The following is a 101,630-nucleotide window of genomic DNA, read 5'->3' on the forward strand; positions in this document are numbered from 1 at the left end:
AGCAGGACGTCAAGCGCTGAAGAGCTGGCTCTGAATGGCTCACAAAGATAAGCGTATACAGAGCCGTTGTCATACCCACACTCCTGTTCGGCTCCGAATCATGGGTCCTCTACCGGCACCACCTACGGCTCCTAGAACGCTTCCACCAGCGTTGTCTCCGCTCCATCCTCAACATCCATTGGAGCGCTTACACCCCTAACGTCGAAGTACTCGAGATGGCAGAGGTCGACAGCATCGAGTCCACGCTGCTGAAGATCCAGCTGCGCTGGATGGGTCACGTCTCCAGAATGGAGGACCATCGCCTTCCCAAGATCGTGTTATATGGCGAGCTCTCCACTGGCCACCGTGACAGAGGTGCACCAAAGAAAAGGTACAAGGACTGCCTAAAGAAATCTCTTGGTGCCTGCCACATTGACCACCGCCAGTGGGCTGATAACGCCTCAGACCGTGCATCTTGGCGCCTCACAGTTTGGCGGGCAGCAACCTCCTTTGAAGAAGACCGCAGAGCCCACCTCACTGACAAAAGGCAAAGGAGGAAAAACCCAACACCCAACCCCAACCAACCAATTTTCCCTTGCAACCGCTGCAATCGTGTCTGCCTGTCCCGCATTGGACTTGTCAGCCACAAACGAGCCTGCAGCTGACGTGGACTTTTTACCCCCTCCATAAATCTTCGTCCGCGAAGCCAAGCCAAAGAAATAAGAATTGAAGGTAGCTTGAGCTGTTTCTATTACAAACAAAACAGCTATGAGCAATTAACTCATTGAGTCGTAATCAGTTTATTTGATTTTGGATTTCAAAAATATACAGGTATGTGCCACTTAACGTCCGTTTAGGCAATGTCCAACCACATGGATGTCCATAGTCTGTGGTCCCTTAAGGTTATAATAGAGTTCAGAAATCCCAATTGGAGAGCGGGATGTAACTGGACCTGTGCAACAACTTCCCACATGCAACTCATGCCTTTTGTATTTGTTTACAAAGGTTTACGTATGTAGGTACTGTATCGTACTTTCTATCTATCATGGCTCCCAAACACAGCAAAACCAGTGCTAGTGGTAGCAGCAGCAAGAAGCAAAGGACAAGTATCGATTTGGAAGTGAAACAAAAGGTTATTAAACAATCATGACGATCCTCAAAAACAAAGAAAAAAATTCTCCAAGATGTTAAAGGATCGGCTTCACTGAAAGCATCAAGGCTAACAAAAATGTAAGAGGGACCTATATCAGATATGGAGAAATTACTAATGATGTGGATTGAGGACCAAACACAAAAACGAGTACCTCTCAGCACATTGGTGATCACTGCTAAGGCATGAAGCACGTTCCAGATGCTTAAAGAAAAAGCAAGACCAGACTACGATATCGAGTTTAGTGCTAACTCTGGGTGGTTCAGGAGCTGCGAGCAATGTTTTTCACTGCATAACGTGAAAGTTAGTGGTGAGTCTGAGTGCTGATGTGAAGACAGCAGGAGAATTTGTTGAAACCTTAAATAGACTAATTATAGAGGGAGATTATTTGCTCCAGCAAATTTTTAATATGGACAAAACCTCCTTATTCTGGAAGTAAATGCCTGAAAAGATCTTCATCCATAAGGAGGCCAAATTAATGCCAGGTTTTAAGACTTTTAAAAACAGATATTAACAGTGTTGTTAGGAGGCAATGTTGCTGGCTACAAGTTAAAGCCATTTCTTGTTTGGCATAGTGAAAACCCCGGGGCTATCAAGAACATTAACAAACACACCTTACTGGTTTATTACAGGAGCAATAAAAAGTCCTGGATGACATAAATGCTGTTTCAGGATGCCCATCTTGATTGCTATGCCAGTGAAATGGAGAAGTACTGCTTGGAAAAAGGCACATTTCAAGATTTTGCTAATTGTAGACAATGCTCATGGACATCCCCCTTTCATTGGTGACCTGCACCCCAACATCAAAGTGGTGTTCCTCCCACCAAATGCTACCTCTTTAATCCAGCCAGTGGACCAAGGGGTTACTGCAGCGTTCAAGGCCTACTACCTGAGGAGGGCCTTTGCTCAGGCTGTTGCTACAACTGATGAAATTGGCAAGACTGATGCAGTTGTGGAAGGAGTACAACATTTTTCACTGCTTAAGGAACCTTGCTTGGGCCTGGGAAGATGGGACCAAAGAGTGCATGAATGGCATTTGGGGGGAAAAATACTCTGCATGACTTTAAGGGATTTGATGAGATTGCAAGGATTAATAGAGCTGTTGTCAACAATGGTAATCTAGACATAGATGATGAGGACACTGAAGAACTCCTAGAGGTGGTTCCTGAGGAACTAAGAGTAGCTGAAGAAGAGGCAAGGGAAAAGGAAACTGCTGAAGGAGAAGAACAGGTGCAGAAAAGGTTCACTGTTATGGGATTTTAGCCAAATTCCTTGCAGACCTTAACAGCTTGCTGAAGAGATAGATCCAAACACTGAATGCTTTTCACTAATATAGAGGGATGCATCATCAATAACTTCAAAGACTAGAAGTTATAGAGAAACTGATAGGCTTTTATTCACAATAGAATGGATGTCTGTCCATGCTGGTCAACTGCCCTGAATTGAGGCACAGTCACCTTTATTTAGGGGTCATTGGGAGGAGCCTCAGTCACAGTCAGCAAGGGGTGTGTCCTAGTATATATATAGAGCAAATCCAAACATACATAAAGTGGTTTACCATATTTACCCCTTGTTTTTAAAAGGAGTCCGGCGGGATGAAGTGAATTAAAAGTTCTTACAAATGAAGTTTTTCAGGTTGTTTAGTCTGCTGCTATGACCATCACAGTGCCAACTGCCATGCAGGTGTTGAATCTTGGTTGGTTTGGGACACTTGTATGTTTCTGTCAGCGTTAGTTTGATGTATGCATGGTGCCGGATCTGACATGTCATCTCCTGGGGCAGGGGTAACATGGTATGACACTGGTGCATCATGGGTAGTGATAGACAAAGGGGGTGCAGGGTGGTTGGCACTGGTCTCAGGGACTCTTGAGGGTGCCAGGCTCTGAACAGAAACTATGTCCTCGTGCCCAACAGGGTTTGCCACGTAGGCATAGAGGTTGGTATGGGGGAGATGGACCCTTTCGACTATTGGGTCAGACTTATGGGTTACGTTCCTCTGGAGTAGGACCAATCCTGGGGATGACAACCAGGAGGGCATCGTGGTCCCTCAAGCGGACTTCCTGGGGAAGGAAAACATCCTTTCACGTGGAGAGGGATTGGTAGTAGTACATAGGAGTGATCTGATTGAGTGGAGTGCATCGGGGAGGACATCTTGCCAGTGGGAGATTGGAAGGCCTTTAGACCTTGGTGAGATTAATGAACAGCAGTGGAGGGGTCATCTTGAGGATTGAAAGGCCTTAGGTCGTGCGTGGTGGGCAATGTGCGGGTTGCTGGCTGGAAACGATGGGAGGAGAGGCCAGGGGGTTTCCGTGGATGGAGCGCAGAGTTCAGTTTAAAACCTGCTGGATACAGACAGTGAGGGGTGGGGTGGGGCTCATCATACTCCATCATGCCACTCTTTAAGGTGGCATTGAAAGTCCAGCCTTAGCAGCACGACAGCACAAAGTTGCGGCATCACGAGGAGTTTAAAGTCTTTGTAGTCTGTGCCCAATACTGTGAGAGTCACTACACACTAGCCGTGGTCCTCAGCCATCTGGGACTTTGAGGCCAAAGAGACTTTGTGGTTTACTGGCCTTACCGTGAGGGAGTAGCTCTGCACCATGTTGGAGTGGATGAAGCTCTCTGTGCTCCCACACTCAAACAGGCAGCTCGTCACGTGACCATTTACCCCAATATCCCTCGTCGATCTGATGAGTTGGTGATGGCTCCCTTGGTCTAGAGTGATGGAGACCAGTGTTGAGTCGCTGTCAGGCACTGTAGATACGGTGGAGCGTTCAGATGTTCATCTCCAAGATGGCGGCCTCCATGGCCTGCACGCGGCACTGCTGGGTTGGGAAGATGGCAGCGTTCAAGATGGCTGCCATCAAGGCTTGCCCGCAATGCTGCCGAGTTGAGAAGATGGTGATGTCCAAGGTGGCAGCCCCCACAGCCCACATGCAGCACTACTGGGTTTAGAAAGTGACCCAGATTTGCACACCTTTTTTTTTTTTATTTTTCACACCATAAATAAATCACATTAGCCATGATATACACTATTTCTTTTTCACACATATACAGTGACTTTTTCTCCCCCCCCCCTTTCCTCCCAAACCACTCCCCCACCCCCCCCTCTCATCCATTTTAGGTATACAATCTAGGTTGCATTAAGCCAGTCAGACAATGTTGTCATTCAACAAAATTACACCAGAAATTCTACTGAGTCCATTCTTTTCTTTCCTTCTCCTTCCATCAACTTAGGTAATGTTTGTCCCCGGTAGGTTTTCGCTATTGTATTTAATGTAAGGCTCCTATACTTGTTCGAATATTTCAATATTATTTCTTAACCAATATGTTATTTTTTCTAATGGAATACATTTATTCATTTAAATTTGGTAGTTTCTTCCTTTTAATTTGGTTATGTATTCCATTAATATTTAAAGATATATAGTTCAGCGTAGCCCTTTTATATTTTGTTTATCTTCTCTTTCCGTTTTTCCATCATTACCTTTCCTCCTTTTCCATTTCTGTTTTCTTATTTTCAACTCTTTATAAGACAACATTCCTACAACATCCAACATTTTCCTTATTCTCCTATTTCTATCTTATTTATCCCCAATCTCCCCTTCACCTCCTGAGTTGTCCTTTATCCCTTGTCGGACAACCACATCTCCCCTCTCCATTTGGATTTGCGAATCCACTCGCAAGCGTCAACTGATTTTGCAGTGACCGCTATTTCCCCCCACCCCGCCTCCCCCAGAAAAGATTTCACTTTTCATATGTCACAAAGGTCACTCTTTTAATTCCCTCCTTATTCTCTCTATTCCATTACCTTCCCTTATTAATTCTTGTCTATACTATCTATATTTTCCTCTAAGTACAGATACATTCATGTATGCTCATTGTCTCTATTCACTCTTATACCTCTTTACCCGCATACATATCAATCGTGATCATTTTTACTCTCATTACCCGTCTTCATCCCTCAGTATATTTTTGTCTTTACCCACATACATATCAATCGTGATCATTTTAACTCTCATTACCCGTCTTCCTCCCTCAGTCTATTTTTGTAATTGTTCTGCAAATTTTCGTGCTTCTTCTGGATCCGAGAATAGTCTGTTTTGTTGTCCTGGAATAAATATTTTCAATACCGCTGGATGCTTTAGTATAAATTTATACCCTTTCTTCCATAAAATCGCCTTTGCTGTATTGAACTCTTTTCTCTTCTTTAGGAGTTCAAAACTTATATCTGGATAAATGAAGATTTTTTGCCCTTTATACTCCAGTGGTTTGTTGCCCTCTCTTACGTTTTCCATTGTCTTCTCCAGTACCTTTTCTCTTGTAGTATATCTTAGGAATTTTACTACAATAGATCTTGGTTTTTGTTGTGGTTGTGGTTTAGAGGCCAATACTCTATGTGCCCTTTCTATTTCCAATTCTTGCTGTAGTTCTGGACATCCTAGGGTCTTAGGGATCCACTCTTTTATAAACTCCCTCATATTCTTGCCTTCTTCATCTTCCTTAAGGCCCACTATCTTTATGTTATTTCTTCTGTTATGGTTTTCCATTGTATCTATTTTTTGAGCTAGTAGTTCTTGTGTCTCTTTAGTTTTTTTTATTAGATTTCTCCAATTTCTTTTTTAAGTCTTCTACCTCCATTTCTGCTGCTACTGCCCGCTCTTCCATCTTGTCCATTTTCTTTCCCATTTCTGTTAAGGTCATCTCCATTTTATTTATTTTCTCTTCTGTGTTGTTTATTCTTTTTCTTAAATCCTTAAATTCCTGTGTTTGCCATTCTTTAAATGACTCCATGTATCCTTTAATAAGAGCAAGTATATCCTTTACCTTGCCTTTCTTTTCTTCTTCTATTTCACCGTACTCTTCCTCTTCCTCTTCTTCTTCCTCTGGGTTGACCATCTGTTGTTTCTTTGTTGCCCTTTCCTCCTCTTCTTTCTTGTTTCTATTGTCTTCTGTGGTCTCTTCTTGCTGCAGGTGTTCTGCAGCTGTCGTTGCCGGCTGTGGAGATCGACTCCCCAGCTGGTCCCCCCTCCCGTCGGTGTGGTTTTTTTCATGCGCGGTTGCGCACTTTTACTCGGCTCTGCGAGCCATTTTTGTAGTCCATTATTTACCGACCTGAGGGAGCGGGTTTCTCTCTCCGCAGCGGGCCTCTTCGGACAGGTAAGGCCTTCACCTTTTTCCTCCTTTGTCTTCTCTTCCTCTCTTCTTACCGTTGCTTTCGATTTTTCTTTTTTTGTCGCCATCTTCTTTCCACCTTTATACTCACTTTTCTGTAACTTTTATTTCTGTACCTTTGTGTTTTCTCTTGTTTTTCCCGACTTTTCTGGAGAGGGCTGGAGTTCACCGTCCGGCCACTACTCCATCACGTGACTCCTTTCAGATTTGCACACCTTAATGTAGTATCCTTTCTTCCCACAGTTAGCGCAATCCTCATCTTCAACCAGGCAGCATTTTCTTGGGTGTTTGAACAGGCCACAGAAGTAGCTCTTCAGGTGCTCGCGGGATACAGCGGTGGGTCATGGCAGTGTGCTGCAGGCTTGAGGCTCTCCCACTTCCCAAGAAGGTGGCACTCGCAGTAGCCACGAGGCGGGCACGCTGTCTGCTGAGTACGCTAGTGGGCCACCTCTAGTGTGTTCGCTAGCTCGACTGGCTTCTGTAAATTGTGCTCCCCCTGCTCCAACAGTCTCTGCCGGATGTAGTTGGATCTTGTGTCCATGACATAGGTGTCTTTGATCAGGTTGTGCTCACCGCGGCCTTCGCAGCCTTGCAGTTGCAGGCCCGTCCAAGAGCTTACAGGGCTTGAAGGTATTCGGTGCTTGATTTTCCCCAGGTCGCTGCTTATGGGTAGCGAGGAGGAGCTGAGTGCAGACCTCATTTACCTTGCTTCCGGTACTGGCTTTTCAATATGTCCATTGCTGCTAGGTACAATTGGGCATCCCTGATCATCAAGTCTTCCAGGGGCTCAACCCGGGAATACAATACTTGCACCTTGTCGTCCTCTGATCAGACGATAACAGAGGAGGCCTGCAGGAATGCTTCGAAGCTGTTGGATGCATTAGGTGATTGTAGATCTTTTTTGGCTTCAAAAAAACTGTTGTGAATAAAATTGATCCACTATCAATAACTTCAAAGACTACAAGTCTTAGAGAAACTGATTGGCTTTTATTCACAATAGAATGGATGTCCGTCCATGCTGGTCGACTGTCCTAGTCTGAGGAGGGGGCTGTGGAAGGAGCCTCAGGCACAGTCAGCAAGGGGCGTGTCCTTGCACATCCAAGCAGATATGCAGTGATTTACCACAGAGAGGAATGCTCGTGCACTCTTTGCTCCATATAAAGAAATTTCATAGAAAAGTAAAAGCAAACTAGGCAAACAACAGTGGACATCTTCCTGAAGAAGCCAATACCTCCACAAGAAGAGCCTCAGCCAGGTCCTTCAGTGACAGTTCATCAGTGGAGGTTATTCAACCTGAAACTCTTCCAATGGAACAGTATGAGGAAGTGGGGAACTGAGGATGATTCTGATGCTCTTTGTTAAATTGTGTGATTATAAGCTAAGAAAGTGCTTACATATTTTTTTCACTTTTTAAAAACTCTTAAACAGTTTAATTTAGCATAAGTTCAGCATCCCATATAGTTTTTCTGTATATAGAGTAATATGGTGTTCGCACAACGTCCACATCGCATAACACCCAATTTCACAGAACGTATTGTGAATGTTAAGCAGCGCATACCTGTAGATGCTTATTTAAGTTTCATATAGATCATTGTATGCATCAACCTCGAGTGTAGTTCATGCTAATATATTTTTCAGCAGGAATTTATCATTTCTGATTGCTTGAAGCAAGTAGAATGAGATCATTTTCAAAATAAAATGGAACTGTCTTCTTGGCACTTTGCTTCTTCAGAAAATAAATAAACAAAGACCTGGGCTGTGTTGCAGTTTATCATGGTGGTTGATAAAGCAGGAGAAAAATGAGAAAACTCATGCATTGTTTTAAATGCTTGTATATTGTTGAAGCAGGGAAAGAAATGAAAAGTTATGCTGTTCTGAGGTACAATCTAAGCATGAGTTGGAGACTCCGCAGTAAATCATGAGTTCCGTGGTTATTGATTGGCTGTCATATTGGCAGAATAGAAATGATTAAAGGGCTGTCAACTCCTTCAAATTATAAATGTATTTATTTTTCTCTCGTGTAAAATGAAGAAAAATATTGTATTTCTTTGTGGCACAACTCATACAACTTCTGAACATTTGTTTCAATAAAACCTTTTGCTTTTTAACTTTTGTTTCTAAACAATTTCATTTAAAGTAAAAATAATTGAATTCTTAGAAGTAAAAATGGTTTAAATTTGTATTTGCTCTTTATTTGCAATAATGAGATCAGAAATGTGTTGGTTTTTGGATTAGTGGTCAGGGCTCGGAGAGGATTGGCTTGCTTCATTGTGAAAATGAATATGTATTTGGAAAAATGCACATAAATAAAATTTTGAATTAACGTTTTGGATTTTTGTTTCAAATTGATTTTCAGATCATTTGTTAAAAATGTGTTTGCAGTAAATAAACTCTCCTGTTAAATATGGTAGTAAAAATAATATTTTGAATTATGAGTGCAAACTCAAACAAAAGCTGCAAGTTGTTGAATTAGAACATTGCTATGGATTCAGTAAAAATCATCGACCTCCAAAATGGCTGTCAAATATTATCTTAAAAGTCAATTAATGAAGTTTCTATGTGAGTAACTTTTTATCTTATCGGAGGTATTGTCCAGTGTGTGAACATTAGCCATAAACATTCCCCTCTTCCCCATCTCTCTTATTTGGACCTTTTTTTTCCAATGAAGGGCTCCAGCCCAAAATGTTGACTGCCGACTGCTTTCCATGGATGCTGCATGACTCACTGAGTTGCTCCAGCATTTTCTGTGTATTGTTCTAGTTCCTCAGCATCTGTAGATTTCTTGTTTAACCTCCTATAAGCATTACCACTCTTTAAATGTCCTTCCTTCATTTGCATGAATTCAGCAGAACTCGGAGTGGGATGGGGAGGGGGGGGGATCTTTTTTTTTAATGTGTTTCCCATCGTTGATCAATAAATCTTTTTTACATTAGCTTTTTAATCTTGTCTATTTCACTATGCATAGTCATTCTAGTGAATCTGCCACATTCATTTTACTTTTCCATTACAAAGTACTTCTGTTTCAGTTTTGGAAGACCACTTATTGATAAATTTAAGTATTGTTGGATAGGAGGATGAGTTCAGAGCATGGATCAGTATGTGGAATTATGACTTGGGTTGTTGGAGGGGCAGGACTGACAGCATAACATTTTGGGGTCTGTTGCTTAAGGCATAATACAGAAGGAGAGATGAAAATGGGAGGGAAAGTGTCACGGCAGAGCTCAGACAAGGCAATATGGGTTGAACTGAGGAAAGAAAAAGGGATGACACATTAATGGGATAAGATAATAGACATCCCAGTAGTTAGTGGGAATTGGAAGAGCAAATTTGTGGAGAGATACAAGCCAGTTGCAAGAAACAAAAAATTATAATAGTGATTTTAATTTTCCATATATTGACTGGGACTCCCATACTATAAAGAGCTGGATGGGTTAGAGTTTGTCAAATAAGTTCAGGAAAGTTTCTTAAATCAATATGTAGAGATCCTACCTAGAGAGAATACAGTACTAGATCTCCTATTAGGGAACGAGATAGGACAGGTGACGGAAGTGTGTATAAAGTAACATTTCAGTGCAGTGATCATAATATCATTAGTTTCAAGATAATTATGGAAAAGAATAGGTCTTGTCCTCAGGTTGAGATTCTAAATTAGAGAAAGGCCAACAATATTGATGGTATCAGTTAGGATCTGAGAAGTGTGGATTGGGCAGGATTATTTTCTGGCAAAGGTGTGCTTGATATTTTGAGAGTACAGATTTTGTATGTTCACATCAGAATTAAAGATAAAACTAACAGGCATGAGGAACCTTGGTTTTTGAGAGATATTGAGATCCTGGTTAAGAAGAAGCAGGTGCATAACATCTGTAAGGTACAAATGAGGTAGTTGAAGAGAATAAGAAATGTAAGAAACACAAGAATGAAATCAATATGACTAAATGAAGGCATTAGGCAGCTCTGGCAAACAAGATGAAGGAAAATCCCAGTGGTTTTTTTACAGATCTATTAAGAGCAAAAGGATAGCACGGAAGAAAATTGGTCAATTTGAAGGCCAGAGTTGTCATCTATGCATGGAGCCAAAAGAGATAGGGTGCTCATAAATGGATTTTTAAATCTGTATTTACTAGGGGATATGGATAGTCTATAAAGTGAGCCAAAACAGCAGTGAGGTCATGGACCTTGTACAGATTCCAGAGGAGGAAGTGTATGCTGTGTTGAGCCAAATAAAGGTGGATAAGTTCCCAAGGCCTGACATGATATTCCCTTGGACCTTAGAACAGAAATTGCAGGGGCTCCAGCAGAGTTACTCAAAACATTCATAGCCACAGGTGAGGTGCCAGAGTATTGAAGGAAAAACTAATGCAATTCCATAATTTAAGAAAGGATCTAAGAATAATCCAGCTAATTAGAGTTTGGTGAACTTGACAGTAATGGGCAAATTATTGGATTTATAAGTACTTGGATAGATAGACAGGGACTGATTATGGATCGTCAATATAGCTTTGTGTGTAATAAGTTACATCTATGATGCAGAGTTTTTCAAGGAGGTTACCAGGAAAGTTGATGAAGGAAAGCCAGTGGATGTTGTCTTCGTCATCTGTCGCAAGGCCTTTAACAAAATCCCACATGGAAGGGATGGGTCAAGATGGTTCAGTTGCTCGATTTCCAGGATGATGTAGTAAATTTGATTAGACATTCTCTTTCCAGAGAAGCCAGAGAATGGTAATAAATGACTGTCTCTTTGACTGGAGGCCTGTGACTAGTTGTGTGCCTTGGGAATTGATGTTGGGTCCATTGTTGTTTATTATCTATAGCAATCATCTGTATGATAATGTGGTAAATTAGATAAGCAAATTTGCAGGTAATGCTAAAGTTGGAGGTACAGTGGACAGCTGAAAAGGCTTTCCGACCTTGCAGCGGGATCTGGACCAACTAGACAAATGGGCTGCAAAAAGGCAGATGGAATTTAATGGGGGCAAGTATGGTGTTACAGTTTGGGAGGGCAAACCAGGGTAGGGACTGCACGATAAATGGCAGAGCACTGTGGAGTGCAGTAGAACAGAAGGATCTAGAAATACAGATACATTCCTTGAAAGTGGCACCACAGGGTAGAGAAAAAAAAAGAAACTTTAAGAAATACTGCGTAGTAACCAGCTTTTTCGGCCCACTAGCCTGTGCTACCCAAATGCACCAATCAACCTACAAACCCTGTACGTTTTTTGGAGTCTGGGAGAAAACTAGATGAAACCCACATAGTCATGGGGTGAACATACAAACTCCTTACAGACATTGCTGGATTTGAACCCTAATACACTGTAATAGCATTGTGCTAATAGCACTACACTAACCCGAATATAGCCTTCATAAATCATCGTATTGAGAACAGGTGATGGGATGTTATGTTGAAGTTATACATCATTGGTGATGCCAAATTTCGAATATTGTGTGCAGGTTTGGTCACCTACCTATAGGAAATATATCAATAAGATAGAAAAAGTGCAACAAAAATATACAAGGATGTTACTGGGTCTTGAGGAGTTGAGTTTCAGGGAAAGGTTGAATAAGTTGGATTTATTCTCTGAAGTGTTAGGGAAAGAGGAGAGATTTGATAGTCATACAAAATTATAAGGAGTATAGATAGGGTAATGGAAGTAAGCGTTTTTTAAACTGAGGTTGGGTGAGACGAGAATGAGAGGTTAAGGGTAAATGGTGAAATGTTTAAGAGAACCATTGGGGGAACTTATTCACCCAGAGTTTGAGAGTGTGGAATGAGTGGCCAGTGGCAGTGGTGCACGCAGGTTTGGTTTCAACATTTAAGACAAATTTGGATAGCTACATGGTTGGAAGTGGTGTGGAGTGCTATGGTCTAGGTTCAGGTTGATGGGATGAGGTGGAAAAATTGTTTAGTATAGTCTGTTTTTGTGCAGTAATGTTCAATGAATTTTTTTTTTCATTGATTTCAGGGTACACAAATAACATCACATACCACCCTGAGATTCCTTTTTCTGTGGGTGCCGCAGAATTACCACTTATTGATAGTGCAAAAAAAACTGTATAGTGTGTGTTTATAAACAATAAAGAACTGTAAACAAATAATGAATATAAACAAATTGTAATACAGAGAGAATAAACAAAATCAAAATGAAGTGCTCATGTAAGAGTCCTTAAATGAGTCCCTGATTGAGTTTTGTTGCGACTGATAGTGGAGGGGGAGCAGCTGGCGATGTGAATCTTGTGGCACCTATACCTCTTTCCTGATGGCAGCAGAGAGATCAGAGCGTGTGCTGGGTGGTGTGGATGCTTGATTGCTTCTGCTCTCAGAAGGCAGCATTACCTGTAGATGTGGGAGGGTTTTTCCTGTGATAATCTGGGCTATGTCCACTACTTTTTGCAGGGTTTTACACTCAGGGGTATTGGTGTCCCTCTACCAGACCATGATGCAGGTCAGCACACTTTCCACCACACATATGTAGAAATTTGCCAGGATTTCATGCCAAATCTCTGCAAACTCTTGAGGAAGTCGAGGCACTTTCACATGCTGCCAATGGTGTGTTCGGTCCAAGAAAAATCCACCCAAGATGATGACTCTTAAGAACTTAAATTTCCTCAACCTCTCCACCTCTGATCCCCCAATGATCACTGGATTGTGCACCACTGGCTTTCTCTTACTGAAGTCAACAGTCAGCTCCTTAGTTTTGGTGACATTGAGTACAAGGTTCTTGCTGGTGCTCTATCAATCTCCCAAGTTTTCAATCTCCCTCCTGTGTGCTGATCCATCACCTTTCTTTATACAGCCCTCTATTGTCATATCGTCGGGAAATTTGTAGATGGTGTTAATGTCATACTGAGCCACACAGTTGTAGGTGTTAAGTGGGTAGATCGGGGGCTAAAAACACAGCCCTGTGGTGCTCTGGAAATGAGGAAGATTGTGGAGATGTTCTTAATAATCCTCACTAATTGTGATCTGGAGGTGAGGAAATCCATGATCCAATTACACAATGGGATGTTGAGTCTCAGGTCTTGGAGTTTGCTGATGGTGTTAAATCCCAAACTGTAATCGATAAAGAGCAGGTGTTCCAGGCTGATTGCTATAGTTTCAAAAAAGATTTCTGTTTTCTTCATTATGGAATGCATAAATCCTATCTTGTTGACTCTTCCACATGCAGTCAAGTTCATTTGTAATCTTTGAATTTTCTTCTGTTTTCTTAGTACAATTGAATTTTCCCTTCCTTTATAAAATCAAACACATGCTATCTATAAAGCCTTTTCACAAGAGTTCCTGATGCCCTCTTTTCCAATTAGTGCCAGAGTTTATTGGCTATTTTGTTTGGATGGTTATGGAATGGCTTTCTTTTCCTCTCCATTTTAATCAAGAATATTTCTACTGCATTTAGTTTTTGCTTTCATGTTTTGGCCATCTCTAGATATTGGCCTATACTCGGGCAGTTTAGCTTGTTGAAAAATAATTTCTCATTGTTCATTTGTCTCAGAATGTAGTGTATCTCTGCTCTGCTTTCTTCCCTACTCAGCATCGAGACCACTTTGGCTAAAGTCAATGTATATCCTCAGAGTTTAATTTGGGTGCAGTATCTTCCTTTATTATCCTTGACTATACCAGTTAGATGTATTATCTCTTTCTGTCTGTATCCTCCATTTTTAACGAATTGCATTACAACCTTTTTTAAAATTTGGCATCAATTTTGGTAGTGTGCCCCAGGAGATTCCCCCAGATACTTGGGGTATATGGAGATCACTCTTCCTAATTCTGTGATTCTCCCCCTTAGTTGCTTTATTTACTGGCTCTGTGGTGAGAAGCTGATTGATCACAAAAAAATGCGTGGTTGTTGTTAACGATTCTGTGGACAGTGGTATGAAAAGCATTCCTCCAGGCCGAGGTGGTTTATAACCTCCCTGATTCCAGGATTAAATCAGTTAAGGATGGAATAGAGAACTTGTAATCAAAGGTTGTGGGCCTCCTTCAAACTCATGACATAATGAGAAATGTACACAGTATGAAGTGATTAAGTAAATGAAAAATATAATTTTGAAATGTTAATCTATGAATTGTGTCTGGTCTCTTTTTGCTGGGCAGTATGATTGATGCCTGTTTGATACAGGTGGGTACCACATCCTGCTGGAATGAGATATGAGATTTTTGTTGATCGTAACATTATTAGGTCCAATTAACTCCTTGCATGACTTGGTGTTAAATTTGTTTGGTACTATTTCAAGGCTATTCATTGAAATACTCTTTTGGTTAATTGTTATTGATATTGGAGAGAAAGATGGAAAAATATCAGAAACAAGTTATTCAATAAGAAATATTTGCTGATTGGGGAAAGTGATATCAAAACTTGAATATCAAATGTAGCGAAAACTTTCCAAAAAATTAGATGCAGCACTACGGTAAATGCTTTGTGGGCTTTTTAGAAAGCACTCAAGGTAAAAATTAGAAACCTTAATAACTGAGAGAGAATGTTTTAATAGCTGTCAAAGAGGAGGCGGAAATGTAGCAGTTATTAACACTGAACTAATAATCTTGTCTGATGATCCCGAAATCCTGGCTCCAATTCCACCATGGCAGTTACGAAATTGAAATTTAAATATCAAACAGGCCAGTTATTAATATTGATTAGCACAGAACTACTGGATTCATGCATCTTGTTCACTAATATCCTCCATGGGAGGAAATCCAGCATTCTTACCTGCTCTGATATGTGTTATTCCTGATCCACCAATGTGGTTAACCCTTAAATGGCCCTTTAAGCCAGTATTTGCCAGATTGAAACAAATGTTACGAGCCCAGAGGACCCCAAAACCCAGCAACAATAGATAATCACCAAGTCAAATGGTTACTTAAACAAAAGTTGCTTTTAATTATCTTTAAACATGAAAATAGAATCACACTTTAACTTTATTGACTTACTTCGCCCCCTTCTAATTCTGAGCACTCGTGTGTGTAATGTGTGTGTAAATTCAGAAAAGTTCTTTGGTTCACAGTCCAATCTCACTTCTCATTCCTTCAAGTTCACTGGTTGCCGGCAATTCTTGTACTGTGCACAGAATTTAACATATATAAAGTTCATCAGGCTTTGGTGCTTGAAAGGTAAATGGTTACTGCTCAGGAAGGTTCTTGTCGGTGTTCAGAGAGAGATTTGTTCCTTTTTATTCAGCCACTTCAGTGTCTTGTTGATGAAACTTGCCTCTTCAGGGTTCTCCAGATTATAACCTCTTTCTTTCAGGTCACCACAGAGTTCCTTTCTGTTTCTCTTATTCCAAGAGAAACATTAGACAGCCAGTCCTCTCCTCTTGCATGAACCACAAGGGCTTTGACCAGGCTGTCTTGCAAATGGGCTTGCCAGCTTGTCCTGTTCCAATCTCAGCTACTTTTGCTGGCTGTAACACTGTACAAGTGATCTGTGTGTGTGTCTATCTATCTCTCCCTCTGAGAGAAAACTTGTTTGACTCTCTGCTTGCAAAACCACATGACCCTCTTACAACAGCAAGTTCTCCTCCAGACAATATGCAGCTCCAAGATGACTATCATTCAAAAATGAGCATGACCATCAGTTGTAAGACCACACCCCAACCAGAGGTTATAAGTATATAATAAAGTTTCAAATTAAAAATGATTTTTGCTTAATTTGTGTTTTGCTCTCACAGCAAAGCAACTAATAATATCACAATCTTAACTAATTCCCTAAAGAACGAGAAGTCTAATCACAGTGGTATGGTATTGATATTCAGATAATTATCCAATGGAATTTGTTAATTTTAGTTGACATTTGCCTGCTGAGCAACAATTTCCAAGTCTTATTTGTTTAAGAATTCCTTTATTACAGTCATTTTTACATTCTGTTTAATATTACATGACTTTTTTCACTTATAGGGAGCTTTTGATGTGCTTGCTAATTGTGGAGCCACATAGCTTTGATCTTAACCTATTTTTGATCATTTGTATGCAACTTGCTCTATTTTTAAACTTTGCTAGCTTAGTATCTCATTGTACAGAACATCAGGTGTTACATTAGCCATGCAATTTATATTTCCCCATTTAACTCAGTTGATTTTTGAGTTTTGAGAATGGAGCAGTGAGGAGGGCTTTGTCTTCCAAGGCTTATCTCCACCAGTATTGGTGAGATGCTCTTTGTAGTCCTTGACACCATTCTCGCTTGGAGTACATACGTTTGCTCAAGTTGTATTTAACATGATCGATTAATTTTAGACATGCTGCAAATACAGTCAAATTCTTCTTGAACATTCTCTCAGGGTTGATGATGATTTCCTCTTCATATTTGAGAGATGTGAGGTCTTGGTCCAATTGTAAGTATCTTCAGAATATTGAAGACTAGGCTCTGCTGTACATACTCAAGCATACATAGACGTACCTGTACACACAGGCGCAGTACAAATTCCCTTATATTTGTATGAGAATGAATGAGGTTCAGAGTTAATGTCAAGGTCTTCATGGGTTATGCCAAACTTTCTTTGTTTTCCTTCCTGGTGGTTCTAGTAGATTGATGGGAAGTTGAATGGTATGTGAGTAAATGAGATTTGTGCTCATTGTTCAGATCTTCTAAAGTCATGCCCATGTATCCTTAACTTCATTTCCCATAGATCCATCTTTTGATGAGAGAAGTCCTGAGGTGTAATCCAAGAATTTGTGATGTTGGGTGTTGGATATAATTTTGATTATAATTTGATTTGGATATAGTTGGATATTTTCATAGTTTGGTATAGTTTCATAGATGCTAGTGAATTTACAAGGCAAACATTACCATTTATCTTGCTCTTATCTGGTGTTAATGGATTTATCCATTGTTGATATTATGATCTTGTTTCATATTTATTTTCTATTTGGGCCACTTTGGAGCATTAAGAACCCATCATATATTATGACTTATTTTTATAAGACAGTTCAAATATGGAAATTTAAAATTTTGATTTAAAAAAAAAAAAAAAAATTGGACATGTAGCACAGAAACAGATCTTTCCGGCCCACAAGCTAGTGCCACCCAATTCACGTATACATCCCCATATGTTTTTGGAAGGTGGGAGTAAACTGGAGCACCCAGAGGAAACCCACACAGATATAGGGAGAACATACAAACTCCTTTTCAATATCCGAACCTGGGCCATTGGTGCTGTAACAGCATTTCACTAACTGTCACGCTAACCACGTCACCCTAAAATAAGAATATTTGGAAGTTTAAAGTCCCACTGATATGTGTGACTCAACTAGTATGTTTTTAAAATAAGCTTTGTTTAATTAATGACCCATTATTCAGATTTATGTTGAAGCACACACTAGAGTGTTGGAATATTGGCTTTTTAATGAAGGTGTGGAATCTTTATCAATTTTAAGAAGCCAAATTAATGAGACACATGTATTATTTAGGTTAATTTCTAAAACTCATATGTGTACTACACAAAAGCAATCTAGCTATATAGGTCAATGAATTCTGCAGCAACACATTTTTAGGCACCATGTGATTTTTAAATTTGCATACTGTTCATTGAAAGTAGTTAGCAACTCCATTATGACATCTATGGAAAAATATTATGATTGGATCTTCAAGCGGTCATTGGAAACATAGTATTTGCATTAATCTTAATGGGCAGTGATTCATTTTATCATTGCAATATTCTGGTGTGAACATGCAGTTTAGAGGTGGCAGAGTCTGAAATGATTTTCTCCAGGGGAATACATTTCTGCATTTCTGTATTCCATTGTGTAATATTTAGTTGGGAGTCAGACTACCACGTGACTGCTATTCACTTTCTGGCAACCACCAAGGCGACCTTCACAAACTGAATTTGGTTTCTAGACAGTTTAAAACTGATGTCCATAATATTTCCAAGAAGGTACAATTCTGGATCCTGTGGAAAATCCACTTTTGTAATTCTTTTTCAGAATGTCCCCCAGGTCCTCCCAGAAGAATCTCACCTTTGTACAAAGCCAGGTTGAATGGATAAAGGTTCCAGTCTCCACACCACACCTAAAGCACTTGGTCTGGATATGTTAATCTTGGTAAATATTGACCCAACCTATTGGCCAATGTCTTTGCTATAATTTTATAATCTACATCATGCTGACCACCGCCAGTGGGCTGATATCGCCTCAAACCGTGCATCTTGGCGCCTCACAGTTTGGCAGGCAGCAACCTCCTTTGAAGAAGACCGCAGAGCCCACCTCACTGACAAAAGACAAAGGAGGAAACACCCAACCCCAACCCACCAATTTTCCCTTGCAACCGCTGCAACCGTGTCTGCCTGTCCTGCATCAGATTTGTCAGCCACAAGCAAGCCTGCAGCTGACGTGGACATTACCCCTCCATAAATCTTCGTCCGTGAAGCCAAGCCAAAGAAGAAGATAATCTACATTCAATAATGAAATTAGTTGATAGGGACTCATTGAATCTCACTTCCTTTCTCTTTTTGGGATCACCATAATAAGAAAGACTCTGGGAGGGTATGTGTCTCTGCAACCTGGTCTACCAATTCCACAATAAGGGGCATTAAAAGATCTTTGAACTCTTTATAAAATTCAGCAGGACCCATCCTCCCCCCGGTGATTTGTTAGCCTGCACTGAGCTTCCTCAATATCCTCTATCAAGAAAGGGGCACCCAGCCCCTCTCTTTCATCCTGATCCAAACTTGGTAATTCCAATGCAAGCAAAAAAATATTCTATTTTAGCAGGGTCTCTCACTGATTCTGATTTATACAGCTCTGTTTTAAACTTTCTAAATGTTTTGTCTCTTTTGGTTCGTATGAAATTTTGTCTTCCCCGTTTGAATCGCATTAATTGTTCTTGAGACCTCTTCCACCCTGACCTGCCAAGACAAGACCATAGGGCCCTTTCCCCCAGCTCATAATACTGTTGTTTCAATCATAGGATTCTCTTTTCTATCTTATGTGTTTGCATTGTATTGTATTTGAGCTTTTATTCATTAAATTCCTATATTTATCCTCCGAGCCTGATCTTTGATAATCTTTTTCCAATTGGGTAATTTCCTGTTACAAATCGTTTATCTCTTTCAGATGGTCCTTTTTAATACCCTTTGTGTATCCAATTATCTGACCCCTTAAATAAGCCTTCAGTGTGTCCCATAATGGGAAATTATTGGGAGGTGAGGGACAGTCAGTCTTACAGAAGAACTCTAATAAAGCTTCTAAATTCCAGTTTTCCCAACAGCAATGAATTAAAATGTCATCTATATGTTGTGGCCTGTTTATCTGGCATTACAATATACAGAGTCCATGGTGAAAGGTCAGACAGTAACTGAGCTGTTTACTCAGTCTCCACTATCTTACCCTCTAATTGGGCAATGTCAAAAATAAATCAATTATAGTTAGGAATAAATCAATTCTAGTGTAGGGTAGTTTTCCTCACTGACCTGTCCAAGACCAGATCCAGACAAAAGTTGAAATCTCCTCCAATCAGAATGGAGGACCATGGCCTTCCCAAGATCGTGTTATATGGCGAGCTCTCCACTGGCCACCGTGACAGAGGTGCACCAAAGAAAAGGTACAAGGACTGCCTAAAGAAATCTCTTGGTGCCTGCCACATTGACCACCGCCAGTGGGCTGATAACGCCTCAAACCGTGCATCTTGGCGCCTCACAGTTTGGCGGGCAGCAACCTCCTTTGAAGAAGACCGCAGAGCCCACCTCACTGACAAAAGGCAAAGGAGGAAAAACCCAACACCCAACCCCAACCAACCAATTTTCCCCTGCAACCGCTGCAATCGTGTCTGCCTGTCCCGCATCGGACTTGTCAGCCACAAACGAGCCTGCAGCTGACGTGGACTTTTTACCCCCTCCATAAATCTTCATCCGCGAAGCCAAGCCAAAGAAAGATATATATATATATATATATATATACCTGTAGAAATACTATCATTCTTGTTAAGGCTGCTTTCACTCACCCTTCAAGCTGAGCTCTCCTCCAGTTGGGCTGTTCGGGGCTCTTCTCCCGCCACCGCTGTTGTCAGCCTCTGGGTAAGCCCAAGGTTGGCCTCTCCATCGAGGTGAGCTTCTTCCATTCTCCAATTTTTTCTATCCTTTCTGAATTTGTTATTTTTGGCCTTTTGCCCATTTTTCTTTCACTCTTGTTTTTTCAAGGACTATCCTTCCTTTCTGGCTGCTTTTTTTTTCTTTTTTCTTTTATTTTCTGTTCTCTGAGAGCTCCAAGTGCCACTTACTGCCCTTCTGCTGCTATCTTGGACCCATCCTAAAGAAGCCGATCTTAACTACAAGGTGAAACAAGATGGTCTGTAGATGCTGTGATTGTCGTAAATGCATCTCATTGCTGGAGAAACTCAGCAGGCCCTCCTCTTATCTGTAGGGTGCAAGGCTGCTACAATGTTAGTTAAAAGGTGTGAAAACTGTCAATTAATGTAACAATGAAGTAACACCTGAAATTTCATGATTTTTCCTAATGTCACTGATGTCCCATCCCTTTATTGGTGGGCAGTCCAATGATAAGAATCTCCTCCTGGTTGCATGATGTTTCATTAATCAGTAGATTTTACATCCGGTACCGCACGGATGGCAGTCTCTTCAATCTGAGGCGCCTGCAAGCTCACACCACGACACAAGAGAAACTTGTCCGTGAACTACTCTTTGCAGATGATGCCGCTTTAGTTGCCCATTCAGAGCCAGCTCTTCAGCGCTTGACGTCCTGTTTTGCGGAAACTGCCAAAATGTTTGGCCTGGAAGTCAGCCTGAAGAAAACAGAGGTCCTCCATCAGCCAGCTCCCCACCATGACTACCAGCCCCCCCACATCTCCATCGGGCACACAAAACTCAAAACGGTCAACCAGTTTACCTATCTCGGCTGCACCATTTCATCAGATGCAAGGATCGACAATGAAATGGACAACAGACTCGCCAAGGCAAATAGCGCCTTTGGAAGACTACACAAAAGAGTCTGGAAAAACAACCAACTGAAAAACCTCACAAAGATAAGGGTATACAGAGCCGTTGTCATACCCACACTCCTGTTCGGCTCCGAATCATGGGTCCTCTACCGGCATCACCTACGGCTCCTAGAACGCTTCCACCAGCGTTGTCTCCGCTCCATCCTCAACATCCATTGGAGCGCTTTCATCCCTAACGTCGAAGTACTCGAGATGGCAGAGGTCGACAGCATCGAGTCCACGTTGCTGAAGATCCAGCTGCGCTGGGTGGGTCACGTCTCCAGAATGGAGGACCATCGCCTTCCCAAGATCGTGTTATATGGCGAGCTCTCCACTGGCCACCGTGACAGAGGTGCACCAAAGAAAAGGTACAAGGACTGCCTAAAGAAATCTCTTGGTGCCTGCCACATTGACCACCGCCAGTGGGCTGATATCGCCGCAAACCGTGCATCTTGGCGCCTCACAGTTTGGCGGGCAGCAACCTCCTTTGAAGAAGACCGCAGAGCCCACCTCACTGACAAAAGGCTAAGGAGGAAAAACCCAACACCCAACCCCAACCAACCAATTTTGCCCTGCAGCCGCTGCAACCGTGTCTGCCTGTCCCGCATCGGACTTGTCAGCCACAAACGAGCCTGCAGCTGACGTGGACTTTTATCCCCTCCAGAAATCTTCGTCCGCGAAGCCAAGCCAAAGAAAGAAGATTTGGTGTGGTTCATTTCCCCACCACTGACTAACTTGAGGCAAATGTAATTCCAGACTAAAATGGGATCTACTGCTTTAAGAATTCTTGCCAACACTCAATTTTGTAGAAAGATTTGTGCTTCTCACTTAATTATACAGTTGCATTGAGAAGACCTATCATTTGTGATTCAAAGGCATTTAATATACTGCATCTTCAAAAATAGAAGGGAAGTAGAGAAGTGATTTGCATACATCTGCATAGATCTGCCATCCAATACTACTCGAATGCTGTAGTTGAATATATAATTCTACCTTTCCTCCCTCAGTGAGCAGCAGTTGGCCTAATTTTTTTGACTGCAAGGGTAAAATCCCACCTGCTGAATCTGGAATTTTGAGCAGACAAAGAATTGCTGCAACTCATTGTATCAGTGGTACTGATGTGATACCAAGTATCAACTGACAAGTTGCATGCAATGCTACAAGAAAACTGATGGTACTTCAAAGGTTTATGCAATTCTGTTACAAGTTACCTTTTGAAGGTTGAAGAAGGTTAGTTGTATATCTTTGCCTCCCTTGGATGCTGCGATACCTGCTGAGTTCATTTAAAATTTCTTTGTTTTTACTATAATCACAGTGGTCATTGTCTGAAGACTTCCGTCCGTGTTTCTATCCATTCAGTTGCTCCACTGCGAAATCTCTTCAAGGGATGCTACCCTGATGAAGCTCTCTCTTCGAAAAGAGTTCTGTAAGAGCTTCTCTCACTGCTCGCCTGCTGCTCTCAAGCTCTATGACTATGTAGTGATCCAAAACACCTTGAAGAAGGGCTCAGGCTCAAAATGCTGGTATATATCTTTAACTCCTATGGACGCTGCAAGATGTGCTGAGTTCTTCCAGATTGTGTTTTAACTACAATCACAGCATCTGCAGACTTTCGTGTTTCACTCTTGTCAACGGTTTCTTGTGATTTAAGAAACTCCCATGTCCAATTTTTGAACAAATAGAAATGATATACGCTTCTCATTGTATGTACCTTATTACTGCCAATCTAGAAGAGGAATCCATGGTTAGGGACTATAGAGAAAAAAAACAATTTGAAGAGGTCTGTGGCTGGATTACTACAATTTGTGGGAGGCTTATTTATTCATTTCTATTTTTATATTGTTGCTGTTTAATAGTTGTTATACGCACTTTCATACCATTTTCTGTGGGCTGCTGTCTTTCTTTCCATTCTTCGTAAATTGAAAGCCACATTAGCACTTGTCACCTTTTTGTTGCTTTTGAAAGAAAGAAGAATAGTAATGTAGTTATTTTGACAACTTTTCACCCACCCACTAATTCTTTGCATCAGAAATACTGGTAGAGAGCCCCCCCCCCCCCCCCCAGCAATTGTCCATTGACCAATGCTTGTGGGAAATGTGCTGAATAATGACATTTGCAACAATCCAATCTACAGTCTCACGTCATTAAATTGTCTCCATGTTACCAAAAGGCACCAGAGGTGTAATACCATACTGTAAACTTTTCCAGGATGCGACGGGAGAAATCCTCAGAATAACTCGAATGAATTCCTTGCCAAATAAGCACATTTGAAGTGGAGATGAACAAGAATGTAAAATATTTAGAGCTTAAAATCTTAACTCTTGTTTTTGTCTCCACAAATTCTGGTTCATGTGTTGAATACTGCTAGCATTCTGTTTTGTTACTGCTATTGCCACCACTGTGGCACCATATCTTTACTGCCCTCTGTTGTTTGAGGGCTTCCCCTCAGTCTCAGTCCTTCAATGCCCAGTAATGGAAGTACTCTTGACTGCAGTCCTTCCCCGGAGCACCCTCGCCTTGGCTGTGCCAAGGCTTTGTGCATCCCTCAACGTGTACTCTTGTAGCCTGGAATGTGCCAGTCAGCAGCATTCCCGCACTAACATCTCCGTGTGCTGAAAGACCAAAAGGCTTCAGGTAGACCAAAATGTGTTTTTCACTGAGTTGATGGTCTTCCAGCATTTCTGGATGTCTGATTCTGTTTGCGTCCCTGGGTCAGCTCGTAGATCAGAGTTCTCTGTTACACTGCTGCTGGGGATGAACCATGATAAGCAACCTTGTATTTTGCACCCTTCTCTCCAAATTCTTAGCTAATATGCATTCTGCAAAGATGGTCTCCACACCACCACAGTCATCTCGGGGACAGTGTGCATTGTGTGTGATGTTTCAATTGTACAGGAAGAATCTGACTGGGAGGGCTCCTCTCAGTGCCATTCAGGTCAAGACCTGATGTTTGTGAGCATTAGTGATGAGGCATTCCATGAGATAACCTGAACAGTCTGCTCCAGGACCACCCCACTGTTTCTATTGAGTCCTTGTCTCTCAGTGTCTGCAGGACATTCCATGGTGATCACTGCTTGATGGCCTTGTGGATCTGGAAAAACTTTTCCACAAAGGATAGGTGACGTGGCAAAGTCCAGCTGCTGGGACATTACGTGACACGGACCCAGGCCCATCTTTCTACCTGGAATAGGTAGAACCTCAGCCTATAGCAGCTTTTGGAGTCTTCTTACTTTGGATCTACACAAAGCCTGATGCTGCCACACACCAAGGTGGTCATCAGGATGAGGTCCATGTTGGGAATGCTCTTGCTCCCGTTGTCTGTTGGCTGGTACTTGGCGACCCTTCAGACCCTTTCTACCTTGGATCCCCATATGAACCGGAAGACTGCGTTGGTAACTGTCAGGGAAAAGGTGCACACCTGCACTATGTACAGCAGTACCAAGATGATCAGGTTATTCCCTCTTATTGAGAGGGAGCACTGTGCCCACAGATTCAATTTCTTTTGAACCTTTGTGATCTGCTCTGACCAATTTATGTCACGCGCCTTAGCCCCTCTAAACTAGATCCCTAAAATCTTCAGGTTGTCAGATCTGACTGTGAGGGGGATCTTTGATTGGACAGACCAGTTACCGAAGAGCATTACCTCGCACTTCTTCTGGTTTACCCCAGAACCCAATGCATACTCAAAAATGGCCACAGATGCTGATCTGTCTGCCGACTGATCATGTCCGAGCAGGAGACAATATCATCGTCCATGTACTGGGAGCCCTTGACCTGAGTGCCTCCACTGCCTGGCAACTTCACTCCTCTTGTGCCTTCATCCTTCCTGAGCACTTGTAGCACACTCCAAATCAATGAGTGGGAAACAGATTGCATCCTGATCAAGTCTGGAGTCAGGCAGGGTTTCCCACTCTCTCCAGTCTTATTTGTGTGGTGCAGAGAGCCTTTTGCAGAATGCTGAACTCTTATGTAGGTGGATACAGATTCAGTAAAAAGTTGATACCATCAGAACAAAGTAGCCTGAGTGAATGATCTCTCATCCACCACATCATTTACACACTGTACCACTGACACTTAGTGGCTAAATTAAAAACATCTAAAGACAATGCAGTTACTTATCCAGACCACTCTAACAGCACCAACTCTTTCTAAACAAATTGACCTTGCTTCCTACATTTTCTATTTTACTTTTATTTTCCAGCATCTGATGTCTCTTTTTTTTAAAATTTTCCATTTACATTCTTGACCATATCAGTTATGCACTTGATTAATCTGATGCTTAGTAATTCAATGTGGCATAATGAGGGGTAGTGTAGGAATAGGTATAGATCTATTAATAGGAATTGGTTGGGCAAGGCTTAGCTAATAACATTCCGTGGTGGCGATGAGGCAGAGTGGACCTGCAATCTGCAATTGGGATAGAATCAGTGAATTGGAGATTGTGGTTGAGGGAAATAGGTTAGGTGTCAGGTAATTGTGGGTGATAGTATTGAGTGTTGGGTGGGAAGAGAAAGTTGGCTGATTAGTGGAAGAGAGATTCTTGGAGAGGTAGTGGTTGGTACCAAGGGGGTTTGTGGAAGCCTTGATGAAAAGTTAACAAATAAGTAAATTGAAGGGAACCTTCCTGACCTGGGTTTCAAGTTTTACAGAAGAAATTAATGTGCATAATTGACTGCAGTGCTGCCTGACATGTGTTCTGGAATTTTCATTAGTGTTGAGTTGGTCCGTGGGCCACATTTGTCCTCGCGGTACCTGTTGAGGCCTGCTTTGTGTGACACTAAGGGTCCTCGCTGACCAAGCCCCAGCTCAGTGCTTTGACAACACTGGGACAGATGATGTGCATGGTCCTTCATCAGGGTCAATTTGTGCTGCTGCCTTGTCACATCAGGAAGCAGGGTTCAATCCTCACTTTGGGTGCTCTCTGTGTGGAATCTGCATGCTTTTTCTATGACCACATGGGTTTCGACTTGTGCTTTTGCTTCCTTTCGAATGCCAAAAATGTGACGGTGAACTAATTGGCAATTTTAATGGGACTGTTGTCTGAAGAGGGCTCGCAAAGTTGTTAAGGACCCCTACCACCCAACACACACCATCTTCCAGATTCTTCTGTTGGGAGAGAGATACAAAAGTATCAGAGCCAAAACAACCAGGCTGAGAAACAATGTCTTCCCATAGGCGAAGAGACTGCGGAATGAGTGAAAATCTGTATGTACAATCCCTCCGAGACTATTTGTTTGACAATATTTATTTTTATATATGTACTGCATATAAATTGCTTGTAAATGTGTGCTATGTCTGTAGATGTGGTTCCATGTTTTTGCATATAGGACCAAAAAATAGTGTTTTGTCCAGTGGTACTGTACAATTGTATGATAATAATACATTAATTAGAACTTAAATTTCAAAGTAGCACTTGGTGTAGGTTTTTAGCATAAAGAATCAGAGGGGAAAATGTGAAAGTGAAAAAGTTGCAATGGTAAAGGGAAAGAAGATGGTAATGGGACTATACCCTGAGAAACGGCCATAATCAAATGGGTCACTTGGTCTCTTTTTATCATTGTAAAAAAAATACTTGACTCTCAGTGCCTCAGCTTCCATCCCTTTCTTCTTCCGTCATCATCTCTGCCAAATGATCCACCATATTTGTACTATTCCACTCTTTAAACTGTCTTTTAGAGCCATAATTATTCATTTTAAATATTGTTGGTTGTTGTCAGCAGTTTCTTCTAGCTGTGATGCATATGTAGTTGAGACATTGTACCAAAGCAAGTAGAAGTTACTTGACAAAATATTAGATTTACAGACCTTTTATTAAATTGGATAGGAATTGAAGCTGACACATGCTTGGCAAAACATGGTACAAATTATGAAGGTTGAGATGCATTTTCTCGTATGAGAAAAATTAATGAATAATCCTATTGTTATTTTTGATCCAAGCTGGTATGAGGCACAATTCTGTAACTGCATTTTCCAAAGCTGTTGCTTTCCTGATGATTTGTTAAAATGTTATTCCATATTTTATACTCAAAGGCTGAAGACTTATTCTAGCTTTCTCCAAAATATACAAGGTTACAAAATTTAAAAAAAGTTGATAAAAGTCTGAAATTATAGTGTTGTGTGCATATAAAAGCAGATTCTGTTTTCTGTGATCTGAAGGGATGCTTTTGAAGGTGGTCCTGAGGAAAATTGAGAGCATTACCTGAACTACAACATGGCCTCTAACTGCCTTTCCAGTGACATTATTATCAAAAATGAGTGGCTAAAATCAAATGGTAGTAGTGATAGAATTTTTAACTTTAAATATTTGTCAAAAATTTCATTTTATTTCCCTTCCACCATATATGTATCTGTGCATGTTCGTACTTTAAGTAGAATCTCTAAAATACTGTCAGTGAAACAATGCACTTCACAATAAAAGTATGGCTCTTCAAATATTATTGTGACCAGCAGTCATGCAAATGGGTTGCATGTAATTTGACACAAGTTATATTAACATTTTCATAATGTTTTACCAAGCTTCACAGCAGCTTTCTTTCATCACTGCCTGTGTATTCACTCTCTGTCAAGTTGCGCTGCTCAAAAAACAAAAGAAAATCGCACTGATGTGTCATATGGCCTAACAGTGATTCGTGACTTTAATCAAGTAGTTTTCAAACGCTTGCAACCTGGTTGCTAAGCAGTAAAGATCATTCCATGATCACCCATCTCCAACAATTGATTTCTGTGGTTTAGCATGCAAGATGCTATTTGCACCTTCATTTGCACTCAAGTGGCCCACGATTTTAACGATTCCTTGTCATGTTATTTCATTTTTTTTTTGAAGAGCATTTTCTTTCCATTCTCCATCAACCAGAGGAATGAAGGCCCTTTACTACAATATAGTTTAAAGTTCAGATTTATTGTCAGAGTACATTCCTGACATCCCATACAATCCTGAGATTGATATTCCTGTAGGCGAGGCAGAATGTCCTCTTATCAGAAGTACAAAAAATCTGTACTCAAGGAAAGATGTGCATACAAAAGAGAGAAATGTAAACAAACTGTAATACGGAAAATAAATATTCAGTAATGAGTAATGTGCAAAATAAGTCATTAACTGAGTATCTGATTGAATTTATTGTTTAGAAGTCTAATGGTGGATGGTACAACTCCTGAATCTGCTGGTATGAGTCTTGTGACATCTATATCTCTTTCAGATTCAGATTTATTGTCACAGTACATACCACCCTGAGGTTCTTCTGCAAGCGACGCAGAATTACCAGTTATTGGTAGTGCAAAAAAAACTGTACACAATACACAGTTATGAAAATAAATAAAGAACTGTAAGTCGATAATAAATGTTAACAAATTGTGCAATACAGAGAGAAGAATTTAAAAAAAAACAATAACGTGCACAATTGAGAGTCCTTAAATGAGTCCCTGATTGAGTTTGTTGTTGAGAATTCTGATTGTTCCATGTAGATTTTCTCGATGGTGATTTTCTCGATGCTGAGGAGAGTTTTGTCTGTGATGTACTGGGCTGTGTCTTACCTTTTGCAGGGCTTTCTGCTCAGAAGGATTGGTGCCTTCATACCAAATAATACTGCAGCCACTTTCCACTGTACATTGGTAGAAGCTTGCTAAGGTTTTGATGTCATTCCAAATCTCTGCAAACTCCTGAGAAGGTAGAGGCACTGACATGCTTTCTCCATAATGACATTGGAGTGTTGAGTCCATGAATGGTCCTTGGAGATAGTGACTCCCAAGAACTTAATTTGCTCACCCTATCCACCTTTGATCCCCCAATGAACCTCTGGTTTTCCCCTCTAAGGTCCACAAAAAGCTTCTTGGTTTTGGTGATATTAGAGTGGGGTTGTTGATAGTATATCATTCAGCCAAGTTTTCAAACTCCCTCCTGTATGCCAACTCATCACCTCTTTTTATAGAACAAATTTGTAGATGGTGTAAAGCAATTGGAAAAGAGATACTCTGTGTGTGAGTGAAACTAGTGAAGACCATGATTAAGAGAATCTAAATGCCTGTGCTTCTGGATTTATAAATGCATGTTAGTACCTCTATTTACTCAGGAGTTTGCAGAGGAACCCTGGTAAATTTCTACAGATGTGTGGTGGAAGTGTGCTGACCGGCTGCATCATGGTCTGGCATGGGGAGATCAATACACCTAAATGTAAAGCCCTCCAAAAGGTAGTTGACACAGCCCAGGACATCATAGGGAAAACCCTACCCACTTTCAAGAACATCTGCAGGGAATGCTGCTGTCAGAGAGCAGCAGCAATTATCAAGGATCCACACCACCCAGTACATGCTCTGTTCTCGCTGCTGCCATCAGGAAAGAGGTATAGTTGCCACAAGGCACATTCCACCAGGTTCAGGAACAATCGCTATTCCTCCACTATCAGGCTCCTAAACAACAAACTCAAAAGAAGCACTTTTTCTACTGGCATCCCAGTTAAATGGCTGTGCAGTGACCAGTTAAAGAGGCTGTTTTTGCTGTTTTCACTGGGCCAATTTTAATCAGGATACTACCTACTTTCCCACTGAACACTAGTCATCCCCAGGAATCGGAGAGTCTACCTTTGACTGGAAATGTCTCATGTGACTTGTCCTTTCTCCACTGGTTTAATCGACACGCCAGCATAAGCTGACACCAGGGATTTGTGCAGGGGTTGAGGCCATCAATCCCCAGCGTGAATTGACATCTTTTGATACCGGCATGCCAATTGAATTGCTTTTCCACTGGTCCCTTAACCAGTTTGTGAATTCCTGGGAAAAGGTGTCAGTGGAAAAGGGGCTCGAGAGTCATTTAAAGACTCTTACTTTGTACTTTATTGAATATTTATTTTCGGTATTACACTGTTTTTTGCACATTTTTTGGTTTATATTTACAAAGATATACATATCTTTTCTTAAGTACAGTTTTTTGCACTTCTGATAAATGGAAATTCTGCCTTGCTCGCAGGGAAAAGAACCTCGAGGTTGTGAACTGAGAATGTCTTGGGTATGTGGATATTTGATGACGGCTGCTGCTCTATGATGGCAGTGTTTCATGTAGATTTTCTCGATGATTGCCTGTGATGTGACTGCTACCTTTTGCAATCTAAGAGGTATCGGTGCCCCCGCACAGGCCATGATGCAGCTAGTCAGTACACTTTCCACTATACATCTGTAGACATTTGCTAAGGTTCCTAATGTCATACCAAGCCTCTGCAAACTTCTGAGGAAGTAGAAGCGCTGATGAGCTTTCTTCACAATGACATTAGTGTGTTGGGTCCAGTAAAGATCCTCCTCCCAGGAATTTAAATTTGCCCTCCCTCTCCACCTCTGATTCCCCCAATTATCACTGGATTGTACACCTCTGGTTTATGTATACAGTATGTGTTTTTTCACTTTTTCAGCTTGTTCTTCTGCTTACCTATTTATTTTTGCTTTCTCTGGGCTCAATCTTTTCCCCTCCCCCTTATTTATCACACTGTTGATCACTCTGTCCTTACAATATGTGAGTGTGCATTTTGTCATCTTTTTCTACATCTCCATTTGCTGATGTATTTTGCCTTTGCCCTCTCTCATCATCTTTCTTCATTCAGCATACTTTCTCTTTGTTTTGGTAATTTTTTCCTCTTTTTCATTTGTCCTCATCTTCCCATTACTAGTAATCTTCCCACTCTTTCTTAAGAACTGTTGTTTTTCTTAACTTGTTTTGCACATTTAATTTCTTTTTGTATTTCACACTCCACCTGGCAGACATTTAGACATACGGCCCATGATTTGCAACGAAGACTCATTATTTTGGAATGAAATGTTACGAGATGCATTGTGCAATCCTGGGTTAGAAAACGGAGGTTCATTGATAATATCATGGGAATTTTGGAAATTAATGAATTAGGAACAAACAATTGATGGAGAGGGTACAGAAATATTAGAGTAAAATGTTAAGGGATATTTTGAAAAAGCTTCTAGAGCTTTTTCTTTCCACTCACACACCACTTTAAGTATTCCCTATGCCATAGGTGCTCGATGATTAGTAAGGGATGGCAAGGTGATATGTGGGTGGAAAGAAAAAGATTTGAAAACCATTGTTTTAATCGTAACCTCATTGACTTGTTATGTGCACGGTTTCCTAACTCCAAAGGAAATAGGACAATGACAATTTTTCTCAAGCAAAATATTTCCATAACAATTGGGTCCAGAGCAGTGATTCTCAACCTTCCCTTCCCACTCATGTCTTTCTTCTTTTTTTTTCTTCTTTTCTTTGGCTTGGCTTCGCGGACGAAAATTTATGGAGGGGTAATGTCCACGTCAGCTGCAGGCTCGTTTGTGGCTGACAAGTCCGATGCGGGACAGGCAGACACGGTTGCAGGGGAAAATTGGTTGGTTGGGGTTGGGTATTGGGTTTTTCCTCCTTTGTCTTTTGTCAGTGAGGTAGGCTCTGCGGTCTTCTTCAAAGGAGGTTGCTGCCCGCCGAACTGTGAGGCGCCAAGATGCACGGTTTGAGGCGATATCAGCCCACTGGTGGTGTCAATGTGGCAGGCACCAAGAGATTTCTTTAGGCAGTCCTTGTACCTCTTCTTTGGTGCACCTCTGTCACGGTGACCAGTGGAGAGCTCGCCATATAACACAATCTTGGGAAGGCGATGGTCCTCCATTCTGGAGACGTGACCTACCCAGCGCAGTTGGATCTTCAGCAGCGTGGATTCGATGCTGTCGGCCTCTGCCATCTCGAGTACTTCGATGTACCATCTTAAAGTAATCACAGATGGCCTAGGGATTACTTAAAGTGGTATGTGAGTGAGAAACACTGTTCTAGAGGTTTGTAAAATGTAGATGTTAGCTATTATAAATGTGGGCTCTTTGTAGCCAAGGACAGTAAAACCATAGAAGAAAAATGATGGAAAAATAAATGCTTTATTTCCATCAAGGTAGGAGACAAAATAAAATAGCAAAGAGTATGATTCAGAATGAGGAGGTTAAGAAATTAGGGTTTGTAAAGTATTAGACAATAACAAATGAGATTAAAATTCAATAAATTTACCAAATATATTTCTCTCGAAAGATTAGTTGTAACCTTCCATAAATAATAGAATATCTTGCATGTGTAGCAGATTCCAGTCATACAAGAAAGTGGAGAGAGAAGAGGATGAAGCTGTGTACCTGAACATCAATCTGAGGTGAAAATGCTGGAATTTTACAGACCAAGTACTTAGAAAATCAAAATATGATTACAGGAGTCAACATGGGTTAATGGAATGGAAATTGGATCTGATAAATCTGTTGAAGTACTCTGAGGTAGTTTACGGTCAGTTGATCTGGAAGGTAGATCACATGGGATCCAGGGTGAACTATCCAGTTGAATATAAAATCGACTTGGTAGAAGTGTGGTGGTGAAGGGTTTTTTTTTTCAGGTTTGAAGCCAGTGACCATTTGTGTTCCACAGGATTGGTGCTCAGTCCACTGTTGTTTGTGTTTTATGTGAACAGTGGGGATGAGATAAAGATGGTCTGATTAGTAAGTTTGCAGATAACATTAAAATTAATGGTAAATTGGATAGTGAAGAAATTTATTTGAGACTACATTCATCTGGATGAGAGGGTTGAAGAATGGCAGATGGAGCTTCATCCAGATAAATGTAAGGTGTTATATTTTAGAAAGTTAAACAAAGGCAGGGGATATCAAGTGAATGGTCGTGGCAAGTGTTATAGAGTTAGAGGCCTGGGGGTGAAGGTATCTTGTTCTTGGAAAGTGACAATGCAGATGTGGGAAAAACAGATAGGCAGAGAGGTGAAAAAGGTATTGACACACTTACCTTTATCAGTCAAGACATTGAGTGCAGAATTGGGACATGATGTTACTGCTTTATACGACTGGTGAGAGACATTTGGAATAATGATTGCAGTGCTGTTTGCTCCGCTGTAGGAAGGATGTAATTCAACTGGAAAGGGTACAGAAGAGATTAATGATGATGTTACTGGGGGGGCGTGGCAAGATGGCGTAGAGTCTAGACATGGAATCTCGACCTCTCTGGCCAGACTTTTAAATACCCGTTTTTTTAACCCTTTGTTTCCAAGTTTAAATTTTTTAAATTTTAGTTTAAAGTATTAAGGAATTATTACGGCCACTAAAAGACTAAATCTCAAGGTCAGAAGAAAATACATTTTCGAAGTGCTGAAGATTTGGGGCCTAGACAACTTGAAGCAGCCCCAGGCTTAATTTCTTCATTGCCTAAATCCCAAGGATCCAGACCCGCAGTAAATCTTTTAAAATGCCTTTTGTTGAATTGCAGCAGGAGCTGCAGTTACCTTGTTCTGCCACTATGTCAGAGAGAGCAGAACTGAGCTTTACTGAATCACAATTGAAGGCAGCTATTCAAGCTGTTATAAAACCTAGAATGGATTTGTTGACATCTCAAATGAATAAAATGGTTCAAATCAATGCTGGTATGAAGGCACATGTGGATGCATCTTATGAAGAATTAAAAAAATTTCAGACATGATGATGTTACTAAAAATGGAGGGCTTGAGTTATAAGGAGAGACTGGATAAGTTAGGAAAGTTTTCCATGGAGCAGAGGAAACTAAGGGTGATTGTATCGAGGTAAATAAAATAATGAAGGGCATAGATAAGTTGAATGTTTGTAGTCTTTTGTCAGAATAGGAGAGTCTAAAACAAGAGGGCATTGGTTAAAATTATTTGGGGGGGGGTCACTTTGTAAGAAACCTGAGGGATAACTTTTGCCACACACAGAGAACAAGATGTCAGAGACACCTGTAGAGGCAGTTACAATTAGGATACTTAAAAGGCATTTGAACGGGAATAGGGATCCCACCCCTAGCTATATCTTCCTCTCCCCACCTCTACACGCTTTATGCAGGATCAATCTCTCCAAGACTCCCTGGTCCATTATTCCCTTCCCACCCACCCTTCCACCTCCTTAAGCACTCCTGCTATAATTGTAGAAAGTGCAAAATTTGTCCCTTTATCTCTAATCACCTCCATGCAAGGCTACAGACATTTCTTCCAGGTGAGGCAGCATTCTACATGCCTTTGTCCAACATATCTACTGCATTTGGTGTACTCCATGCAGCCTCCTCTAAGTTGGTGAGACCAAATGCAGATTTGGGTGACTCGCTTCACCGAACAACTGTCCTCTATCTGTGGGTCCTAATTAGAACTTGTGGTTGCCAACCATTTCAATTCCATTAACCATTCTCATATTGACATGTCTGTCCCCAACCTCATCTATTGCTGGGGTGAGGCCAAATGTAAACTTGAGGAATGACATATCATTCTTCATGGACAGTCTTAAACCCAATGGCATGAACATTTTTTTTTTCAATTTAAGGTCACCTCCACCTCCATCTGGTTCCACTTCCATCTCCTCTTTAACTACTCGTGCTCAGACTTATTTTTTCCAATCTTCCCCTCCCGACTACCCGTGCTTTATCTGTCTCTCCACCTCTCCACCTAGCTAACCTTCTGTTTAATACCTTATCACTTCTTAGCCTTCCCTAGCTTGTTTTGCCCCCTTCTTTTTTCCCTCTTGATATTACCTTCTACTTTAGTCTTGACTAAGTGCCCAACCCAAAATGTTGACTGACCATTCCACCCTCGAATGTAGCCTGACCTGCTGAGTCTGCAGATTCTTACTGTGATGAAGATTCCAACATCTACCCATTTTGTGTTTCTATACTTATTAAATGCTTAATTATTTTAAATCTATGACCCCTCAAAATTAACCACCTTTCCAGGGAAATGTGTAGTTTCTAATCACTGAATTTGGACTGTTTTAATAAATGTGAACAATTTTCATTTTCCATCACTTTTTGTTTCAACTTGCTTTGTCATCAAAGAGGATGTGAAATTGTTGCTCCTCTTCATTCTGTGGAATTTCTGACAGCAAATCCCATTAATGAAAATCAAAATAAATAACTGAAAATGCTAGAAATCTGAAATAAAAGCAAAAAATGCTGAAAATACTACAAGTCAGGCAGCACCTGCCGAACAATCAACCGTGAGCATTTTAGGACCTTGAGTCTTCATCAGAATCCCTTGTAAAGATGCCACTGTGATCGAGTGATAAGGATCAGGAAACCTTTTTTCAGGAAGATGTCACTGGTGGATGTTAAAAATGTCAACTCATTGAATTTCTGATCTATTTGATCGCGTGTGATGATCTTTAACTCTTATTTACATTTAGGACCATAGCTAAATGATTTAAAAATACATCTAGTGGTCATGGCAAATTCACTTTTGTAATGCCTTTGTTCAGGGTAAACCTTTGTGAAATGTAATCTGATGCCCTGGAATGCTTACAAAGTGAGCTCAGCTCAAATTTGTAAGTCATTCTTAGTTTCTCATTTTACCTGAGATGTTAAACTAGGAGTGCTTCTAGTTTTTCTAAATTATCTTTAACATGTCAGCCTTCTTTTAAACAAATACTATTGCTTCTCGGTAGACTCCAACTGGATGGCATCAGTTTTGACTTCTCCAATTTCTGTTAACCTCTCCTCTCCCGGTCTCTCTCTTTGCCACATCTCTCGCCTCCTTTCCTCTCGCACCCTTTCCCTACCTTCTCCTATCAGAGTATTCATTCTTATTCCTCTGCCCTCTCCCTCTATCAGTTCTTAACTTCTTTCTCTTCTACCCTCCCACCTGCATCCACTTATTACCTTTCACCTGTGAGCCTGTGTTCTACCCCCTTCCTCCCCACCACCCATCCCCCCCCAAACCTTTCATAATGCTCGGCATTCCTGAAGAAGGTCTCAGGCCCAAAACAGTGACTGACTGTTTTTTACATTTTCTGAACACTGCATGACTTGGACCAGAACCCCCAGCATCTGCAGATTTTACTTACTTTCCTCTTTGGTTGACTGAACAAGCTGGAGGGAGCGACATTAACAAAAATACTGAACAGGACCCTCTCACTCATCCACTATCATCACATGCCATGAAGACAGCTATGCCGAAGGAAGTGGCATTTTCCTCAACTTGCTTGCTCCCTCTGAATCTTTTTTTCTTTCTTTTCTTTTTCTCCTTTGTCTTTTAGCAGTTAGCACAATACTTTATTAAAATGCCAGTGGCCTGGGTTTAAATCTGGCGCTGTTGGGAGTTTGTACATTCTCCCCATGTCTGCATTGTGCTCCATTTTCCAAAACCATACAGGATTGTAGGTTAATTGGCTGAAATTGGTGGCACAGGTTTCAGTGGCTGGAATCTGGTTCTTCCATGTTGTAAATAAAAAGAATATGGCATCAGCACATAGCTCCTTTGTTAACTTTGTTAACTTCATTAACTTTTTGAATATGCAAAAGAAAGCTTTTCACTGCATCTTAATATACTTGACAATAAAGAAACAAGCAAACAAACACCTTAGTTGTCTCCTTATCTCCATTGCAAATATCTACAGCCAAACACATTCTAATTAACAGTTGTATCCCCAATAGAACCCTTGAACAGCAGCTTATGATCTTCATCCTTCATACTCTACCCCAGGGCCCCAGCAATCCTTATCTTTTTGTTGGCTACAAGCCTGCACAGGCAAGCCCCCTCAACTCTTCCTCTGCTGTCGATGACAACTTTGGTGTTGCCTCATGCACCCATGATGAACTCCCACAGCTACCTCGACTACATTGCATCTCCACCCAGGGCGAGGACTTCCATGCCAGATCGTCTGAGATATTCTCCTTCTTCAAACAAAGTAGCTTTCCCTCTACCACCATCAACTCCACACTCACCCACATATCCTCCATTACCCCCACACCTGCCCTGGCTCCCTCCACCCCCATGCGCAATAAGGACAGGATTCCTCTTGTCTTCACCTCCCAACCCACTAGCCTTTGAACCCAACACATCCTCCACTGCCATTTCCTCTACCTACTAAATGATCCCACCTCTGGACATATTCTCCTCTCCGCCTTCTGCAGAGACCGCTCCCTCCTTGTTCACTCCTCCCTCCCCACCAACCGTCCCCTTGGTACCTACCCCTGTGATCACAGGAAATGCTCCATTGCCCCCACATCTCTTCCCTCACCATCATTCGGGGCCCCAGACAGTCCTTCCAAGTGAAGCAGCATTTCAGTTGTGAATCTGCAGGGGCCATCTACTGCATCTGGTGCTCCCATTATGGTCTCCTCTACATTGGAGAAACTGGACACAGTCTGGGAGATCACTTTGTTGAGCACTTTGGCTCTGACTGCTGCAATGGCGTGGATCTCCCGGTGGCACCCATTTCAATTCCCCATCTCATTCCCTTGCTGACATGTCTGTCCACTGTTTCATGCACTGCAAGTCAAAGACCACCCACAAATTGGAGGAACAACTCCTCATGATCTGACTGGGCATCCTCCCAACAAATAATAATAATGACTTCTCTGGCTTTCGTTTGACACCCCCCTCCCCCCACTTTTTCTCCCCCCTTTGCCTTCTCCCAGCTTTCTCTCTCCCATCCTTGCCTCCTTTCACGCAGACATGATAAATTCTCACCTCTCCTCATATCATATCTAACTAACACCTTTTGTTGGTCTGAATTCTGATATATCCTGCTTCTGCTTATTCCTTGAAGTCAGGCTCAGGCCCAAAACTTTGGCAATATATTTTTGTCTCCTGTGGATGCGGAAAAGACCAACTGAGTTCCTCCAGCAATTCATTGTGTTTTTACCACAATCACAGTGTCTGCAGATGTTCATGTTTCACTCTGAATTTGGCAAACTTGGTCATCACCCATACTACTGATCTCTGCATAGCCCGGGATGCTCTTAGCCTCATTTCCTCTATAAAAATTCCTCTTTCCACAATGACATGATGATTGTTCAAATTTTTTATGGTATCCTACTTTAATGTCTGAGCCTGGGTTCCTCAAGGAGACTGACATGCTTTCCCTGCTGTCCCATCAAATCCTCAGCATTGCCTGGGATTCTCAGATGCACAACTGATTTAAAAGAGAAAAAAAATTGTCATATTATTTACCTAAGAAATCCAATTGTCATTTTGGTTTAAAAAAAATAATTTGTTAGTCTAAAATGTACAAGTTGTAGTAGATTTGATATATTGAGATGTGAATGAGTTTTGTTAAGAAGCCTAAGTTGAGGATAGTTCTGAGGATTAATTCCATCTGGTTGAAACTGTTCTATGTTCACCCATTAAATTAGCAACATTTTGATTGTGTGTTGTGGCATTGGGAATTCAATTAAGCTGATACGCTTTGGTCAAATAAGTACCCTATAGTGCAGGAGTAGCTAACCTTTTAATTTTTAATGTAGATGTACAACACGGTAACAGGCCATTTCGGCCCACGAGTACGTACTAGGGGCGTAGGTTAATTGGGCGGCACAGACTCGTGGGATGAAATGGCCTGTTACCATGCTAAAAATTAAAAGGTTAGCCATTCCTGCCGTAGTGTTTTGCAATCACAATTTTTATTTTGGCATTTGCTATTCCTGTTTCATTGCAAATCAAAATATGTCCATTACACTTTGATGTTTACTTTGTGTAATCAGCCTTCATTTATATCAGCAGCTAAATTGGAAAATTGCTACTACACTAAAATGTCACTGGTATAGCGAGTTGTGCAGTGAATAAAGCACAACAGAAGTTGGCTGTGAGCTGAACCAACAGAACTGTTTAATGGAATCCTTGCAGTTTAAATAATTACGGATGGCGCGCTATCACAATCACCCGACCTCTGAAGTCACGCATCTTCCAGAGTTCTTTGTGCCTCCTGGCCACCGGGAACTCTTAATCCTGCAGGGGCCTGCAACTACGAACGCTGGTTTGATAATAGAGTGGCGCAGTTAGCCACACTGGTATTATATTAATAAATGTCTCTACACAAATGGTTAATTATGCATTAAAGCTCAAGAATTCCATCTGGACCAAAATGATTCATATAATCATTTTTTTCTGATTTAATGAGAGAAGACTGAACCATAATGTAAAATGTGATTCTGCTCATATATTTTAAATTTATAAATTTTAAAATTTAGTCATACAGCACAGTAACAGACCCTTGTGGCCTAAGAATCAGTGCCACCCAATTGACTTACAGTCCCAGTACGCTTTGAAGGGTGGGAGGAAACCAGAGTAATCGTCGCATTAACCACTACACTAACTTTGCCACCCATGGTCTATGTTCTTCATGTTGTGTATTTACTGTATATATTCTATGAAGTAGACCCTTTATCCTCACCAACTTGGAATATGATCTTTTCATTTCTGGTTTTGTGCAGTTCCCTCAAAAACATACCTGAATGTCAACCTAAAATGTATATTCAAGTTCTTAGTACAGAACTTAAATCCAGAACACAACCTAAATCGATCTGAAACCAGATTTCAGATTAAAGTGGGGAAAAAATAGTTCAACTGGCATCCAGAAAGAAGAAATTAGATTAAAGTTTATCATTAACTTTTCCAGTGAAAGGATAGCTTGAGAATTGGAGAGCATCTAATTTCAGAAGAAATCATTGATATCTGGTGAATTATGAAGTGTTATTGAAAAATACTCAGTCAAGGGTATTAAGTTGTATTGATCTTGACAGATATCCTCTATTATTAAGTATTATTATTCAGATTTCAGATTTAATGTCAAGAGTGGATTCGTGACATACCACCCTGATAATTCTTTGTCCTGCCATTGAGGCAGAATTATCACTTATTGGGAGTGCAAAAGAACTGCACTAAACGTACATATTTAAACAAATAAAGGTAAATAAATTGACCTTTGCATATCAGAGAGAAAAGGTCATCAATTAAATGCAAAACTAAGAGTCCTTAAATTAGTTTCTGATTGAATTTATTGTTGAAGAGTCTGATGGTGGAGGGGTAACAGCTGTTCCTGAACCTGGTGTTGCAAGTATTGTGGGTGGTCTACCTCTTTCCTGATGGTGGCAATGAGAACAGAGCTTGTGCTGGGTGGTGTGGATATTTGATGATTGCTAATGCTCTCCGATGGCAGTGTTCCCTGTAGTTGTTCTTGATGGTGGGGAGGGGATTATTGGAGTATGAGAATCAGTTCTGTGGTTTTGCATTCTCAGTGGGAAGCAACAATGGCAAGAAATGGCGCTTAAGATTTTTCTGTCCGTTACTTTACTGCAGTGATAGCTGAAGCCGCAGCTTCCTGCAAAGAAAATTATATATGAATTGCCATCACACTTTTGAATGCGTCAGTGTTGTGTTGAGACATTTAGCTGTGGAAGGCATCGTAGCTTCTGCTGCCCTTTTTGATATACTCAAATCCACTTCCCAGCAAGGCTTGTCTTGGGTCGAATGTCTGTCCTCAACTCATGAATTCTAGAGCTTAAGGTTGCCAATAATGCTGAGGTTTGCTAACTTAACAAAGAGCAAAGAATAATTGCAACCTTCTTGGTCTCCATATTTCATATCCTGACAATGTGGGGTTCTTCACTGCACAAGATGCACAACTGCATTGGAAATACAAGAACAAAGCCCTAGATTCATAATTCATGCATAGAAAGCTCCTGTCTTTTCTTTAAATTAAGGTTGCCTGTTTGATCAATTTCTCTCCAATCATATTTCTCAATGTTGTGAATGAACCACAATAGCTATCTTTGGGCTTGGCATATAAAAGTGCTGATACAGATATAGACGTCACAGAAATAGCTCAGCACCAGATCACAGTTGTAGTCTGAATTATGTTGCGTCACAGCTGTGGGCGGATGTTTGTGTAATAAAGGGGAATGACCGGTAATCCCCAAAGCATTTAGATATAACCAGCCAGAACAGGAGAACCACAGTTAGAAAGTACTCAAGCAAGGATTACTGATCTACAAAACACTGCATGGACTTGCTATTTTACTGTGAGTATGTAATGTTCTATCAAGTATTATTTTAAAGAGACTTGAATTGCTTTTCTTTCCCCCCCACCACCCCCCTTTCTCCACTCTCCCCCAAATATCTGGATTGTTTTTGAATACTAAACAGTGGAACAAATGGCAATAGTATTACATAGAAACAAATCATAAAATATGTTAAAATGAAAGGTCTTCTGAATTTTAGCATTTAATTTCAGAGAGGAGTAGTCTACTTATACTCTCTCTGTTTATGCTTTGGTCACAACAATCACAGGTTATATAATGAAGGTTTGAATATTTAAGGAAACGAGCCTGCAGCTGATGTGGACATTTACCCCTCCATAAATCGTCGTCTGCGAAGCCAAGCCAAAGAAATACATTACAGATATTTTTGAAATTGTTAACTGTTTTGAAAGGATGTATTGTGCTAGGTTATCCATGAATGGGCAATTGATAGTACGATTTAACATGGTAGGAGAATTTAAAATGAGGAACCTATTTTTTGGAAGAGGGAATGTATGACTACAAAGCTAATGAACATTTGAAAAACATAAAATGCTCTGGCAAAAAGCTGGATAGGATTAATGAAACTCCAGTTGAACATTTAATATTGCTATAAGTGGGCTTAATGGCTACCTTCTGTTCTGAAAATGCTATTGATTGGTTATGTTGACCCAATTTTCTAATAATTTAATTAAATTGCTCATTAAGTTATATTTTAAGTTTTATGAACAAGTACTACCAATAATGTATTAACAAATTAACATTTTGGTAAAGTATAATGATATGCTGGTAACATTTCTGGTCAAATGTCAAAATGAACTTTAAAAATCTTTATAGAACAAAATGACATGCATAAAGTATAAACTACTAATGTTTGTACTGTATTTTAATGGATTAAAAACATGGTTATAAATGTGGACTGATATTATGTTCCAGTAGGAGTACACTACCACTCAAGATTTAAAAACTGAAGCTTGTGTAGATGGTGATACTGTATTCTTGATCAGTTTTTGATACCTACTACAATTCACAAATATGTTGTGTAGTAGAATTCCTAAATTCCAGACTGCTCGGGGATTGGGTCAGTTCAGATTTTCCAGATTCTTGGGCAGTACTTTTAAAATTCAAATTTAAGGAGGAATAAAGATGAAATGAACAGGTAAATTTTGATACTTTATTCATTAGCAAATATAACATGCTTCTAAATTGTAAAAAAAATTTTAAAAAATTTCTGCATACAGCACGGCAACAGGCTCTTTTGGCCCATGAATGTGTGCCACCCAATTTACATCCAACTGACATACAATCACCAGTACGTTTTTGAACAGTGGGAGGAAACTGGAGCCCCTGGAGAAAACCCATGCAGACACGGGGAGAAGGTACAAACTCCTTGCAGAGAGCGCCAGATTCAAGTCCCGGTCGCTGGCGCTGTTAAGGCATTGTGCTAACAGCGCCGCCCACTTATCAAAATGAGCAGTTTTAAACAAAAATAAAGTCAAGACTTTTCAAAAAAGAGCATGTAATGCTTGAAATTATGTTTAAAAATGAACATTGTAAAAGAAAAAAAGTACACAAATGAATTTCTTCGTGATAAGATTACCTATATTAAGCATGGTTGCTTGTCGACAAGTCCGTATTTTTGGGTGGCCCGGATTTCTGGCATCTGGAATTTTGGACCTACTGCACGTCAAAAATGTTAGCGTCATCGAGAATAAATGCCTTAATTTTAAACTTTCCTTGCTCAGTGGAGATTGGAGAGGCAGTGGGTGATTTGGAGCAGTTAAGAAGAACTATATCCTAATCTTGTTTGATAAGAACACAAGCCCATGGTTCTTGTTTTAAGTCTTTGGAGGCCAGGAGAACCTGAAGTACTAAATTGATCAATGGGATTTTTAGAACTGAAGGAAGCTATTAATTTCACTTGTACTCATGATAGTTCTTCATCTGGATCTGATTAATGCTCCCTGGCCTTTGCCCTTAGCGCATTATATTTTTCAAATGCTCAGTTGTCATTATGGTAACAAAGCCTCGTGTGGAAGCCTTTGCCTGTTTTTTTTTCACCCCAATTCCTCAGTTTGACTGCCTGAATCAAATCCACATGTCCCCCAACTGGGACCACCCGGCACTATTTTACACTCCAGAGTAATTCTGAATCAGGTCACAGAGGGGTAAAACACGGCCATTTTAATTGAACTGTACTGCACACACACTGAATTTATTCTCCCTCCCCGAAACCTCCCAACTTCTATGAAAATAGGAGCTATCCTCCAAATTTGTAGTGTTAACAGAATTAGTTTGGAAACTAATACTTTCCAAAAATTATTGAACATTTTAAAAGCAAAATTTATTAAAATGTCAATTAATTTTTGTACATCTAATCTCAATGAGCTGAAGTCAATAGTTGAATATTGCAACTATACTTGAGGACACTTTTGTTGGTTTAAGTGTTGTCATAGCTTTAAGTGATTCAGATCATGATTTACAAAGTACATACTTGATTTTGTTGGCTGTTTTATTGATACCAGGATGCAAAAATGTGTTGAAAGTGACTAAATGTCCAAGGGATTTGTTTTATGTCATTGGAAAGATAGGCTTCCACAGGGGAACAATTTGCTTGTATTATCTTGGTGATCTTTTGTGCTGTTTCATGAGGAACACTGCTTTTAACATTTATTTAAAAAGTGCAAGTGTGCCATCCAAGAAAGCAAAACCTATCCTGTGCAGCAGAGTTCATGCTGAGTACATTGGAAGAAATCTGTGATTAGGGTTATTTTCCTGATTAGAAGGTGGGAGAGGAATTCAAAATTGCATCAATCCCTCTACAGAGGATTATTTTTAAAGTATTGCACTTTTCGGAAAAGAAGCAAAAGTTGATAGTTCTTATCAGTCAACTTGTATTTAATTACATTACCAGAACAGCTGATGCAGTTCAAAATTTGCCATTAGAAAATTACTTCTATTTTTGGTTTGCTCATTGTATAGATTTAGTTATGCGATCAGTGGTAGACCGATTTCAAAGAAGCTATGGGTAAGGTAAAAAAATACACTGATTTTAAAGATTATTTGTAAAAATGGCATTTATTGACCTTCAAGTTGAATGACAGATTAAGAAAATATTTTAAAGTATTGTCATTTATAATGTTGAAACATTAACATATGACTAATGATCTTAATACTGGGCAAGAGATCTATCTTATTCAATAGCTTCAGAACTAAAACATACAGTATATGCATGACCAGGAATGGGGAAAAAGCTCCTATAGCTGAAGAAAACTCCTACTTGAATACACTAAATTCACCCAATTCCTCCAAAGACCAGCTTGCTTCCATTCATGTTGGTGGACTGACTTCTCAAACACTTACTTGAGCACTACCTGGCTCAAGTTACTTCAGATAAGCTAGCGGCAAAGTGAGAGGAGAGTTCAGTGTAGTGCATTCCCTTTCAGCTTGTAAATAGCGATCTCTCAACATGGAATTACTTTCACAGCTGGTTGATGCCTAAACATTCAGAAACTACCAAAAAAATTAAAAATATAATAATTTTATTGATATTTTTAATGTAAAAATTCCTAAAGCTAGAGAAAAAAATCTTAAATACGTTCAGTGTAAGCAATACTTGCCCTATTCCCTCAAATTGTTGGACTCCATTCTCTACCAAATCTAATCTGTAAATTTGTGTTAGGTCATACACTTTTTCTGAAATCGAGGAGAATTCAGGTAAGGGGGAAATGAAATTAGGGAACCCCCAACGTTCACCTAAATTTACAAGGTTTATTTGTCACATTATATAGTGAGAAGGGTTATATGGTGAGTAGTCTTTACAGGTCAACTCTAATAACTCTATTCCTTGAAGAAGGGCTCAGGCCTGAAATGTCAGCAATATATCTTTGTCTCCTATGGATGCTGAAAGGCCGGCTGAGTTCCTCCAGAATTTTGGTGTGTTTTTACTACAGTCACAGCATCTGCAGACTTTCGTGTTTCATTGAACTCTAATATTCACATAGCCATATAAAGTAGAATAAGAACATAGTGCATTTCAGATTTATTGTCAAGAGTACAACATGGCATCGCATATGACCCAGAGATTCCTTTTTCCTGTGGGCACATCAGAATTTACCACTAATTAGTAGAGCAAAATATAAACTGTACACAGCGTAAACATGTAAACCAATAAAAGAACTGTAAATGGATAACAAATGTAAACAAACTGTGCAATACCGAGAGAACAAAAGAAAATCAATAAAGTGCACAAGTAAGTCCTTAAATGAGTCTCTGATTGAGTTTGTCATTGAGGAGTCTGATAGTGGAGTAGCAGTTGTTCCTGAACCAGGTGGTGAGAGTCTTGTGGCACCTATACCTCTTTCCTGATGGCAGCTACATTAAAAAAAATTGATCAATTAGTACAAAACAAGGGCAACATGGGAGCACTGTCATGGGATACATTCGAGAGCCCGATCACTGTAAGGAAGAAACTATCTTGAAGCCTATTGGTGTGAGATTTCAAATTTTTGACCCTTCTCCCAAAATATGCTTTTGATTATGTACCTGTAGAAGTTGAGGGACAAATGGACATGCTGAACTACCTTGGACCCTTTAAATTCACCCCTTTTGTTTTCTTGTTTCTGGAGACAGTAGGTTTGATTAGGCCTCCGGTCTGCAAGCACTAATTGCCATCAGCATTTCAGCCAAGCCATATGGTATTGGCTGAGATTTTCAGATGGAGACCTAGAGCTGCCCTGTATTCAAAGTAGAGGTTTTGAGTTTAGGGATAAGATGGTGTAGGGTGGTGGATGGGGATTTGGGATTGAAATATATAATTGTGGGTTTTATCTACCTTACCTGAAATCTGACAATTCTGTAAAAGTTTTAAAAAAAAGATTAGCAATCCTGAACAGTCTTCCATAATACCTGGAGATTAAATTATCTGATTGCAACTTTTAACAAAAAAACTATAAATGCTATGAATAACCTAGTTCACATATAGCTATAAAACAAGATTGGATTTACAACATGTTTTCTACACCCAGAAGTTTTATTGTATGATTCCTGTTGATATGAACTCCAGTTACTTATTGTTAAATTCTGTCTCTCTGACAGCCAGTTTCAAAGTGACTTGCTTTTATATGTACCACTTTTCAGCTTTTGTTATTTGCTGCACTTTGTATTTGTAATATCTTATTTGTGTTATTGCAATAAGTATTTTGTGGATGATGATCTCATTGAGATGAACAGTGAAGCTACATGTGAACTATTTTCCTTACTAGGAATTTCTTTATCATATACGTAATGTTTTACAGTTCTTAAACGCTGGAAAGAAATGGCAAGTCTGTCAACACTTGCAAAAAGGAGAGGGAGGTTATTATGTTTTCGTTGGAAATCTAGTTATCTGTGTGAGTGAGAGGAAGGGAAATATTAAGTTATCTCCCTTTTCCTTTTTATTTGTCAGAAAGCCAATTTTCTGACACAATCATTAATGAATTGTAAAACAAAGTTGAAAAATCAACTACAGGTAGTAAACTTGGCAAGTTGTCCTTAAAGAATAATCAATAAATATTTAAATAATAAATAATTAATCTTGCCTTCTAATTCAGTAGGAACTCTCCTATTTTAATTTTGTCAGGCAGTCAGAGTATGCAACAAAAGTTTTTGGGTTTCTCATTGGTCTGATTAAGTTTGTAGATAGGATAGAAATTCAGAAAAAAAGGTGAAAACTGCAAGTTTCACCAAACGATGACGTAAGTTGACAGAAGCTATCCATTTTTATTTCCCTTCAATAACCTTCTGCTATGGAACAGTCTCAGACTTTTTCTCTCTTTCCACTCCCTTCCTCCCTCCCTCCCTTTCCAGTATGGAATGGAGATTATCATCAAAATTATTACTAATTGGCCTTTGCGAAAAGAGAGGAGTGAACTCCGAGATAGCTCAGTGGACCAAGTGGCAGCCTGATACGCTGAGTGTTTCTAGATAATTGTTTTGATAGGGTCAAATTTTATGATGTCATTTATATTTACAAAATATTTAAAAGAAAAACTTGTTTTTAGGTATCCTTTATACTTTTCATACTGTAAATTACTTTTAAATTTGATAACTTTAGTTATTTAATCATTAAACTCTGCAATAATAAATTACTGGAACAACTTCAATCAAGTCTTGTATTTTAACAAAAGTGGCATGCAAAACATTTCCTGATAGGGCTCAAAAACTAAAACTCTTCCCGACTTCACTTGTCTTATGATTTGACATCACACCCCCATCACATCTTCCTCCTTCACTTGGGCAAATACAGGCCAGTACATAAACTCCACTTAGGTGTAGACATTGAATGTTGCTGACGAAGCCTACGTTTGATCTTCATCATCAAATTGCTCTCAAGAAGGTTTATCCATTTTGAATTGTTGCATTACTTGTGGTGAAGTGTTGATCTGTCGGGATGGAAGAGCTATGCCAAAACAAAAGTTTTTTCCAAACTTTCTCTTAATTTCAGCAGTAAAGTTGATATTTTAATATTGATTGGTATTTTGCATTAATCTGAATGAAAATAATTGATTAAAATTATATTGATAATCAGCCTATAATATCAGTGTCAAATCTATCTGTCGTATTACTGGATGCACTTCATGCTATCTCAAGACCTGTTTGATGTAATCTAAGTGATGAAAGTCACTGACAAAACTGATTTGGGCAAATATGTCTAAGGTATCAAAGGAGCCGCAGAACTGGGAATAAGAGCTTTGAATTAAAAAAAAAGTTTATTTTATAGCTATGAAAGTTACAACTGTTAGCAAATGAATAAATAACCTCTGAATATTGGTTTGTTGATTATAGTTGAGTATAATATTGGAGGACAATTCATCTGTACTTCATTGACCTGCCATAAACAAGAAAGTATTATTCGAAGAGCTCCCAACAATATAACATACCTAGGGTGCTGCTGAGAAGTTTTGACTCTGTGATGAAATTAAGTCCTGGAAAGGGACTCCATCTTAGTTTCTGCTGCAGGCCAGTGTGCTCATTCAGTGCTGAGCCAATGGTTAGGGTGTTGAAGGAAAGAAAGGAAGTGGAATCAGATTTGATCTTTTAAAGGAGAATAAATTGAATTCAATTAACAGGGAAGAAAAATAAATCAGGAAGTGGCTGTTATATTCAAAAAAGATTGCTTAATTGGATTTGAGATTTTTCTGAATTGCTTTCCTTATTTTACAGGACTATATACTATCCCTGTGCTCTCCAGACTACAAGAAGTGTGAGAGTATTACATCAACTTTGCAGAAAAAATTAATTGAGCTGAAGGATACTATTGAATATGAAAGTCAAGCAGTACTAGAAATAAAAGAGAAGAGCATAGAAATAACAGGAGGACAACTTAACGTAATGACTGCCTGGTCGATGTTTGAAAAGTTGAATATGGAGAACAACTCTTCCAAAGAAGACAGGAAACTTCATCTCAAGATTGGTGACTGCAGGTCAGATTCTGAGGATTGGACAAGCTCTGAAAGTGATTCCGAACATCTTCCTAATAAGAAAAAAGGGAATGAGATTGTGAGCAAACCACACAGGCAACTCTGCCGTTCTCCTTGCCTCGAACGACCTGTCCTTTCCAAATATAGTGTCTTGCAGGATTTTCAAAGTGAGGACCACAAATCCAAAATTGATGAGGACTGCAAATCTGCAAGTTTAGATAAAGAATACCAGGCCAAGATGGAGTTTGCCTTAAAACTAGGATATTCAGGAGAACAGATACAAACTGTGCTCAATAAATTGGGATCTGATGCTCTTATTAATGATATTTTAGCTGAGCTGGTCAGACTTGGCAACAAAAGTGAATCTGAGCCGCAGGCAAATAGCATGGGTAATACAGGTACCTTGGTGTCCAGGGGCCAGTGTGTGAAGGAGATCACTAGCCCAGAACTGTCTTTGGAGGATGAAGTGGTGGATGATTCTGACAATTTGAGACCTATTGTCATTGATGGAAGTAATGTGGCGATGAGGTATGTCCAGTGCTTACTAAAGTTATATCACACTGACATTTTTATTCTTCTATTTTTTACAAAATACTCTTCCCTCCAAGACGAAGATTCTTCTTTTTATTTCAAGTTTCCAATGATTTTGTCTGTCTTAGGAAATATTAAATACATATTAATTACATGCTGCTTTCTGATTATTAAAATAAAAAAATTCTATTCTTTCCCAAAGATTAATTTTGGAATCCCACTCGAATAAAATGGCCAATGTCAAAATATAAGAAATGAGAACATACATTGCAAGCTATTTGTTAAAGCTAGTGTTTACTTTCATACTGGAGCCATGCTCATTTAAAAAAAATCAAAATTCCTTCTGCCCTGTGGCGGCTGATTTAAGCAGTTGGTTAGGACAGTAGCCCTCCGCACCGTGGAGTATGGGTTGATGATCATATCTATTTGCCATCCTGAGTACTGTCTGCTTTCTTTCTTTAGAAAGCATCTGAGTGAGATTGCCAGGTGAGAACAGCGTAGGCTTGGGTCTGATGTATTTGATTGTGATGGTCAACTAGTTAACCTGTCCAGGTTTGCTTGTGTGATGTTAAGACAAGGTAGAGGGAAGAAAATCCGCAATTAAAAAACAAAATGGTGTCTTTCAAGTGTCGACCTTCACCCCCTTATTTCATGCACACACACATCACTTGATTGCTGTATATTTGTGATTTCTGTTTCACTTTTTAAATTTCATTTCTAATGATCCCATCACCTTGACCAGCATACTTTGTTGTCCTCTATGCCTGATTCTTTTGCCATGATCTAAGCTTTCAAGAGGTCCAGTATTTGGGGTAAAGTGAACAATACAACATTTTCTGTTTCAAAAACCATTTTCCAGTAAAAGCTCATCCAAACTAAAATAAAAGAAATAATAAGCGGGATTATGATGTATTATGAAAGGTGTATTGACACGGTAGGGCAAATGTAGTTAAAAATGAAGGCAGGAAGCATTGAATGCAGCAATATGAAATAGACAATACCTCAGCTGTACCTATTTTTATAGATTCTTTGATATTCCAGAGAATATCATTAAATCCTCCCACAAAGGCCTACGCAGAGTGATGCATTTCATGACATCATCTGTGTCTTTCCTAAAATTTAAGATGCTTGATAATGAGGTGGGCAACATTTGGTCTCTGAAATCTAATTTTCTGGAGTGATCGCATTAACTGTTTTCCTTGCGGCTTTGCAAATCTCTTTTCATCATTAGAAAGCGAACACTGATAGATACTGAGCTCTTTCCTATCACATGCAATTAACTTGTACATCTAATTTACTCTAATAAGAAACATTCATACTGTAAAATAAATTTTTTAAAATTTTCTTCAGTTGAAAAATGTATGTGTGTGTGTGTTAGATTCAGTATTTAAAGTAATTCATTGTGCTCAGATTGTTCTACTCCTGTGCCTTACCAATTTCATTGGTTATAATATTAGCCAAAGTCACACTTCGAACACAAAGTTGATTAAAGCTTTACTTTCCTCCTGTAGTCATGGAAACAAGGAAGTGTTTTCTTGCCTTGGGATTCAGCTAGCTGCAGAATATTTCCTGGAAAAAGGACACAAAGACATTACAGTGTTTGTTCCTGCATGGAGGAAAGAACAGTCCAGGCCAGATGCACCTATCAAAGGTAATCTAGCATCAGAATGTCATTTGACCTGACTCTATCAAAAGTAGATGCCACTTCATGAAAAGTGAAAGCTGGGTGGCCTGAGTTAACATCAGAACTGTAGTCCTTTATATGAAGTGGGATGGGGGTGGTGGAAGTTATAAAATTTTCAAGTGGAGATCCTCAAAGCATTTTCAGAAAGGATAATGATTGGAAGCCACATGAACCAATCTTTTGCCAACTTCCTGATCATTGACACTAATTGTAGGATTTTCGACTGGACAGTAGGACCGTACTCATTCATATTCAGTCAGAATAGACCATTATAGAATGTTGATGGGTAGTAATTCAGGCATCATCTTTCAATCACTGTTGAGTAGCTAAAGTCATGGGAAAGAAAGTGAAAATGTTTAAAATATATTTTGAAACAACTTTTGGAGTTGTAAAAACTGTCACGTTCACCAGATGCACATCGTGTTAACTTTTACACTTTGAATTGTCCATCCGAATTTCAATTCTATTCAAGTTATTGGAACACTTTTCAGAAGCAGATTTCAGTGAGTACTGTATGTGTTACTGTGTCACATACAGAGTGCTATATATGGGAATGCAAATTTCTAACCTAATATATTCCTTTAAGCTGACAGTTTACCATTTGCTACAGTAATAAGGGCCGGAAAGGTTTTCCTTCCATGCTTTGTGCAATGGCCGACATGGTGTGGCCAGAAATATGCCGAGCTTCATAAAATCAAATTAGGCTTACTCTTGAAGAGGTGAAAGGATTATGGTAGGGCACGTTTGGCAGGTGGAAGTCCCATCCCAAATGAATAAGCCACCAAGAATTGCTGCATGAAACATAAGTAGACTGCTCTACTGTGGTTGAATAGTGTTGTATGTACTCCACCTCAAAAATATACAATATGTTATAGAATGTGTGTTTTGTAAAAATCCAAATAACTCCTTGATTCTACAGATCAAGAAATATTACGCAAACTCGAGAAAGAGAAAATCCTGGTCTTCACACCATCCCGAAGGGTGCAAGGTAGAAGAGTGGTCTGCTATGATGATCGATTCATAGTAAAGTTGGCCTTTGACTCAGATGGCATCATTGTGTCAAATGATAATTACAGGGATCTGCAGAATGAGAAACCTGAGTGGAAGAAATTTATAGAAGAACGCCTTCTAATGTACTCCTTTGTGAATGACAAGTGAGTAATGTTAACACAAGATCCTTTTCTGTATTTTCTTAAATTGCACCCATCAACTGGCCTGCTGTAGATGTGGTATTTTAAACATCTAGAGCTGAAATCAAAATCCTCCAAATGAGGAAAAGAAGTAGATCAGATAGAAAGTAAAACACTTCAGCTACAATTTTAAACGTGAACTTTTTCCTATGCCATGGATTCTACTGGTTTTTCCGGTGCTGTAAACACTGCTGTGCTGTACAGTCAATATTTCCAGACCAATCAAAAGGTGGCATCAGCATGAGATTGCATTTACTTTCAACTGGGACAGTGTTGAGCCATGCCAGAGCGCCAAAGTGTGCTTCACAGTCCCATGTGAAAATTCATTTGAACCTGGGTTTCAAATATAACAACCAGCAGGGAAAAATGTTACACTAAATAAAATTAATATTTTGAATGTAAATGACCAGAAGGTTGTTTTACCACTCCAGGTTTATGCCACCCGATGATCCATTAGGACGTCATGGTCCCAGCTTGGATAACTTCCTGAGAAAACGTCCTGTTATTCCTGAACATAAGAAACAGCCTTGTCCTTATGGTAAGTATTAGCAGCAAGTTGCAAATTAAATCTAGATACCTGATAGTTGCTTGAATCTCGAATTTGTTCATAAAGGGTTAGAAATGTTATCCAGTTAAGGCACTATTACATAGAATAATCAGTAAAACCCTTTATCTGGAATTCAAGCAACTGGCAAAAAAAATCATGGAAAATAAATAGATAAAAAATACTTAAGTTTAAAATTAGCGTGCCTTGCCTTTAGTTTGCCAATCACACACTAAAACATTCAATAATCCAGTATCTGCCAATTCCCCATGATGCCAAATACCAGGGGTTTTACTGTAGACCAGAACAGCACAGGAATTGACCCATTATGTCCATGATGCAAATTCCCATCTGTCTGCACATGGTATCCTACCTATTCGGGTGCATCTAAAACATTGCTGTCGAATCTGCTTCCACCACCTGACATTCCAGCAACTTACTTTATTTTGTATGGGGTGTGGAGGTTGGAAGGAAACTTGCTTCATAAATCTCCTTCCTCCTGTTTGGTGCTTATTGTTGCTAACATGGTTGCTAGCCGTACTATTGCCACACCCAAGTGTTTATTCCACATAGATGAGTCAAGAGAGTGGCATGTGGATAGGCACATACTTCACAGTTGTTGCTGAGATAGATGCAGGAATCAGTAATAATCAGGAAAGAAACCAGAGACTGCATCACCCAGTGGTCCAAATGACCAAGCATCAAACCTTCTGTTGTGCGTTATTATGTTGTTATTCATTAGACCACGAGAGAAGGAGCCAACAATGCATTCAGAATTAAATTTTTACCAAAATTAATAAATATGGACCAGACAGGTTTTGTTAAAAAGAGACAATCAGCAGATAATGTGGCTAGACTATTTAGTATTATACATTTGGTTTAAAAAAAAAGATTTAAGTGCTGCTGTAGCCGTAGATGAAGAAAAAAACTTTTGATCAATTGGAATGGGATTTTTTATTTCAGGTTCTGGACAAATTTGGATTTGGTCAAATTTTTATATATTGGATTAAAACCTTATTATAAGGATCCTAAAATTAAAGTAACAATTAATTGAAAAATATCTACCTCATTTCAAGTAATGAGATTAAGCAGACAAGGATGTCCTTTACCTCCAGCCTTATTTATATTGGCTATAGAGCCACTAGCAGAAGTAATTAGGAGCGATTTGGAAATTAAGGGATTTGAGGTTGGTTAAGAAGAGCACAAAATTAGTTTATTTGCAGATGATGTTTTAATATACTTGACAGAACCTGAGACTTCCCTGCGGAAATTACACTTTAATTTGAAGGAATCTGGTAAGATTTCTGGGTACAAAATAAATTGAGATAAAAGTGAAATTATGCCTTTTACAGAAGGAGATTAGTCATTGTCAAAAAAAACTCAATTTAAACGGCCAAAAGATGGGATTAGATATTTAAGGATTCGTGTAGACAATAATCTATATAAATTAAAGTATTTGCCATTACTTAAAAAAAAAAGTTGAAGATTTTTAAAAATGGATGACTTTACCTATAACATTAATAGGGTGGGTTAATTGTGCAAAGATTAATATATTTCCAAGAATTCACTATCTTTTTCAAAGTTTACATATATTACTGTCACAAAAGGTTTTTCAAGAATTAAATAAATATGTAAGGAAATTTCTTTGGAAAGGTAAAATGTCAAGAGTTTCGTTGAAAAGATGAATGTGAAATATGAATTGGGAGGCTTACAACTTCCTAACTTTATTACCAAGCAGCTCAAATGAAATTCCTTATCTCTCTCTTTGAAGGAGTAGAAAAACCGGCATGGGTTAAAATAGTTAGATTAGCAGAGGAATTTATATATAAATGGGATTTAAAATTATTAATTGGGGTTAAAGAGTCACCATTATTGAAACACTTGATTACTGTTTGGGATAAGATAAAAGATGAAAATGGAATAAAAGGAAATATATCGCCTAAGATGCCCTTGATTCAAAATCAACTTGTACCTTTTTCAAAGGATAACTGATTTTTTAATTATTTGGTTTAGTAAGGGTATTAAAAATATCAATTGATGTCATTTGAACAATTGAGGAATAAATATGGAATATCTAGCAATACTTTGTTCTGTTATTTCCAGTTGAGAGCGTATTTGAGGGACAAGTTAGGTTTAGAAATGTGGTTACATATTTGTAGTGAGGTGGAAACTTATTAGAAGAGGAAATATCAAAAAAATTGCTTCTGCAATCTTTTACTGCATAAAGGAACTATTAAATAAGGAGTGCATAAATCTAGACAGAAATGGGAGCTGGATCTGAATATTATAATTGATGAGAAAAGATGGCTAGATCTGTCAGATAGTATGATAAATACTATTGTAAGATATAGATTAGTTCAGTATAATTTTTTACATCAGCTACACAAAAATTGAATAGAATGAAATCAAATACAGTACAACTCCGATTATCTGAAATCAGATTCTCCAAAATCCTCAATTATCTGAAATTTTTAAAAAAAATTCAGATAAATGAGGAATCGGAAACGAATCAGAAATCCTTATTCAAAATTTTTTCAGAGTCGCACTGACCGGGTACGTCAGGCTGCCGGCAGGAGCAGGGACCTTGTGCTCCCGGCGACAGCCTCAACCTCCTGGGCAGGAGCAGGAACCTCGGGCTTCCGGAGGCAGCCAGCATTTTTTTTGGTGAGAATTTTTATTTTAAACATTTTAATACTTAAAAGGCCACCCCTTGTTGTTTGTTGTCATTTAACCATTGTTAAAAGTGATTTGCTGTTGCTACCATTACAGATATCAGAGTTGTACTGTATTTCAGATCATTGTTTTAGGTGCAATCAAAGCTGTATTCCTTTCGAAAAAAATTACATACAATTTGAAAGATAAATATCCTCTATTTTTGCAATTTGGAGCCCTTATACACAAATTTTAGGTATAAAATGCAGAAGTGTTCTTCTAGCCTCTTAAGACCTGTTAACCTTCTTCCTTAAAATGGAAATGATTGTATAAAATCTGTTTGGTGGTGGGGGGGGGGGGGGTGGGTGTGATGCTCTGGGCAATCTACGATACTACACTGTTTCCTTCTCTTATTTTTAATAATACTCTATATAATTCTCTATATACTTATTGGGGGGTTGGGAGAGGGAGGGAAGGGGATATAAACCCCATCATTTATAAACCATCATTTGATGAATGAAAATGTCTTCAATTTAAACACTCATTATATTGTATATTGATTAATTAAATACATGTATGGAAAATATTCAAAAATGATGTATCTTTACAATAGTATTATTTTCCAGATTTGTGATGACAAATGTCAGTTGAAGGGGTGTTTGTTTATCAGTTTTGATCATTCGTGACTCTGGTTATAATTTGACAGGGAAGAAGTGCACTTATGGACACAAGTGTAAATACTACCACCCAGAACGTGTAAACCAGCTGCAGCGCTCAGTTGCTGATGAACTTCGTGCAAGTGCTAAGTTGTCTGCTGTGAAAACTATGAGCGAAGGAGCCCTGGCAAAATGTGGTATTGCTATAACTGGTGTGAAAGGTGAAGCTGTCTCAGAGATTAAGCGTGTCGCTCCAAAGCGCCAGTCTGACCCTAGCATACGATCAGTAGTTTGTGAGCCAGAAGAGCGACTGACACTAGCTCACAGACTCGAGACTAACTCTGTGCCTTCTTTGGTCACTGCATCAAGTGTACCGGCATTTCAACCTAATAAAAGCCATGCAGCCAGTGCCATGAGTACTAGATCTGCAAGCAGTCCTGTGCCATGTTCCAAACAGTTTACTCACCAGAAATCCTCACAAGAGCATATCTCCACATTGCATTATCCTCCCATCCTTGTCACCAACAGCCATGGAAACTCTATGAGTTATTCAGATCAGTATCCGAAATATGACTCGACTCTCGACACTGGCTATTATTCCATGATAAATGACTTTTCAAATTTAAGCATCAACAACCTGCGTAACCAGCACAGCTATTATGGGTTAGAATCAGATCATGGTGTGTATCCCCGAAACCCCAGTCCTCATTCGGAAACCTGCATTCCCGCAAATGATTCCTATTCTTCATACAATGACTTGGCATATCTAGGCACTGTAGACACAGGTCCAGAAGAAAATGCGAAAGCTCATCAACCACAGTCACAGAATAGGCTCCAGCCATTTGTCCATGGTTACCATGAACCCATAACAAGAGTGCAGAGCTATGGACCTGAGGAGCCAAAACAGCCCCAGCGTAAGCAATCCATCTCCCACCTTATTCCTCATTTACAACATTCTGCTGTTGGAGCCCGTTCCAGTTGTCCTGGTGAATATCCTTTTCCTCAGAACATTCATCCCTCCACTAATAATCAACCAGGACGTGCTCTTGTAATGACTCGGCTGGACAGTATTTCTGATTCAAGACTGTATGAGAGCAATCCAATGAGGCAACGAAGACCACCACTCTGCAGAGAGCAGCATACCAGCTGGGACCACCTGCCATGTGTCACAGATGCTTATAGGTACCCATCATATCCTTTGACTAATAATCTGATGCAACCCAGTTACGAACCCGGCATGTTCAGAAGTATGCCGGAAAAGATAGAGCAAATATGGAGGTCACCGTGGCAAGGAATGCCTGCAGAGCAACAGGACCATCTGACAATACGAGAACATCAGTACCAAACCTATCGGAACCTCTGTAACATCTTCCCAGCAGATATAGTCCATGCAGTAATGGAAAAGAATCCCCATGTGACTGACCCGCAGCATCTTGCTGCAGAGATTGTTGCCAAGCAACTACGATCCGGAAGGTAAAACAAACTATTTGGAAAGCTGAGGGCCAAACACAGGACAAACAAAAATAAGTCCGTTTAATGCACAACATTTGTGAAATATGAGTTGCCTAACACAGTGGGTTTGAAAAGATATAAATATATTAATGGTGTTCAATGATCGGTGGGAGTTAAGGCAGCTTTGAAGAGGAAATGAATACCTTACACTCATTTTGCTAAACCTACATCTCAGGTTTTGACATAATTTTTCAATTTGCTTTCCATTTTAACTTGTATTTTTTCTTGAACTCTCTGTTTATTTCAAAATGTATACACCTTTTATGAATAACATTAAACCATTCAAATTCCAACTAAAATATATGTAATTTTAAGTAGTACCTTGTTTGGAAGTATTGCAGACAAAGTATTGAGAGGCTAAGGACAGCCCGGAGCAAATTTAACCGAAAAATATTTAAATATCTGCACATAATTACGTGATAACACTTTTGTAAGGTATACATTTTCTGTTTAAGGTTCCCAACCAAAAGAGCTTTCTTGGTGTTTGGCATGTCAAACCATTTCCTTTAAACCATGATCTTCTTACAAGGGTGGGAAATTTGCAGTCAAAACACCTTTCTAGAGCATTATATTTTTTGTCTTCAGGCTGCATTGGTGTGCCACTATCTTTAAAAAGCAATGTATATTGCTAAAATCTGACAAGCTTGATATATTTCAAGCAAGGTCTGTGAAACAAAAGTTTTTCATGAAAGTTGAGAAGGTCTTTTGGGGCCTTAGTTTCTTCATGAGAAGGTCTGACACTGCCTAAATGTTTCTTACTGTGAAACACATGGAATGTGAGGCTGCAGGTCAGGGTTATTTCTGACATTTTGCCGATGGCTTGCAAATGCTGTGTAGCTGTTTCTTTCTTACAATACAATCACTTTAGTTTAAAACTACCAATTTGTCACACAAAATTTTTCTTAAAAATTAGATTTTAAAATTTTTTAAATGTAAACACCTCAAGTTAATACATGACAGGAGTCAAAGAAATATTAAAATTACAATACCATCTTGGCCTTTCTGTATCTAATTAGTAGATGGTAATAATTGCTTTACTCTTGTAATGAATAGTAATTTAATCAAGACTGCAAAAGTCCAAGGTTAAGGTCTGATGAGTTAGTTGATCACAACCAGAATGGTAGAATGTGTACTAATATAAGTTTGGAGGAAGGGGTGGAAATGTTATCCAGGTCCTTGTTGGTAATCAGTGACCCATCTAGACAGAGCATTTGCAAGGAAATGGAAAGATCCGTCTCAATTTATTTTTTTACCACAACCGTATGGGTTCCCAACATTTTCCAGACTACTAATGCTAGCAATATTCAGCACAAGAGAAAAGAAAATTGATGATATAGTTCATACAAAAAGATACAATTCATTTTGTTGCACAGCTAACAAAGCTAATTTTATCATTTATGATTCATACAGCAAACAGCAATGCCTCGAATGATCAGAAATGACCTTTGTTTGTTGATACAAATTGTATCTCTTTTCTTGATTGTAGAAAATTATTTATTAAATGTACAGTTATCAGCGGTAGAATAGCTTTATCAAATCTTGCCACAATGTTTGTGACACTATGTGTCACTGGGAGTAGCCCATGGGTATGTATGAATTTTTACTGGGCATAGTTTGTAGACCTGAATTTTTTATTCATTGTTCATAAGTGCACATAGAGTGTAGTTATTATTTGATATGTATTTATTAAGATTTAAAAAATATTGTTTCCATTGATACTTCAACGCAACCAGGTATCCTTTTGTAACACAAGGCTATTTTAAATAGCCATACCCACTTAGTGTCTACAGCCTAAGACTAAAACCTGTTTTAACCTCAACCTCCAAAATTTTGTAAATTTCACAGTATGCCTATTCTAATCACGTGTGGTTACACTATGATTCTAAGATAGTCCTAAGAAGGAGTAGCAGGGTTATTGACTTTGTATTCCCTGTTACCCCGCCCCCCCCCCAACTTTTTATAGACTGAGCCCAACAAGATTCAGTCAGAGGCGAGGACTATTAATGGACTAGATTTATACCAGATCCTCAAAGTAATTAATTGATAATGCACAAGAAAACGAATTCAGTAGAATTGTTTAATTTATTTGGTTGTAAATAAAGCCAATTTTTGTGCATTGTTTCTTATGTGATGCCTGGATCACTCCTGCTCCAAGTACCCCTATAATGTTGACTTTAAAATAACCATTTCTTTAAAATTATATTTTAAAGGTCAAAATGCTGTATCACTACTACACCCTCATCCTTGGAAGAACTGAACCCAGAACTGTATTTCTGGGGTTTTTTTTAACTGTTCCAAACTTTAAAGAATATTTTAATGAAGTTATCCATTTTTCTCTATTCAAAGCCAAATATTGTTCAAACAAAATTAATCTTAAGATTGTAAGCTGATTTGGATACATACACAATTCACTCTGCCTCCTCTCAGGGAACCATGTATTTAGTCTTTTTTGAGAAAGTGAGTGAGGTAATCCGGAGTTTTGTATAGTTTATGCTGTAATGTTTTGGAAAAGTATAAATTCATGTCAATTTCTTTGTGCAATGACAGCCATGGAATCATATTTATATAGCATAGAAATTTGTCCTTTGGCCTTCCTCATCCATGGCCAACCAAGCTATCTATGGGAGTTGATCCCTTTTGCTTGCATTTGGCCCATTTCTCAATCATGTACCCGTCTTCACAGAAATCTCGCTTCAACTAATTTTTGTGCTGCACAACACAGCTACTGCATGCATTCAGTTTTAGTCTATATAATCAATTAAAACCAGTCACCGATGGAAACAATATTTTTAAATGTACTGCCTGCATAATGCTTGCTCTTATTCTGAGTGAAAATGCTCTTCTCTGTGCAAAATAAATCTGGCTTTGTTTAGCTACAGCCTCTTCTTTTGGTTGGCTTAGTTAGAATACCAGACCACAAATTTATATTGCCTCTTCAAACAATTGTTATAATTAGGTAAAGATTTTTGATTAAAACAAAATTGGAAAGTATCTCAAATACAAATGCACAAATAATTGTGCAGTTATGTTTCAGAATCAGTATATGGGTTTAAAACTGCTGAAGCCAACAAAGAAATGCTGCAGCTTCAAGTAGTATGAATGTCAAGAACAAGACTGTTTTCATTGTCCCTGTTTTTACATAGAGCATTTTGTACCTCCGATCTATGTAAAGATTCAGAATCCCAGTGAAAGAGCAATACATAAACCATCCTGTACAATTTGAGAATGGTTATTTTTGCATTGGGTAAGTTGGGTCAGATGGTCTCTTCAACCAATTGCAAGAATGGCATTAACTGCAGAATGAGCTAAGTAAAAACTGCACGATTTCAAGTTAAACCTAGTAGAATGTCCTCAGTGCTGTTCAGTGAGACCCTTCAGTTTCTTGCTTTTTTGGTTGCATCTACATCCTTGTTTATTAATAGGAGGAGAATAAGCTTGAACAACTTCTATCTTCCCTGTAAAAAAAACTTGTAAAAACTATTTTGCTTGATTAACTGCTTTCTCTTTGCTACTTATCTGGAGTTTGTACATGTTCCAGATATAATCCAAGAAGTGTACCATTTTTAGTGAAACTTGTTTGAAGAGATCATATAGTTTGTGGTAATGTGGATATGCTGTGTTTAGATAACTTGTATACAGATAGCTTGGTATTACGAAAATATATATATATGCATTATATATATATTTTATTAGATTAGTCTGATTGTTTAATTGATCTAGTTTTTGTTCTGTTCCATACAAAATGAACATGTTGGCTTATCTGTAGTGAACAAAAAAAAACTTTGGGTTTGTAGTCCCAAACAAAATGTAAGTCTTAATGACAAAATGTGTCTTTGTCTCTTTGAGAATTTAAAAAAAAGCAGATATGTTTTTAAAGCACTCTATATAATCAGTACCTTTAAATGCACAACACGCATGGATAATGTGTGATAAATTGAGCCAGGTGTTGAATGGTATAATTATGTTCCTAATTTTGAACACAGCTGACTGGCTGTTATTTTTAATTGTATTAATAAATATAAAATGGCTACTAATAATTTTTGCATTGACATAATGCAAATCTTTTATCTGTGGCTTTTGTACAATGTAAATATTAAAATGGGTGCATTCATAAGCTAGATTATAGTTGCTCTTTATTGCACAGTAGCAACTATTTGGGTTCAAGTAAATGTGTTTTATTTTCAGTAACCATTTCTAAATGGAGTCATGCTGTCACTAACTTGCTGGTAACTAGTTCTCTAGCTAAAATTAGCTATAATATTTATAATAGTGTGCAATACTATGTACGATATTCCATCTGGAGAATCACCATTGGTGGAGCTGTGAACTCCAACATAAAATGTTATGTTCTATTATCTCCTTATTAAATGAGATACTTTATCTTGTATTCATTACAATTTATACAAGTCATAGGATAGCAGTGCAAGATTGGCAATTTTTTGCATCATTTTTCATGGCACTCCATGCCATCTTGGCATGAATTGAAAGTGGCCTTCAAAATCTATTTTGCAAACAAGCAGTGGTTTTGCAGTATTGCTTTCCTGGGATTTGTATAATAAAAGTTGAGCTTCAACTGGATGGCATATAGTGTGTATATTCAGGTAATTAATAGTCACAGTTTTATAGTGAGTGCACTCTAGGAGTAGCAGGGTTATGACATTAATTTCTGTGCCTTTAATGACCACAACTTTAAATAGTTTGGAATGTGTTCCATCGGTGGTGTGCAATTTAAGAATGTTTTAAATTTACAGTGTTTGTTTGCATGAATATTATAGTGACAGAAAATGCCCACAATTATTATTAGTGCCACATACAGTATAACCAAATCGTAATTTACTACTCAATGTTACACAAAATTCAATAAAACTTTATTGAACTTGCTGTTTTTGCATTATTCATTGAGCATAGTAACCTTTGCAACACGAAGTTAAAAGCACAAAAAGTTTGCTGGAGGAACTTAGCGGGTCAAGAATGAAATGGGAACTTGATTTGAATAGAAAGATAGATTAAAGTGTTTGGAGAAATTTGTGTAAAGATAGTATGACTAAGGTTATAAAAGTCAGATATATAGGTACAATATAATTTTTTTTACATCAATTGTATTTTAACACAAAATAAAGAAATTTCAGTTAAACTCTTCAGCTTTATGTTTTGGGTGTGGACAAGAAATAGATCCTTTTTTTCATTTGACTTGGACTTGCTCTAAGGTTAAGAATTTTTGGAGCAAGTATTGAAAGTAAGTTTACCATTTGACCCAATGTTATTTTTTATTAGGGGATATTAAGTCGATTGCTTTAAGGTTAAGATTGACTATGAACCAAACTGAATTTTTACAATTGGCTTTGGCTGTTTCTAAAAAATGTTTGACTATTACATGAAAATCTGATTTAGTTTTAGGAATGCAAAGGTGGCATATTGAAATCTTGTAGTTCGTTAGAAAAGATAATGTATAATTTGAGGGATAAATATCATTTCTTTGTAAAAGTATGGAGCCCATATTTAAAAACTCTTGCTATTAAAATTTGATCTCCCAATCTGCTCCGGTGGACGACTGTTTCCACAGCTAAAAAGTTGATTATGACTTTTTAGTGATGATCTTTCTTTGTAGGGGAGGAGGGAGGATGATGTTAGGGGAGTTTCATTTAATTATACAAGGTTTGTATCGATATATTAGAACTAATATGATTTAAAATTCTAAATAAAATATTTAAATAAAGAAACCAATGAACATGGAGGGATGAAAACTTTTAAATACTTACCAATCATAAAAATTGAAATCAAGAATAACAATGTTAACTTCAACCATTACAGAACTATGGAAGACCAGTGGTATCAAATTCAGATTAAATAAAACGAGTCAATTAAGAAATAAAAATATTTGCAAGCATTTGGAATGAGGTAATATTTTTAAGATACTATTTTGAATCTGATATGGAAATAATTTTAACTGAGAAACAACCTTAACAAAAGTGCAATCTTTAGGAAGCAATAGGAAGGTAAAGACAAGGAGGCACAGCGAGAAAACATTAAGATACGGAATGAACATACTATCTGGTCTTTCCCAGCCATGCTAGAAGCTATTAATCACGGAAGTGTTCAAATTGATTCCGCATGATCAAACCATATTAAGAAATAAGGAAATAGTGATTTGGAATTTTCTCAGGAGAGGACAAGAGTGTATCTATAGCCCCTTGTCCCAGGAATTAACTGGGTCAGGGACCAGTGGAAAAAGAAAACTGTCAGCACACCGGCATCAAATAACATTAACCACCTCAACCCCTACTTCTATCCCCAGTGTTTGCTGATAAAGCCAGTGGAAAAGGGACAGCAGAAAGTTACCTGTTTCCAGTTGAAGGTAGAACCCTCCAATCCTGGGGGATGAGTCATGGCCTAGTGCAAATGGCACAAAGGGCTTCCTATCCCGAAGGGACTTTTCCTTGTTAACAATAAAACCCAAAATATTTTTATAAAGAGACTGCACTTTATCAAGGTCTGCTTTCTGATATTTGATCAAAAAAAAACAAACAAAAAAAGGGCCTAAATTAGATGCTAGAATTTATTTATTCAATAGGAAAATGGCAGCTACCTACCAGTATACATGCACGTAGTATGACAGAATTCCAAAAGCACTTAAGTTCACCATTGTAATTGTAACATTTAAAGACAGACTAATTGATATTCGTATTGTCTGCATGTGACATTGATCTTTATTCTGAGGGTGCGTCATAGAGAATTGTAAGGACTTTGAAAGACATGGAAAATATACAACTGGGCTGAAAATGGTTGAATTGTTGTGGAGAATCTTTAACAAACATTTAAATATATGTGAAACTGTGTACATTTGCAGATGAATAAAGGAGAACAAATTGAAAAGGCAAAAAATAAAAGATTTGAAAAATAAAATCCTCATTAGAACAACTTCAAACCAGCTTTCAGTCTGTGTAGATCACGTTGATTCCACCATAAACCTTCTGGATCTGCACAGGGCAATCCTGTGGTACTGTAAAGGAAAACAAAAAGGATAAACAAACCTGAAAAGTCTGCAAATAAATCTACACATATAGGAAAATCGTAGCTTTAATCCAAATCAGTATCAAGTGTATTGAACTTGGATGCAACTAACTCAGAGAGAGGAAAGATACAGCATTTCTCATTTGTTACTTAGTGAAATCTATAAATATGTCAATTTGTAATATGGACAACGACAGGATGAGGCTCCCTCGCTGAATTGTCAAATTGCACATTCACTGCCTAGGATTCTATTTACTAATGGAACAATGGACTTACGAGAATCAGTATTTTCAGCAAAATAAGAGAAAAGATCAGTACTTAAAATTTATTTCTTGCTCCAAATCCACATGTTAGTTAAAAGGTGGTGCAAAGAGAAGCAGGAGTAAGAATATGGGCTGTTAAGCCTGCTCCACCATTCAATAAAATTATGGCCGGTCTAGATGTGAACTCAACCAAACCTACTTGCCTTTTCCTCAGTACCCCTATTTTGCAAAAAAATCTCTCTTAAATGCATTTAATGAGGCAGCCTCAACCAATTCCTCAGATTCATTACATTAGGAAATCAGTTCCTCCTCCATCCTAAATTTACTCCTTTTACTTCCAAATCTTGAACTATCCCCTTCCTACCAGTGGAAACAACTTTCCAGCCTCTTTCATAATTTTGTGTGTTCCTACAAGATTGTCCCAGGAAAAACACTCTCTCTTCATAAGCTTAACCCTTCATCTCTGGAACTGACCTGTTGAATCTCTTCTACACCACCCCCAAACCCAGTATGTTTTTCAAGTAAAGAGACCAGAGCTGAATGCAGTAATCAAAGTGCTCTGTACAGCTGCAGCAGAACCTCCCTGGTCACAAACTCAATCTTTCTAGCAATGAAGGTCAAAATTCCACTTGTCTTTTTAGCCCCAAAGAACATACCACCACAAAACAGGCCCATCTAGTTAGTGCTAAGCTATTTTGCCTAATCCTAACAATTTGCACTCTGATTGTAGCCCTCCTCTTAAAGGATGAAATCAAACCCAACTCCACATTTCTGCTGTCAGCTCGTTCTACACTCTCACCTCTCTGAGTGAAGAAGTTCACCCTAGTTTCCCCACCTCTCATGATTTCTGTCTATATCCCATCACTTCTGGCCCCCTTCCCTAGCATCTTTCTCCCTTTACCTAAATATATGTAATTTCCATTTAATTTAGTTTCAATACAAGTTCCTGACCCAAAACATTGACCATTTCTACCCATAGATGCTGTCTGACCCACTGAGCCCCTCCAGCAATTAACTGTTTATTGAAGATTCAAACAGCTGCAGTTTTAGTGTTTCTCTAATTTAGGTTGATTGTCTGGTTCTTATCCAAAATCCAAGCAACTCATGGGAATTCTTGCAAATCTGCTGTTATATTGGATTAAACTTCTTGTGATAATAGTTCTACTAATTTTAAAACTCACACAAGAAAACAGTTACCTTCTGGATTAATAAAGAAGATTATTTGTAGGAGCAAAGTCAAGACAATAAATGTAACCAAAGGAAGAATTAAATGATTAAAAAAAAAATCAGGAAGTTTGGTGGAGAGAGGACTAGGTGGAATGACTTTGGAAAAGAACTTGTGCGTACAAATCAGGAAACTGTAGAAATTACTGCCACTGGTACAAATGAAATCATATAGGAGTGAATAGCTCCAGTGACTAGTCCTGGTTCATTCATTTTGACTCAATGGCTAAGAAAGCGCACCAGCATCCAGCTCTACTTCCTCAGAAGCCTAAGGAAATTTGGCATGCCGTCTGCCTCCCTTGTTTCTAAAGAGGCACCATTCAAAGTATCTAGCAGGGGGAGGGTGGGGGGCATCATTGCACAAGATCACAAGAAACTACAGAAAACTGTGAATGCTGCCATAGAATCATAGAACACTGCAATACATCAACCCATTTAATCTGTGTTAAACTATATTGACCTGCATCCAGACCATAGCTATCCTAGTCCACCACACAAACTGCCCATCAACTTCCTGCTGCCTTGAACGACTCATCCCACCCTAGCTACACTCTTTTCACCTGTCTTCCGCATCTTCTACCCAATCCTGGTTCAAGACGATACACGAGAGAGATCATGCAACACCAGATTCAAGGATAATTTATTATTAGACATCTTAATGAACTTCACAATCGATACCATCTTTGTTCTGTACAAATTGACCTCTGCAACTCCACACTTCTGTACTGCTTTTTATTCGCTGTACTACATAGGAGATGGACTGCTTGCCACATTAACTCAATCACTGCACCTTAGAACACATGACAATGAACTTGAAATTAAAAAGAAAGATGCACCTTTAATTCAAGTCAGATGTTGGAAAGTTTGAGAGGTGACTGAATCTAAAGAAAGTTACAGAGATGGAAACAGCAATTCAATTAAAAGGTTTATACACTGGACTTTAAAGTAATGAATCATGAACCCATGGAAGTCATAGACAACAATCACAGTGGGTGATTAGAATTTGACAAAAAAAAACGCATTGTTAGTAAAGTTTCAAAGTTTTAAGTGACATGAAATTATCAGAGATGAAACATAGTAGGTTCATCAAGGGAACATTTAAATAGTAATTTTTGGTGACGGCAAAAGCACAAATGAAGTTCAGCAACAAGCGGGATGAGGCAAGACGGAAGTAGATAAGTAGTCATTGTGGCACTGAAAACATGCGATTGAAAGTTTAGATTGGGCTCAGAGCTTAGTTCCAAATGGTACAATAGCTGAATGGTGCAAGAACAGATTTAATAATGTGGTTCAAAACATGGAGGCCAAAATATATAATCGACATTCTTCCTTATTTATCCAGTCCATTATATTTATGAATTTTAAAAAAGTAGATTATTTGAGATGGTAGAACATGTTATACACAGGAACACAAGAAAACAGATGCAGGATCCTCAAGCCTGCTCCACCATTCAATATTATCATGGCTGATCCATGCTGGCCTTAATTCCTCTTCTGTGCCAGCCACCACCATTAAAAATTTACAAAATTGTCTTCCTTAATCTATATTAATAAACATATTCCACACCTTAGCAAAACCCCATAATCCAATAACATGTTATCTACTGCCTTTGTTCAGGAGATCAGTACAGGATGGAATTAAGTTCGTTTATTATCATCTGATTGTACAAGTACAATCAAATGAAACAGTCCCTCTGGGACTGCTTATGGGCTTTTCAAAGTTTTTCCAAATCAAAGGAAACAAAGTTCATTAGAACTGAGCACAAAGTGAATACCCAAATTCAAGCATCCATAATGTACAGAAGGAAATAGTAATCTATTTTATCCCCAGCATTTTTGAATATATTAATTATTTTCTGGAATGATTTGTCACTTACAGCCAAACTCAAGGAAACATGGAAATGGAACAAGACGGCTTCTGTATATTTGAGTCACAAGGAGTGATTAAAGGAAGTAATTTTTTTGCTGACATTTAAAAAATATCAAATTGTGAGGCAAGATCTGAAAATGTTACCTGTAATAATACAATATATTTAATTGCGACTTAAGGATTCATTAGCTAAACTTTTAAAAAATTGTATTTAATCAAAATAATGTACATTAACCAGCAAGTGGTCAAATTATGCATTTAAAATCACCAGCATGAATCTTTCTACATTTTGATGAAGGTAACATTCATATAAAGGTTGATCACATACCTCATTTCGGTGCTCTGCTGATCCATGGTGTCCTTTGTTGTTGGCTGTGGCAGCACTGGCATTAAAGTGTAATTGTCTACAAATAAGCAATTTGGGTCTTCACTCTGGCCTGGTATTTTACCTAAAGGGTAATCCTTCCAGGCAATTTGATCTACAAAAAGTCAGAATTATAACTTTATTGTGGAACTATGATAGCATTACTTATTTCTGTATACAACAGTAGATAAAGTGGAACTTAAATGATAGCACCCATAAAAATAAAGATACATTTCTTGGGAAGTAATTGATTTAGTCCTCAATACACCAGTTCTTGCTTGAGCATTGCACTAGATGTGTTAGAAATCTGATATTTAATTAAAACATGGTTAATCTTTGCGAATACCATGCTGCCTAATTTGAGGGCAAGCAGGAATTCATTTTCAAAAAAGATTATATGATTTTCAGCAAAAATTTCAGTTGGTTATTTATCACCAGACCCTCCACCATCACAATTCACCCTTCCATACTACCAGGTCTAATTACTAACATCACAGCTGAAGTCAATGTTTTTGCAGTATAATCAATTGTACACCCTAAATACATTACCAAAGTAAGAATTATTAAAACATTGCAATTTTTTTTGTATAAAAGAACCTCAGTATACACAGAAAGCTTTAAATACAAGAAAAATATTTTCTCAACATTATTCTCAGACCTCTCAAAGAAGCTTGGAAAACTCCATTTCTGATGAAAAAACACCAGATATATTTTCCAAATTAAAAGATGACCTTGGCAAACAAGTTCCTGTACAAATGAATGATGAACAAAAAAAATGGGATCACTCGAAGCACCAGTTTAATGAAACATTTCTGAGGATCCTCCTCTCCATAATGCAATATAACTGCACCCATTTGTTTCATCCCCTAGATTGGCCATACATTTTTATGAAAATCTGTCTCTTGAAACCTAACCCAACAAATTTGTGTCATCTGCTCAGTAACACAAAATACTTCTGGAAACCACTCACTAAATACTTGGGCTAGATTTTCCAGCAGGGTACAATCATCAACTCAAAATTACACAAGCATTGGTGACAAGATTTCCAGTGTACCAGCATCTTCCTTTGTCCTCTCATTCTGAAAAGGTAAAGTTGAGTACATATCCCACAATGTCTAGAATTCTGATATTTCTCAAGTCCAAAAACAGTGTAATTTGGTAGGCTACCAGACCATTAAGAAAATCAATGGCAATCAGTGTATTTGACATGAACACAATGTCATGAAATTTAGAAGCATAGAACAGTATAACATAAAAAAAAGCTCTTTGGCCCATCTAGTCCACGTCAAACTATTTTCCCGCTGCATTAACCTGCACCCAGTCTGTGTACCAATTTCTCTTAAATGTTAAAGTCAAACCCACATCCATCACTTCCACTGACAGCTCGTTCCAATCTTCCTCTTAAACATTTCACCTTTCACTCTTAACCCATGTCCTCTTGTTCTTGACTCACACAACCTCAGTGGAAAAGGCGTGCTTGCATTTATCCTATGTATATTATTCTAAATTGTGTACACCTCCATCAAATCTCCCTCATTTTCCAATGCTCCAGTCGATAAAGTCCCAACCTAGTCAACCTTTGCCCATAACTCAGCTATTCTAGTCCCAACAACATCCATGTAATTTTTTAATGCACTCTTTCAATCTTATTGATATGAAACAGAGGAGATGACTCTCAAGGCCAGTGTGTCAAAGGCTCTTTTAATGACCCTATCCTGTAATTCCTATCAAGGAATTGTTTCGGTATACCAAATCCCTCTGGTCTACCATACTCTGCAGTGCCCCATCATTTAGCATGCAAATTCTACCCTATTTTGTCTTCCCAAAGTGCAGCACCTACTTCACAATTGATCATATTAAATTTCATCCGGCATTTTACAGCCCATTTTCTCAGCAGGTGCAAATCCCACTGCAATCTTTTAAAGCCTTCCTTGCTGTCCACTGCATCCACAATATTAGTGACATTTGCAAATTTACTGTTCTAATTTTTACCACATTATCATCTCCCCAAAATCCCCTGAGGCACACCACTCATCAAAGGCCTCCAGTCAGAGAGGCAATCATCTACTAGCACTCTCTGGCTTCTCCCGCAAAGCCAATGTCTATCCAATTTACTACCTCATTTTCAATACCAAGTGACTGAACTTTCTTGACTGATCTCCCATCAAAGGCCTCACAGAAGTCCACGCAGAAAAATTCCACTCTTTTCCTTCATCAACTTTCCGAGTAACTTTATCAAATAGGTTAGTCTTATAAAATTGGCGAGTCATGACCTACCCCACACAGACACGTTGACCATCTCTAATCAGTCCCTGCTTCTCCAAGTACTTATATACTCGGTAACTTAATACCTTTTAGTAACTTATCTAACAATGTCAGGGTCAGTGTCTTATAATTATCTGGATTATTCTTAGAGCCTTTATTAAACAACAGAACTGCATTAGCACCTCACCTATGGCTAAGAGCATTTTAAATAGATCTTTCAGGGCCCATGCAATTTTCTGTACCAGCCTCCCTCAAAGTCCAAAGGAATATATTGCTAAGTCATGGGAGTTTAGCCACCTTTATTTGGCTCAAAACAGCAAGCACCTCCTCCTCTGTAATCTGCATGAAGTTCATGACCTCACTGCTGTTTAGCCTCATAGATAGACTCTGAGTCTGTCTTCCATATAAATACAGATGCAAAAAAAAAAATTTAAGATCTCCCCATCTCTTTTGGCTTCATGCATAGATGGCCACTGTGCTCTTCAATTGGACCAATTTTGTCTCTTGCTATCTTTTTGCTCTTATTGTTTCTGTAGAAGCCCTTGGGATTTTATTTCACCTTGTATGCCAGAGCCATCTCATGCCTTCTTTTAGCCATTCTGAATTCATTCCTATACCCCACATGTATATCATTTGTTCCTTGTTGCCTGTAATCTGCTATGTACCTCCTTCGTCTTAACTTGGACTTCAATATCTCTTAAAAACCAAGGTTCCTTATATCTGTTAGTCTTACCTTTAATTCTGACAGGAACAGTAATCTCCCACTTATTCACACACCTTTGTCAGAAGACAATCTGTCCCAATTCAGATTTCCCAGATCCTTTCAGATAGCATCAAAGTGGACTTTACTCCAACTTAGAATCTCAACCTGAGCACAAGACCCATTCTCTTCCATAATTATTCTGACAGTAATGACATTACGATCACTTTACGCACACACAGTATTATGTCACCAGCTCTGTCTCATTCCCAAAAAAAGAGATCTAGTATTGCACTTGGTTTAGTTGAAACCTCAATACAAGATACTTTCCTGAAGACATATGACAAATTTTAATTCATTCTCCTATTTTACAGGATGGGAGTCCCAGTCAATAGGTGTTAAAACCACCCGCTATTACAATTTTAGGTTTCTTGCAACTGCCTGCTATCTCCAAATTTGCTCCCCCAATTCCTGCTGACTACTGGGAGATCCATAATATAATTCCATTAGTAGTCACCCCTCTCTCACTCCTTACCAAGTCTAAAACAGAGAACACTGAGCTCCAGTTCAGCCCCTCCTGCAACAAATTCTTACTGTGGCCCCAATGTCATTACTCCACATGTTGATCAATGCTCCAAGCATGGATGATCCAATACTCTTTGCATTGAAAAAGATGCAACTCCGAACATTATTCCAACCAAATTCAACCTTTCCATTTCTGTTTGCCTGCAGGCTTAATGTCTTTTTACCACAACCACTCCATGATCTGCTCTGGAACTTCAGTTTCTATCTCCCTGAAACCCTAGCTTGAACCAAACCCCACCCAGGAACAGCAGTAGCAAGCCCTTTTAAATTTAGATATATAGCACAGTAGCAGGCCATTTCGGCCAATGAGTCCGTGCCGCCCAATTTTTACATGCAATTAACCTTCACCCGTGGTATGTTTCTATCGGTGGGAGGAAACCGGAGCCCAAGGTTAGGGCGAGGGGCGAGGGGCGGGGGCTAAGGGCGGGGGGCTAAGGGCGGGGGCTAAGGGCGGGGGCTAAGGGCGGGGGCTAAGGGCGGGGCTAAGGGCGGGGGCTAAGGGCGGGGGCTAAGGGCGGGGGCTAAGGGCGGGGGCTAAGGGCGGGGGCTAAGGGCGGGGGCTAAGGGTTGGGGCTAAGGGTTGGGGCTAAGGGTTGGGGTTAAGGGTTAAGGGTTAAGGGTTAAGGGTTGCATACATTGGGAGATCGCAAAAACTCCTTACAAACTGCAACAGCAAAGGACTCAAACCCCAGACACAATTACCGACACTGTCAAGGTGTTGCGCGAACTGCTATATCAACCTGCAACAATTTATTTTAACTGAAAAAAATTTGGTTGTCATTGTATGTAAGATACCTGAAGTGCCCGAGAGAAATCACAGGCTATGTATGGAACGTCAAAATAATAAGTTTATCAAACTGCACTTGATGTAATGAAGAGGAGGTTTAAACTTTTTGTGCTTTATGCAAGGGATTTTTTTTCATAGTCACTAAGTATTTCAATTGAAAAATTCTCCATTCCTTAATACTTAAAAATACAAAATCTGCACAAGTCTAACTACTTAATTAAAAAAGGCATCAAAGCAACAACACACCTGTACATAACTGCCATACAGATCCTTCCAGGGATTGAATTGTCTCAGACAACACTTCAAGATTAACTGTTTGTGTCTGTTCCTCTTCAGAGGTGTGAACCACCACAGGTTCAGTGTCCATTATGAATTCTGAGTGCACCGTACTAGTTAACTGGTTTGATGACTCAGGTGCATTCATCATTTGAAGGCTTTCCACTGTGTATATTGGTAGATGATTGCAGTCAATTGGAAAGTCAGAAATGCTGAAGGACCCTGGTTCCTGAATGTATATAGAACAGAGCTGGAGGAGTTTCTGTTGTGTGGTAATGGGTAATGGAGAGTCCATGTCAGTTAAAATCCTGAAATTGTAGAATAAAAATCAGGTCTTATTTTGTCATCTTACATATCAGAATTAGAAATCTGTGCTCGTCAGTTTTTAGGAAATATAAATCTGTAATAACCATCTGTTTTCATGGCCAAGGTGCTCGATAAAAAATTGATTCTGATCATAATAAATTACATCATATGTATCACAAACCCCTGACAGATGTCCTACTTGTGTGTATTATTAGGATATGGAATGCTACAAAGTTAACATTACCTTCTGGTAAAACTCTCAATAATCAGAATTGTTTAGTTCGATAACATTTATAACAGTTTTCCCCAATCACTCTTGACGATCTTAAATATATTCCTCTAGTTCTGTTTCATAGGGGATAGAGGAAAAAAATCCTAAAGCATTTCAGAATCCAAAGGCAAAGATCTTCAAGCCTTCTTTCATGTAATAAAAAATTCAATTTTCCATCTTTTCCTCACAAATAAAGTTTGTATGATCCCTAAAAATTGCTTTTGTGATTTTTTTCCCCCCCAAAAAAGTGGCAAAAACAGTCCAAAGGAATATTATCCAACATGTGGCAAGATCTGTTCATCGATACACTCTGACAACACATTAGATTAGTGACTCTGGCTTTAATAGTTTTCAGTCTATTTATAATAACATGTATCAAGTGTGGCTAATGAGAAGATCCTGGCATTTTTGTGGTAATGTCAGGCCTTATATCTCATTACAAATAGAAGGTCATCTCTCCAAGCAACCCTATCAATCTCCTAACTCTCAAACCTAGTTGTCAGCAAAGCTTGCGTTCAATGGATGGATGTTACTTTAATTATAAACATATTTTATTAAAGAACTCCAAAATTTGTCAGATCTGATTTTCTGTTTATAAACCCATCCTGGTGTTCTTTAATAATTCAATCTTTTCCAAATTACTACTAATATTTTTTTTTTTTGAGAAACTTGCTTGCTAAGATTAAAATAGGCATAATGATACTAATTTTCTACATTTTTGACTGGTCATTTTATTAGTTATCTTTAAAGTCTCCAAAACAATTTGCATATTAAAACATAATTAAACATTTCCTTTTGACCTCAGTGTACAATTAGGAATAAGATCCATTACTTTATTAGGACTACTTTCTTATTGGGAATTATGCTCTCCCATTGCTGCAAGCCCTTCTCTTTCATCTACTAACATATCCAATTTTCCATACAAAGTCAGATAATTATCAGAAATTCACCAACTTTTTTAGTCATCTCTAATCACTGGTTCATTTTTTAGCTACTTACTTTTTAAAGAATTTCTAAAATCATCTATTTTCTTTTGGAGGATCAATCTATCGACTCATTCCACTTTCTTATCTATATTTTTCTCTTTTACTCATCCTAGGTCTGCTGTAGTATGATTACTTGTTATGGAGCAAGTAAAGAAAGAAGAGAAATTTAACTCACTGTTGAAGGAGATGAGGTGTAGCTTGACAGGGTGCTGCAAGGCAACTTTTTAGAAGACCATGCCAATCGAGAGGACATGGCAATAAAAACAACTGCCGCATGCTCTTCTTTATTTTCTGGCTTTGTGTAAGGTTCTTTGCTCCTTTCCCTACACAGAAAAAGCACATAACAATGTAAACTCATATTACTCAATCCCTCTAAAGTGCTTTTCAGTACCTATTCATAAGACGTAGGAGTAGAATTAGGCCTTCTGGCCCATTCCAACATGCCTGATTATTTTTTTCATTTCAACCTCATTTTCCTGCCTTCTCCCCATATCCTTACTGATGATGAAGAACCCATCAACCTTAACTTTAATGTTCTGTTAGTGTTATCTGGATTGCTAATCATTTCCAAAATTTTTTGTTTCAGATTTCCAGCATCTAAAGTTACTGTTTTTCAATATCTGACCATTTCAGAAACAAACTAATTTATCTATATGGACACTCATTTTTTTCTCCCTCCAGATACCACTCACCATGCTGGGTTTCCAGCATTCTCCCATATTTTAGGTTTCCAGCAACTACATTTTTCTGTATCTCTCTGTTCTGGCAATGTTTGTTCTGTGTGTTTCTCTGTTCTCCTTTTATTTATACATGCTTCATTAGGATTAACTGCCATTAAAATGCCAACTCCTAATTTGTTTGTTTGTCTGTTCTCATCTGTAGTGACTCCTTTCCTAATTTTTGTTGCCCCTTAGAGAGCTAAGTGCGAGTCCAGTCTGTGACGCATTTCAATCATTCTAAGATTCTGTTGTGTTTTCCAAAGACTTTATTTTATACATACACATTTCTAACAGTTGAAGACGTTGGTAAGTAATCTGCAAACTAGAGCAATATTCCATAAACAATTGGAGACGGTCTATAAAAAATTAGCAACTGGCACTCATTCCTCTTCCATGATGAATAACCAAACTAAAACTAATTCTATAACCACACCCCTCATGCACACTGATAGCAAGTACAAAGACATATTTTAACCCTTAAAATGCCAGATGTCCATTCTGGCTCCTACATCATCCATTTTCTGTCTTTATTTAATCATATACAGTACATTCCCTGTTTTCCCCACACACTTCCATTTAAATATGGATCATTTCTTAGTTCTGATGCAAGGTTTTGGACCAGAAAAGTTATATTTCTCTCCACAGATGCACACTAAGTATTGCTGGTACATAATTTTTCTGAAGGAACATACTTGCTTTTGCATTGGCTGTAAGTATCTCTGTGATCCAGCCTGTCACATACTGTATCCTCAGTCCGGAAGAATCACAGCAATGTTTCAGCTCAATAAACAGCTTTTCAAGCAGCACTGGTGTGAAATATTGAGAATGTAGGCGCATTAAAAGAGGTTGCCAGAAGCGACAAAAGGTTGAAGGAATCCCTGGATTTGAGAGGTCTACAAACTCTCCTTCAAAACAAAAGTGCAAAATTTTAAGAGTTAAAACAGGCATTAATAATTTAACAGGACAGAGGAAACAATCTGGTCCATGTTATCTCAGAGTCAAACAAACCATCAAAACCCTTCTCCCTCACATTTCCCTCATTAATGCTTCTGATTCATTCGTTTACCTTTATGATGGCAATTAATAATAACCAAGCAACTTCCCAGCATATCTTTGAGATGTGTAAGGAAACTGGAGCACCCAGGAGAAACCCAGAGGGAAAAGGTGCCTATTCTCTATGAATAACATCTCCACCTATTTTTCTCAACAGCAAATTTCTCATTTCAAGAATGGAAAAAATATTAACCTTTTGCCTCTCAGAAAGTCCAAAAGTTTGACATGGAATGCATTACCACTATAATGACAGATCAAACAAAATACAGTGAGGAAGTCTCACTGGCACTACCCTACTGCATTGCAAAGAGCGGGATTAATTCGTTTTCGTTACTTTTTTCCACCAACATGGTGTTGACTCCCACCAGGCAACAGTCACATTTCAAAGCCAGCATTATAATTGTAGAATGCTTCATACTGCCCTGACAGGCATCAACCTTCTTAAATGATCAGATATCAAGAGAAGAAAGCTCACCTTCAGTTTATTCAAGGTAGTGCCTATAACTATCAAGTAAGATTGGGAATTGAACTAATACTTCATACTCTTAACTACATGAGGCAGTTCACTGATTAATTTGGCAACTAATTATTCTTATTTTAGGATATCCTAGTGGCCAACGACCTCAACTATTTCAGTAGAATATGCAACTGATTGCAAGCAGTTTTACAAAATTGTTCTGTTACCTGGACACTCAATATTCAAAGATTTGAGCTGCTCCTCTGTAGGAATAAGAAATCCATCATCCAGGAGAACTTCCACGACCATTTCTCTGTAAATTATGAAGAAGATCATGTTACAATTTTAGTGTTCACTCAACATAGAGTATATGTTCCAGTCCAGAGACAAACAAACAATTTTAAAACAAGGGCCAGTGATATGTATATGTATAGTCAACTTTTCCACACTGAAATTACATGCCGTGCAATCTACTCAATTAACAAAATTATTACAATTTAATTCAAGTGCAGGTACTTCCTGACTTGCAACCTATGCTTCTTACATCCATCCGCACATACGGCTGAAAATTTGTTTAAAAATATAAAATTTATGTGGTTTATGTTGTATTTGACAAACTATAACCAAAGACTCGTGCATGCACACAGGAATCAAGATGGCTGCGCCCAGCCTACAGACCCCGGGACACCGACTAACAAGGCAAGTACACACATTTTGGCTCTTCCATGCCCTGTTTCCCTGTTATAGTTTGTCAAATACAACATAAACCTCATAAATTTTACATTTTTTCTTATATATTTTTTAAAAAATCACAAACATACAATTCCGACATACGTCCATTCCGAGATACGACCGATCCTTTGATATGAATTAAGGTCATAAGTCGAGGAATACCTGTAATTACTTTGTGAACAGATGCAGCATATTACAAGAATCAACAGTTTTCAACATTCTAAAATCAAGATTAAAAAGACATTTTTAAATCTTTAACTCATCAATTGATGAATGGGTTTGTAATAATTCACCTTAGTAGTCAAAACAGGATAAACGGAACATGAAAGAAAAAACTAAGGGCAAGTTAATTACAATGTTAATCCATTTGTTAAGCAACCTGAGTCCTGATATACTTCAATCATTCAAATAAAAATACTACGAAAATAAATGTAAGAAATACAAATACTTGCGATCTCAAGCAATCAGCAAATTCACTTAGCTGGCATCTACCAATCACCATAGGTGACAGATACCGGGGGTTTTACTGTATATTTATAAGAACATTGCAGTTGATGTGAACTTCATTAGTCCATGAGCTTATGATACCAAAGGAAAATTGGATCTAAAACTGGCTTGATAGGAGACTGTGGATGATTGGATGCCAGTGTACCTCACAGATCAATGCTTGAATCCTTGCTGTGCTTGTGATCGTTTAATATCTACCAAACAATTTAAACAAATTGAGATTTTAGATCCTATTTTAAGTAAATTTCGTGATATGTGGTGATAATTCTTACATTTACAAATTAAAAGTATAAAACTTAAATTCATGACCAAATATTTATTCCAAGCAAATTACCAACTTAATTGCTAAAATGACACTTCCCTTACTAAATAGACAGGCACCTGACGTCCCATATATTTAATTAAATGGATCTTTAAATAAGAATCAGTTTTTTTTCCAATTTATACGTCAGATGCAATGTAATTGGCTAACAAATTGGAACTTGAGATAACTAAACAATTTTCAAACAAAATTTCCCTTAACCATGAGTGAGTCAATCTTATGACAAGCAAAACCATTACTTTGCACATATTAATCTTTGACAATTTAAACTTTTACAAGTTCAGTGTTTTTAACCAGATTAAATTGTCAAAGATTAATATGTGCAAAGTAATGGTTTTGCTTGTCATAAGATTGACTCACTCATGGTTAAGGGAAATTTTGTTTGAAAATTGTTTAGTTATCTCAAGTTCCAATTTGTTAGCCAATTACATTGCATCTGACGTATAAATTGGAAAAAAAACTGATTCTTATTTAAAGATCCATTTAATTAAATATATGGGACGTCAGGTGCCTGTCTATTTAGTAAGGGAAGTGTCATTTTAGCAATTAAGTTGGTAATTTGCTTGGAATAAATATTTGGTCATGAATTTAAGTAGTCTACCATAAAACATACATCAAAACTAGTATTGAGGTATAAGTTTTCCTTTCCATTTCATCACACTGACATACAAAATGAAACATAATAAGGGGAATGCCATGACTAATCAAATGTAAAAATATGCACTTTAACTGCAAAAGAGTATTTAATATTAAGTGCTGGTGGTAAAATGATTCTTTAAAGATGAACTTAAAGTTACACACAGCAGCAAGTGTTACATTGTAGAAGAACTGGCTTTTAAAAGTCATCTTCCATAAAATTCAGGGAAAGGTCAAAATTTCATGTCAAATCAGTTCCCTAAAAATAGTTGTTCAGCTCATTTTTAAGTGTCAGATCATTTCTGAAGCCCCCACTTGTGCATCAAAACAACCAACCAAATTGAGATGATCAAAAGTAAGAAGTTTAAAAAAGCTGTAGATGCTGGTAACCAGAAACAAAAGCACAAAATGCTGGAATGCTGAATGAAGGAAGCACCATCTGCAGGCATTCCACATCCCAATCCTTTTATCAGAACTTGGAGTGAAGCATAGTTTAAATTTACAAATAAGGAAGGGGAGATTGGAGGAAATATCAAAGGAATATCTGATATCCCAGGTCAAATGTGCAGGGATAAGTTCTTAATGAAGTTAGCTGCTTGATAAAGGTATCAGCCAAACATCTTCAACAGCTTGTCCCTCAACCATCAGATATTCTCTTTGTCTTCACCAGCCACCCCGCCCCCCCCCCCCCCGCCCACCCCCAACTCTTCTGCAACTCAAAACCAACTTGTTTTCTCTCATGCAGAGTTTGGATAAAGGGTATTTAACCTGAAGCATCAAACTCTTCTTTCAATAGATGCTACCTAATCTGCTTGGTGACTCTAGCATTTTCAGTTAGTTTCAATTGAGCCAACTTCTGTTCCATTGCAGGATTTATCAACAATTTCAGAGATAGAGCATTAACCTGTTTAATTTTTACTACTTCAATGTCTTAAAATTTGATTTGTTTTTAAAGTACATAAACAATTGCACTTTTGCCATTTAACTAAGTGTTTTAAAAGACCATGAAAAGTACAGGAAAATACAGCTTCCAAATTAAATAAAAAGGTTCAAATGTTTGGAAGGTTAAGAATACACAGAATCAAATTTTCAATATTATCTGAAACTGATAATAAGAATCAAGAAATAGAGTACAATTATCCAAGAATAACTATAGAATCAAAAGTGGATCAGACAGGCCTCAAACCAATTTAGCCATTTAATTAGATTGTATTTGTACTAGACTTTGAACTAGTGCATTTTCTGTAGGTCAAAACGAGTTTTCCGTAGCCAATTATTTTAATTCCATCAATGACATGCCTGTCCTTCGCCTTCTCCATTGTCAAAGGGAGGCTAAAAATGAGGAACATATCACATTCCTCCTATTCAGCCTTAAGCTAACCATCAGATTTCACTGTTTCCATGTCTTCTTTACCTACTTCTGTTCTCATTTTTCCCCTCTCTTTCTCCCACGCCTCTTCCGCAGTCTCCTTCTTCCTCTCTTCACCTCTCACATCTTCTATCCTATCACCTCTGGGTTCCTTCCCTCGCTTCTTTCCTCCTTTATATATGTAATTCTACCTTTTCATCCAAGTCCTCATAAATGATTGAGTTGAAACAATGACTGAGCATCTTTACCCATGGATGCTGTCTGACTTACTGATTTCCTCCAGCAATTCCTTGTCTATTGTAGGTCTGCGTAGTTTCCAATCTCATTGTAAAGAAAAATGACTTATTTTTTTTCCCCCAAGAGCATCCAAGGTTTTACAAAAGTAAACATACTTCTGTTACGATGATATAATTTGGGGAAGTACCCGTCAAGGGCAACCTCTTATTGCACAATATCCAAGTTGGAAGGTGCATTTTACTTTAAAAAGTGACAACAATATAATTTGTCTTTATATCAACTTTAAAAAAAAATACCTGTTTTCCCAAGCATGCTTTTTAACTAGTGACAAAATCCATTCAACTTCAGATGGTAGGGTACTCCAAAGCTTCTGTGTTTTGGAAACCGATTTCTGTTCTGTCAAAACCTATTGAATAGGATCATAAAATTTCAGGTGTCCCATCATCAGTATGGAGTGAGATGAAAATCCTCAAAATAGCTGCTAATTGTTAGTTTAGGGAAGAAAATGTAGTGGTTTTCACTGGTTCTGTTAACCAACTCATTTCATTCACAACCAATGTCCATCAGATAGCATACAAAGTAAGGGCATTACCCACCTGCTTTAAAAATGGAAGTGAAGATAATGAAAAACCACAACAAATATGCTGTGGCCTTTATTCCAACTCAAGTGAAACTTGGAAAAATCTGGTCAAAAGCACCAAAAGTGCTGGAGGACCTCAGGAGGTCACGCAGCATCCATGGGAAGTAAAGGGAGATAACCAACATTTCGGGGCTGACCCCCTCTTCGAGGAATGAGCAAAAAGCAGGCAAGCTCAGGACTACAAAGGGTGAGGGAAGAAAGGGCAGGGCGTGGAACACACACCAACTAGTAAAGGACATAGATGGGAGGACAGGAGAGGAATTGATCCGGGTGCCTCTCCGAATGTCGAGCTAAAGGAGGCAGAGGGGGAAGAAAAGAGAAAGAGCATGCTAGAGGAAAGAAAACCAAGAGATAGGGAAAGGGGAAAGACAAGGTGGGGTGGGGGAGGGGAGGCTGCTAACGGAAACCAGATTAAAATCAACGTTAATGCCATCTGGTTGGAGGGTGCCCAGAGGGAATACGAGGTGCTATTCTTCCAATTTGCAGGGAGTCTCAGTCTGGCAGGGCAGGGCATGGGACCATTAACAGGGAACCAAGGTGGAATTTGAAATGGATCGCCATTTGGAGATCCCCACTAGGCACTGTCAGAGTGAAGTCACTCAACAAAGTATGACGACAGAGCTGATGGATCTACCAGGACAAATGGGTTTGTGGATTTTGGCTAGGAGTTAGAACAGTGCAGTGTTAGAAACAACAAGGTTAGATGCCATGGAAGGGAGATGTCCCGAAGTGATGAGTTCAGATGTACTGCACGAGGCTGTGGTTCAATGAGCTTTGGTGGGGTCCCAGTGAAGGAGTAGGAGGAGGTATTTGAGAGCTATTGTTTTGCTTCGGCCAGATAGAGGTCAGGCCACAACAGCAATTGATAGTAGTTTGATAAGTTTGTGTGGAAAATCTGGTGCCCCCATGGTCTTTGGAAGTACCTTTACCAGACAAGCAGATTTTCAGACAATTAAATATGAATTTCCCAACCTACTTTTATTTTGTGATTTTACATATTACACCGCAGGTTTATACATTTTCCAATGAACCCAGTGTATTTAAAGGAGCAGGAAATATACAAGCTCGCTGAACCTCGCACCAGATGCAAACTATCCACATCCCTGACCGCTAGTATTCCAGAACACAAGCCCAGGTTTAGATACATACACAGCCCACATCCCAGAATCCAAACCCAGCCACACACCTTTACATCGACATCCCTGGCTCACAATCTTAACTAATGAGTAATCCAGATTTTTTAATTAAAAAAAAATTATTGAGACATTCATCACAGTAACAAGCCATTTCAGCCCACGAGTCCATGCTGCCCAATTTACACCCAATTAACCTACACCCCCTGTACGTTTCAAATGGTGAGAGGAAATCTGAGACCCTGGAGAAAATCTACACAGACATGGGGAGGACGTACAAACTCCTTACAGACAGCGCAGGATTCAAACTCTGGTCCTGATCGCTGGGGCTGTAAAGGCGTTGCGCTGTTATGCCAACCATGCTGCCCAGACGCTGGACCCTGAATCCAAATGATCAAATGCAGGATAGATATGACTTTTGTCAGCAGTATTCTTTTTAATCAGAAATTATAAAAGGGAATGATCCTCATTGATTCTGGGTTTTTAAAACACCAATTCTTAATTCATGGCACAAAAAAAAGACAAAGCTTCTTTTGATAAAGCTCAACATTTTATTTGCCTCTCAAATTGTTCATTGTACTTGCATGTTATCTTGATTTCCATTCCTCAGAGAGCATACAACTTTCAATTACTCAGAATTTAAAACAGCACAGTAAAATTTCTACCAAAATAATTGACCTTGCCATTTTCCATCCTGGCTACAGCTTTCCAACCAAAATATGACCCCTTTATGCTTGCTTGGTTTTTAACCGATTTTACATATCTATTTCTCTGCACCAAAGTTCAACGAAAACAGGGTATCTCATTCTGTCATATCTCTGGGAATGACCACCAGGTCATTGCATATTCTAGTTGTTTTCTAAACATCTTGGGGATATTGACTTATCAAAGTACAGAAAATCTTGATAATCTTTGCAACTTCACTCAGCTGGTAGGCATGCTGACCCAAGTCTGCGGGTATGCGTTCCAGAACGCAACACTGTCAGAATTAAGGTCAACACTCCATTGTAGTTTAGTGCTGTACTATATGAGATGTTCAGCCTGTCTGTTTTTAAACAATTGTTCAGCTAAATATTCAAGAAACCATACCATTTGGAGAGTTTTCCCACTTTAATGAAAACAACCAAACTAATTATAGATCATATAGGTGTTGGCAGGTTCTTTCTTTAGTTACTGAGCTTGCTTCAGATATTAACGTTATGCCATGTAAACAAGCTTTCAATAGGCAAAAAAAAACAAAAAAACGAATCAAGCACTTAAAATGTCATTTAAGTGAAGCAAAGACACAACTTATTTCAGGTTTTAAAGTTTGTTTATTGAAACTGAATTAAAAATATAAATATTCAACTCGTATTATACCTGAAACTGTTCTTTCTCATAGGAGGTCAGTAGCGCTCTGACTTTATCTAGGGAAAAAAAACAAAGATAAACTTATATTTGGGAGATTTTTCTCTGATCAATAAAAGCTCTGCTTTCCTGCTTTCTGATTAAGTACTACACAGCTGCATCACCAATTGAAATTCTCAATTGGATTACATTCAAAATTTTACCCAAGAGCAGGAGAGCCCACCAATATCCATCCAAGAGTAATGCCTCCCTCAATTATGAATTGCATTCCCAACTTAATAAACCAGTATGAGAGGACAGCTAAGATGCCTGCAGAATCTCAGTTAAAAAAATATTTTCAAGACAGATCACAGAAACTGTGAGAAAAACATGGCTTTTTGGCTAACTGGTCTTATGCAACTCATGATTTGATTTGTCTGTAAGAAAATATGAATATTAAATTGTTAAAAATCAATTAAAATATCCAATATTTGCAAGTTAAGGCATGAAACCAAAATTACTTTGGTTTCATAAAATTCCCATTTTTCTCTGCAATCTAATTTATTCAATATTTTTTTTTTAAATTTTCGTTTGAGCACATTTATCCAGGTTCGAGAAGGTAATCACTACACACAATGATACCTTGCCCAAGGCTACTACAGGAATAGCAATTATCAAGTTATTTGGACTGTGGAAAACAGTGGATCAAAGGCAAATTCCATACTAGTCCTACACCCAAATGCTCGGCCATCACTTTGCAGTAATGCTCAGAGGAACGTTCCTGTTTAACTTTCTTCTTTGGTAGTCTAGGAAGGTAAAGCCCAGCTGCAGTTTCCCATGAGTCACCTACATTACTTGTATGATATCCATATCAATCAACATATTACAAGATCTTTTATGCTTCTGACATTGCATTAATAAACTAGAAACTGCAATACTACAGCAATAAGGCATGGCTCAGAATGGCCAGTCAACATATTCTGAAGGTGCAAAATAAATTTTAAAATACATCTTTTCAATTACATTAGTCAGCTGTCTTTGCACTTTTAATAAATTATTTTTTAAAACTTAAGACCAAGTAGTTGAATTTAATGGGTTTCCATTCAACAATTTGAAACATTAAGCCTCTCTCTAAAACAGCCATCTTACATATTCAGTTATTCAGCATAATTGAATAATAATTGCCCCAAATCAAGATTTTATTTTCATCTCCCCACACTGCATTGCATATCTTAAATCAAGCAATTAATTAGGAGGAGCTCAGTAGCTTAAGGAACAATCAATGCATTATTCGATTAAAAATACCAAAATATCCATAAATTATTTTCTAGATCACCTTTGATGCTCAAAATGTTTCAATGACAAAAATAGGAAAATGAGAGAAGTCCAAATCCTCACTTTCAAAGTCATAATCTGGCCAGCGTACATGGAATTAGAATCCCCGTGATGCACAAATTATTGAGATACAGATGTAAACTGAAATCACTGAGAAGGGTTTCAAGACTGTCCTAACACCATATCAATAAGAACCAACCACATAAAAAAACTGAGGGAACAGAACACTTGAGAAATATTTTTTTCCCCACAGAGCAATTAAATGTATTATGCAAAGTATTAAAAAAGTTGCACCTCTAATTAAATAATGAATCAGATATGAAACAAAGCAAAATAAATCTTGCAGACTTCAACATGAATTTAGAGAATTATTTCCAAAAAAGGTATCAACTTATCAAATGAAAATAGTGAAAATAAAAATCCAATTTAAGGAAATCTGATCAATTATAAATACAAGTTTTTTCATTACCAAAATAGATACCAAAATACATACCATACAACTCTTTCTGTTTCAGTTGCTCCTCTAATTGGACTTCTTCATCCTCCTCTTCCTGTGAGTCCAAGGCCCAACTATCCACAAGGTTATTTCCCATTTGTTGATTCCAGTATTGTTGTCGCAGCCACTCCAAAACAAATTCACAACCTTGAAGAAACAAATAAAAACTGAGCCAATTCAAAATATAGCACATAAACCAGGATATATGCAAATTTAAATCTTGAACTTTCATCTTGCTTTTAGGAAATACATTTGAAAATTATTGTTAAGCCTGACTTGGTTGATCAAAATCCCAGCACAAAATAATGCAGCCTCCAACAGCAAAACATAGGAATTGCAATAAGAAAAATACATGAAGAGGGAGATAAGTATTGAAATATTTAGGTTTTCCTACTATACCTTCAAAAAAAAAGTGACAGTTGTGATTCCATAGACAAATTCTCTAATACAGAACTATAAATAGATAATTTTCAACAAGCCTTGTGTAATTATGACTGGAATCAACATACAATGAGCCTTAGCCACCCCAATACCTTATGCAAAGCCCCTTTGTTCTACTTTACATAAATGTGAGGAATACCAAAAGTCCAAACTAACCAATCGAAGTGGCTCTCAACTTTCATTTTAGAATTCTTAACATTTACCAAAGATGTTAACTCCATCTTCAATACTGTCTAGCCTAATAACAATTAGATCTGCTTGCCTACAATTCTGGTCTTGGATCATGGCAGAATTTAATTATGCTATTGTTCATAACCATACCTTTTACTCCAAGGATCTCCTCATTCAGCCCAACCAAATCCTCATAAAATCCCCTCTGTAAATTGCTCTGCTTCAAAGTCATTCTTCCTTTCTGAAGAGACTCCTTAAACTTTCTTTGGATGTTGTATGACCTGCTGAGTTTCTAAGCACAATTGTGCAGTCTTGAAGATGACAATTAAAATGTTATGCCTATGCCAGATAAGATAATATTGCGCATGCTACAAAAGTCTTTTTGGAAGCAAGACTAGAAGTGACCCTGACAATTATGGTATGTTAGTTTGTACAAAGTTCATGAATAAAATGAATACAGTATTCACCAGGACATTAGTCATTTCTCTGAAATTATGAAATAAAAAGTCAACTTTATTAACAGCAACAGCTAAAATTCAATTTCATATGAACCACACTAAAGAATCGGATCTGGAGTTTGGGTTACTGATTGTTCGGAATGGACCTGGTGTGGCTGCAGAAGCTGCGGGAGCGCTGGAGGTAAATCCATGGGCACTCGGTGACTCTCTTTTGCTTCTCTTTCTCTAAATTCAAGAGGCGTTTCAGGCAATTTCTGCTGATGGTAAATCTATCAGCCTTCCAACAATTTTGTGTAATATGGCACTTTTTATTACTTGATAACAAATTGAATCTCGAAGTTACCTGCCCCTTCTTTTCAGCCACAGCCAATCTAGATTAAAACTTCATCTTGAAGGAATGCTCTTATTCAAGTGTAACTTGTGTTAGGTCTGCTTTGTTCATGAATGAGTGAGACAAACACCAGACTGAGTCGAAATCAGGGTTCTTTGTTCTTTATTACCGGATTGTAACACTTGCGACTAACAATGTTAGTCGGAGAATGCATTCTGCCGTTATCAGCAAAATGGTGATTTTTTATACCCTTGGATACATGCTTAGAACATCATCATATCATTACTTGTCCAATGACTAAAACTGTTGCTATCCTTTCCCTGCTAGCTTCCTGCCTCTCAATCCATCAATGTCTCTCTTATCTTGTAAGTACAAGGATGCATTCACATCTTGTTACAGCCCTGTACAGGGTAACTCCTTACACATTCCCATCTCATGATGTTTTACCTTACACTTGTCAGAATACATGTTATATGCTTGTCCTTTATTGTTCAAAATTTCCCATTTGCCTTAATAATGCACAATCATAAAACTTAATTGCTTAGGATCTAAGCACCGTGAATAAAATCAATCTGTGGCCATACTGATTTCCCTCAGAGATGATTGGAAGCTGCCATCTTGAACCACTGCAGTCCTTCTGATGGAAGTTACTCCCACAGTGCAGTTAAACAGGGATTTACAATATTTAGAGCCAACAATGGAGGACTTCAAAAAGATTTCTAATTCAGGATAATGTACACTTTAGAGGCAAACCTACGACTGGTATTCAGGCTTTCTTTCTCAGGTACTGTCAAGAGTACAAAAACAAGTATGGATTAGTATTGGGTTATAAAGTTAACGTTGATAAAAGGGAGGTGATGCCTATGGTAGATATGAATTATTCTCAGTGTAAAAGATTGATAAAATTTAAGTGGCAAAATGATGCAAACAAATGTTTAGGAATAAAAATTAATAGAAATACAAATAATTTGTTTAAGTTAAATTATTTACCATTATTAAAAAAGATGGAAGAAGACTTGAGAAGATGGAAGGATTTACCAATAACGCTAATAGGATGGGTGAATTGTATTAAAATGAATATTTTTCTGAGAATACAATATTTATTTCAATCATTATCCAAACTCAAAGTTTGAATAAAATGATACAAGAATTTATTTAGAAAGGCAAAATGTCAAGAGTTCACTTAAAAAAACTAAAGTGGAAATTTGATCAGGGTGGACTAAGATTACAAAATTTTAAGAATTATTTTAAAGCAGCTCAATTGAGATTCTTATCCTCCTGTTATCAAAGGGGGGAGAAAGCAGCTTGGGTTCAGATTGAAATGAATAACATTAGTGAATCTATCCCAGAACAAATTTTTATACAAATGGAATAGTGAGTTGTTTAAAGGGACCAAGGAATATGGAATTCATATGGAGAGAGGACTTAAAAACTATCAATCACCAAAAAACGTTGTTTAAAAAAAATCAACTTCTTCCTTTTATTCTGATTAATTCTTTATTTGATAATTGGTATGGTAAAGATATACAGAGAATAAAAGATTGTTCCTTAGGATTATTCTTTTTAACTTTTGAACAATTAAAAGACGAATATAATATACAAAATAATACAATCTTTGCATACTATCAGTTAAAATTGTATTTAAAAAAGAAATTGGGAACAGATTTGAGGCTTCCAAAACAAAATCAATTTGAAGATACAACAACAGATACATTTATGGTCAAGAAATTTACTACTAACATGCATATAAAATTACAAGAAACTACAAAGAAAAAAGATACAAATCAAAAATGCGATGGGAGAAAGATTTAAACATACAAATTCAAGAGGAAATGTGGTCAAAACTGTGTCAAGAAAGTGTTACAAATAGAGTTAATGCCAGATACCAAATGGTCCAATATAATTTTCTCCATCAATTATAAAATTAAATGGACTTGATTCTAATGATTCCAATAAGTGTTTTCAATGTACAAAAGAAATAGGGACTTTTTTTTTTTTTTTTTTTACATGTGGTGTGGTATGGTCTTGTGATAAAGTGAAAAAGCTTTGGAACAATTTGAGTGTTTTATTTGGACAAATTATGAAGATAAAGATACAAAAGGATCCAAGAATATTTTTACTTGGAAATATATATGAAAAGGGTGTAAAGTTGACATTGGATAAATGTCAAAAGAAATTTTTAATGTAATGATTGTGAAGAAATGTACAGCAATAACATGGAAAACTGAAAATGTAGTATCATTAAGTAGATGGCATAGTGAAATGCAAAATTGTATACCTTTAGAAAAAAATAACAGTTTAAGGAATAGAGTTTAAATTTTTTATAATATTTGGAAACCATATATGGATCTTATGAATACATTTCCATCCACTTTTTCCACCTTACACACCCCTCTCAATTAGAGACTTCAATGAATATGTATATGCTAACAATATTACATATGTAGCAATAGGTGTTCTTTCCTTTTTTCTTTCTTTTGGGAGGGAGGAGGGTTGAGGAGAAAAATTTAAAAGCCCTTTTTATAGTACCATTCATGTCTATTTATACCTCTAAGAACAGAAAAAATTGCCATTCATTAATATGTTTCACCACAACATCCATCACGATTTCTCTCCTCCCCCCCAGGAAATCAAGATCTTTGCCCCATTTTTGTGCATTGATGTTCAAACGCTGCCTCTTTAGCCATTTCCGAGGCCCACTCCTGAAATGATAGTCCCCCAAATTCTTCCAACCTCTAAATATAATTTGTCTTCCTACCATTATACTTGTCTGAATCCAATTTTGAGAGTATTTATCCCCAAATAACCCAAGTCTATCTCTCAAGACAAAGAACCTGGAGGAAAAAGGAATTGGAATACTTGAAACTTCAACAATATACTTTTGTATCATAATCCAAAATTCTTGAAGTCTGAGACAAGACCAAAGCACATGTACCAAATCCTGTTTATCCACCTTGCAGCGCCTGCATTCAGGGGTATTTTTCAACCCTAATCTATATCACCTTGTTGAAGTCCAATAAAAATGGTGCAGAATCTTAAACTGATTTAGGTGCATTCTCAGGTCTCTTGACATTATTTTATATTTTTACAAATTTTGTCCCATTCTTCCACCTCAAAAACCAGACTCAGGTCTACTTCCCATGCTCTTTTAAGACCCAACAGGAATTTACCCCCTGAGATTTGTGTTCAGGCTGAATTTTTTTTTTTTTTTTTTTTTTTTTTTTTTAAAAAGGAGACTTTGTGATCTTTACCATATGCAGTCAGTACAGTAGTCAGTATCTAGCAACTTGGAGTTGCTGTGTAGAACCAAAAGATATGCACAGCACATGACGCAAAAATAGTGACCTAGAAATATAATACTGTTGGATTAGTTGATTAAAAGATTTTAAACTGTCACCACTATAAAGGTCTCCAATTTAATTATACCTTTCCCTTGCCATTCCCTCCACAACTTTGGATTCATGCAAATGCTTGAGGCTCCATTCAAATAGGAATTTAATTTAAATAATCTGGCTACCTTATTCCAGAACAAATGCATACATGATATCATTGGGTGAGATCTTGCCTCAGGAGCTAACTTGATAGACCAGCATTGTAATGGAGGGATAGGAGAAAGAGCAGAGCATTTGATATGATACAAAGGAGGCACTCTCTCTGGAGGGAGAGACCAATATGCTAAATGCTAAAGAGTAAAAACATAATAATAGTACATTAACTGAGGCAAAAGTAAGGCCCCCCCCCCCCCACCCCCCAACTTCAACTGTAATTCATAAAGTTTCAAGCATGGGTGTTTACCATTCCAAATAAAAGTGTTAAATATTAGATTGTACTGATATTTCAGCCAAGTTAATTCTCTCAAGTCTTTGGATAACAGCTGCTGCTTCAATTTTGTCTCTCCCTTTGATTTTTTTTCTAAATTTGTAATTTTCTGATTAATAACATATCTGTAAGAAAACAGAATAAAGATTCAAATATTAATTTCCAAAAGACATGGGACCCATTTATGGACTATTATCATAATGTAAAGAATTTGTGTTGTTCTGAAGCTTTGGTATTGTGCTGTCCATCTCCAGGTTGTTGTCACTGGATTCCTATGTATTAGCTTTTAACCTTGCATAGTGGTAGGGGTTCTGACTTATAGCTTTTAGTTTTTGTTCTTTTTTTGAATTTTACAATACAATGTATAACTGTACTGTTCAGTTGTACAAAATGTTAACTTCAATAAAAATATTTTTAAAAGAAAAAAAACTTAAGATCATCCTTAGTCTCTATTCTTAGCTTGGCTGGTAAAGCAGCAAGGCTCACATTCCACCCCCCGAAGCATCTTCTTACATTCTTTAAATTTTCCTCATTTTATTTGTGTGGGTCTGGAGAAGTCTGGAAATATTGTCCCAGAAAAACTGCCCTTGACCCTCACTGCCTGCAGCACAAATCTTGATCGGATGATCTGAGAAATCTTGCTATGACAGGCCAAGTCCTATCTCCGGTACTGGGTAAAGGTCCCAGTGCTCTGTGTGCATGTTCTATTTCCAGCTTTCTCTCCCGATCACCAACAAGCTCGGAGATCAGTTTATCCATGAACTCAATGACATCCTGTTCCTCCTTTCCCTCTGGAATGCCGATGAATCGAAGATTGTTGCACTGATTACAGTTCTCCAAATCTTCCAATTTATTTGTTAGCTGTTCAATATCCACTTTGGTAGCCAATGGGTTAACTACTCGTTCACTGCCCACCACTTCTAGATAGTGAACCCACTTCTCAATCTCTGCAAGCCTATCCATCAGCGATGACAGCTTGGACTTCACACTTACCTTATAGAACAGCGTACAACTTCAAGTCCTATCAGGTCATCCAGGATTCTTCCCCCCCCTCCCCACAAAGATGCCAACCTCCTGCTGCACTCCCCCAGCTGATGACCCTCTGAAATTTTGATCCAAGGCCTCCTGCCCTGAGCACTGCAACCTCAAAGTCTCATTATCTCCAGAAGCCATCACCTCAAGTTGGTTTGACATCTTATACAAACAGTAACATTTTGAAGTTGCAACCATAATAAAACAGACTGCTACGGTGAATTTTTAAAGGAATATTATAGACCACCAGTGTGGAGCATTGTTCTAAGCCATTGTGTCACATGAATTAATACCAATATTCAGCAAATAAAAGAAAACTGATTTTATTACCTTTCCTGCACCACGCTAATGTGGGAAGACTCCTATGAGTTAGTTCATGTCGTAGATTTACTATCCATTCAGGTATATTCATCTAAATAGAAAGAGGAAAAAAAAACAATTTTCTGCAACTATTGATTTATAGGGTACAAGTTATCAGGAGTGAAGAAACATGGGTTGTTTTCTCTAGAGCATAGGAGGCTGAGAGGCAACCAAATACAAATGTACAAAATGAGAGGCATGGATCAGGTGGGCAATCAGAATATTTTCCTCAGGGTAAAAGCATCACACACTGGAGGACATGTGTTTAACATGAGGGGTAGAAAGTTTAAGGGTGGTGCATGGGGCAAACATTTTACAGAATTATAGGTGCCTGAAAAAGGCTGCAAGGGGGAACATGGAAGCAGAATCAATCATAGCATTTAAGAGGTTTCCAGTCAAATCATGAACATGAAGGAGATAGAGGGATATCCATCTAGTACAAGCAATAGAGTTTTAGTTTGATTTGACATCATGGTCAGCCTAGTTGTCTGTTCTGAGGGGCCTGTTCGTGCACTCTACTGTTTGATGTTAACTTCATCCAGCTTCATCAGCCTGTCTGTTAAATTAAAAACAAATATTGTGTACTTTGAATGTCCATGATGGACTGAATCTTTCCAAAATATTATTAACTTGAAGCTGCATTTCATTACTCAGAGTACAATTTAATATAAACATATTAGAAAAGGGATGTCAACACTTTGCACCACCCTGTTCTTATATTACTAAATATTATAGCACTGGGATCAGGGCATATTTTAGACTGCTCTTGCGAGTCCTTGATCTTGTGTGAAATTCTACAAACAGTGGGTCTAGGGGAAAAAAAATTAAATTCAAAAGCAGATCTAAATTTTATCTGAAGGTATGAAGTATCAAACAATACATGAAAAACTGATTCACAATGGTCTTGTGTTACACAGCCATAAAGATCAGAACAGCGCAAGTTTAATCAAACTCCAAGGGCAGAGTTGGGCAACTGTATAACTCCCATAAACTACAGAATCAATCATGCCCTGAAAGGACATCCATAATATATTGAAGAAAATGGAGTCTCAAGATCACAGTGGTCAAGTTTGGCTTGTCCCTTCCTTCCCATGAATCTGCGTTGCCCAAATACACCAATAAACCTACAAATCCCATACATTTTTGGAGAGCAGGAAGAACCTGAAGCACCCAGAGGGAACCCACAGACACAGGGAGAATGTATAAACTCCTTACATAGAACACTGGACTCAAACCCAGGTCACTGGTACTTTTATAGCATTGCGCTAACCATGCACTAACCAAATAGACTTCCACACAAGATCAAGGACTTGAAAGAGATATAACCAACTTTGCATGGTCACCACTGCTTTAATCTTTACTAATACAAGAACAGGATGGTGCAATGAGTTGGTATCTCTATTGTGATATATAAAATCATTGAACAGCCATGTCAGTGATAGATGGTTCTCCCTTCCCAATATAGAAATTCTGAACCTTCTCATAAGTGAATTCCTTCAAGTTAAGGATTTTTGTTACAAATTGAGGACTCTCCAAATAACCTTTCATGCACAATGTGAAAGACCATCACATTACAAACACTAATTGATGCATGGGTATTCCAAATGACCTTTCAGGTCAACTTCACCAGTTTCCACCTCAAGATAGATGAAAAGCAGAACAGGCAAAAAAAATCTTGTCAAAGGATAGGACATCTATGTGGGAAGTGGACAGGCCAAAGCAAAAAAAAAGACACAAATAGAAATGAACCTATACAAGAAAACATGTGGGTCGAGAACCAGAGTACGAGGACTAGAAAAACAAGTAGAGTAGCACATATTAATGCTGTTACTTTACAGAATTGAATAAAAAGACATTTTTAAGCCACCTTGACACAAGATCAATAGCACTAAACATTTATTGTATAGCATTCAACACTATAATGGTGGCACTCTAATCATTCATGTTCAAAAAAATTGTCACTTCAAAAAATGCCATTTTATTGAACATTGAATCAAATGCACTATTTTTCACACAATTGAAACACCAGGATTTATAGAATTATGGAAGATTTAACAACTGAATACCAATTTGTTCTTTCCACTGACAAACAGACACAGATGCACACAGAGTCACTTGACAATGAACAGGAAAGGAACATTTTGATTTTTGTTCTCTTTCCTTTCCAATCCAGGACTCTAGCTACAATAACAGGCCCAAGAGAGAGAAAAATAACAATGAAAAACAAGTATACATGGCTTACCTCATTTGCCAAACGTATTATTGGCACAACGATTCTTTTCTGTTTCCTTTCAGTAATCAGATTAACAAATCTACAAAATTAAATGTCTAATTCAGTTAACAGTTCTAAATAATTAGTAAAGATTTAATAAATTGCACTGTAATTATACAAATATAGAGACATTGAAGCAATTATCACAAAATAAAGTAGAATTGTATAATTGTCACTCTCCTGAGCTCACCTTTAATTTAAGCTGATTACACTGGACAATAAAGATTTTGCTTCATGAACACTTCTGGGTGTATTTTATGGATTTTTGGCTGCTCATCACAATATCACCTTAAAATTTTTCTATCACATACTGTTTTTAAGAAACATCTCATTTTTGTGATTTCCGGTCATATTTTAAGTCTACTTCAAACAGACAAAACCATGAAGTGCAACATTTCATTGAAAATAAATCTTCTTGATTTGCACTTGGACTTCTTCCCTGGTGATCTTGGTGCAGTCAGTGACGAACATTGCAACCATGGAAAAGCAGTATCAGGGCAACTGGAATCCATCAATGCTGGCCAACTATTGTTGGACACTTACACAAAAGGCATCAGATGCTGAGTACAACTAACGCAATTGAACTAACGCAATGTGGACAGCATCATTATGCAATTAAACATGCTAAATTCAATAAAAGTTAAAATTTTTCCAACTTCCTACGAAATACTGAAAATCTGAAATTATCTTTATTCATCTTGAAGTTGTACATCATATTCCAGATTTTTCATGAAGCAAAAACTTTGAAAAATGTTGTCCAGTTTAATTTGCCAGTTAATTGCAATGCTGCAGCTAAAAAAAAAACATTCCTTATACTCAAACATTTAGGACTTATTTGTATTCCAAGTCAACCAGTAGCTACCTTAAGACAGTAACGAGATCCAGTTACAAAAGCTCACTAGTGAATATCTATTCACCATGTGCCATTTAAGCTTTGTTTGTTCTTCATTTTACACACCAAGTTAACTCCCAGATCCTGACATTGTTGGCTCAAACAGATGTCTCAACCAGTTAGGAACAGTCAAGAACATTTACAAATGTGTAATTTTAAAAACAATACACAAGTACTACAGCAAACTCTGAACTTTTTAGTATTTTATGACATCCACATAAATCTTCATTTGGGACATCAACCTTCAATAGAAAGTTTTATCAAACAAGGAAAAAAACAGGTTAGAGCTAGATAAAATAGGGGAGAAGGTACCAGAACATATACTTTATAAGTGGGATGAAAAACTGGTGCAATATAAAAATTCACCAGTACTGCACCATCTGCTCAACATTTGGAAGTAGATTCATGTAGAAAGGAAAAAGAACAAATTACCAACTACCAAAATTATTATTGACACAAAATCAACTAATCCCTTTCACAATAGATAACCTTTCCTTTAGAGAATGGGAGAGAAAAGAGATCAAAAGAATAGAAAATTGTTTTTTGGGAAATAATTTATTATCTTTTGAACAAATGAAGTACAAATATGGAATAACTCACGGCACAATGTTTGCATATCACCAACTGAAAACCTACTTAAAGGACAAATTGGGAAGCAGGCTGAGGTTACCAGAAGGAAGCAGCTTTGAATATGTGATTACAGACACAATGATAATTGAAAAGATTTATAATGAACATGTACATCAAACTGCAAGAGAAAGAGAATGATGAAATAAGCTGTAATCCCAAACAAAAGTGGGAACAAGATCTAAACATAAAGATAAAAAATGAAATATGGGAAAAGCTATACTCTGGAACTATGAGAAATACAATAAACATGATACAATATGATTGGTTACACAGGCTATATATCACACTCCAATAGTTTAATAAATGGGACCCAACAGTATCAGATAGAGGTTTTCGCTGCAATTTGTACATGTGAGAAAGTGGAAAGGTTTTGGGAAGATCTAAATCAGGTATTATATAAAATCACAAAAAGCAACATACCAAAAAATCCAGAGATCTTTCTTCTAAGTAATATAATAAGTAAAGAATTAGGCCTCAAACTGGATGAAGCACAAAAAAGATTTATTATGATAGCCTTAGCTGTAGCAAAAAAATGTATAATGTCAACCTGGAAATCAGAGTACAGCAATGGTACATGGAAATGAATGAATGTATTCCATTGGAAAAAATAACATAATTAAAAAAAATAAAGTCACGTTATTCAAACAAATTTGGGAACCGTACATGGAACACAACAGAGAGGGCCTACCGCAGACCTCCACCCCCTAAAATGATAGAATGAGAAGACGACGAAATGAACTGACCCAGTGTGTAAAAGTAGATGACACAATTTTCTTGTTTATTTTCATTGTGTGACACTGTGTTTATTCAAGAGGGAAATGTTTGCGTGTATTTTGGTTAATATGGTTTATAGTGTGAAAAATAATTTAAAAAAAACCTTCAATAGAAAGTTCAAATCAATAGGAAGTAATAAAATTGAACCCCATGGAAAGAAACAAGGCACAGCAGAAAAGGAAGCGAAATGAAATATACGGAAAAACCAAATCACCTGACAAGAGCAAGCCCATACGAGAGGACAAGTTCATTTGTTGCAGTTTCCCCGGCATCGTCGTGAAGTTTGCAATGAATTAGGCTTGCAGTGCACTCCACAGCCAGTGGAGTACTATTGCCGTACCTACAACAAGAAAAACAAAGTGAACTTGAACAAAGTATCAAAGCATAACACAATCAATACAGGACCATGAAGCTATTTTGGAAACAGAGCCACAATGGCCCAAAAGATTTGTAATACATCTTTACCTCCTATAGATGCTTCAAGACCAGCTGAGTTCCTCCAACATTTCATAGTGTTAGCAGACACTCAATACAAATTTACATCCATGACACCTCTGACATCTTATGCCACATCTGAGTTTTGTTTCAGTGCTCAACTGGTTTATTTTCACTATGGACAGCCAAATCTTATGCACCTCTACTCAACACTAATTGGCCTGTGAGGTGAGCTCTGCGGTCTTCTTCAGAGGAGGTTGCTGCCCACCGAACTGTGAGGCGCCAAGATGCACAGTTTGAGGAGATATCAGCCCACTGGCGTTGATCAACGTGGCAGACACCAAGAGATTTCTTTAGGCAGTCCTTGTACCTCTTCTTTGGTGCACCTCTGTCACGATGGCCAGTGGAGAGCTCGCCATATAACACGATCTTGGGAAGGCGATGGTCCTCCATTCTGGAGACGTGACCTACCCAGCGCAGTTGGATCTTCAGCAGCGTGGATTCGATGCTGTCAGCCTCTGCCATCTCAAGAACTTCGATGTTGGAGATGAAGTCGCTCCAATGAATGTTGAGGATGGAGTGGAGACAACGCTGGTGGAAGCGTTCTAGGAGCCGTAGATGATGCCGGTAGAGGACCCATGATTCGGAGCCGAACAGGAGTGCGAGTATGGCTCTGTATACGCTAATCTTTGTGAGGTTTTTCAGTTGTTTGTTTTTCCCAGACTCTTTTGTGTAGTCTTCCAAAGGCGCTATTTGCCTTGGCGAGTCTGTTGTCTATCTCGTTGTCGATCCTTGCATCTGATGAAATGGTGTAGCCGCGATAGGTAAACTGGTTGACCGTTTTGAGTTTTGTGTGCCCGATGGAGATGTGGGGGGGCTGGTAGTCATGGTGGGGAGCTGGCTGATGGAGGACCTCAGTTTTCTTCAGGCTGATTTCCAGGCAAACATTTTGGCAGTTTCCGCAAAACAGGACGTCAAGCGCTGAAGAGCTGGCTCTGAATGGGCAACTAAAGCGGCATCGTCTGCAAAGAGTAGTTCACGGACAAGTTGCTCTTGTGTCTTGGTGTGAGCTTGCAGGCGCCTCAGATTGAAGAGACTGCCATCCATGCGGTACCGGATGTAAACAGCGTCTTCATTGTTGAGGTCTTTCATGGCTTGTTTCAGCATCATGCTGAAGAAGATTGAAAAGAGGGTTGGTGCGAGAACACAACCTTGATTCACGCCATTGTTAATGGAGAAGGGTTCAGAGAGCTCATTGCTGTATCTGACCTGACCTTGTTGGTTTTCGTGCAGTTGGATAACCATGTTGAGGAACTTTGGGGGGCATCTGAGGCGCTCTTCCAATCTCTTTTCAGTGACAACCGCTCAGTCCAAGAATCCGCCCTGCTCCAGCTCCCTCAACAGCCCTTAAGGCTAGAGCTGGATGAGGTCATCACCCGGAAAGAGACATATAAGGCAATTGAACAACTGAAAAGTGGCAAAGCAGCAGGTATGGATGGAATCCCCCCCAGAGGTCTAGAAGGCTGGTGGCAAAACTCTGCATGCTAAACTGCATTGGTTTTTCAAGCTCTGCTGGGACCAAGGAAAGCTGCCTCAGGACCTTTGTGATGCCATCATCATTACCCTGTACAAAAACAAAGGCGAGAAATCAGACTGCTCAAACTACAGGGGAATCACGCTGCTCTCCATTGCAGGCAAAATCTTCGCTAGGATTCTCCTAAATAGAATAATACCTAGTGTCGCCGAAAATGTTCTCCCAGAATCACAGTGTGGCTTTCGCGCAAACAGAGGAACTACTGACATGGTCTTTGCCCTCAGACAGCTTTTCCTCTAACTCCATTTGTGATCACCAAATCAGAATTTGTCATGAACAGGTCATGAAATTCAGTGTTTTGCAGCAGCATCGTAATGCAAACATTCATATTATAACCATCTTACAACAGAATTTAAAAAAATTAAAATAATAGTGCACGTAAAGTAAGGCAATATCTCTGTTTCATTGGTTATTCAGGAATCTGATGGCAGCAGGGAAGAAGCCGTCCCTTGTGCTGTTTAGTGCTCGTCTTTAAGCTCCTGTACCTTTTTCCGGACAGTAGCAGAGTGAAGAGGGTATGGCCTGGGTGGTGAGGGTCTTTGAGGTTAGAAGTTGCTTTTTTTTTTAAAAAGACACTGCCTAATGTAGATGCCCTCAATGGAGTGATGTCTGGTGCCTGTGATGTCACAGGCTGAATTAACAACCTTCTGGAGTTTATTCTTGTTCTGACAGTTGGCACCTCCATACCAGGCAGAGATGCAACCAGCCAGAATGCTCTCCATGGTACACCTGTAGAAGTTTACAAGAGTTTTCAGTGACATACCAAATCTCCCCAAACACCTCACAAAGTATAGCAGTTGGCGAGCCTTCTTTGTGATTATATCAACACGGAGGCTCCAGGACAGATCCTTGGAGATGTTGACACCCAGGAATTTGAAGTTCTTGGCGCTCTCCACTGACTCCTCGACAAGGACTGAGTCATGTTCCCCTGATTTCATCCGGAAATCCACAATCCTCTCCTTGGTTTTGCTGACGTTGAGCGCAAGGTTGATGTTGCACCATTCAACGAGCTGATCTCTCTCCCTCCTGTGTGCTTCCTCATTGCCATTTGTTAATCTGCTGACAACTGTGGTGTCATCGGCAAACTTGCAGATAGCATTGGAATTGTGCCTTGCCACCCAGTCATGGTTGTATAAGGAGGCTAAGCATCAAAAAGGTACAGTTATACAAACTCAAGGATCTTCACCTTATCTGGAGAGACACTGTTTCATCAGGTTGTATATGCACAATCAGATGATAATGAACTCAGACATGTAAATCATTGATTAAATCCCACTCATGGTCCCCCCAGTCACTTTTTCTTTCCAGGTACAATGATGACCATCAGTAGAGGTTCATCACCTCCTATGCTGTCAAATTACATCACAAACTGACATTCTACCCCCCCCCCATACAAATCAATGGAGGGTTCACTATGGATGGAGAAAGCAGCAACACATCTCCACGAACTTCTCCCCTCCCTACTCTCGCCCCCATACGAATCAATGGTGGGTTCACTATGGATGGAGAAAGCAGCAACACATCTCCCCCAGCCCCCTCTCCCCCAGCCCCCTCTCCCCCAGCCCCCTCTCCCCCAGCCCCCTCTCCCCCAGCCCCCTCTCCCCCAGCCCCCTCTCCCCCAGCCCCCTCTCCCCCAGCCCCCTCTCCCCCAGCCCCCTCTCCCCCAGCCCCCTCTCCCCCAGCCCCCTCTCCCCCAGCCCCCTCTCCCCCAGCCCCCTCTCCCCCAGCCCCCTCTCCCCCAGCCCCCTCTCCCCCAGCCCCCTCTCCCCCAGCCCCCTCTCCCCCAGCCCCCTCTCCCCCAGCCCCCTCTCCCCCAGCCCCCTCTCCCCCAGCCCCCTCTCCCCCAGCCCCCTCTCCCCCAGCCCCCTCTCCCCCAGCCCCCTCTCCCCCAGCCCCCTCTCCCCCAGCCCCCTCTCCCCCAGCCCCCTCTCCCCCAGCCCCCTCTCCCCCAGCCCCCTCTCCCCCAGCCCCCTCTCCCCCAGCCCCCTCTCCCCCAGCCCCCTCTCCCCCAGCCCCCTCTCCCCCAGCCCCCTCTCCCCCAGCCCCCTCTCCCCCAGCCCCCTCTCCCCCAGCCCCCTCTCCCCCAGCCCCCTCTCCCCCAGCCCCCTCTCCCCCAGCCCCCTCTCCCCCAGCCCCCTCTCCCCCAGCCCCCTCTCCCCCAGCCCCCTCTCCCCCAGCCCCCTCTCCCCCAGCCCCCTCTCCCCCAGCCCCCTCTCCCCCAGCCCCCTCTCCCCCAGCCCCCTCTCCCCCAGCCCCCTCTCCCCCAGCCCCCTCTCCCCCAGCCCCCTCTCCCCCAGCCCCCTCTCCCCCAGCCCCCTCTCCCCCAGCCCCCTCTCCCCCAGCCCCCTCTCCCCCAGCCCCCTCTCCCCCAGCCCCCTCTCCCCCAGCCCCCTCTCCCCCAGCCCCCTCTCCCCCAGCCCCCTCTCCCCCAGCCCCCTCTCCCCCAGCCCCCTCTCCCCCAGCCCCCTCTCCCCCAGCCCCCTCTCCCCCAGCCCCCTCTCCCCCAGCCCCCTCTCCCCCAGCCCCCTCTCCCCCAGCCCCCTCTCCCCCAGCCCCCTCTCCCCCAGCCCCCTCTCCCCCAGCCCCCTCTCCCCCAGCCCCCTCTCCCCCCGTCCCTTTGAGCAAATTGTCGCCCCAACACCCACCTGCTCTTCCAAGCGGAGATCCTGTCCACCGCGTACCACTGCAGCTTGTTGTCGCCGGAGTACAGGTACTCGATCACCTGGTCCCACTCGGCCCGATTCAGCCAGGCCACCACATGCTCGCCTCTCCCTCCACCGCTCTTGCCTCGCACTCCCATGGCAGCGGCCGTCCCTCCGAGTGCGCTGGGGCTGAGGCTGGCGCTGGCGCATGCGCGGCGGCGGCGATCGTCGCATCGAGATGGACAGGAGTCTCGAGCTATCAGCGCTTGCCCAGCCCTGAGCTCCGCCCACACAAGGCCCTCTCTCACCAATGACAACGAAGCAGGCGGGAAGAGGCCAACGCCGGACCGTGAGCCAGATGATTGGACGGTGAGTGTGCAACGGTAATGCGTTCCGATGTGAACACGCTCCCCACTGACGGAAGATTCCGGGATGTGAAAATACTTTGATAGGAAAGTCCTTTGAAACAAAAGACCCTTGAGTTAAAATCCTATGTCAGTGGTTCTGAACCTTTTTTCTTTCCACTCACATCCCACTTTAAGTAATCCCTATGCCATAGGTGCTCTGTGATTAGAAAGGGATTGCTTAAGGTGGTATGTGGGTGGAAAGAAAAAGTTTGAAAACCACTGTTTTAATTGTACCTCATTGACTCGTTATGTG

The 101,630-nt window shown here is 38.9% G+C and overlaps 2 protein-coding genes and 1 long non-coding RNA gene across 3 annotated transcripts; 1 reads left to right on the top strand and 2 right to left on the bottom strand.

Annotated features, from left to right (window-relative positions):
- The first annotated feature begins 40,945 nt into the window (after positions 1-40,945).
- Positions 40,946-74,319, top strand: zc3h12b (zinc finger CCCH-type containing 12B). The gene is made up of 7 exons (XM_069892966.1): positions 40,946-41,023; positions 48,224-49,008; positions 50,523-50,662; positions 51,615-51,849; positions 52,317-52,423; positions 55,788-57,210; positions 74,271-74,319. Exons 2-7 carry the CDS (start codon positions 48,392-48,394, stop codon positions 74,284-74,286), a joined length of 2,538 nt encoding a protein of 845 aa, XP_069749067.1. The 5' UTR covers positions 40,946-41,023; positions 48,224-48,391; the 3' UTR covers positions 74,287-74,319.
- On the bottom strand, positions 45,046-49,910 carry LOC138740392 (uncharacterized). The gene is made up of 3 exons (XR_011342883.1): positions 48,883-49,910; positions 47,941-48,533; positions 45,046-45,394 (listed from the first exon to the last, which is right to left on the bottom strand). It is a non-coding gene; the product is annotated as an uncharacterized lncRNA (long non-coding RNA).
- On the bottom strand, positions 63,792-101,406 carry las1l (LAS1 like ribosome biogenesis factor). Its single transcript, XM_069892967.1, has 13 exons — positions 100,974-101,406; positions 96,514-96,639; positions 93,974-94,043; positions 91,702-91,783; positions 85,117-85,266; positions 83,322-83,368; positions 80,486-80,595; positions 76,614-76,699; positions 75,569-75,781; positions 74,333-74,480; positions 72,565-72,902; positions 67,946-68,096; positions 63,792-64,249 (listed from the first exon to the last, which is right to left on the bottom strand). Exons 1-13 carry the CDS (start codon positions 101,126-101,128, stop codon positions 64,159-64,161), a joined length of 1,767 nt encoding a protein of 588 aa, XP_069749068.1. The 5' UTR covers positions 101,129-101,406; the 3' UTR covers positions 63,792-64,158.
- Between the last annotated feature and the right edge of the window lie 224 nt (positions 101,407-101,630).

This window comes from Narcine bancroftii, chromosome 8 (assembly GCF_036971445.1).
Source record: "Narcine bancroftii isolate sNarBan1 chromosome 8, sNarBan1.hap1, whole genome shotgun sequence".
NCBI classification, from domain to species: Eukaryota; Metazoa; Chordata; class Chondrichthyes; order Torpediniformes; family Narcinidae; genus Narcine; species Narcine bancroftii.

Bases quoted from the DNA above. Each gene is read 5' to 3' on its own strand.
- zc3h12b (XM_069892966.1), top strand. From the start codon at position 48,392: ATGACTGCCTGGTCGATGTTTGAAAAGTTGAATATGGAGAACAACTCT. The intron at 51,850-52,316 runs GTGAGTAATGTT...TTACCACTCCAG, and splicing joins TACTCCTTTGTGAATGACAA to GTTTATGCCACCCGATGATC. The intron at 52,424-55,787 runs GTAAGTATTAGC...ATAATTTGACAG, and splicing joins GAAACAGCCTTGTCCTTATG to GGAAGAAGTGCACTTATGGA.
- las1l (XM_069892967.1), bottom strand. From the start codon at position 101,128: ATGGGAGTGCGAGGCAAGAGCGGTGGAGGGAGAGGCGAGCATGTGGTG. The intron at 96,640-100,973 runs GTGGGTGTTGGG...TTCTTGTTGTAG, and splicing joins ATCTCCGCTTGGAAGAGCAG to GTACGGCAATAGTACTCCAC. The intron at 85,267-91,701 runs GTAATAAAATCA...TGTTTCTTCAAG, and splicing joins ATTAGCGTGGTGCAGGAAAG to GTTGTGAATTTGTTTTGGAG.